Raw genomic sequence first — 121,896 nt, 5'->3', positions numbered from 1 at the left:
ACTGAAGGAAATTGTCTTCTATTATTAGAGTATTCCAAAATACTCCTCTAAAACATAAAGCCATATTCTCTACTGCAGAAAAAGTATAAAGAGGCTTCTTATTCCATAGCAGAATGAAGATGTACAGAGAGGCTCAAAAAATCAATGGTTTGAGAAGAATTCTCACACAAGAGGATGGAAATTACCAAAAAGACACTCAGTAAGTTAGTAATTCAACATTCAGCCAAAACTTGGCTTCATTAGTCACTCGGGACCAAGTAATAAAGAATATCCTGAGTTGGAAGAGACCCATGAGGATCATCAAGTCGAACTCCTGACTCCACATAGGGCAAACGAAAGTTAAATCGTATATCTAAGAGCATATGTAGGCCATTAAGCTGTGTAGCTTCTCCCTTAGCATCAATCCTGGGCAGCGAGGAAAAGATAATAATTTCTGAGGCATATATGAATGAAGATCAAACAGTTGATGCACAAGTTCAACACTGCACCTTGCACAATTTTTTATCCGGGGGCTTACTTAAAAACGACAAGTCAAACTATAGATACACTACAAGAAATTATTCCTGGCTATGATTCATGCAATTGCTCACCTCCTCCCTTGACCCTACATTCCAATCAGTGCTTATACTCCTACCTTTTTGTAAGCGATCAAATAACAGCAACCTAAATAGTTCAGAAATTAACCATGTGTTCAGTTCACCAAAGCTCTGATAAAGATATCTAAATTTCTTATTTCATCCATGAGAAGAAAAATGAAACAGAAGAAAACTGAAACAGATTTTATACTAATTGTCTCCGACACGTTTCTATTTCTTCCAAAAGCTCTTGTTCAGGATCTGACTGCAGGGCAGATACACTGACACAAAAGTCCACACTTTCAAATGAACTACCCTTTTCTATTTTTGAACCACCTTTTTAAAGAGGGTACAAGTGATTCAGCTTCAACATATACATTGACAGACCACTAAACAAGTTTTAAATGCAACTCAGAATGACACCATGGTCAATAAAGAATGGAGTTAAATGTTGTTTAAAATCTTATTTCCCTTAAAATACAGCTGAACAAGAGAGCTGAATACTACACAGTCAATATTTAAAATGTAAATTGTATGATTCTTCTAAAACTTGTATACAGGCTTTCACTGTACTCACACAATGACGCTCAGTCCACTTCCGAAAAGGAAATTAAAACTACAAAAAAGAGCAATTATAATGATTCCACAGGGCAATTTCCTGTCACTAGGTACTGCTGTTGTTCAGTAAGTCCTGATTTGCCTGTGTTTGAATTCAAAGTACAATGGCAAGTATGAACACAAAACTGAGAATTTACCATGTGTGGATGGTAGCTTGACGTCAATTATTTTACCTATTAGCATATTTCCTTTTAAAAGGTCTGAGAGTACTGAAAAAAGTTTATTAGGTAATAATAATTAAAAAAAATGTCTAAAACTTTACATACAGAAAACCAAAGGCAAACCTGAAAACTTCAGTGGAGTCAGTGACACTCCGACAAATCGATTTCTAGGACAAATACGCAGCCAAGCAATTTTGCTTTGCTCAGGATCACTCAGGGTGTCTACAGCAGAGCAGGAAATAGTAAGATTATCTTAGTCCAAACTTCAGCCAAAAAAACATTATTTGTATTCCCCGGCATTATTGCTTCAGAATAGGGAAGACTCGCAGAGGGACAAAAGGGAAGTGATATGAAAGGAATGGTACTAATTCCTATTGCAAATGACATTTTGCATTGTTGAATTAGGAAAATAAAGTCTCACAAAGAAATCATATTAGTGTACAGTATTTATTACCTTCTATTAATCTGAAGTCAAGCATTTTGATATGACTAAATTAATTCTGAAATAAACAGACATTTTTAAATACACATGAAGATGAGAGGCTTTAATATGAGAGTATTTAGTTGATCTGCGCTCTTAATCCACATGCAAGATACACCAATCAAATATTGTACATTTCCTTTCATTTTACACTGGTCCATAATAAAGCACAATTTCTGAGGATGAAAGCAGGGAGGAAAGAAATCATATTTTCAAGTAGCCCTTTTATTAAAAAGGGCATCAACTATATATTAAACCAACGTGTTTCTCTCTGATTTTGATTTTACTTACAGTATAGAGTTTTGCAAAATATACAGCTCACCAATGATACAGAAACAGTGGCCCTTTACTAAGGGCAAGTAACAAAAAAAAAGAAAAAAAGAAAAAAAAAGAAGAAATACAACAGAAAAGAATTCTACAGATTAGAAAAGTCATATTTTAGAGCATTACGCCACTTCAGAGTGCCTCCAATCCTGGTAAGAAAGGTCATGCGCAATGTTTTTTAAGAGCATGTTGTCATTAGTCCATGAGAGATTTGTCTGCATGCTTCACGTGAACAGAAAAATGTACAAGTGACAAGGAAAGCAGCTTTCTCCAGTTATCTTTTAGGCCTGTCTATGTCGTCAATAGCAGCTAGCAGCTTCTGTCTTGCCTTTTTGTTGATGTGGGAGCCCAGACAAACATTCACCAGATTGGTCAACTGCTTAGTGGAATATTCCTGGCAAACAAAAGCAGATCATGTTACGGCAAAATAAAACACTGGACAAAGATAGAAAACTAGAAAACACAGACATACACACTGTGGACTTCTCAACTGATAGTAATAGTCAGTACACAAGGGAGATTTAAAGTGGTAGTTAAGTCAGGTCTGGACAGTTTTCATAGTTGAGGCAGAGGAAAAAAAACGTATTTTGCTACATGGCAGATTATAACGGAAAATGCTCCCGACTTTAGTAGTGTTGGACTGAGTTCACAGAAAGTAATTCTGTGAATATGTATGTATATAAATCAATTTTTAATGTATTTTCCATTCTTTGGGAGGTGTGGTGGGAAATACATATGCAAATGGGGTAAGCTTTTAACAGAAAAACATTTTTCTAAACAAACTGTGACAAAAGTTGATGGTCTTTTTTATTTTGACTTCTTGTTTCCAATAAGCTTCTAAATACTTCTGCCTACAGGGTTTCCAAACAATGTTAATTTCAGTACATGATAAAGGTGGAAAAAATGGCAAAAATGTTAAGAGAAGAATTCTTAACACCTGTCAAAACACCACATTTGCCAGTACTACCTTTATACCTAACACTATCCAAAATACATCTGCCACCAGTAGGTTTAAACAAGAGTTTTTCCATGTAGGTCACCAAACAACAGCTCACAATCTCTTTTGTGGCTCCAGGTAAAACAAGGAAAATTATATTAAAGACTTATTTCTTTCATCCATTTCTAGTGGGACTTTAAGTAATCCCAAAATTCAGATTTCAAAGTGCTCCGTTTTAAAAGACTTTGCATTTCAACAATAGGCAGCTCCAACAGCATGTGACTATTACTTATGCAGTCCTGTTATAATTGTTAGGTTGTGCTATCATGAAAGCATGCTAAATGCTTTCAAACACAAATGAAGACTTATCCCAGAGAGCAATGTTGATCCTGATTCAGTATTATTAAATGAAGGAAGAAAAAGCAATGACTCGTATATATTGTGCCTTATAACTCAGTTTAAGCAGTCTAATCTGAAAGGCAAAGTAAAATTTCATGGTGTGATCTCAAACCGTACTTCTTGATGACAGAATTGTGCACTTTGGCATATTCTGAACAGCACACAAATGTTTTCAACTCCACTTCACTCTAGTTCTCTACAATTTTTGATACAATACGTAGATGTGACTGGCTTATTTATCCTTCCCAGTCATCGGATATTGAAACAGTATAAACACATACGAACTTCATATGATAATAAATATAGTGAACATACACATGCATACACGCATCTATATACTGCTTCCCATACATATTTTATTATAATTGATGAATATATACATATATATGCATATATTCATTTTTAACACTTAGAAGCATTGATCATTTACAGTTGTTAGCATGATTCTATCACTACCGTGAATTTTCCCAATAGACAGTAAAAGAATGCAAATTTAACTCTTACCCTATGTTCTTTTATCCAGCGTTCCATGTCATTCTCTGTTAGGTAGTATGCTTTAATGTAGGTCTCCACAAATTCTTTATCTGGGATAGGCCTAATGTCTGTTAACTTTTCTAGTTTCATTAAGAATTGTTGAAAGTCCAGTTGCATCAAGGCACGTCCTTCATTGCTGCACTTCTTTACATTGGCATAACTGAGAAGAGAAACCAGTGGAAAGTAAAACTGAGTATGAAATAAAAATGAATCTTCTCAAAGTTGTTTAACTAAGTCCTTCAAACCTTGAGGAGGAACATAATTACAGCTTTAAGTTAAAAACAGACAAGAAGTCCTTTTAGGATGCCTGATGCAGAGTTTTATTTGCATTATAGTAATGTATGTTTTAGCCCCACTCATAGAACAGAATCCCATTGTACACAGTGATACTTAAAAAACCCATACATTCCCCCAGCCAAAAGCCACTAAAAAAATCCTATATTGAACAACTTACTAGAAGTGCGTTAAAGGAAATGAAATCAATGCTAACAAGCACACTAGACAGTGGCATTAGTCAAGTGATCACGACGACCAAAGAATGAAAAGTAATGCAACAGCTTTAGGAATGGTCACCAGGACCTTGCTGAACCAACAGTGACAGCATCAGAGAAAGGCACAAAGCTGTTTGTTCAAAAACACCCACGACAACCAGAGGATAAAGGGTGGCAGCACTGGCTAATCTCTGTGAGAGGTTAATGTTTTAAGGAGAGTAGATTGACAGAAAACTGGCAACAGGTTTGAGCTCAAAGAAGAAGCAACAGTAGATGAGTTTATGGCAGGGTTAATACCGGGAAGCATTACAGTGGGGTGATGGGCAACAAATGAGGAAAACAATCCTTGCACTTTTTCAAATGGATAAGAAATTGCATTTGTCAAGATCAAAGGAAATGACATTGCAAAGTGACAATTTCAGCTGTTTACAGGGAATAAAAAAGCTTTGGTCTGGGGCACAGCATCTTGATAGACTTAATCCAGCCCACCCACAGGCTGCTGCCAGAGTCCCAGTATTTCCACTCTTCCCTTGTACCAAATTTAAAACAAGCTCAGTTTTCCATTGCTTCATGAAGTTGATCTTAATTATTACACAGTCTGTAGATTATAAGGTCTGATGCAAAGGAAGCAACAGAAACGTGCAGTTGGAAACTGAATACGCTGCAGGATCAGGTTAAGAATAAGAAGAAATTGCACCCTTACAGTTAGTACACAGAAAGAATTTGCAGAATTCAAAAATAACAGAGGCAAACAGAGAGAGGACTAACGCACAAGCTCTCTGGAGCTCTGTAGAAGGTTGGACAATGATTCTCAATAGGACATACTGACGCACTTCAAGAAGTCAGATGGGAAACAGGAGAGAACATAGAACTAGGAGATACGGCAGGGCAAAATTTAAAGAAGGATATGGCTGACTGCACTGGATATGATTCTTTACTCAGCAAAGCAATTTCAGTTGACTGGCTGACTGGAGGAGAAACACCTCCTTCATGGCTTTTAATTCCATATCTTCATGATAGTCAGAGATGAAAGAAGTTACGAAGGTATTCATAGAATCATCTGTTCAGAACACCTTCCCCTTCACCAGTGGCAAAAGAAACCACAAGATATGCAAGAAAAAAGAAGAACTGGGCAAGAATGAGAAATTACAGGCAGATATTTGGGAGGAGATGATCATGAGTGCTCTTTATGCTCTAAGAAAGGGCATAGGACAGATCCTATCAGCAAGGCATCCTCAGTCCACTCTAACCAGTTAATGAAATGTTTAGGTGAAAGTAAAGTTGAAAGTTTCATGGTAAGTCACAAGTGTGAACCAAAACTGCAGCATGGAGCAAGACATATGAGTAATGATCTTCAGAGCTAAGAATTAAGTGGGTCGTGAACACTGAAGGGAAAAAAAAAAAAAAAAAAAAAGAGTAAGACTGTAAAGTAAGAAAAAGAAAGAAGCCCAAGGGCTGAAGCAAAGGAGGTTGATAGTGACTGATGGTGTTACCCACTTGAAAGGAAAGGGAGACACGGGGAGGAGAAGAAAGACGCTTCTGTACCACTTCTTTTGATTTGAGGCATGACAAGTGGAAAACAAAATTTCAAAAAGAAAAGGTAGTTGTATAAGTCATATGTCGTATGAAGGAAGTAAGAAGCCAGCGGGAGATCGTGGCTGGATTTAGTCTCAGTGAAGATGAAACTGATCTCTTAAGAGACTGCAAAAGGATGATGGCATGAAAAGAAACAGGCATGACTTTAAAAACTGTGGCTTGATGGAAGCAGTGGAAGCTGATGATGCTCAATAGACAGCTAACACTTGGAGAAGAAGGATGTTGTTGAGGTCCTAAATTAGAACAGACAGCAGGAAAGTGGGATGGAAAGAAGTAAAACAGGTAGTAGGGAGTGCATAGGGTAAAGATAACCAGGAAAGAAATATGGAAACATATGTAGAAGGAGTGGAAGACAGCACGTATTCTATGATGTAGAAGAAGTTGTGATGAGAGCCCAGACGTATGTAGCAAGAGGATAAGAACACAAAAATAAATGCAGGCTACAATACTCAGGCTACAATATCGACTCTGAAAAGATATGGGACTCTGATTAAGAGGGAGGGATGAGCCAGGTGTAGCAGTTCCTGACCAAGCTGTTGAGCCTCTGTTGACCAAACCAACTAAGACACCTCTCTATTCCTGAAGAATTTGGAAAAATCCTGCTCCATGGCTACTCTAAGATAACTGCTAGGGTTGACAACTCTCTCTTCCTGGCACAGACAAATGGCATCACCATAGAGATGTTTACAATTACGCTTTAATGTTCTTCTTTGCTCTGTTGGGAAATGATAATTTTCAGATAGAAGATTCTTCGAAAAAAAATTGTTTCAAATACTTCAGTAAAACACTCAATGGCATTCTTCAGCAGTATCTAGGTACAAGACCATCCCCTTTAGACTTAATCATAGAATCATAGGGTTGGAAGGGACCTCTGGAGATCATCTAGTCCAACCCCCCTGGCTGTACCAGACTCTGCGAAACAGCTGCTAAGGACTATGTTAAGCCTTGATATTTTTTAGGCTCCCCAAAAATACAAGAGCTTACCAGTGCACTACAAAATTACATCTTTTAATCCCATAAAATAGATTTTATCATTATAGACATATTTACCCGAAAGCAAGACCTTCACGAACTACTTACCCTTCCACGAGAGTTCTATTGGCCAAGCGTATGCAGTGCTCCCAAAGGATGTTGGAGACTGGCAGTGGAATACGGACTCTCTTGGACACTTCGTTCAACCTTCTGTTATATTCTTCAAATTCCTGATGAAACATGAAAGCTCATTACTCCTTTAGCATAAAAGGAATCATACTCTATACATCCCTAGCAACAACAACAAAGAATTAGAAATGCACATGAAAGAGAAAACTGAAAAATAAGAGCAAAGCACAGAAGAGAAGCTTAAGATGCACAGACAGTAGAGGCAAGCTTAATGTGTAAAGCAGAAAGCATACCACTTTCTAGTATGTAATTCACAACACTACTTCAGTAATATTTTTTTTAAAAAAAAGGAAATACTGCTCTGTTCCCCAGAGGTGTAGTTCTCTGTGAAAGCGATACCTCTGAAAATTAACCAAGTAGCTAATCCTTCAAATGCCATTTTCATTGCCTCACTCCCCAAACTCATCTTCAACTTTTTAAAAGTCAATACAGAGCCACTGAAGAAAATCCAGTGATGATTATTTTATCCTCATGAATACCCAGCCCATCAGCTTCAAAGAGAAGCTCAGAAACATTGTAACCACTTTTCCCTCTTCAACCTTTGGCATTAGATAGTTCCCCAGTGCTTTAAAAGGAGCTGAGAGCACCCACTGAAAAGAGTCCAATTCTAACAGCTGAGGAGCATCCCGCAACACTAGATAACAATTCAGGTTGAAGGAAGGCACTTTTTTCCACCTGAAACATCAATGACCTGGATGGATTTAAGCTGTTACTATGAGTGACAAACTAGTCATAACTGAACGTAATTACTGCTACAATGATTTTGTGACTTACATAAAGTGAAACAGAAGTCTGCTGCCAGTGACCAACACCTCTGTCATTTAAAAAAAAGTAGCAAACGACTTAAACAGGAAGCAGACTGATAATGAACTGCTCTGTGTAACTAGCAAAAGCAGTTTGCACTGCAGCCTATTTAAGACCATACTTGTCCAACAAAGAGCTTTCATTCCAAGGCTGTTAACCTAGGTGAGGTTTTTCCTCCTTTTTTCCCCCCCCCTCCTTTTTTTTCCTGCCATCAAAAATTCAGTAAGTGAAGAAAATCAGAAGGGAATCTCAGTGACTAATTTAACCTAGTATCTGACCAAATAATTATTAATTTGCTTAACGTAAATTTTCTGAAAGAGGAATTTGGCAAGAGGAAGCAGGGTACCACAATGTCATACTTTAACCAGCATACAACTCACTCTTCTGAAGATGAAGATGCCTCACACTGCTTGTTAATGAATTTCTTGAACAATCCTCTTTCCCTACTTTATCTCCTTCGATACAACGACTGAGCATAGAATTCTGCACATGTGTGCACATGGCGAAAAGTAGCTGGTTATTACATCAAACACTGTGCTTACATCTGACATTCCTGGAGTCTCCAGGTAGACGTCAAGTCACTAATTGCTTGTCAGTAATCAACAAGCTTCTGTAGCAACTATTATTAGCTATACAAAGTAGAGGCCAGAAATGGTTTTAAATGGTATTAGCCCTGATTGTCCTGAACCAAATTCATCAGCAGCTGCACACTCACAAAAAGAAAAAAGTTCTACTCCAGAGACCAAATGTCGTAAGTATAAACTGATTTCAAAAAGGCATGGCAGCATAAAGAAGGGTAATCACAAAGATTCAAATTCAGTGCAATGATATATCCTCTATCAGATTCTCCCTTCTTTGCGTTACTTTTTTTTTAAGCAGAGAACACCTACAAAGTACAAGTTGGTTACACAAGTACAAGTTTGGTTACACAAAGTGTAACCAAAACTGTTATTCAACACAGATGCATAACTTTCTGTGATCTATACTTCACATATCTTTAAAATAAAATTTTCGGTTTCTCTGAAAGAATTAGTATAATTCAGCAAGAACTTCCTTCTAAAGACCTTTGGAAACGTCATTTAGGCATATATAAAAGGATTCTTCTAATAGCTGGTTCTGTACACCAAAAGACACAGCAATTGTATAACCAATTCTGCTGAATGCGGTTGAGAAGTTGGGTGAATAACTTCCCTTTTACCTTCCTTTTCAAATGCTAACTTCTAAATATAGCAACTTCAATTAGATAGTGCATGATCATTATTGGTGGTGGTTTGACCTATAGCCCTATGATACATCTCAAAGACAACCACTGAAATTATACAGAACAGCAAATAGCCTTTGTTAAAAAGACCACTATTACTATCTCTGGATTTTCCTCAGTGTTACTCCATTTACTACACATTTATCTACCACTCAAGACTTAGACTTGAAACTCATTAACCTTTTGTGGCAACTTTCACCCACCATGTAGTCAAAAAATCACCACTGAAAACAACCTGTTAGCAGCAAGAATAATGAAAATTCTGGAGAGACCTCCTTACAATAACTTAACATTTGTAAGGATGCTATACTGCTCTAACCATGCTACTTTAACAATTTTAGTGAAGTATTACAGTAATTTAGTGTTTATATAAACTCTAGCACACTGTTTCCCAGAAAGTATTCACCTTTAAAAGAGCGTCGACATATATATTGTGTTGTGACATGATTTCCTTCACATCCCATTTCACATTAGTCATGAGAAGCAGCATTTGTTCATAATCAATGGCTTTAGCAGCAACAATCCAATAAACTGGTTTACGTAGTTCACTGGCAGTTGATACTGTCTGAAACAGAACATAAATAAAATTCAATTCAGTAAATGTCTGGCTAATAAGAGCATATATAACTATGATGTACAAGTATTTGCAACATACTGTACAAGTTTCAAATCTTTTGTTGAAAAATCAGCTGTGAATTACACCATTCTGACCTGAGAATAGAACTGCTGAAGAAAAGGCTTCTTGGCAGCTGGCATCACCGCATCAAGATGAGGCTGAAGAAACTCAAACTGCTCTGCCAGAAATACCCTTTGAAAGCAAAGAAAATTTACTGTGAACTAAATGCAACATTTGGCATGTCTCTGTACAACTTCTACTCTACTCTACGACATGCAACCTTGGAAAATTTAGTTCTGAGAAGAACAGTATCAGTTTCATGCCAGCATATCAACCAGTATCCTCAATTCTGACAATTTTAGAATATGATTGCAAACAAGAAAATGCTTGAATAAAGAGACTAAGGCTTGAATATCAACTATTTTTATTTCTGTTTTACTCGGGATACACTGCAAAAGTCTGACCCAAAGCCTGCTAAAGTTAGTGGACAAGTGTCACGTATGTTCCAAACTGCAGGGCAGTCAACAGTAATATTAATAAACCCATGTCAGAAATCCCAAGGAACATTCCTAATTACTTATATACTAGTGAATCTTTAAAAGAAAGAATATGAATTCTTTCTCAGGGGCAGGATTTGTTTGTAACAACATAAGAAAGAAATACATTTCTAACTAAACATAAATGAATGCAAAAGAAAATAAGCTCCTTTGAAAATACATTTTTAAAATGAACTTCTAACCTTTAAGTGTCATCTTGTGCGTGGAACAAAAATAATTCCTGTCTGACTCTTACCATTATTCTGACCATATAAAAACACTTTATAAGTTTTGCATTACTTGCTCACTATAATCTCTTCTTCACAGGTACACTTCCACCCATTGCAAAGAACATTGCAATCCAAGCCAAACCAATACAAACTAAGCAGTTCTGAGTCTCAGCCATCACCATTTGAATACTTAACGTAAGGTTTAAATGAACCATACAGATTAAATACTCCCATTAGCCTCTTTAATTTTAAACATTTTTTTCTGTTAGATTTGCCTTGTACTGTCACAAATTACTGGACCAGCTGCAGTAAAATTTCTCTGCTTGTGCTTGCAGGTGGTTAGACCGGATGGTTAGGCCTCACTACCTTTAATTAAGAAATTACCTCTATCACTCATATTTAAAATCCCACTGAGAGGTTGGAATTTTTCACGTCTCAAGAAGGTTTTGGCTTGTAATCACAATCTCTTAAACAATCCATAGCTTTCAGTGACCATAAAATGCAGTGTACAGTAAATAACCTACAAGGATTCTGTGGCTACCACTCTCTCTGCCAAACCGTATAGCGAATTGCCAGATGTCAAAACTACGAGATGACTGAGATGTGGGCTCGGCACCTTCTCCTTTCTCTCTTCAGCAGCTGTGAGAGTTCCTGTGGGATCAGCAGATACCTCCTAAAATAAAGAATTAAACAACTGAAAAACCACAAAACCAGCAAGAATGTCTCCAGCTCAGCAGTTTCAGATGACAGATAAAATGAAGGAATGTTTCTAATTCTAAAGAGTAATTTAAATCAAGACCGAATCAAAAGACAACCATAGATTTTTCTATTTGAACAGTGTTGTCTTCAAACAGGTGAAAAAAATCACATCATGTAGATCAATATCTATCTCAGGAAAAAAAAAGGCAGAGAACACACTTCTTACCACACCTTAATGCCCATACAGGCTTTAGCCCAACTGCCTACTGGGGAGACTGATGGACTGATCTCCAATCTGACAGTAACCAGATAAGGAGACAAATCAAAGGAATATTAGTTTTGCATGCACTCTACTGCTTATGTGAGCTGTGGCTAACTTAAGGAAAATACAAGTGGTGTTTTTAAAGTTATCATTCCATGAAAACTTCTATCCTGCAGATGTCTTGATTGTAAAAAGCACGGAAATATTCACAGCACAGGAAAATAACCTGTAATTTGAAAAGGTTATGCCAATGCCCTGTTGCAAAATTAAAAAAAAAAAACAAAAAACCAAACAACAAATCACAACAGAAAAAGAAACAGGAAAAAAAAGGGGAAAAAAATCAACCATGAAGAAAAAAAAAACCAAAACAACAAAAAACCCAACCAAACAAAAATAACAACAGGAAAAAGGACACTTAAAAACCTCCCCCCACAACAGGAAAAAAAAAATGGGGGTAGCAGTGGGCATCAGAAAAAAAAAAAAACAAAGGGGGGGACGACAAAGGGAAAACAAGAAAAAAGAAAAAAAGGGAAAACCCCCACCTCTACATTTGAGGAACGTTAAGTACAAGTTACACCCAGAAGAGGAATCACAGAAGGAAGAGATTCCCAGAGCTATCATATTGGTCTAAGTAGGTATATAAATGGACACCCTCTGAAGCTTAGCTATTTGCCAAAACCATACTAGCACATGAAAACATAAACATAGTTCTGGCTTTACATTAACTACTCATACCATGCTTACTGCTTACACACAGGCTATAAAAATATGAGAAATGCTACAAGGCATGACCAGAACAGACGAAGAAGGTAGGCATGATATGGCATTGATTTCTTAAGTAAGAGCCTTCCATGGCCCTGGGCATAGAAACTCTGTGGCTAGATAAGTGCTACAACAAATCAGCCTGTTTGTAGGGAATTAAATAAATTTGGGCAATAACACTGTGACAAAGTAGTGGTAAAAATAATTTCTTCAAAAACAAGATCAGCTGCACAACATGTCTGCTGCAAAGCAACGTATGAACACACAGCGAGTATGACAACAATAATGCTTAAACATGACATCTATGGTGAACTCAAAAAATAAATTAGCATAACTCTTGGATTGCTGTAAAATTGGACAAAGATGAAGTCAAAAACATGATAATAAATAAAGCAGCTTTGCTTTTTGTTGTGGTTTGTTGCGTTTTGGTTTTTTTTTTTTTTTTAAAACTGGAGATAGAAATAAATTGAGAGGAAATTGCGGTGAAGTAACTAAAGAATCAGGAGCAAGAAAAATAGACTCAAGCTGACCACAAGAGTCACCAGGAGCTTCTTCTAGGTTTCACAGCAGCAGCAGAGAACAACTGTGAGGAGTGACATGGAATAGAGTAATTACTATTCACATGTTTTTCAGACAGTTTGGCCTAAGAAGAAAAGGGGAGCAGTGAGCACTAGAAACACTGATGGAACTAAGTCTAACTCATTCTAAATACCAGGATTGAGACAAAGAAGAATACGCACTCTAGATCTTGAAAAGCCAAGAGAAAAGGTACTGCACAGATGATCAGGTGAAAAGGGCAAAAACAACACGAAGGCTATTCTGGTAGCAAAATACCTGACAGACCTATTGTGGTTATACTGCAGCAATAAATACCAGGGCAGGCAAAAACTGATTATGTCAAAACGCATAAGGACTTGGTGAGAATTTAAGTGATAAAGAATGAGCAGAAAGATCAAAACTTTGTGGCTATAGACAAAGCAGCATCAGAATGTGTTTACTGCTTGGATGAAAGCCAAGCCAAAAGCGACATTAAGAATACAAGACAACTGGGAAGATTATAGTGTCCAAGCTGTTATGGTTTGAATGTGTTTGAGGTGTGGAGGAACAAAAAGATCGCAAGTTCCACTTTAACTATCTTGGATTTTAGTTGACAGTTGCCTCCTGTGATGTGGCAGCCCAAGGCAACAGGAAGGTGGATTTGCTAAATTAGAAAGACCCTTTCAGGTCTGCGTCTCTCAAAGACGTCAAACACAAACATGAAAATGGGCTACAGCAGATGGAACAAAGTGCAGACTGGGAAAGTGGAGTTCTCACTATCAAGGGTTAGGAAACTATCTTCAGACTTCTAAAAAAAATTTGTTATAGGTTACAGAAGCAGAAAGCAGATAAAGCAGAGAGCCCTGAAGGATCCCCACAGAAATTCTGACATTAAAACCAAAGACTGCTGACTGAGCAATACCATAAACACATCATTTGTAGCGCTAAAAGATCTCACAGAAATAGATCAATGAGCAGAAGATAAAACTTCTAGAAGCAGCTTACAGTAAATGCTATCACATACAGTTGCACTGAGCATGGGAAAGACTATAAAGGTTAGCCACACCACTACGTTATTTGAAAAATGAATCTTCTTTGCTCTGATCTGTATCTACACTCAGACAGATAAATTTGCAATTAAACTGGCCAGACACTTCACAAAATTGTGAAGTTTGCATTGGTGCTGAGTCTATCAGAATGGATAAGCAAGCCAAAAAGCCTGGCTATTCTCTAAAACTCATGTAACCTCTTTCAGGCAGCTCTGAACACACCTACCTAGCACATCTGCATGTATACTGCACACAGGTAATAGCATCTAATCATCTAGGCACAACAGTCAATTCTCTAAAAATATTAACTGACCCAAAGACAGCACCGATGAACTATCAAAATCCACTCTTTATCTGCTTTCCTTTTTTCTTTTTTCACTTCACATCATTCTCAAAAAAGCAAAACGCAACAAAAAAAACCTAGAAGCTTTGAAATGTTTACACATGATAAATAACGAGACCCACAGCCCACCAACCAATTCTCTATTCTTCAGAGAGACGGTGAGCCACAGAGCTGGGGGAAGAGTATCAGAGGTAAAAATTTAAGCATCTTTGTTTCTTTCAAAGACCAATTACAAATTATGTAAAAGAACAAGTATTATAAAGACTTCATTTGGTATTTACCACACTTCAAAGTTGCCTGTCAAATTAGTACTGAGATAGATACATTTTAAACAGGTTTTTTTTCTACCTGCCTGCTTCCCATGAAGGTAAATATCTGGTGAACCTTTTAAATTGTGTCGCACCTGAAGACACAAAATGTACACGAGACAACTGGCTAAGTCAAAGAGATGCTAGGGTTCAACCAGGGAGGTCAAACTCTGGTTCAAATATACTGGCCAAACACAGTATGAGCATTCCATTCTCCTGACTCGTTCTAAAAAGCAGGCACTGCATAAGCATGTGGATAGCAAAAAGGAAGCACAAGGAAACAGCCGTGTGCCCATCCCCAAGAAAAGCACAAGATCGTTCTGAAAGGGCTTCAGTGATGCATGTGTTTTTTCCTCCAGCCTTCATTAACAGAAATGATCAAATGATTGAAAGCAGCAATAAAGGGGCAAAACACACAGGCTGGAACAGGAAAAAAGGCTACAGACTACTTAAACAAATCAGATGTTTTACAATGGAGTGGACTTGTTAAAGTTAACCCTTCCAGTAATTAAAGAAAATCTGCAAGACAACCCCTCTTATCAGAGATTCCCTTTGAGTACCCACGGAGAACAGGTAAAGTCCTGTACAACTGAAAGTGGTGAAACTATGCCAAATCTGAAGAGGAGGAAGAGGAGGAGAAGGAGGAGGAGAGTAGAAGTCAGGAAATTAAATAGCAGCCAGTCCAATTTTAATTTCAAGAAATGCCAAGTTAGACTGAAAACATATTGTAGCACCGAGCATCAAGTGTGTAGAGAGCAATACCAAAGCAGAACAAACGTGCTTAGCTTTTCACTGCGTCAGAGTAGCAGGTCTTGCTGATAGAGGAGAACTGTGATATACCTAAGACATATTACAACCCACATAACACCCTTGGAAGCAAACTGAGCAAAATACAGATTTGAAAAAGGTATTTCAAGGTACATGTGGAACTGATGCAAACTACAAGATACTTTTCTCCTTCCTTGCCAAAGAGGGGAAAAAACCCACAGAGATTTAAAAAAAAAAAAAAAAAAAAAAAAAATTCATCAAAAGCACCGAACTTACATGAACAATAATCAAATCATCTGTAGCAGGCACAGCAGTGCATGTTAACCAGCATTCCATGCAGACACCTTTCTGCAGGTCTTACCTATTCAGTTTTCTTTAGTCTTAGTCTAACTCCCTCATACCGTCATAGGAAAAGAACTGCTAATGCTACACGTGATTTGCATACACAGCTAGCAATTATTTATAAAAGCTGTTGTGCTACAAAGGCCTGAAAATAATAGGATACAGAAGTGTTAATGCAGGCTTATGACTGTTTTACCTGTTTAAGGGTTGTTAATAACAGTAATATGAGCTATAGTGTGTGCTTTGGGAAGTATCTTTATGCAATTACCTATCTTTGAATTAAATTTCATCTGGAACACGTTTTTACAACAGAAAGGCATGTATTAGCAAATAATCGGTATCAAATAAGTGCGAGTGTTATATTGTTTGATTAATTGTTGGGTATTTTACTTTAGCATTTCATTGTTTACTCCCAAGAAGAAATTCTTTAATGAATATGAAGAAAATTTCTACAAAATGTCTTCTGTAACAGGAGGACATTTTCACTTCAATAGTTTGGCTGAACGCAGCAGCAGACCTCTGTTAAGCCTTCCATCTTAGTAAGAAGAGGAGACTATAAACTAATTACCTAAATCAGAAGTATAACTTCTTAGTATAACTAACTATCTAAGTCAAAAGTTTGACATGCAATTTGCAAGACAGACATTTTTAAGGGGCCTGATCTCATTGTGAGCTCAGAAATATGTATTTATTTCAGTTATCCAACAGAACTCATGACTAAAATAACTGTTATCTGCCATTTATGGGGATAGTTGACAGTTCACTATAATCATTCACTTTTACTAACTTTAAACAAAACCAAGCAAATCCCACAACATGTCCCCAGCACACAATGCTCTGCAGATCAAAGTAATAACCTTTCAAAATGGAGCTTTTCCTGACCTAATACTTTTTGCATAAGACTTTAGCTTTAGAATTGTTTTGATTTAACATACATACGCAATAGGAACAATTTCAGTTTTGATTCTGCTATGAGGCAATACCTCTAAATGCTACTGAAGAAATCCGGATCTAAAAGGAATAAGTGGTGTTTGAAAGGTACAGAAAAATTCAGACTACCCGAAAAGGTTCTGGTGTCGAACAGTCTACAGCAGCTCTGACATACCAACACTGTTATTAAGAACTTGGTATGCACTGATGGAGAAGGAAAAGATGTTTACCTGAGACAGGATAGCTCCATCATCTCTGTTTAGGCAACTGTAATTGATAGTTTCTGTAATATTATGAGCACAGAGTACAAGAAAATAAACACTGATCAAAGAAAGCATAACCCCTTAGTGTATTCAAAGGCTGCCTTAAAGCCGCTCAACTAATTCCAAGTAATTGCTTAATATACAAGAATTTTTTATTATTGCTGAGGGGCACAAAGCTTACAAAGTGGGTTATCTTGACTCAGCCCTTAGGAAAGTAAATCAAATGTAAACAAAGTAAACTACTACCATGGTCACCACTCAACACACTGTAAGAGAGCAGATCATTAAAAACCAAACAATAAACCCTTTCGAGAAACCACGCTATGAATTTTCTATTTATTTACAGTCCTCTGCAGGCAAGTGATACCTTTACAGCATTATGAAGCGCCATGCAAGGGGTCCCCAGGCTTGCCAACACTTACAATGCACGCACTACACACCAGCCCCAGGGCTGAGTTATCAGCAGCGCCCTGTGGTGGGCATGAGGTTTCCCATTTCAAGAGTGTGGATCCTCTACGCTCTTTGTCACAAAACAAACACGTCCCAGACCTCAGTTGGGTACTGACTTCAGTAACAGACTTCAATAAAATTTGCGTAGAAATTTATGGGATCTTTGAATTTCATTTATTTCTTAGTCTTCAAAGTTAAATGGCAGACTTTTTGCATTAAAAATTACCAAAAGTTAGCAACATTATTTATTATCTTGTCTAACCGCATGCAACAAGGCTTCTATATTAGGAATCACTGTGTGCTGATAGACAACTGAGAAAATGAGTTATTAAATATGCTTTAAAAAATAAATCTCAAATGAGCCTCCACAGAAAAGGATGCCTACAGCTGCACCCTTGGGAACCCGAACCACTGTCTCACAAAAACAAGGCAGCCAAGCTGGTCCAGTCACACACATTTTTACTGCAGCATTTTTCTTATCCCAAGAAAGATTTTTCAGGAGGAGCTGCTGCCAGTTCCCAGGTGCTCTGCTGTGACTCTGCGGAAACCTGTACTCCTCTGGGACTAGGAATCAGCCCAAGATTTGGGTGCCCAGGAAGAAGAGTCTGAAGTGACTAAAATGAGATGGCTCAGTGAATGCCCAAAGAGAGACAAAGCAATTGCCAAAACCCAGAAAATTTATTCACAGAAATAAGCTAGAAAACTGCAGTAAATCACTCCACTCTACAGTCAAACAAACAAAAAAAAGTTGTATCAAGAGCTCTAAATGAATAATGTGATGAAGCAAAACAGCTGCAGAAGTCCTAGCACATTTTCAAAGTGCTTGTCATGTCAGAACTTTCTTTTGTATACAGAGTTCTCTTCCCTTGACAAGCAATTCACACAACACCTTAAACATTGTCATTATGCATGTTGTACAAATCTTTTCAAAGAGTAGAAGAAAAAAAACCTAGAAATTTTCTTTTTTTTTTTTCCCTTCAGGCTTTTTCTTTGAAGGAGCAGGAGACCAAGCAAGGATTGTAAAAGTTGCAGAAATTATCTTCAGCCAGACAAAACCTCGCCAAGAATCACAGCTCACAGCTACCATTTCAGTGAGGAGCTTAGCTACGCCTTTTAAGAGCAGCATCTTGTGCTAGGCCAACCATTTCAAGTAAGAAATTCCACAGCTTTGACTCTCCAGAGCTTGCCATTGGTATGACAAACCAGGACATAACAGGGGACGTGTCCACACTAAGTAATGCAGGACTGTGTTGTGACACTTTAAGTAATACTGAACAGTTTGTTTCCAGAACTGGGACTAGTGTAACTGAACCATGCCATTTCATAGCATCAAAGGGTGAAAGCCAAAATGGGCTGGGAAGTCAGGGATGAAGAAAAAAACTTGTTCCTCCCATTATTCCTTATCTTATTTATACAGCTGAAAAATCTACATTTTCCATCTCTGCACCATCAATCTCTAGCCTACTGTCTCTGCCAAAAGATATACACTTCAGGGGGAAAGAGACCAAAAGCTAAAGTAGAGACAGAATTAAAATACATTAACTAATACTTCTTTATACCAGTGATTCATTCTATCTACTCTTCTATACATTGCATTGTAATGCTTATGTACTTTGCCACAGTGATTTATTTTTTACTGCTGTACTATGCCTTTACTATGTACAGCATAGTAACTCCAAAAAACTTCATCCTAAATCTCAGTTTTACTTGAGCAAGCCAGTTTGCAATTAAATATCTGTGAGTATTCCATGGTGATTTGCCCCAGAAATCTCACTTTTGGAAGCAGCAGTATCACTCAAGGCAGCTATCGGATACACAAGACATTCACAAACAACATCTAGGTAATGGCAGTGCCATGACTAAGCTACATTTTGGAACCTTAAGGAAGCTGCTTATAGACAGATAAAGCAAGGAACTGGAATCAGAAATTTCCCTTCTGGATCACCAATTATCATAGATCACATCAATATGACTGATGCCTTGTACCTACTTGGGGGCGTACGGGTCTCAGTGGACTAATATGAACATCATTACCGTTGCAAAAACACATTCCCGGTAGAAATGATGAACACAAGGACCAAATGTGTGTAGGCATCTCCACATACCCCACTCAGGGGAACTGTCAGTGAAGAGATATCGGCAGCTCAGAAACCGGCACTTGGTTTCAATGTGTTTGGCTTAATCAAAACTGCACCTTAGCATCGTAAAGTGAGGCTGCAACAGCAGCACTTCTTCCTCCCCTTTTCACTCTTCTCCTTCTGTGTTTTCCTTTCAACACATCCTACTGGTATGAATGAAACATGTATTGTAGAGTGCTCTTTCTGGAGGATCCAAATCATTAGCTCTGAAGCGGCTGCATAGCAGAAATCTGTACTGAAGCTATTTTATACCAGCTGCGGAAAGGCCTGATTATGAAGTTCAGATACACATATGAAGTTTAGTACAATGTAGCCAAACAAATTTTTGAAAGTCATATTGTTCTCTTACCTCTCAAAAATGAAACTGCACCCTGATCTATTTCAAAACAAATATTCAAAGTGCTTGTATTTTTTATACTTTTGAGTTAGGAAATACAAGTATTTCCTTAAGGCAAAGGCAAGTAGCTCAGACAAAGAAAACTGGTTATTCCATCACTGTAAGCTCCCAGCACATTTCCACATAACTTACTAAAGCAACTAAAGACAGTTTCGCTAATCTGTAGGCTCCTTTTATTAATTTTTTAACTAAATCCATTTCATTTATATACCAAAAGAAATTTCAGACCATACTTAAACCAGTATCAATATTAGCAGTGCAGAGATTAACAAGAGCCATAGCTGGACAAAACCTCATTATCGGTATATTTATAGTAGTTTTAAATAGGAAGCATATTTAAATCAGTAGCATCTAAAGACTGTGCTTGCTCACTATTGTAAAGAGTTAAGTCCCTTCATCACTGTCATCATAGAGTCCCTTCTTCACTGTTATTTTGATTACATCATACAAAACATCCAAATTAAAAAACCACATGAATGACAAACAACGTTTCTGTATCACAAATACAAGGAGTGGGGGCGCTTTTACTTCCAACTGAAGTGGTGATGCTCAGTGTTTATTGTTTGGGATTTTTATTTTGTTTGTTTACTACAATGTTTATTATTATAACAGCGTAAAAGCAGCATACGGACAGTGAATAATATGTACTACAGCTGAGGGGTCACATTATTGCCCTGTAGTGAAGTCAACACGACTGAACACATGTTCATATCTCCAGCTATTTCCTGTTCACAGTCTAAAACATTAATCTAAACTGCAGGTGGACTTGCTGCAGTTTATAAAGTACAGTTGGCTTTGCTATGAAATATTGGATTGCGAAACAGAGGATAAGCGATTCGGCTACAGTTGAGTACTGTTCAGAGGGGAGAAGGACCCTCCAGCAGAAGGAGGGAGTGTGTGGTGCATGAGGACAGATGGGAGGGAGGAGGAGCGGAAGTGCTTTAAAGTGCTGAAGCCTTTTTGCTGAGTGGCCCTGAGTCAGAAACCCAACTCTCTGTCTCTCAGTGGTCCAGTTGAAAACCAGGATAGTACTTCTCTCTCAAGTATGGTGAGTATACTGGATGTACAGTATATATTAAAAGGGCACACCCTTCTTGCATTGTAATAATAGGGAAGTATAAACTTAGAATAGAGCGGCTCCATAAGGTCCTATTGGGAATACCTACACACTCTTCATACAGAAGATGATACAAAGATGCGAGAAAGAACATTACAGCAGCTTGGCTTTACTTTCCCAGAAGTAAAACCCCCTCCTCCACTTTGCTTTTTTCCTTCATAAAGGAAGCTCAAAATTCACCTCAATAATAAAAGTAGTGTCCTAAAAGGGATCTGATGGAACTTAGAGAGCACTAATTCAGTCCCAAACAGGAACTACAGAAAGTCTACAAAAAGGAGGAGATGGCCTCTAAATGCTCCAACTATTCCTCTTTCTCCTGAAAACAAATATAGAATAAATAGGCCTTCATCCACTTGGTATGTCCAAAACAGAATGGACAAAGTCCAAGAAGAATGCTAGGAATGATCCAGTCTAAATTACTAAAGAGTCTTGACATAGATCATAGAGCTCAACCTTCACAGGCACTGACAGATTAGAGGAATGATTTTGATCTACGTGCAATTCTGGTAGAGCCTTAGTCACAGATTCAGAACTATCAGATTCAGACTATCTTTATGGAAATAAAATATTGAAAGATGCTGCCATCAGGAACTGAAATGCAACAGAAATGATAGTCCTTAAAAGTTACCATGAATAGAAGACAACGCAGAAAAACAAAATTCCCAACAGGCCATGAGACTGAACCCCACAAAGTAGACATGAATATTTTCAGAAAGCAATTTACAATAATCTAAAATAAGAGAGGAGAATTTTGAGAGCAGTCCAGAACAGTCCATAAAATCATGAGAAATACCTGTTTTATGACACAGTAAAGATTAATCTCGACTTCCATAAACTCTTAAAAGTAAGAAAACAATAAAAATACCCAGAAGACTTACACTACCTCATGAATCAAAAAGTGAAAAAAAATCCATGTATAGCATAAGACCAGCATAAGTTAATAAGATATTAATAAACCTCATGGAATGCCTTTAAGTTCATAGTAGTTGTCTAAGATTTCTTCCTCCTTTCAAATCTTACCTGGAACATAGTTATTAATTTCAATTGACACTAACATTATCTGTAACAGCCTTGTTAAATAACTGCGGAAGAAAACAGAAGTCCTGTTATTTTTCCAATTTACCCCTAGAAATTATTTTTTTAAAATTATTTTGGCTGCTAAAAATAAATCAAGACTGTAAAGCACTGACAGTACTGTGATACAGGGTAAGTTTAAAAAATTAATTCCATAACTTGCCATTTTTCCATAATCTATAACTGACTCAATTGCAAGATCTTCCTAGAATTAATTTTTCTTTCTGAATACACTGCATTTGAAAGGACTATCAGTATGACTAACCTTTCTCTGTTTTAGAGAGGCTTGGGGTTATTAGTTATCTTATGCTCCCTCTACTGTCACTATAAGAAATGGCCCCCAAACCCTTTAAGAAGCTTCTCTGAAAGATCAATTTAGGATTCAATATAATACTTCAAGGAATGAAAAAGGTATAAAGTACAATTCTGTGGAGTGCAAAATCCTTGTGCAAGCCAGAGAAGAGCATCTGTCTTCTACTTCTTTCTAAGGCAGATGCCTTAGAAAAGAAATCCTTCCTGCACCATCCATGGTATTAATTACTATACAAGCCATTGATGATACTCTTAGGAAATTTCTTCATAATGTTTTCAAGGGTTTTATATTTAGGTGTAAAAAAAGAACTAATTTCCATTTTTGCATAGTTCTTAGCAATATTTGTTCATAAACTCTGCTGCTTGGCTGAATCCAAAAAATCTACCTGAAGGCTCCTGTTTACGCTTTGTAATGTGATGTGAAGGGCAGTAATCTACTACCAGTGTGACAGAAGCACCATATTTACTTTTCACATTTTGAAAACAACTCATGAAGTGACTGATGGGCTATAATCTATAAAATAAGTCATCTATAAAATCTATATCATCTATATATAGAGAGAGATTATACAGATAAAATCTATATAATCTATATAGACCCACGTAATCTATAAAATACGTGGGGGAAAGTTCCCCACGATTCATAAATGACTTAACGAAGGACTTAGGATACTACTTCTATTTATCTTGTTAGGTGAATGATCTTCAGGATGGCTTACTGTTTTGCTATTATTTTACTGAAGAAAAATGAGTCATCTATTGCGTTGGTTTGTGTTTTTTTATATAAAACGTCTCATTTAATAAGGATAATACTAGAATGTCTCTATTACATGAACTGTAATACATTATAAGATTTAAATACATAATTTTGTTGTTACATCAAGTAAAAGCTATTAAATTAGTTTTGTTGCATATTAGAAACAAGTGATTTATACAATAATATCTACATCATGATATGCCGTGAAACTAAGCCTTTGTCACAACAGACACTGAATAGGACGAGAGATAAAAATCAGAAAGCCACGATGAAATAGAATTCCTAAATTTCCTACACAGACCTCTATTCCACTGAGCATTAACAAAATCCAGGTACTTACCAGATCAATCAGACTCTCCTGGATTCTGTTCAGTGTGGTGCGTAATCTGCTGCTACTGAGGCCTAGTCCTGTTGATTCAAACTGGAAGAAATACATTACATTTAAGTTGGGAAACGAAAACCCATTGGTTTAAACTTTACAGCAAAACTTCAGTTTGTAAACACCAGCTACAACTTACATTAATGTTTTAGCACATGATCACAACCATACAAACTGAAAAGAAAATCGGCACAGGTCACAGCACTCGACACTGCACTGGTGTGAAGGATGACCCAAGTACCTTTCATGAAGATGACAGCGTACCCTTCATACCAATAAATAAACAGTACCCTTTATTGTTATATTACTGTATTTGGGTGCAGGACCCTAAATTTTCTCATTTGGGCGATAAGCCCAGAATGGTGCACCACGATGCCCCCACTGAGACTTGCGTGCACACCACACCCAAGCCAAATGGTCGTGACTTCTCTCTCAAGCTATAAAATTTCTTGTAATTCCTTATTAAATATCTAACTTGCATATGTAAAATTATATCCATTGATCATTATAAAACAGTGATTATTACTTAATGCTTAAAAAGATCTACCTGAGAAATGTGCCATCTTCATGTTCATGGCTTAGAGGTATTATGGGGCAGATGTTCAGCTGGGAGAAATCAATATAGCTACACTGATTTCCTGGTAAATGCAATGAATTATACCAGCTGAGGGTCTGAACTGACATGCATAATTAATGTAGCTACTTATGTTCTACTTCCAGTTAAAAAAAACAAAGAATAAACAAACACAACAAAGGAAGTAGAAATGGGACAGGTAAGAAACACACATTTACATCAAGAATCTGGAAGTATCTGAATACAGTTCTGGTATGTGATTTGCACCAAAAGGCAATTTACTCAACAATATTTAGGGCACTGTTCTACACTGTATTATTAGACTTCCTTTCAATGCACTAAATCAGGGAAGGAAGTGTTCAAGTTCATGTCATCCCATCCACTCCTTTTAAACACAAAAAGGCATAATTTAGGTCCCCATTTACTGCATCTAATGTTTCTGACTTAAGATGTTCATCTGCTCCAATCCTCCTAAATACTCAGTGAAAATTTACAACTGAGGTGAATTCCCATGGGAAGTACACTCCGCTGCAATCTAGAACCTGATGTAGGAAACATAAATCACTATCCTAGTGTTGACATTTGATAAAAAGAAGTGTTCATGCCTTTGTTTTTCCACAAGTGAAGTCAGCTTTTTACCAAAATAATTTATATTTTTCTTCACATTTTTACCATAGAAAATATCAGTTCTGAATTGCATTTGATTTTGCAGGTATATGGGTGAAAAAGAACAAACAGAAAAAATACTCTGCTTAAAGGAAAAAAAAATATTAAAAAATGTATTTGCAAGTTTCAGCCATTAAATTTAAGAAATTTGCACCTGCACCATCAAAACTACACATCACACAATCTGCCACTAATTCTTTTTCTTTCTGCCTTTCAATTACTAACTTCCAGTAGTTATCTGTAACTTTTGCTTACTTATTCTATAATGATATATGTCTTTCTAAAAAAAAGGGCAATTTCTTATTTGAAACATATCTGAGTGAAAAGGAATGCAAAAACATACTTAAATTTCTGTAAAACATTACCTATCAAGAACTCCAGATTTACCAGGCAACCAGTTACAGCCTTAAGTCAGAACTGTGCAGCCATATGTATGAGGGGGGAAAAAACACAATGAACAAACAAACAAAAAAAAACCCAAAAAATTGTTGCTCAGCATTTTTCCCACAAGGACAGAACCTCATGACTTCACACAGAACGTGTCACTCAGCAGTATAACTGCTTTGCTTCATGGAAGCTATTTCTCTCTGCAAAATGGTAGATACTTAAATTCCACAAACTGATGACCTAGTAAGGTTAGTAAGCAGAGCATTAGACAATTTACAGAACAATTTTACTCATCACCAATTCTACATCACCTCTTACAGTTAAAAAAAAAATAAATAAAATGAAGTGTTTTCCATAAGAATGGCCATAGGTTTACAAACTATTATGTCTTGTCAAAAAAATTAAAACTCATCTCAAATCTATTCTGCGAAAGACTATTCTATGGCATGTTCATGAATGTCTCACACTTTAGTGAACAGATATTTAATATAGGTAATTCCTTTTAATTTCATGTTACGTTGCTCCATAATTTGAGATAAGGAGGAAAAGTAGTCTTAACTTGCATCCCACAAATTAAAAAGGTTTTGAAAGAGCGATTCTGGTTAAAACAGTGTGTAACTTTTGTCAGTGAAGAAAGCCAAATACTGACTACAGAGGGTAATCATTCTAAAGTGGTCTGGAAAGAGCAATGACTTAGCATCATGACCGGACATAGAACTCAACACGTATATTTTAAATCCTTGTTTTTAACTGAACTGGCAATGAACTCTGTAAAATTAATCATTCTCCTTATGCGTGTACTAACATATACAACATAGGCATAATACTCACAAAGAATTTCAACCACTCAAGGAAGTTCTATTACCAGCATACTTTTAAGAATCCCATTTGATGCTATTTCATAAATAAAAATGAAACAGGAACACTCTCAGTGGTCTAAATCACATACCATCACCCACTAAACACTATGGGGAGTGAGGACATTTAAGCAGCATTACAAGAGGGTTTATTACATTTATAGACCCTTTGTAAGCATTATGTTTCCCATGGAAAATCATCTGTCAAAACAAAAATTAGGCACACTACAAAAACATCAAATTTTACTACCCATCTGCTATAATGTTTACCTGCCTAGCACTGTGCTGTTCTCTGTTAGAAGTAGAGAGTGATGAACTCAGTATGAGCTTTAAAAACACAAAATGGGAGGTGCAAAAAAATAAAAATAAATGCAACAGAATGTGAATACCAGAGCAGCTGACTAAGCCAATGGAGATCAATTATCTTAACAAAAAAAAAACAAAAAACAAAAACAAAATCCAAAACAAAAAATACCCATCTTCTAAACACAAACAAATTGCAAATACATTTGTCCTGCCAAAGAGAACAGCTCAAAACCATTTAGAACCATATGTTGAGTCTGAAAATCCATTACAGTTTGCCAACAGATGATGATGAATTTGGAACCCACGATATTATTACTTGCGGAGTAATTTAGGGGCCAAGAGAGGAGAAAATTGCTTTTACATGCAGCTTTTCATAGATGCTTTAAGACAATTCTGTTGAAAGTTGATCTATGTTATGTACAGACATTGACAACAAGCATTTATTTCAACTACAAGATCACTCAAAAAAACCCTGTTTTCATTAATTCGATTAGTTTGACAGAAGAATACTAGATCTGAAAGAGAGTATTTCAAACCTCTTAAACCTTAGTTACTATTTAACTTTCATGTCCCCCTCATCCTTTTCTTTTCGTTATTCTTATCTAAGTTAGAGAAATACATATAGGAAATCAAATCAACTCAGTCTCCAGGCTCCAAACCACCACCCTCCTTCTGCAGACTGCTCCTTTGCTCCCCACTTTCTGCCACTACTTTTAGGTATTTCATGTTGTCTTTCCTTCCTTTCAAAATACTGCTGGAAATAGAGTACAAAATCTATTCAAAACATAATAGGATTCATGTCCCGGTGATAATAATGCTTCCAGTGCTTATTCGCCTGATCTAATCAGCCTTTTCTTACTTCTGCATTCAAATCCATGCAGGTGCCGCTAATTTTTCTGGGCATTAGATATTAGGTAGTATTTTAAGTAAAGAGATCTCCTCTGTATTCTCATTCTGTGTGTATAGTGATACTTGAATGAACAATGTTTCTACCTACCGTGTCATTTCGGCCAAAAAATGTATAGACTGCATACAGATAGTAATCGAAGAGCTGGGACATGAAGTGGATCACATCAAATGCAATTGGTTTCAGAATATTCATCATCTGCATATATTTCCCTTAAAAATTAAATACAGAAGATCAGTTTGTTTAACGTAAGTGCTACAAAGACAGCACTGAGTTTGACAAACTCAAAACCAGCTTTACGAAGTTTATTAATTAGCCTTGAATATTGATTAAGGACAATTTACAACATTTTAGAGATTGGGATGTTTAAAAACAAAGCTAAATATGATGACTAAGACACCACAAATGCCTAAAGACTTCTCCAAATGTGGATGTTAATCCACATCAAAATGCCTTGGTCTTCTGGTACCAAATTCAAAACATACAGCTTTCTGGATCCTCTACAAGTTTCAGCTTCGTTTAATCGAAAAAATAATCATCCCTTAAAGTAGTCTCTAACAAATGATATATAAAGCCACTGAAGATTTTACGCATTGGTTTGTGTTTAAATATGCACATGTGGATCTTTTTCAAGCAACAGAAAAGCACAGTATAAAAAGGATATGCCCAAGATTGGATTTCATCCAACAACTCCAGGAACGATGTGTTTCACATCAGCAACATAGCATTTCCTGCTCTCCTTCCTTTTTATCCTTGAGTAAAAAACCCAAGATGCATGTTTGAAATGTTTCTAGAGGGACAGACTACAGAAAAGAAGGATGCCGGGTCCCTGGCACATGCAGGGAGAAGAATAACTCCTTATCTTCCCTCCTGTTGTCTGTTGTTGTGTGTTTGACTTGGGAAAATAAAAATTTTTAAAAACCTCAGGACCTTCATCTATGTTAGCCGAGTCAAATTGATCATACAATTTGGACTCAGAAAGAATTTTTTCCATACAGGTATAGTTCACAGGGCCTACAGTTTTAGTTATTTTCTTTTCCGGCATCAGGCGTGGTTCTTTTCACAGAACCATACAAGAAGCGTAATGAAAACCTCGATATTGTGGATACCTTACATTTCTGGCTGGCTAGCTCAAAAATGACATACTGCTTGCCCTATTAGCATCTTAAAAATATAAAGAATATATAATAAGCTCTGGGTTATTATAGTTTTTTTGAACCAAAACATAAATGCAGTCCACCCAGCATGTAGGATATAGCAGATCATTTAACAAATTGTCATATTCCAGCCATGTTTTGATGTGACAGATTGGAAAAAATTACATGAGGGTGCTAAAATATTTTCTTTTTCCTGTAGTCAGCAACACTGTTTTTCAAGTTAATGCTGAGCCCAGCAAAGTAATTACTAATTGATACAGAAAATGTTTGTCATGCAGAGAAAATGAGTAACAAAATAAAAAAAATGAGCTGTTAGTGTCAGGGGGGGTTATTTGAATTTTTTTTAAGCAATACTTGTGTAGGTCAGTAAAGATAACAATAATTTGGCAAATACATGATACAGTAGATACATGGTAAAATGATATAGCGGTATGGTAAGAATCAAGCAATAATCTGACATTGCTGCTTTCCAGGTTTCTATCTAGCTTAGACTCCCTGGTTGAATGAATACTATGCATCTGTTATCCCAGTTTGCTAACACAGGCAAGCATATATTTTGTTATTTTTGGAGATTTGACACAGGTTGCAATGCTTAATATTTGGCAGTTTAGCCCAATTGTTAATTCTGTGCTTAATTATCAATGTTTTGATCTACACCATTATGAACAAGCGGCAAAGCAGACTTAAAAAAATTTCTATTTGTCTTCCAAGAGGGAAAACCAAATGCAGTTAGATCTAGCACAGCCCAATGTGGAAATTTTTGGATGTTTGGGAAAGGATGGTACCCTAATCAAAGCAGCTGTCCCCTCCACATGTGCTATCGGAATATTTTGTATTGCCACAGGCTGATTTTTTCTGCTTACTCTGTGATAAACACATTTTTAAACTCGCCTGCAACACATACAATATATGAGGGTGATGTGTCACATTCTGGACAGTCAGATTTCCAAATATCTGTGCAGTTGGCATGAATATTCAAGGTAATCTCACAGGCAGTATCTTATGCTTTTCCAAAGGGCTACACACTGTACACTGCCCAAGTATTGTCCCTATAAAAATCTTCTGATGCCAAGAACATTTCTCTATTACTACATCACTCAGCATCTTGACACAACAAGTGTTCCAAGAACATTTCCTCCTAGTTGCTCTCTCTAACGGGATGCCAACTTTTAACTTCTATACATTCTTATCTAGTTGCACTAAAGTTCTTATTTTGGTTGAAAAGGGGTGTATGAGAACATTTCCAAACAGCACTAACAGGCCAAACCCATGCCGTGCTAGAAACTCTCAGGAACACTCGAAAACACCACTTAGAGATTCGACAACTCAAAGTAGCTTGACTTCCTAGAGGCTCTCTGTTAATAGCTAAAACTGCTGAACATTTGCCAGGTTTTTTTTGAAGTATTATTTCCATCACTTCTTTTGTCCTTAAAGACAGTAAGTAGAGAGTACTCTCTATCACACTAATCTATATGAAACTGATCACTAAAATCAAAAAGGTAAATAAATACACAATCTCCTGAATAATACGTATTTGAGTTTTTGTATATCTATGGCCACTAGTAAAATCATTTCCTAGGGAGCCTCACAATCCCAAACACGCAGCTTCCTACGACATACATTAGGAGCTAAAATGCCAGTTTGAAGCAAAAAGTGAAAAGCCCATTGTAATTATATCAGTTTGAAAGACTGTATGATTTGGGATTTTTATGCCCCATAAGGTTCTATGCTATGTGACCAATCGCTTATTTCAGCTACGAGATACCTGCTGTGAAATTTGTCATCACCACTATTATTTTCTTAGAAGTTAATGGGTTTCAAACCAAGAAAAAGCGAAGAGTTTCTTCCCAAAAACTATTCACAACAAAAGCAAAAGTGAGGCACAAAAAGGCATTAAAAAAAACCCAACCTGAGAAATAGTTTAATGGGTATTTCTTAAGTCAGAATGACATTAATTAAAATAAGAAAACACCCAAGGAATATATACAATGGCATAGTCATTAATTATTCTTGTTGATGTATAGAACCTAGGTCAAAATATTCCATACAAATTTAACACAGGTTCATTCTTCCTTTATATTTTAAGTTAACATTCAATGGCTTGATAGGAAAAAATTAGCCTTATAAATATATCTAATGGTTAATTTATACTGGAAACAGAGAAATAATTACCTGGGTTACAAACTTGAGGGAAAACCAGATAAATTGAACCGTTCACTTGAAATTCAAGTTAAACAAAGTTTTAGCAGCTCTCACTTCAGTTATACATAGCAACTCAGTTATGTAGTTTATATTTATTAAGCTACACTTTGTTTTATTCATCTAGCCTCCATACAAAGCATAGAGCACATAGAAATAGTTCAAAATGGGTTATGAGCAGTTATACCCATTCAGTGAGTACTACTACTTACATACATCCCTTCCTAAAAAGTGAAGCAACAATTTCTTTTACTTGATTGGGCAATTTAAATCTGCATCTCCAACCCACTCCAGACTTCCCTTTTTAAACCTACTTTCCTTTATGATTTGTTTTTCGACAAGGTCAGGGAGGTGATCTAGGTCTTCCAAAAGTGCTGATGCAACATACAAGAGGCAGGAATATCAGTGACAAAATATAGTAGGGACAAAAACTGCGTAAGTACTCACATTATTGCTACCAAAACAAGTGTGTCTTAAAATAGAGCCTTATTTTCGAGGAATAGAACTAAGAGAGTATAGGCTTTCTATAGGTAGGGCATGCCTACTGTGTCCCCTGTACTGCATTAGCCCCCAGCTTATTTTTTGTGGTGCCACATCGCTGGTCTTGCATATGCAATCCACTTTGTCCAACTTCTTTATCTAAAAAACAGACCCTTAGCCCATACTGTATGCTTAGATCTCCTGTGCAGAGCACAGGAGCAGCTTCAGAAGAAAAGTGCTAAGATATCTATGCAATGACAGGCAGGCAAAGACATCCAGGATAGTCAACAAACTCTATCATCTTCTGGAGTTACCTACTGTTCTCCATTGATAATGAAGGAATCCTAGACAACCACCTCAGTTATGCTCCTTGAAATTAGTGTTCAGTGCCATGGCATTTTCCTAGCCAAAAATCTGAGACAGTGCGAGACAAACTGAAGCCTTCCATGGCCTTAGCAGAGACTACTGTTAAACGACAGGCATGCTCCAGAGCATTCCTGTCTGCATGGGGATAATCCAGGGGACTGGATCAAACCTGCATCTCCTACAACCTCGTATCACACCCAGCCAAATCTGCTCGGCAACAACATGTTTATCTTCACGTTTTATAGGGATGATTCAAAAGACAAGAGGGGAGACAAAAAGGGAAAAAAAACCTAATAAATCAGTCGGGCTAAGCAGTGGTATCTTATTTGTTTCTTGTTTCTGTAGCCATTAACCCTTTGATAAAGAAATGTCTCATGTCCCTGGGGACCTTGTCTGAAGAAGTGAATGACATATGTGTATACACTAAGGCCAAAAGTCACGACAAAAGATGAAGGCATTTTCAACTTCTGTGGCACAGGCGTAACATGCAGTTTACGCATAACAGTATGCAAAAAAACCCTGTTTCAGTTATGATACCAAATGGTAGGTATTCCTCAAAAAAGGTACAAATTAAGGTGAAAGTGAGGTGGGGTCATTGCATATTAGAAAATGAGAAACAGCAAAGAAACTAGAAGGGAAGAATGACTAGGACAAGGACAAAGGGGAAAACCAGACCTATTTACTCAGGAAGTTTCATTAAGAGCTAGAAGTACCAAAAGTCTTTCCAAAATTAAATTTTCCAAAGACGGTAAAAATCAGTAGTTTTCCAATTACAAAAGACCAACAAAAGCAAACCAAACCAGGGGGACGTGACAGGACAGAAACTGTAGACAGCCCCAAAGCAAGAATGAATAGTTTGCCTTGGTTTTCACTGACAACAGTGACACTGAGAGTAAGAAAAACGAGGAGAAGGGGAACAGGATGAGTAATAGAACTGAACTGGCCAGTTTCAGGCACACTGAGAATGGGCTGGAACAGACCTTAAAACAGTCAAGCTACAAGAGCAAAGGAATCAGTACATAACGAAAAATGTCCGTGAAATCACCAGTCTGGTAATCAGTGTAATAAGCTGTATGGGCAATAAGCAGTCAAGGCATGGGTTGTACGGCTACAATTGAAAAAGAGCAAATAAAAACGTAATCAAGAGGAGGGAAAACAGTCGTTCAACTATTGATCTACTGCTTTAATTTGTAGGATGCAGGACTTCAGATCAAGTTTTGAAGAAAGTATGGAAGTGACAGAAGCAGAAAGATGAAGGCAATTAAGATTTACTCAAAGTATTAATTTAACAACATTGCACAGTAAACAAGTGAAGCCAGAGTTTTTTAAAAGAGTAAGGGTTTAATAAAAGAGAAGACAGAATGGGGCGTGTTGAAAAGGGAAGTATCTGGAAAAGCTACTAGTGGAGTTCCCAGCAACTGGCCTCTTCTTTAATATTGTCATTAATGACTTTGGCACAAAAATAGGAGTGTGATAATGGAAAAAAATAAGAAGGCACCATCAAAACAGAAAAGGATTTACATAATATACAGGAGGAACTGGAGGACCTTGATGACTGCTGTAATAAAAATTGGATGAAATTCAATAGTACAAAATGTAAAGCCATGCATTTGAGGACCAATTAATTAAAAACATACATCTTTCTATAAACTATCAGCTCATCCCTTGGAAAAAAACTGGGCAAGTGAAGGACCTGCTGGCTGTACAAGCTCATTACAGAGGGACTGAACTGCCAGTACAAGGAAGCTGTGAGAAATCTGACAAGGTGCAAAAGGGAGGCAACTTGTGACCAGGACGCTGCGATACAACAGTGACACAACACAGTGAGATCTCATCCAAAGCATTGCACATGATTTTGATAAGTCTATAACAACAGCAGAAAAAGAACTGGTAAAGAAAGTAGGGGACTTAAGCTTCTGGTGGGTAAATACAAAGGATATGAAAAAGCTTGGCACATTTAGTTTAGCAAATCAAGGACTGAGAAGAAACAGGATTTGCTTTCTGTAAAAATATCAGGGCAGCGTGCATCAAAGAACAAAATGATCTGTTAAACCTCAACGTTTATTTTGGCATAAGATCAAGTGGGCAGAAAATAGGTGGATAATTCTTTTTTTTTTTTTTTTTTTAACCATGAAGTTGATAAGGCTTCTAGAATAGAATTCCTAATAGATAGAGTGGTGGAAACAAAACAGAAATATTATTAAGCTGGAGCTCAAAACTAGCATATTTACAGGCAGTACTAAATGACATGTCTTCCTGTAGAGCAGGCTGCAGGAAATCCCTTTCCAATTCCATGTTCCAAATAATGCTATTATCAGTCATTACAGAAACACTATAAAACACCCCCAGTAGCAGAAATTTTGAAAATTAAATGTCATTCCAAAAGGGGGGGGGGGGGGGGGGGGGGGAGAAGCATATGTATGAGCTTTGCAAATAATGTTTAAGTTTGGGGTTATGGCCAGAATCCACAAATATAAAGATTCCTTACGTAGAACTGGAAAACTAGAACTACAGCTCCACCTGCTCTGACACTGTGTTAGGGCAGGGGGGCAACGGCAGAGGCTGGGGGAAGACCGAATGATTTACATGAAAGTGCCACGTGTGATTTCTAGATTCAATCTTAACTTTTCTTAGAGCAAACCTTTATTCTAGAAGGTAGCAAACAAATCTCTCCAACCTAACTCACAGATCAATAGCAGAAAAGTTATAACAAAATAATCTCAATTCTTATTTCAGGTCTATATTGTAGATGTTCCAAGAGAAAAAAAAAATGTCAAAAATGGTTGAGAAAATTAATTTCTGATTTATATGCTGCCCTCTCAGACAGCAAAAGGTAATTTTGTAACTATACTACTTCAAAATGAAGCATTTCATCCACCAAGACACATTAGCAACATAAAACAATCTATTTCCTTTCTATCTTCACTGGTTTTACGCATTCAATATTTTAGACAATTAATCCACCATTATTAGTTAAAATCGATACAATATATATAAAAATATATGCATGCAGATTAATTTTCAAAGTAAAAACAACTCCCAAGATATAACCAAACTTGTCTACTTAATTAAAAATACTTTCGTTTACGGCTTAATTTCTATTTTATTAACATTTTCAAAGAGTGGAAATAGAGCCCAACTAGGTATATTTTTAAAAGCCTTAACATTCATTTAACGTATTTGCCATCAATAGGTTTCCATTAAAATAAAAAACATATATAAAAACCTACAATTGTTCTACATACCAACAAGCCTTATTACATTCAGTGTAGTGTTTGTTAGGATAGGTGCATTCACTTTATTGAGGTTATAATCTGATCTCTTTCTGCTCCTCAGAGTTTCTCGAGAAACACTTTAAAGAAAAAACAAAATACACCAAATGTGACTGTCTGTTATATTCAAGAACATAAAAATTAAATTTAGTAAAAAATAAATCTCCCCCCCCACCCTTCTTTCACATGACAGTACGTCTTCCAGCACAGTATTTTATTTATACCAAAGCATAACTGGGTTAGGGTTCTAACATTTAAAGAGAGAAGCCTGGCCTAATTTACACAAAATTGCGCTAGAGAAAGGAGTTTCTCAATTGTAGTCCAAGGCTTGAGTTCTTCAGGCCTCTGTCTGGCCTCAGAAATCATTTTAACCACTCTGACTCAAATTCATAGTTTATGAAGTAAAGAAAATCAAACCAATGCAAGTCACAACAAAACAGGGGTAGATTAGTAAATTTTAAATTAATTTTTTCATAAATTGTAGTCCTATGAGAAGCAGGGAGTTAGACTGGATGATCTTGATGGATCCTTTCCAAGTCGAGATATTCTACGATTCTGTAAGATAAACCTTTTGCCAGCTGCCACACCTCGAAACGATACTCTTACAAAAATTCAGAAAGCTTCAATTTCACAGCACAAAGCTATAGATAGTCACTGTGGTTTGTTCCAATTAAGTAATTTTTATCAATATCTCCATCACTTCTTTGAAATTAATCATGCTAACAATATTTTATCCTAAAGGCTTATTTTGTAAAACAACATTTTTCTGCTTTGACCCAAGCGATGGCTTTCTAGTTCTCCTGCTCTGTCATCTACATACAAATAGTGTTAGTCTGCTTCACAAAGTCTGAATGGACGTCTAAGTAGTACAGTGTCCTAGACAGAAAACTGTATTTCAGATCCTTTTAAAGGCTACACAGTTGGCTTTTGTTTATATGAATATATATAAATAAAATATTTATATATATATTCATCAAAATATAATATGTATATCCATTTATATATGTCTGTGTGTGTGTTCGTGTGTGTGCATGTATATATTCTTAAAGAAAGAGAGAATTTAAAATTCCAAATTACTGCCTTCAAGCTACGGAATAATTTTTTTTTGATCTGTAATAGTTTACTTTCGTTCTGCAAAAGCAGAAGCCCAAGCCTCAAGCCATTAGTCTGTGAACAACTGCTTTTGACACAGCAGAAAGTATACGTATGCACACAGCAGTTGCAGAGGAACCTTCAGTTAACATCTAACACTTGCTGATCAGTTTTCCCGCTACCTGTTCAGAGAGTCTTTATACTCCTTCAAACTCCTGCTTTCCCAAGTTTCTTTCTGCAATAATGATGAGCAGTTAAATGTTCCTCCCCCTTCCAGAGATCTAATTGCTGAGCCTTTCTAAACATGCAGGTAGCACAAAGATCATTTGATTACTATTCCATTGTTGTAGAGCGTAGATTGAACGGAAAATGAAGTAATTAGAGTACTGAGATGAGAAGCGTGTAAATGAGACCAAGGACTCACACTGTCTACTTACCTTTTCACAGGGGCATCTCCCGTCTGCTCATCCACATAATCCCTTTTCAACTCTTCGGGAACATCACTGTCACTATCATACTCTTGATATGCGCTTTTTTCTTGCTCGTCTGATTCATACTGTTAAAAGCAATATTAAAAAAAAAATAATTTGACCGCCATTATTTTCATTATAATATTGTCACTCATTTAACTTAGCATTTTGGTCACTTCTTGGCTTTTACCTCAATCAGAATACATATAACTTTGCTGGCTGAAAGGCTGCTGACAATGTTCATTAAAAATGAAGCAGTCAAATTATACAAAGCCATTTGTAAGTGCATTTCTAAACAACCTTCTATTCTCAGATGTTGATTAAGAGTAAATATTTGCATCATCCTATTTCTCCCAGCTGATAATTTTTTTTTGCCTTCTTCTTGCTGTATCAAGTACCCACATATCTGAGCTTTTATTATTTGCTTTACAATCTGAAAAAACAGTAATAAAACCTCAAAATGTAGCCATACGGTGGCAATAAACCAAAAAAAACCTGGCACCACACACAACCCTTAATGATTAATGCAAGAAGGACTAAACTATTGCTTCACAAAAATACATGTTTATTTTGTTCACATTTATTTTTAAAAAACCCAATACCATAAAAACAACTTGCTGTTTTTTGCAAAATTGATTTTAGTACACTCCAAAAGACACTTCCACTAGAGAGCCTTTCAATCACTTAACCTGTTAGAAACCAATGGGATTTTGACTAAGCACAAACACTTCAAGAAAACAATAAGCAGTCAAATGCTACTACAAAACTATAAGTATTTCTCATGGCTACTATTACCATGTAATTTTTTTTCTCACTAATTTTTCTGCACTTATTTTCTTCAACTGTATGCTGTTCTATCTACATTAACACCAAGAAAAGTATTGAATTGAACTTCAAAGATCACATGAGAATTATTTTCAAGGATAGAAGCTTTGAGCCTAACAAGTGATATCTAAAAAAATGAGCAACACGGCTACAGCATATATAACACAACATAGGATTTTCATGATATTATTATTGCTAGAGTATGATTTATGTGGAGAAATACTATTCACAATCACAAATAATAAATGCTTTTTACAATTATGAAGCCACACAAACACATTAAAAGTGTACAACTGGGATTTTTTTCTCCCTCATGAACATTTCTGACAAAGGAAAGCTATAATGAAAGCAGCTCAGTTTATTTCAAAAATGAGCCGAGTTCAGGCCTGATTAAAGACAAAGAGAGTCATAGTTTAACTAACTTGGCTGGAACAGTATTAGCATGGAGAATTACCACCTCTTATTATGCATTAATATATAATAAATGACGTGCTCATTCAATTAAAATCCAGTGATAGTAAAATGATAAATTGAGTACAATTGTTAACTACAATTCATATTGATATACGAGGATGATCAGAAGGCCGGAGCACCTCTCCTATGAGGACAGACTAAGGGAGTTGGGGTTGCTCAGTCTGGAGAAAAGAAGGCTCCGAGGAGACCTTATAGTGGCCTACCAGTATCTTAAGGGGGCCTACAGGAAAGCTGGTGAGAGACTTTTTAGGATGTCAGGTAATGGCAGCACTAGAAGGAACGGATTAAAACTAGAGATGGGACGATTCAGACTGGATGTTAGGAGGAAGTTCTTCAACATGAGGGTGGTGAGACACTGGAACAGGTTGCCCAGGGAAGTTGTGGAAGCCCCATCCCTGGAAGTTTTTAAGGCCAGGCTGGATGGGGCTTTGAGCAACCTGGTCTAGTGGGAGGTGTCCCTGCCCATGGCAGGGGGGTTGGAACTAGATGATCTTTAAGGTCCCTTCCAACCCTAATGATTCTATGATTGTATGATTCTATGATATACGATTCTGACAGTTGACATATTAACTGTCTTAACATCAAAGATTAAAAGAATTTTGAGAAATATTTTTTTTTACATGAAAAAATACTTTATTAAGTCTCCTCAACCTAATGCTATTAATGAGCTGGAAAAGTTATTTAATGAGATAAAAATATCTGCATTTTAAAGTATGCAGTAAGTCACTCACAACTATTAAATAATGACCTCAACCTGAAGAGACCTTATAAATCCATTTGAATATGCACAGTCTGTAGTAAAATTTTAAAGTGCTAAAAGGAATTCAGATCTCTTGTAGCAATAATCAGTTCACAAGTGTTTAGGCAACCAGCCCGAACAAACCCATAGGAAAGCAGTAAGATTCATTGAAGTTGAAGAGTGTTACAAAACTGTAAGTTAACTGTATCACAACAAAGATATTTTAGGGAGCTACAGGAAAGAGTCATAAAGCATCTCACTGAAGCTCAAGATACAGAGCTGAGGTGAATGGATCCAGAGGCCTGTTTTCAGCCGTCCAGAACTGCAACAATTAAGAAGTTAAAAAAACTTTAAAATTCTCAAAAGAAATCCTGACAGTTCTTACATTCCTACAAATCATTTGACAAGTAAATCAATCCCTTATGTCCTTGTCATGCCATTTCTTGAAATATGTGGAAACATGTCTGCATTCTCTGGAAACAAAATTTTGTGGCCTTCATCTGATATAATTTCAATTTTAAGTGCTAAAATGTGCCTCCACCCTAACTGGTCATTCAAGAAACCGACACACAAAATCTTTGTAGAAATTTTACCACATATTACCTAAGAGAGTTATTTCTGTTTCTATGTGAAGGATAACCAAATAGGTGTAACTTTTTTTAAAATAAGAGTTCTTTTTACGCATCAGCACTTTGGAACTGCTGGTAACGGAGAGTGGAGATGAAAAATGTGAAAAGGGAAGGTACGACGGTCACCTGGAGAGTATACGCACTTGGGTCACAAGAAACCTTGGTTCTAATACCAGCCAGGTTGGATGTCCTGTACAACTACTGACAAGTTAATTAACCCATCCTGTGCCTCAGTTGTCTGAGCAAATGTGCATAATACTTCCCTGGCTCACAAAGATTTTGGAAAGGATTTTATCCTTCCAGTGACTGAGTTAACAGACAAATACACTGATGAAAACCAAGTGCCTTCTTAGCATTGTTGAACACCCTCATCCACATTCTCAGTATGATTCTTCAGATTTACTTAACATCTTTCAATATTAAAAGCAGTTAGTTCCCATTTTCCAGTGCATTAAGCTCAAGCTATCACATGGACTAAACCTGTTTATTTACAGAGTTGTTAGAAACATCTCAAACAAAGGAAATGTTCACCACAACTGATTTCCACAAGGAAGAAAAATCAAAAGCATCATCCTCCATAATCAATTTTAAATTACATTGAACAAACTGAAACTTAACTTTACATGCTAGTTAAAAAAAAATAAAGTTAGTCTGATACACTATTTCTAAGTTCTCCAAACACCGCTACATTTAAGGTTAAAAAAAACCCTATTTTATAATATGAATGGCTGTAAATCTAAGCTATATTTCACAAGAAAAATGCATAATAAATCATATCATTGGTATTTTACTTTTTACACACAGAACATTCTGTCCCCCTGGCGTGAAAGGAAAGCCAAAATTCATTATAGTTCTTCACCAGGCACAAAATCAGATTTTATCAACTTAAAATGTGTTAAGGCTTCACTAATAAAGAACACTAAATTGGCACAAAGCTTTGAAAAAGAGGACAGTGCAGCCAGCCTTGAAAGTCCCTGACAATGTGCAAGCCTACCAAATGGGACACTGTTCAAAATTAAAGACAGGGAAATCACAACATGGACTTTTCTACACATGTGACACATCAGCCTACTGGTAATTCATGGGATCGTGACTCCCTCTAGCCTGCTTCACCAAGACCACAGCCCCACTGCTGGACCACTGAGGAAACCGCCCTCGGCACCAACACAGAAGGCATATGGTGTCCTGACAGTGCTTTAGGGGAACCCTATCTCCTCCATGGTGCTGGCAGCGACAGCAGCCCGACATGCTAAGCATGAGGCAACCCTGAAATCCTTTACTAATGAGCTAACACTTACTGCCTCAAGTAGCCTCAGCTCTGGCTGGGACTGAGCCTCATACACCTTCAAAAAAGAGACAGCAGTAAACAACTGGTATGAAAACAATAGCCTTACATACAGAGTTTTTTTCAATAAAAATCTTTTAAAAAGCAGAACTACTCACAAACATGTACAAAAGTCTGAAATAAAGTCTTCAGTAGAGGGAGAGCTATCATTCTGGAAACCTCCAAAGTACTATTGGTATCATTAATCTTTATTTCATTAGGGATCATTTTAGCAAATATCTATCAAATGGCTGCCCAGATTCCCCAGAAACTTTATTTCAGAGTGGGTTTCTACAAAGTACTATTGAATTCTGATTTTAGCGTGCCCTGGAATCTACATATAAGCCTAACAGCAATAACCATGCAACTCTTTTCAGTTTACTTATATAAAATGTAGGACATGTTCTGCTGTATTACTTGATGGGAAGAACTACCACCAGGAAACTGACTCTCCAGCAGCTTCCTTTAAGCACAATGCAACAACATTTTACACCAAAATCAACTGTATTTTCTCTTCAAGTAACACAGTAGAAAAGAGACTGCTGCATCGCCCACAGAAGGAAAGACACTGCAGCATCACACTCAGGTGTGCGAGATACAGATCAAGCTGCTTTGCAACTGAAGTTCCACAGGAAAGCGAGAAAGACGAAGACAAAAACCAGAGAGCCATTAGTGTGACAAGCTGGATTAACTAACCTTAAGCAAAAAACCTAAACCCAACCTTATCACAAAAAAAAGCCCAAGAAAACATTATTCATCAAAGGGGCAAACAAGAGCAAAAGCTTTAAGAAAAATATGCTAATATAGCTTTTAAGAGAATGCTACAAAATTTTGAAGTAAAACATATTTGACCACTGCTAGATGTCAAAATCTAGACAGAATTCTGAAAAAAATGCACAAAGTTACTGTTCAGTTTTACAGTAGATCCCACTGTAAAGCGAGTGTCCTAAGCATTTAAATTACAATTAAAAACTGCCTCACAAACATCAGATAAACCATGGCAAATCCCATAGGTGTGAACAAATAAAACAGAAGGAGCAACCCACAATGAGCCTTTCCTAAGAAGCCAGAAAGACAGTCCTAAAATGACAAAATTACTTCCGCAAAGAAAGCTAACTTAAACACCCGGGAAAATACTAATTGAAGTGGAACATGTCTTGCTAGCCTTCAGGAACACTTGACTTCAGTGGAAAAAAATATTGATCCACTGCAAAACAAACTCAACTTTAAACAACATGCCTGGCTTTCCAGCACTGTTAAAAGCAAAGCAACCTACCTAATTAAAGAGTAAAGTGCCTTGAGATTTTAGATAGTACTGCAGTTAACTGATCTTTGTACTAAGACATTTTGCCATCATTGATACACAAAATAAATCATCATTTGCTAAGAGCGAGATTTGCTTTTCTTTTTTTTATTTTTTTTTTCCTGAAATACTCCATACATACCCCATTGGAAGCTAACACATCTTCTGTCTCATCATCTTTGCTGTCAGCCTGAATTTCAAATGGGTTTCCTCCGTTACAGTACTGCTCAAATAAGGTTACTGCTGTGGAAATTGCTGAAGCAGGCTGCTTACTAGGTGACACAGACGGGGAACGTGACTGCTCCATGAACTTAAATTCCTATTAATGGAAATAAAGTACAATTTAATCAGCAACAAGACAGTTTCAGTATTATTATGACTTCAGTTCCATAAAACCAGAGCATAACAACAAACTTGTGGGCAATTAACCTGATATGAAAACATTTTGCCAAAGCTTGCTGCTTATTTAAACATGCTTTCCATGCTGGCTCAAGCTAACCTTGAAATTGGCAATCTTACACTGCTCGTCTTTCTAGTTTTAGCAGGTTTTGGCTATGACATGCAACACATCTCCTGCATTCTGAAAATATTCTCTGTCTAAAACTAGGTGAAAACTAAGTGAGTTTTTATTTCGCATAAATTAGGAGATAAAACAAGACCTAAATTCTATGCAAAACTGTAGTTTTCTTTCTTTAGTAAATTACCGAGAATTTATTTTCTCAATATTTTATTTTTTAAAAGTTCTTTTTAACATTTATTACTTTTCAAACCCATTGCACATTAATTTTCTGATGACTGGTGAGTGCACAGACTTTTGCAAATATATGGACACATAAAGTATGATTTTAGACTTTTTTTTCTAAAGATCTTGACTCATCTCAGGTGACATTTTTACCTATTAAACTCTAGCTACTGGTCTTCGTAAATGGCAAAATGTACATTATGATTTATCTAAAGGTTTAAAGAGCAAAATGTACGCAGCTAAAAGGACTGCAATGTTAGATTTCTGTTTGTTTAAATTAATAAATTACTTTCTGCCCTTTTCTGCTGCTGCTCCAGTCCCTTAAACAGTATGTATGGCTTTATAACCCCATTTCTCTATTGAAACAACTATTCGTTCTTTTGCTACTGGATGCTACTGAGGGTCCTCCTTCCTTTTCCCTACGAGCTATTACTGCCCAGTAGCCTCTTCCTTACTTCTACAGTTAACTCTACAGAAGTTGCGCAATTGTCTTTTGCTTGGGATTGCTCAGCTTTATCCATTTTTACACTTTAGTGATAGCTTTAATCATAGGCACCCACATTTCATTTGGCAAAACAGGTGAAATTCACCCACCAGGTGCTAAACTTCACAAAAATCCTTTTAGGACAGCAGGTGAGCACACCAATTACTTGCTTTCAGTTAGACTTCACCTCAGAAGAATTAACTTTTTTTTTTCCCTTTCCAAATGAGCCAGTATGACCTATGTTTCTAGAAACAGATGCCAAAATTGGTGCAAGCTACTGAGCGCTCATGTGCCTGCTTTCAGGCACTCATCTTTTAGCGTCTTACTCCCAGATGAATACTTTAGAAATTGAAAACCGACATTAAAACATGAAAAATAAAAGCTAACATTATGCTTACAACTCTAGCATCTTCTGTAAACCTCCACCTGCCTGAAAAAGGAACACTACTGTTTTAAAAGCATTTAAAGCTAAAGTTTCCGATATCATGAAGTGAAATTTAGGGGGTTTTATCAGCCATTGAATACATTTGCACAATAGTTAATGGATCTTACTACTTATCAGAACACCTGGACTCTTAGCTATTAAAGTATTAATACATTTGTATGTGTTATTCAGAGAACATACATGAAGCTGCAGAATACTAAAGCTTGATTTAACAGGACAAAGTTCCCAAGTCTCATTCTCCAAAAACATTCTTAATTCTTCAAGACGGGTTCTGAAATACAACAAATGAATACTATCAATTGGCAGCAAAAGTAAATCAGGAAGTAGACAATTATTTAACTTACGCAGTGAAAAACGCCTTCAAAAACCGTATACGAAGTCACACTTGAAAACAGATATTTAAGTCATTCTTTCAACTGACAGACCATCTGAAAGCTGTGGCTACTAACACAGTGTATGTTTTATGACACCTCTGGAGAAATTCTCGATGTCAATCTCCAAAATTTGGAAACAAATTTTTTTGTCAAAACCATTAGAAAGTATAAAGGAACATCTGAGATTATGCAGTAATACTGGATTGTTTTTCCTCTGTGTAAACTGTAGAAAGCAATACAATACATACAAACACTCTGTTAGCGGTACAACAGCTTCTGTGAGCTCACACAAGATAGAGGCTTCTTTCAATAAACAGACTGAAGCCAACAGGTACAAAGGGAAGTGGAAAGAGCGAATGTTCTACAGACATCTCAGCTTTTCAGAGAAGAAAAAACTTAAGTGGCTATTAATCTCCTAGGCTATATTTTTCTTCATAGCTTAACTTTACCTTGGTACTAACATAGAAATTGTATTAGGGAAATGTAATCAAGCCACTACATCTCTGCGTTGTTTCCGTTATGTTTTTAATCCTTAGAAAAGCCTCCGTTCAGAGATAAGCAGAAATACCTTTATTAAAGAAAATCTTTTTGCCACGTAAGCAAGAACTCATACAGAAAAGACAGCAATAAGTGTTTATTGAGGTCACATTGCTGTACCTTTTCTTCTTAATATGTGGTATATTGGTTTGCTTAACAAGTAGCACTTGGTAAATTATGCACTGGGTTTCTAATTAGGCAGTAAAATATTTTAGAAATACCACTATTTCAATAACAAACTATAATCATCAGTACAATTAAAATTTTCATGCCTCAAGGAGGTGAGCAATATGTTGAATTATGACTACAGTTTGCTGTGTCTATTTAAATTCACCAGCTAAATGCAAAGGGACTTCAAGTGCTATTTTCAAGGCACCGAGTACCCGTAGCTTGCAGATCATCTTCCAGTAAAGCCAACAGAAACAACAAATAGAGATGCTCTGAAAATCAGCGTTGCAGATTAAAATTCCTTGAGAGGAAGACTAAGCAGAAAGAGTCATAGAAAAGCAAACATTTAAATGCCACACAGCACCAGTTTTTCTATCATTTCGAAGCTGAAATCAAGGTACTGACAAAGTACTTAAACAAAAGCTCGTCATTTTCACCAGCATACAATCCCAGAAAGTGGCACACATGCAAGGTCTGATGCATTCCTTCACTGAAAAGCTTTGGTGATCAGACATACCCTTTTACAAACGTATCAGAACAAAAATCGCCCTACTGATGTTCTCTGCCAAAAGCCCATCCTCATTTTTCAAAATAATCAACTTTTACCTAAAAAAGCCTCATGTATGCTCTCGTATTACATTGCTCTTCTACGTTTTTTGAACGACATGACCAGTTCCTTTGCATGCTTTCTCTGTGTTGGCAGTTCTCTGAAACACCACACAGCTCAGGAGACCTCATATGTCAAATTACACAATCAAAGAACTAATTACGCCTGGACTCTGAGCATTCCAGCTCTATGTAGCTTTTATGTACTAATGAATCCTTAAAAGCAGTAGCTTTTTTTTTCCCCCTCCAATTAAATACGCAAGGGCATGGAAAGCCACATTAGCTTGATCTGAAACGGCAAGATGCTTAAAGCTTTTATATAAATCAATGTGAAGGTTATAGCTGGGAGAAAGGGTTTTTTATATTTTTCCTTCTGAGGATGAAAACATCAGCCAATTAATCTTCACAATACCCACACAGCATAAAATATGTAAAAAGTATTAAAAGGTTCACATAATATGAATCATATCAGTAAGTACTTCCTTTTATTTTCACAAGAATTACAAGAAACATTACCTTCATAAAAAACACAAGTTATTTTGAAAAATTAGTATTTCCATACATATTCCATCAATGTTCCTTAACCTTTATTTTACTCATAGATAATTCAGAAAATTTGTCTCTGATTCCCTAAGCTGTTAAATAGGTCCTTTAAACGTAAATAAAACCATAATGGTCAAAACTATATTTACTTAATCAAGTAAGGTATTATGTGGTACGTCAGTGCAATAAAAGACATTTAGGCAGACCAAAACAGCTCTTCTGAACCTAGAGCTGCAGTTCAGTTTCCAAATCACTTCATGAAATTCAGTTCAGAGTTCAGAAATGCTTTCAAGAAATAAAGATAGGTGGCATGGCACCTTAATTAACTCATTTCCTGACAAGACATGACATGCATCTGGTTAAGGCTGAAGCTTTTAAGACAACTGGAACTGAGGTCTTCAACCGTCCAGACAGAAATCCTAGCTACAAACTACCAAAGCTGGAAGAAATTCCAAACCACATTCTCAGCTTCCGAATTTGGACACTGTCTCGTGTCCTCCTATCATAATTTTCATACTTGACAGATTTTAGGCAGAAAGTCTCAGACCAAATGAGTTTGGATGTATTAGTTGTATGACAGCTCCCATACAATAGATGTCAACAGATCAAGACTGGGAAAGTAAGAGTTTTTTAGAGCAAGGAATGCTGTATTTCTTCTCATATCTTCCTAGCTATTTACACACAGAAAGAAGATAAATGCTACATAACTAGAATGAAAGAGCTGTCAATCATCCAAACCATTTGGGAAATCAAGACAATTAAAACAAACAGCCAAGTCTTGAAGCTGTCATATCTGAGGCCAGAGACTGCCTGCACGTGACAGCATATGACAGCATATGATGATTAAGTTGACTGAAACATAATTAGATATTGCCAATGAAAAAACTATGAAAACGTGACTCAAAAAGATGGACTCAGTACTAAACATCTAATATCCAAGTACTAACATCTAACACAAGACAAAACTGCATTATAAAAAAACGTTTCACAGCCACACGTGATCAGCTCTTTTTATGGAGCGGCATAGAAAAAGAAGCAACAATTTTGCTAGGAAGTATGGATTTCAGACGCATTCATACTCGGGATCCCAGGAGACAGCTTAAGAGGCAGCCTGAAAAACTACTGAAATTCTACATAAAAAGTTTTTCATCTTTATCTGATGCAGAACTAGAGTTTTCCACAACTATTACAGAAGCAAAGGCTTCTCCACATCATCCCCTTCTCCGGAGTACAGAGCCCAGTTCTCATCATGAAACATATTCTGCTATCTATCAACCTCATTGCGGGAATATTATGCAGTGGAATTCCTCTGGAAAGCATTTAAAGTAAAACCCAACAAAAATAAATGCCATTAGATTCATTCACTGCACACATAGTAGTCTCACCTGTGGTATGTTTTGAAATAGTTAACACTCTGTTTTCTGATAGATTCTTGCAAAACTTCAGACTTACTGCCACAAAATTCTTCTCCAACTTGCATAAGCCTATAACAATAAAACAAAGTTTAGAAATATTCACTGATTTATTAATACTGCTGCTCCAATCTGAATTACAAGCCTCAATCATTACCACGAGCATACATGTATCTCCACCACCAAAGTTAAGTTGCAAACACTTCACTCATTTCACAAAAGTCCATGTCTCATTTCCCTCCAGATCCTGTCATAATGTCCCATACACACAGAGACAAAGAGCCATAAACAAATTAAATGTCTTTTTGAGATCCCACTATGCAGGGTAAGCTGTACAGCTCACAGTCTGGATCCGTCATTTTATTACCAAAACAGAAGCATATCATACTGTACAGGCTAGCGGTACTACAATATTTTACTGCTCTTGACTAAGAGTCCCTTTAAAAGCTTTCAGAAACACGAAAATTGTCAGATCTGCACATCTGAAATCTTAAAGATGGACAAGACTGGAACCATATCACACTTAAGCACTACTTGAGCAGCAAAGCAATTTATGCTACCTCTCCCAAGTACTTCCTGGGAGCAGGGAGAAAGAAAGAGAGATCTGCACTCACTCAGACTCCCACATAAGAAGTGCTCTTCAAACTATCAGTAGATAGGAACAAAGCTGGCATCAGAATGTAAATATTAGCCTTAATTAACTGTGCTGTCTTATCAGCGTTGAAGTTTGTGCACACATATTAAGTGGTCTTATGCCCACATCAGTATACCTGCTGATAACATCAAGTACAAATATGAAGTCATCGTATTTGAAGTTAGACAGATCTGTTCCCAGAAGATATGTTTTCACTTTCAGTTGAACATCCTACAAAACACAAACAAGTTTTTGTATACTTAATATACTAAAGACAAAAAGGTGATGGCTCAGATGCCTGCTTCATTAGAACTTTTGGGTTTGTTTGCACTTTCAACTTCTTTTTGAGATTTAGAGTAGAACTCCATTTACTGTAATATCAATGATTTCTCATTGACTTTTTTTCTTGAACACTCTATAACACAAGGTCAATCCGAGACGCTTTATTGTCACTGTAAAAACAGAGCTTTGGATTACAATTCAGCCACGTAAAAGGTTTACATCTTTTTCATCATACATTTGGGGTCTCACTGCACATCAAACTGATCCAGCAGTCAGACCAGGAATATTGTGAAACCAGACAGGTTCACGAGACTTCAGGTTCGCCATAGCTATGGTTACAGCAGAAACATAAAGCAGTATGACTATGCTAACAGAGAAAAGCACGTAAGAAAATAGATTGTGGGGCAGCACACAGGTTGGGAAAAGTGGAATCAGGCTGAAAGCCATGTTAGTATGTTTTGGTATCTTGACTGAGTTTGTAAGCATAGCGACCAAGTAGGAACTGCGTCACAGAAATTATATTTCCATGGTTTTGATATATTTATCTCAAAACAAATCACTTAAAGAAATCTCTCCCAGGATTTTATTTTTTTTAAGAAGATCAGTATAAATATAACTGTAATTAATATGAGGGGAGGGAGGGATAAATATTTAGGAAAAAAATTTTAAAAACATACCTGCCATATTCGTGAAAGCCCATGTTCCAATTTTTTTTTCACATAGCTGCGGTCAAAACTGTTCTCTTCAGTTCCAATCACATTGCTGCCATCTGAAACTGAAGGTGAAAGGTTTTGTAGATATTTCCAAAAGCCTTGAAACGTATCCTAGTTTTGTACCCCTCATGAAACTTCTGCCTTAGCCATTATCATATTATCCATTATAGCATAGACAAGTGTGCTCTTCACCGGGTAAAAAACTGGCTGGATGACCATGCCCAGAGAGCTGTGATTAATGCAGTGAAATCCTCTTGGCGGCCGGTCACCAGTGGTGTCCCTCAGGGCTTAGTTCTGAGGCCAGTTTTGTTTAATATCTTTATCAATGATCTGGATGAGGGGATTGAGCGATAAAATCCACAGTTTCATTCTGAAATTTTACCTGCATGTAATTTAGTAGTATAAATCATGAAGGAAATTGCACCTCATTTCACCGAACAATGCTATGGGAATCAAAACATAGACAGGTGGGGGTTGAAGTGATTAAATGTTTCAAGAGAGTAAGCAAAATGAATCCGTGGTGCTTTCTCCCAAACCAGGCAGTGCCAGTGACATGTTGAAATATAGCAGTGAAACTCTGCAGAAGAGGTACCTGGACGTGAATTGACCAGAGGCATCTATTCATCGCCTGCCCCTCAGGTTACATTCTACACGAACAGACGCTGTATTTTCTCGCGAGAATGTTGCAGCCCAGGGAATGGCAATTCCTGCTTCATTTCGGTTCCTGGCTCCTAGCAGTCCCCTGCTTGAGGGGATTGAGTGCACCCTCAGTAAGTTTGCAGACGACACCAAACGAGGTGGCAGTGTTGATCTGCTTGAGGGTAGGAAGGCTCTACAGCGGGACCTGGACAGGCTGGATCGATGGGCCAAGGCCAACTGTATGAGGTTTAATAAGGCCAAGTGCCGGGTCCTGCATTTCGGTCACAACAACCCCAAGCAGCGCTACAGGCTTGGGGAAGAGTGGCTGGAAAGCTGCCCGGCAGAAAAGGACCTGGGGGTGCTGGTGGACGGCCAGCTTAACATGAGCCAGCAGTGTGCCCAGGTGGCCAAGAGGGCCAACAGCATTCTGGCTTGTATCAGGAATAGCGTGGCCAGCAGGGGCAGGGAAGTCATCATGCCTCTGTGCTCGGCACTGGTGAGGCCTCACCTCGAGTGCTGTGTTCAGTTCTGGGCCCCTCTGTACAAGAGGGACATTGAAGCGCTGGAGCGTGTCCAGAGGAGAGCTACCAGGCTGGTGAGGGGTCTGGAGACCAGGTCACATGAGGAGGGGCTGAGGGAGCTGGGCATGTTCAGCTTGGAGAAGAGGAGGCTGAGGGGAGACCTCATTGCCTTCTACAACTACCTGAAAGGAGGCTGGAGAGAGGTGGGTGTTGGCCTCTTCTCTCCCGAGTGAATAATGACAGGACCAGAGGAAATGGTCTGAAGTTGCGGCAGGGGAGGTTTAGGTTAGATATTCGGAAGAATTACTTTACTGAAAGAGTGGTCAGGCCCTGGAACAGCCTGCCCAGGGAGGTGGTTGAGTCACCATCCCTAGAGGTATTTAAGAAATGTATAGATTTGGCACTTCAGGGCATGCTCTAGTGGCAGAGATTGTAGGTTTGGGGTTTTTTGTGTGTATGGTTGGACTCGATGATCTCAAAGGTCCTTTCCAACCATGAACCAATCATGATTCTATGATTATGCAAACTCCAGGAGAGCTCCATTGCTCTAAATTTTTGAAAGGAAATGAATAAAGCAAATACAAATATCATATGCTAATGCAGACCAGGAAAGCTTCTGATTGCTTTTATGTAAGCAAGATATCCCACTCAAGAAAAATCAAACAGAGATGAGAGTAACAGATACTGATATTTCAAATACAAAAGATAAAGTTGAATGCTGGAGCAAGCACTGCTTATTCTCTACAACAAGACCCTCCAGTATAGTGTACCTTTGTAGACAAGAACCATGAACTTAAAAAATCATAAGCAAGATTTTTAACTTTCTGCCCCAGTAAATTCTGTCTGCAACTCTGAGGAAAAATACTGAAACTTTTTCCATGAACTATGAAACAATATAGCATGCTCTTTTCTATTTTTCCGCCTCTCATAGTAACCTATGCTTATGTATAAAATAAGGTCAATCATACAGTCAGGTGTCTTTCATTCTTCCAAATTTTTTAATTCTGAAGTCTTCATTCCCACAGCACTGGATCACTTTCCAAAAAAACCACTGTAATGCATAGTAAACTCCTCCTGTATGTGGTCCTCTTTCTCCCCACAGAGGAAATATATTTTATTTCCATTTTAAAAAAACAGATGGTAATATTTTATATGTAGTTTGTGAGTATACAGTTGTGGTTATGCTTGCAGTCTGCGATGGCACAGTGTCATGCAGTTTGCTTTACAGCCTATGACTGACCATAGGAAAGCTCTGTCTTAGTCAGACTACACATACAAACTTTCCCCATGATAAAAAAACTCTGCTGTTCTTAACAAGGAGAAAAAATTATGCATGTCCCTTAAAGTCCAAACCATTTAGTGATTTGACATGAAAGACAAAAATTCACATAAAATAGTACACTGGGATATTACAAAGTGCACAGCCCTCCTCCTACCCCATCACTCAAGAGGTTGCAAACACAGAGAAGAACTAAGATTGCCTGTAGTACCCCAGCATTGCCATGCAGCTCAGACCTGTCTTTCCAACTTTTCCGCTACACCCAGCTAGTTTGCGGTACCTGAGAAGGCTATTCACTCCCTTGTTCCTGGCCCAGCTATTCTCATCTCTCCACAGGCACACACAGGCTCCCCACTCAGTCATTTCTTTATATGATTCCAGCATTTCCTCTCAAAAACCTCCACCCAGCCCCAAGCTATCATTTTGCAGGCGCATCAGGCACCTAGGCTTCACGGGAACAGGCAGCACAAAGCCCACATCCTACAGAAACCCAGAGAGGGAACTGGAAAAAAATAAAGTTTCTTACGATATCGTGTGAAAGACAGTCTCTATCTATAATTTGCACCTACTTGGAGAGCAAGGGGACATATCTGACAAGGGCATGTTTAACATACTTGACTCAGATGGCATTCTTGAAAGATGGACTCTTTTAATCTTCATGACCAGGTAGATACATCACTGCTATGATGCGAACAGGAAGGTAAAGGAAAGTAGAATGTTTAACACCTCCTCAACAACTCATGGTAGTGTCTCAGGCAGCTCGAATTTGTGGAACACATTATTTGGGGAGGAAAAAAAGAAAAAAGGAAATCATTTCTAGCCTCAGCAAGGAATTTGGAAAGGATTCAAGGCCATCGATTGAACTGCCTCAGTGGGATTACCTGCAGCTTCCACCCAGGGAGTCAGCACTAAGGCTCTGAAGTACGTTCAGCTGTTGAACTGTGTGATGCTGCCAGACGGCTCAGGTGCAGCTCCAGCAGCTTTTCAGTCATGAGCTGATCTCATCAAGGCAGGGACGGGATTTTACGTGGTCATTCAAAACTAGCAAGGACAAAAATGCCGCCTGCATACCGAATCCTTCTCACAGTAGTGTTCCTTAGATGGCAACGTGCTACCAGGACCACAGTGAGAGCTAATCCTGACTGACCTTTGCACTTCTTCATTACTAGACTTCATAGTTTTTTCCAGAAAGCCTCCTGGCTTAATTGCACTTTCCCCAGAAAGAATAGCAATTTTTCAGGTCTAATTTTGCTGCTGAAGAAGAGTCCAGAACCATAAAGAACCTATGTTTGCCCTTCATCTGCCAGCACTAAGAAATATTTTGTCAATAACATAGGTGTTCTTTCCATGTCAAGCCTTTCCCTGAATCCAGACCTTGCAGTCTAGATGAATATCGTGTGAATATCATGAGCACCCTCCTAATGAGCCCAGTGAGGAATGGGAGTCCGAATACAAGACTTTAATCAACCTTTTCAGATGTGTGCAGAACAGACCTCCACAGCACTGTCTGAACTACTGCATATGTAAGAGGAGGAAGGAAAGAGTCTCTCACTGAACAAGAATGGTTATGACTGGTATCAGCTACTGATAATTCAATTAAACCAAAGTACAAAAGAGCATAGCAGACTCTGACCATGTTCTGACCACGTCTTCTTCAGATCATCCGGTGCTCACCGCCAAGCGAGCAGAGTTTCCTTCTTTAACAATCATCAATCCCAATTAGCACTTACCAGTGTCTCACACTGCGAGTCCTAGGCCAGACTCTCTGTAAGTAGAAGAGCATGATATGTGTTTTCCTTCTCCCCATCAACCACCCATTTTCTGCTTTGCACTTTTTCAGAGTATGTTTCTCAGAACAAGAACTATTTGCATTTCCCATGTAAATAAAAAATAAAATTTGTTCAAAAAATATATATAATATATTACCTATTATAGGAATGCTTATATAATACATAAGCATAATAGGAATAACTAAAATATGAAACCTTCAGCATCTGTAGCTCTATTTAAATTATGCAAATGTGAGGAATATGGTTACTGAGAAGGATGCTGGCCTTGCTTAATTTATTTCAAGTGGAGCTATTTGGTGTGTCTGGACATGTTATTAAGTAAGACTCTTCAAGCCAGTTAATTTAAAACTAGTCTGCCTATGACCTAGACCTCACGAATACAGAACCAGTAAAATATTCTGTGCAGTCAGAATGTAAAAGCTCTGGTACTTTCAATGTAATAACTCCACCTCACAATTAAAAATATAATAAAATATATTCTGGAATTTGGGCTAATATTAGGGATATATATTCATTTTTTCCAAGGCTGCAAAGCTGTTTTCAACTCTTTCCTGTTTAAAGTCATTGAGACTGCTTTTGCAGATAGAGTCTGATAATTTACATTAATTACTCAAAAACGAGAAGATAAAAAACTGCTTGATGTGAAAACAAGACTCGAATATAATTTCATACTATATCTACTGTTGCAGGGCACTCACAGGACATTTTCCTTATGAAAGAAAAATCATAAAGCAAATATTAGCCACTGCATACGTAAATTATAATCTAGTATCTGTACCTAACAGATCCTCTTCTCCTGAAAGCAATAATTCTGACAAAGGCATTTTCGAAAGTGATTTATCATGGAAGATTAAACAAAATATAAACAGAAAGAATAACTCAACTAGAGAAACACTAAGCAGATTTATCCTTTCTCTGATTATATGAGTAAACAAAGCCAGATATCTTAGTCACAGCATGCTCTTTAGAAGCTTCTCCAACAACTCCTCTCTTCTATACTTCTGCAGAGTGATGCCAAACCTAAATGAGTCAGTATCTTTGACCTCTTCTCAAGCCCATAGCCCTTGTCTTCAACAAGCTGACCTTTATGAAGGAATGGTTGGACACTCATAATGCTATTATTCAACAAAACTCCATGCAATATTCTCTCTGGCAATCTCCTGGTGCTCCTGGTTTATGGCCAGTCACGCTAAGAGGTCTTGTTTCCAGTCTTTTAACGAACTGTGCTGCAGCTAATTTCACACATGCAAACATGTGAATTTAGGACAATTTCCTTGAAAAAAAAAAAATCAAGGATTGGACTAAGGTCCATGAGCACTTACACTTTGTGCTTTGAAGAATTTGGAAAAGGTAGCAGAATACATACATATTCACATTCTGCCTCTCTACTCCACTCTGGTGAGACCCCACCTGCAGTACTGCGTCCAGCTATAGAGTCCTCAGCAGAAGAAGGACATGCACCTGTTGGAACAGGTTCAGAAGAGGGCCACGAAGATGATCAGAGGGCTGGACCACCTATGCTATGAGGACAGGCTGAGAGAGTTGGGGTTGTTCAGCCTGGAGAGGAGAAGGCCCCAGGCAAACCAGTGCAACTTGGAAGTTCAGCCTGCTTTAAGCAGGGAAGACAAAATGACCTGCAAAGGTACCCTTACAACTATTTTTTTCTTTAATTCTATATTACAAACACAAACAATGCTCTGACCATGACCAACAGTGCAATGGAAAATTTTCCAGGAAGCAGTTTATTTTCAGGGATGAAACCACACATCACAGCATTTTGCTGTTTGCTACATGAACAACAAGATCACAGAATAAGTAGCAGTTATTAAATGTGACATAGAACTCGTTTCATGCTATGGAGTTTATACTTTTAGTTCACTAATTTTAACTCCAGTATGATTAAATAAGTCCTTCATATGAACGCTTAATTCTATTTTTCCAACAGTATATTAGAGCAATTTGTTAAGTGTTATTATTGACTATTCATAGAACTATCACTACCATACTTTTCACTATGATTTACTGCTACTCTGCTATAATAGTTCAGGAAACTAAATCTCATTAGTACTTTCCATTTCATGAAACATACTAAACATGTCTCATGCTTTAAAAATTTTTAGGATTGCATTTGTACCTAGAGATAATTACGTGTTGTCATTTAGTTTATTCCAAGTAAGGATCTTAAAAAAAAAAAAAAAAAAAAACAAACCTATATATAGGGGTTTATATATATATGTATGTATATATATCAGACTATAACTGAAAGAACAACCACAAATTCTGAGGTCATTTCTAGGGGAAAAAAAGAAAAAAGCCTCAATTTCAAAGAGGCTCTCCTATAAGTGTTCCAAACAAAAAAAAAATCCTGTTGTGAAAGTATTTTCTATTCCATTTTGTTCTTCAGCCTCAAACTAGACTAATTTTCAGAACACAAACAAGCAGAATACTTAATGATATAAAGCAGACACACCTCTTTCCTCAGAAATGCAGGACAATTATTTACAAGTTATACAAAATACATTTTAACATCTGTAACAGGCATTAATAATCACAAATACGTGACACACGATCTAGATGAAGTGCAACCTCCTTTCCATAATCCATGCAGGACTTCTTTTGGATAAGCTTCACTATTAAAATAGAAAGAGCTATGTAATTCACCTCTTCTAAGTCCGGCTTCTCACTTCTACAGCTGGGTCTGTGCCCGAAGATCAGGAGTCCCTTGACCCATTTAAGGTACTTTGCAAGACTGCTGACATTAACTGGCATAAGGAGAGAAAAATACTGGGATGGCTCCGAGCTCTCAAAATGATAAAAGCCAGATCCGCATATTATAGTTAAGACAGCTCCTTTTATTGCTCCAATCTATGGAGTTTAATCAAGGGAACAATGTTAGCGTTATCTCCTGAACTGCCTCCATGGTTCCTTCTGACATACCTGTCCTTTCTACAGAAATTCTACTCTTTCGCTTTAGCACATATCACAGCTATTAAATCAATAAATATGGAATGAGACTTCCATGTACAGGCTTAATAATTACTACAGCATGAGCAATGACTTCTAGAAAAAACAAACATTTGGTAGATATTTATCGTCCCTCTGAAATTAAGTTATACTTGTGAAATTCCCTTTTGTGTGCTTTATCATTGCTGAGGTATTTGTAAAAGTGATTCAGTAGCTCAAATATATTCTAGTTGTACATAACAGCTAAGCCACGACGTCTCCAGAAACTTAAACCTGAGTGCCAGAAGATTTAGTGGATTAGCAGTAAACATACCAAAACACTCTGGCACGCACTCAAAAAACAATGCATTTAAAATTACTCATGTGACTGAATATAGCACTTTACTGGGCTTAACTGTTCCTTTAAAAGGTTTTGTAGTGCAAATGATTTTCTTTTTTCAGGATATCACAAATAACAACACTAAGAGGAACTATTTTTAAAATTACATCTGGAGCTGCGCAAGTAGTCTCCTGTGATAATATTTCCATGCAATAAACTCTTTATTATACCTGCTTTATTTTACACATGCAAAGATCACAACAAAATGAAAATAAGAAAAGGAAATGTAATCAACTGAAGTTATTGTAAATTGAAAAGTAAATATTATTGAGAACGGGCAATTCACTCAGAACTTCAAAACCTTTCTTCACATGGTGCATCTCAAAATTAAAATATTTCAGCTCTGACTTTTAATTCCGGTATACTTACAAAAACTTTCATCTGAAATAACAGTTTCAACAAATCCACTTTTTTTTTTTTTTTTTTTTTTAAAGATTCCACACAATACTGGAATGACACTTAGAAGAAAATATTTTCATTAATCTTTCAAATTTAAAGTAGTGAGACAATGCTAATTAGCACAAATTTCATTAAGGACTTAAAATCTGTAATAAACCTGAGTTTTGAAAGAAATGTCGAATTTCAACTACACTGTAGGAAGCACAGTGTTCCAAGATCTGTTCTTTACTTCTATTTCAAATTTTTTCCCATTTCTACTTATCGTCTAACTTTAGCAGCAATCCTGCAGTTCTTGTCCTTTGACAGAAGCCTCCTTTTCATTAAGAAAAGAGCAAACTTCTCTGATTCAAATAAATAGGAGTTTTGCATGAATCTTAACACTGTAGATTTCACACTCTGCCCTCTGCCAAACACAAGCATCTTGGGTTAGTGGGGAAGTAAAGTCGGTCTTCAGACATTTTGTATTCATTTAGAATACGTCCAGCAAAATGCTCTTAAGAGGACTTAAGCAATAGACAAAGGTTTTGTGCTTCCGTCCTAAAACACCAAACTGGAACAACAATAAAAGAAACCCAAAATTATACTTTAAGATGAAACATTTGCCTTTTCCTGTAAGAGTATCAAGGAAATTGTGAACATATCTTATGATGGATTCACTAGTGTAGATGACATACAACATTCAGGAAATTGGATTTCCTGAAAATCACGACAGATTTACAACAGATTCATTCCCTCTTCTTTCAGTCACCTTTCCCAGGACACAATCCAGCATCCCAATCTACTGATCAAAAAATCTGAAATTTCACATTGGTCCTCTATTAAAGGGAAAAATCCTCAGATTTTGCAGTCATCTACGACAGCTGACTTCCAACTCAACAATAATCACTGTTATGAATAAAATTATTTATATCTGTAATAATGGCACATTAACATTATACTGAAGACTAAAAAAATCCAGTGAGTATTTAAGTCCTTACTGTACACTATAAGAAATAGTGCTGAAGGCACTGAGTCAGGACCACAAAGGTACCGACACACAGATTAACAACTTGAGCATAAGAGAAGTTATTTCCAAACATCAGAAGTTTTCTTTCCAGAACAGTTTCTTACCAGAAGACACAGCTGCTTCCTCATCTTGGTCATGATTCTCATGCCACTGCATCGTTCGGTAGTAACTGAGCATGACTTCCCAGAGGGCTTTGCAGAGATCAGCAAGGCATGGAATGTAGCTGTCTGAAGTAATATGCTACAGAAAAACAAAATAATATTGTGAAATCTAACAACTGTGTTTATTTTTTTCAGAGGCAAAACAAACCATACAAATATTCCATATTCATATAGCTCCATATTCATATAGCTGAGATGCTTGACATGTATCAGTTTCCTTTTCAAAACTATTTGAGAGCTGACGAATGCCTAATAAACTAATAAAATGCTGTCTAAAAGTGCAAAGTTTATTTGTTAATGCCTTTTTTTTTTTCCAATTGGTCTGTATATTAACAACCTCTTATATTTATGGAAAAGCAAGGTAGATACAGAAGCCATACAGGCTAAGGGTCAGCACATCTCACCATCACAGAGGGATGGCAGCCACCCCTGTCACAGGCAGACTCTGTGTCAGTTCAAAGATGACTTGAGTGCACAGGCACATAATTTACATAAATGTCTAAGAATTACTGAAAACATTATTTTTTTCAAAAAAACCACATTATTATAAAATCCAGTATCTGACTTCCAGAAAATAAACATACAAACAAAAAATTAAAACAAAGAAAAAACCCCACCAGAGTCCCCCACTACTCATGTGAAATGGAAATGAGCTAAACGAGTTCATTTAGAAAGATTTTTAGAAACACACAACAGGAGATCTGCCCAACAGGAAGACTTTAATTTTGTATGACTTCCACTGTTTAATTAGAGTAAGCACTCCACAACCACTTATATGTTAAGAGCATCCTGGCTTAGCAGTGTAGACAGATTGAAGAGGGTTCTCGTTAGAACCAGACACGGAGAAAGAAGGCTCATATTTTAGTCTTAAACAATTTATTCCCTGACAACTGAACAGAAGAGATGAAAATTTGTCAGTATGTTTTCTATGGGAAGCTAGAATTGGAATTGCTACGACAGTCCATCCAGCTTATTCAGCGCTCTGATTTTCACAAATGCACTGCAACAGGTAACAACCAACACTGAACTGCATGGTTTCTAACAACATCTGCAGCCTATCCCTATATACCCAATTGTTACCAAGTACTGAAAAATAAGAAAAAAAAAATCAATAAATTTTGAGGAAATTACTGCAGTATTCATAGTACTTTATAGTCCTCAAGTTTGGGTAACTTCCTGTATATAGACTGCCAGATTCCAGCTATTACAGGCTCACATAACTAAAGAAGGATCTCATGAGGGTTCTGCAGAAGGAAAACCAAATAGAAATAACAAGGTAATAATTTTGTAACCACACAGTTAAAGCCACTCTCTCACTGTGTATTACAAAATATGATATTTCCAGTGATCTGAAAGATCCTTCTGCACTGTAAAGGGTAAGGATTAACAACAGAAAAATCTGTATTTTAGATCATGTCAGGAGGAGCTCAATAGCACTTTTTGTAAATATAAATAACTGGGCTTAGTATCCTAAATATTAGCAAAGAATGAGAAATAATACTGAGTGCATACGGAAGTATAAAGCAAAAAAAACTCAGAAACAAAGTGCATTAGAAACTAAAAAATTAAAACAAAAACACGCTCTGAAGATTTAAAGCGGAAGTACAAAAGGGCTGCAGTCTGGAGAACAGAGATCAGGGTTTGCTGACTTTCTTCAACTAGAATTCACCTCAGTGAAGTGCAAATACAACCTATCGGGAATCTTACTCATACTTATGTCAATTACTCCCAATAATTTAATTTTTCATAATCCACTTTGGCTCATGTGAAGGCTCTTAGATTATGTAAGCCTGTAAAGTCAAAGGGGCACCTCTTCACAACAAAACGGTTTTCAATGCAGATGCGTTGTTTACTAATTGAAGCTACATAATCCCAGGAGATCTGAGAAGTGAAAGAGCAAAAAGCGGATCAGAATATGAACTTTAATCTCCTTGTGACTGTACTTTGATTTAACAAATTGCAGCTGATGGGGTGGGTCCTTGAGTTGATGAAGTACAATAAGGGCTTAGTCTGCCTGTGACTGAAACAAAGGCATGAAGAGCATTCAAGATAGAAACATAATTTCCAGTTTTAAATCATCGTTACAACCACCTAAAATATCTCTCACTCTCTCTCCCCACCACCGAAGTTTAAGAAAATTTCTCAGGGTGTAACAGTAAGATCACAAGTGAAAGAATTAGAGTGAACTAAAAATAGTACTCAAAATACAGTAATTCATTCTAATAACATTTTTTTAAAAGAGTAAACAAAATATATACATGCAAGAAACTGCATCTAAAATCTGTACTAAAGGAAAACATACGGTTATGCCCAGTCCATGATCTGCTTGTCATCAGGCTCTTGCATCTCAATATTACAGCTGCAAAGCGCTAAGATTTAGTGCAATCAAAATCAGCACTAAGTTGTAAATAAGCAATCTCTCAATTAGACTATGAGTTGTATTAAGAAACTATAGTAGCTGCAGGGTTATTTAAATAACTGAGTCCCTACTTACATAAGGTACACTTGCAACAGTGGAAAAATTCAGATTAAAAAAAATATACGTATAAGCAAGAATTACATACTGTACAGAGGTCTTTGTACTGTAACTTCTGAAATTTGGTGTCTGTGTTTCCTGCACACAGCTCCACGTATCCAAGGACTACTTGAAACACAGTGTTGTGAATGGCCTGAGTGAAGTGCATATGTAACTGGTCCATTGCTGTCTGAAAGAAAAGGAGTAACATAAAATCAAATAGTAAAACTCAAATTGTCATATGCCATAGTCTTCTCATCCAAGTCTTTTTCAGTACTGAACATAGGAGACTGTAAGCATGGTTTCCAATCTTTGTTTCAAAAATACCTAACAGAGGACTTGGCAATATTACAATATGGTAATGTAAAAGAGTTCAGGTACTACCAGAAAAATAACTTTCCCCTGCCATTCTCCCTTCTATAACTCACCAGGTTTTTGACATTATCACCAGCAAATATTAATTTTACACGTATACAATATATTTAATTATATAATTTACTCATTCATTCGTTTACCCTCCCAATCATCAACAAATGTCTCAAAAAGAAATGAGTTGAGATCAGTACTATTTTTCCCACTGGAAACACTTCCAATGAAAATAAAAATGTTTCCTTTGCAATTAATAAAACTAAAACCACAATTAGAAAGCCTTCAATCCATCCACTTGCTGAACCATTCTGTGATCCTGTGAATATGAAGTAGGATTGTTACAGAAAGGCATGCACATCACATGAATATATTTCTTACAAGAATCCTCTTTGCAATAAAACAGAATGTGACATTTGTTCAGCAAAACTTACTTTTTCCAGAAAAAAAATAAATCCCAGTACATGTACTAAACACTGATGACTACATATGTTTTGCCATAATCATTCCTGAGTTTCAGGTCAGGCTGTTTCCCTGATTCTTTCTTAATAAACTGTACATAACATTAGTCCATTTCAGACACAATTTTCTCACTGTTTCATGATATGCTAATAATCAGTATATATGGTATATAGGAATTGATAAAAAAATTATTTGATATGCCAAAATGAAGTTATCAGATCCTGCAATTGGAAAATTGTCAGTTTCACTACTTGCTATTTGACATTCTTAGCTATTGACAAGAGCTGAGAACTCAATTATGCCCGTAAGAAATGAACAAGCAATTCTGCTTCAATCCTATTGCAAATAACCGATTACCTTTAGCAATTACTACCTGAGCGTTACAAGTCTTTGTATATTCAGCAAGGTTCATCAGCATTAAGAAAATAAATTTCTGTCACAGTACTCAAAGCTTCATGCTGTTACACCACTGCTCTTTGTGACTTACTCAGAAGATGAGTACTAACCTGTGTTTTTCCAAGCAGCCTGTAAGCCTGCTGAACCTTTGTGTAATGACTGATATCAAAGTTCTTACATATTTTGGAGAGTGCTACGTCCAATTGCTCCTATATAAATGAAGGAAAAAAATGTGTTAAACACTTAATAAAAACAGGCCAACTAATACATTACTTGAACAACAGCAAGTGAGGAAAAGATGCTTATTTTAACAATCTAATAATTATACTTGTACAACAGCTAAGACTGTACATTACTGGACTATTCCGAAGTGCTCAAATGTTACTTGCAGCCTGCATTACTGTGTCTGAAAGCACAAAAAAGGAGATCAGAATACGATCAAGTACTGTATTTTTTCCTAAGCAAAATGGTAAAAGGACAAGTAACCCAAGGATTCAGAATTTCTTTAAAGCGTTACTCAGCAATTTGAATTTCAGCCATATACTGATTTAAAAAAAAAAAAAAGAAAAGAAATTTCCTTCTCTTATTTCATGCAGAATAGCTGTACAAAGAGAGAAAACAGGATATCAAACAGCCCATGAACAGAGCTCTTAAACACAGAGTGCACATTAATTTTTCAGCTACATTTTTCAGTGGTTCCTTCCACAATAGCCACCTTGCATTTTATTTGTAACATAGTATAGAAGTAAACCTAAATTATAAGAAGGAAAAAAAAAACAAAACAAAAAAGAAAAAAAAGGAACACAGGCACTCAACTATTGAGAAGGCTCATTATTAAAATATTAATTAGCATAATATGATTCTACATTAATTAAAGCATGTATTTCATAGGAACACTCTATGAACCCCAGGATGACTTACATTCTCCCATATGCATAGACATAATTCCAGTAGAAAAGAAGATACTTTCACAGGAGGAAAACAATTCACAAATAATAAATAAAAATTGTGAATATGATTATTTATCTATCCGCAAATTGCTATCACCAGCCAACATGGCACATTTTACTAGATTTTAGTACAAGCAGAATTTGTTCTGCAAAGTCATTACGGAAGGAAGTAAAGATGCATGTCTCCTTTTAAGCAATTTCAGTGTTTGCTGACAAGGAAAAAAATGGCACATAAATGAAAGCAAAAGGAATGAAAGCTGAGTGATTAAAAAAAAAAAAAAAAAAAGACGAGTTTTATGACTGGTCTATGTCAGAGTGAGAAGAAAACAGTCATTTCATCAGCTCTTTTGAACCAGCCATGCTCTGAATAGAGTATGTATCAGTGAAAGAGTAAAAGAACAAAGAAAAGCTTTCCAAGAAAGGGCAAGTACAATGGCATAACTGAAGGAAAATTAATAAAGTTCTAATTGTATAAAGAATTAAATAATGAGGTACAATAATACATGCATTAATCTGACCTTCTAAAGTACACATGACCAGAGGTGTAGAGAGCTGCTTGGATAGTTAATTCAGTTTCCTGCTAATGCATTATGTGTGCAGGCACTACATGCACTACATATACGTTATACCTATCTAGATTACTAGACTTTTTACAAAAAGCTTGTCAAGTTACAGCTCAAAATTACCTAGTAACGGAGTTTAAAGAATTTCTATTGTTCGTGAACTTTTTTTTCCCCACCAATTTCCAGCAAGACACTTACCATTTTATATTTGTTCAATTTTGTGATACTATCTACCAACTTCAACTGATCTTCTGTCTTAGTCACATCTTTCCCAGCCATTCAAGTCTTGCTTCCTCTGTCCCAGCACTGGCCCTATACAGCAGTTTCCAGTTTGCTGGCCACTAAAATTTCCAGTGAAACTGTGAACTCCTGTGTAGCTTGTACAAACCTACTGGCATGCTGCTAAACTACTTTTCACAACTATTTAGGAGTAGTCTAAAGAATTCACAGCCGTTCATGGACTGAAAACCACCATGCATCTTCACCATACAGGGAGCATACCTTGCTCCAGTACTTCAAATGTTACGTGCCTATTTTATTTGACTGCTTCGGCACTTAAAGTGGGCACAATTATGAGCTGGGCTCAATAGTTTGACAGCATATTATAGAGCATTTAAGTTGACTGCAGCACAAAAGGTTAAATGAATAGCAGTGACTATAGCATTCCAAAGACTGTATTTGAAAGAAACGTGCATTTTCCGTTACTGCTAATAACGCTACATTAGAAAGCTCTAGTACCTAGATGTTAAATAGTAACTTATACTAAACATCAATATATTAATTCTTACCTCTATTTGTTCCAAGGTGTCTTGCAGTTTTGAATTCAACTCACTATTAATGAAAGAAAAAAAATGTTTAAAATCAAAGCACTGATCATGTTAACATTTGACAAGTTTCTTGTTTCCAAAAAAACATATTTGCCTGCTGCTGAGCCACAATATAGTAATTTATCAAAAATCTGCTGTTACTGTGTCAGATTAGCATCACCACACTACTGTTACTACCAGAAGGCATTTACAGCAGACATTTGCAGTATTCCTAACACTTCAAATTAAAGTATTTGTTGCAGCAGCGCATTATCCTAGGTTTAGAATACAACAGTATTAAGAGGGCCCAGAGAAGACCCCATCCTGATAGGATTTACCCAAGCATTCAAAGACATTCCCAACCCCCAGGAAATTAATACTTTAAATGTTTTGATTTGTCACTCTGGTTTACAGCAGAACATAACCTGAAAGGTCAGGGCTACCAAGTCTTTGCAAAGTCTGGTATAATAACTTTTACTCATTGCTCAGGAACCCCTTACAGAAGCACTGTAGGAAAAAAAGAACTTAAGCTAACAAGACTCTCCAAAAAATCTTTTTAAGACCACCATTTCACTTCTCTGAGATATATTTGATATAGAAAGATTAAAAAAAAATAGAGAAACTATTGAAGACAAAGAAAGTCACAACTGTTCCTTTCCAACAATCAGCTTTAAAAATTTCAGAACACCAGACAGACAAATAAGACACAAAGTATGATCACTATGTTTTTGTTTGGAATGGTCAAAGCAACCAAGAAATAGGCACGATATTCTCTTCAGCATGGAAAGCACAGAGTTCTCATGGGATAATCACTGTACCTGATTTTAGACAACTTACCGTGCACTCTGAATCTTATCCAAAGGGGCCTAAGTTAACTATCAAAAGATGGATTCTAGATTTCCTACCTAATTCTCTCCACTTAGATGATTTGCCCATCAACCCTGCTTTTTTAGTTCTGTTAGATAACCTGGATACAACATGCTTCAAAGATAGCTTTAAATAGAAAAAAAAAGTGTCAGAAAGAGGTGGCATTAAACACTGAATAGAGTAGCCAAGATTTCTTTGTTGTTTATCCACATGCAACAAGCCTGCAAACATCTCCTGCTGGAGTTTATGAGCATTTCCTGTTATTCAGTTCTTTCAGCTAGCAAGAAGACGTTAGAACAGGAGTAAGAACCTTGCTCTGTGCAGAGTCACTCCTGTGGGGTTGAAAAACTTCCTCAGCTCCAAAAACGTAATTATTGCAGGTGATCACATTTGACTGATTTAATCTGTATACCAGTATAGATCCTTATGAAAGCTAGTTCCTTGTTTCCACTATTCTTAATCCCAGGCAAGCCTCAGCTTGCAATCAGCTGGTGACAGCGAAGCCTTCAGCAGCTCAGAGACCTGAGCCCTCATGTCATAATTCCCAGCAAATGCCCCAAGATGGGAGCCATTACAGAATTGCATATGTTTCTTTCCTTTTGAGAGAGGAGGATGGGGAGGAATTGAAAAGATCTTTTTCAACATGAAACATAACCAAGGTAAAACTGCCACGTGTTTCTTACCCATTCAACTCCTGTGACAATGCTGTCTTCCCATTCAAGCGAGGGCTCAAGCACCAGTTTTAAATACGCACGTTCATAGTTTATTTATTCAACCAAGCTACGATACGTGGAGGCGTTTGCAAGAATACAGTCTACATTTATGTTGACTAATTTAGGAAAAGAAGGTGTGATCACAAAATTTCACTAGAAAAGTAATTTTGATCAAGTATTGATGTGAAAATGTAGAAATGCAGCGTCCAGCTAAATCTATCTAGGCCAGAATTATAAAGGTAGTGCTTGGACATAATGGCTACATGATTATTATGAAAGCCCATTTACCATAATTGAGAATTTAATTCAAGGCATTCATTTCATTCATAAAAAACAAATTAGAAGTCTTTTTTTTTTTTTGCATCCCCATCCATACAAATCTAAATTAGTCCATTTTTAGATGGCACATTACTGCAATATAACAGAAGTAACATTTTGGCCCAAATGCAAGAGAGAGAGTAATCCTATTATCTGACATTACATTTTCCTACAGGTTTTTTCAAGGGAGTCTACTCATATCAGAACTGATCAACAAGCAGAAGGCAAAAGACTTTGATTTATATTTTTAAACAAAAATGAATCTCATTATGCAAGCATTCTAGAGGAAGAAGACAATGGAGAACAAAAATAATAGAAATCCAGCCTATTCTTTCTGAAGAGGATGAGCACCAAAATAAAAATTATACACTTCATAGAAAGGTTAAAATCCCCTGCTGTTTAAGAGCTGCACCCAATTCCTACCACCATCTAGCAAGAAAAATGAGAAGAATGATTGTAGACAGGAAGGTAGCGATTCTTGTCATGTGGACAGCAGACAAAGGGATACTGTGAAAATTTCCTGGCAGGATACAGAGGTGATGCCTCATATAAGCACGCTGTAAATGCTAGCAGGTGTCTCTTTTCTTCACTAGCTGTTTTTTACTGCAGTTCGAAACAGAAGTGCAAAAGACCTATTTATTCACTTAGCCCAATCCCCTGCTAGTGAAACATTATTCCATACAATACATATTCTCTCAGACTTCTGAATGTAAAACAGGGCACAGAGACTGAAATGTATGCACTGGGGCTGGGATTTACAGCTAAAATGTCCTTCTGCTCTCACAATGCAAACAAAAACAAGCTCAAAAAACTCTCAGAATAAAGAAGCAGTGCTGATTTTTTCTGTTATCATCCTTTCTTTCAAGAAACTGTATTCTTGGATGTAAGGATATCCTTTTGAACGCAACAACAAAGTAAATCCTCACAGCTATTTGTCATGTATCTTGTCAGTACGCTATCAGATTTAAAATAGTATGACTTTTGCAGTTGAAGTATTCCAAGTGGCAAAAATCTGAACTGACAGTTTAAATTCCAAATTTTGCTATACTGGACATAGTGTAGTGGAGATAAACTTTGAAACGGCAATAAAAGCTTGAAGTGATTCAACATTAAACAGAAATTTTTGTATCATTTAAATCAAAGAAACCGCGTAATTTATCCTACATCTCTAAAGAGCAAGGTTTTCTAGACGAGCACTGTAAGGTTCTAAGAAATCAAGCTCCCTTTTTGTGCTGAATAAATGTTGCTAATTTCTTCAAAAGAAAAAACTGCAGGAGATATGCAGAATAACTCAGATTAATGTTTGGAGCCACAGAGCATCTGAAAGAGTAATAAATACTAAGGAGAGCTTACTGAACAGTATAGACAAGACACAGGTACAGAAGACTGCAAGACCCACCCCTCTACAGAAGGCAGGGTCAAGCAGAGCAAAAGCTGTTCAGGGGTCATCTTGCTTCTCAACAACTGAATTGTCAAGGGCTGAGGGATCACAGCCATTTTTCCTCATTCAAATAAATAAAGAATAGTTTTAATTCACTACTACATAAGGAAGAGATTGAAAATTTTAATATATGTAAGCAAATTTCAGCTGTACAGTCAATTTATATCCACACATGAGTTTTGTGGAACCAAAAAGAAAGCAAAAAGCAGCTTTTAAATCTGACTTCAGAATAGAGAGGGTCTTATTTCCAGGTACAATTTCTAACTTCATACACTTTTTTGGTGCACCTTCAGATCCTGAAACAGCTATACTTCAAAAGCACAATCTAAACTGAAATCGAGGATTATGGGTAATCACTCTGAAGTTGCAACAAAGCATACATTTAGAGGACAGAGGGAGGCAAAGGATGTGTTTTCATAGATTTTGGTCCTCCTAAGTCAGAAAGCATTCTGACAGGAGATCAAACAATGTCAGCCTTTTACCCACAAATTTAAAATTCTAATTAAAAATAACATAAAAAGAAAATCTAATTAATCTAATGATGTTCTTAGTGGATGAAACATCAAAATGCACTTCGTTTTTCTCCTTTATTGTCATATCTGTTACAACTCTGAACTTAATGTTTACCCAATTCTTCTTTTTTCTTTTCTTTCTAAAAAGCAATGGAAACATCAAGTCTTTCTAAGCTAGGAACTGCAGATATTCAAATTAGTTCTGGTTCTGAAAGCAATTTCTCCACGACAGCATGAAGCTCTGCACTTGCTAATTTCATTGCCAAGAATCAGATTAAGTTACTCTCCATGAGCCATCTTGCTGTAGGTGAATTAATTCCAGAATATAAACTTGCTTATTAAAAAATTAGCTCACGTATCTCCAGCCTGCACATTGTAGCACGCTTATAATTCAGTTTTAGTTCAAACTTTACCTGCCAACATACTACAACGGTTACAAAACAATGACATAGTCCAAACACGGATTATATAGTGTTATGATTGCGAACACTGGTTAGTAGTGGTACAGGGAGGGAGGGGGGAAACTACTGAGGATGCTTATATTTTTATAAATTACTTAGTTTCACTTTTCTAAGCAGAAAATTAAATGAGAATTACTGATCACTGTTTTATACCACTTAAATAAAATCATACAGAAGCTAAAATCTGCACAATGTCACCTTACCTTATACAACTGTAATGCTTGAAAGTGCTGGCAGCTTTCTGGCATTCCAAACACAGCTGAATAGCTCCTGGATAGTCTTCTTCCTTAGGATAAAATACAATGGAAAGCTAATTTGGCTTTTGAAGCAAACATTGCAACACCTATTTTTGCTTTGCTTATGTATAAACATGAAGAACAAAATATTTTGCCTCTTACGTCCACACAGTAAAGTTAGAGGAAACGAGTGAGGGTCTACTGCAGCTCTTAATGTGCGAACAGTTTAGAATTAGAAACAGACAACATGTTAGCAACATCTGAAAACACCATGTATTACATTACCTTATGCAAATGACTCGCTGTTTTGTTTCCTTACGCATTCATACAAAACATATCATAACATTTTTATTACAAAACAACTAACACCTTCCCAGTTAACTTTCAAACTTTGTTAATACAATATGATCTATTATTGAGCAAGGAAAGAGGCAAGTTCAGGCACTGGCAGGCTGTTGCCATTGTTTACAAAACCTAAAAAGAGACAAGGGTGACACTCCAACATTATGCCCAAATAAACACTATTTAACTTGACACATTCTATAGCTAATGAGAAATTAATTTAAAGTCAACTGGTTCACACAAGGCCCCAGGACAAAAAAAAACATGCTTAGAAAAAAATATGGAAATATTGTCCTATTTTATAAGAAGAATATCCAATAAGTAGACAGATCAATCAGGAAGTACATGAAGATGCCAGGACAAAACCAAAACGAAAACATACACACAAAAATGTAAAACACCAGGATCTTGCCAACAGAACATGGGCAGTGCCTTGGGTACAATTACTATTTTGGTTTTCTATTAGATATGAGGCCAGAAAGGCTCTCGGAGGAAGGAAACCCCTCTTTAATAGCTAAGCTTCCCTTTTCTGTCCTAATTACATCTGTTATATTATGTGCTTCAGAGAGCTAAAATGAAAAGCTGTTACTGGAATTTCAAAGTCATTGATTGAAGAGTAAAAATACAAAGGCAATTTATATTCAGCTATTATCATAAAGAAGTTTCTGAAACGAAATTGGTTTTAACAGCAGCATTCTAATGCAGATCAAGTTTAGCTAAAAACACTAACCCTCACCACACACAATATCCATTAGATGAAAACAGAACAGTACATTGGTCTAAAATGATTGTTGCATTTACAGCTCTTCGCATCTTTCTCCATTGGAAACCTGGTACTTCCTCCATTAAGTCTAACAGAGCTCAAATCAGTAAGCCTGCTTGCATAACATATATTACTAACATATTCCAGATGTAGCTCACCCCTGTAAGTTATTATAGTTTCGTGTCTGGTCTTCTTTTTATTGGGGAACTCTATCTAAATGTTCCTCTGTGAATCGCTACTAATAGTGCTCATGCATATTCCAAGCTACTAAATTCTTCTTGGAGTAAAGACAATAAACTGACCAACACTTGGGACACCTTATTGGGAGCAGACACTGAGCACAGCTCTAAAACTGCACTTAGCCAGAAAGGGCAGTTCCAGCCCTTAATGTTTAAAAATCACTGGCAAATTATGATAATCAGACATTAGGGTCTTTGTGCAGATACAACACCCACACCTCTGTCTCAAGACAACTCCTACCAGTAGACAGTGAAAAGCTGATTTCCTGTGCAACGAAACAGAGCACAGAAATTAAAGGTTAATCATTGTATAGGGCTTACTGATCAGAAGGCAATGTTTATGCAGCCTGTAAATGAATACATTCTTGCTTGGTAAAGAATAAGCAAGCGTGCTAAAACAAGGTGTATTACCCGAGATGGAATTAAACTCAAAGAATCTTAACAGTTACAATTATTAAGGCTCAATTTCCAAATTCAGTAACTAGGGATTATAATGACGTTCCATCCAGTATTAATTGTAAATATTTGTCAAACTAGCAAGCGAAAATTGTTACAATACATGATTATATATAGTTGTCAATAAAAGCTTGAAGCTGTCTTTCATACAATTTTATCACCTTGAGACAAGACCTTATTTTTGTTCTGTGCAGCATCTACTGCATTTTTAAGCAGTATACATACTGCATCAATAGAATTTTCAATGTCATGGCCTGCACTCTGCAATGTTTTTTACAACTGACTATTAAAAAGCCAACCCAATGAATGAGGAGAGAAGTTACTACATTTACAAATAAAATAGTAAGTAGGGAGCCCATATATAAATGTGTAGAGTAATATACCGGCAGAAGTACTTTATCCAGATCCAGTATATCAACAATCAGCTAAATTTCACCCTCTTTTTTCTTCCAAATATCCAGCTAAGGCCAGAAGAGAAGTGTAAGTTGAGGGTAGGGAGGGGAGGGAAGACTCCACAGCACTCTTACTGAACTAACTCAAGCCTCAGCGTTCAGATCTAAATGCAGGATTGAGTCTTTGACAGAAAATACTCCCCCCCAGAACAGGGGCTATCTGATTTGATGTGATGTATTTCTCACAACGTTTTAAAAAAAAAGAGTAAAAATATAATTCCACCACATGCAGACATCTATACCCTGTTTGCAAGAGGAAGGAAAAAAGGAACAAAATTAAGATGACTAACAAATGTAGACTTAGAATAGCTTCATTTAATAATAGTCTGGCAGGGACTTACCTCCAACATCTCACTCAAACGCACATCAGTTCTTTGCTAAAAATAAAAAAAACAAACCCACAGTGATTAACTACACAGAAATGAACAAAAATACTTTGCCATTGAACAAAAACAACCGCACATACCAGTGTTTTTATTGTTCTCAGAGACTTCAGCAGTCCAATAAGCAACTGTCGTTTCCTTTGGTTCGCAAGAAGCCCCAAACTAGTTTGTGTGAAGCCTTCCTTTGCTATATTCAGGTGTCTGCAAAAGTTAAAAATGAACATAACCTTTGATGATATGTAAACCAAAACTTATTTCTAATAAATTCTATCCATCAAAATACATGCTAGAAAATAAGACTGTCAGCATTGTAAGGGGAACCCAGAAATTGAGATGATAGCAACAGACTACTAAGAAGGTACGTTTTCCCTTCTGCAGAACTTGCCTGTGGATCCATGGTGTATCTCAAAAGGTTCCAGATTTAAAGACAACTCTCAATTGAAAAAGCAAGAGCTGCTAGAGAGAAAGCAGCTGGTATTTGTTTCAGTATCTTTAACTACTATTGCTAATTCCATTCAGCACATAAATAGGAAATATCATCAGCAAGCAAACTTCCTGGGTTTACAGATTTCTTCTCAAATACCTTTCCCCCCTTTCAATCTCTGCCATTATTTAAGCAAGATACCTTCTTCCATTTGTGCAAATAACAGCTGCTAACTGAAGGCCAGTCTGCAATGATGTAACACGTTCAAGTTCCTACAGAGAGACAACAGGTTAAATAAATACAGAAAAAGTCACGCTACACACCAGTGAAGACTAGTGATTAGTAGGTTTCTCTTGACATGTTATAATGACTTTGTAGAATTACTTTATACATTATTTGTTTCATCATTCTATATAGGCTAAGCACCAGAATGTAACATTAATATAAATTACCTTTTAAAATCCTATTCGCTTTTGAAGAAAGATACTTTAAATCCATTTTCATTTCAGTGGGACCCTCTACATTTATCTACTGTACATTTAGCCTAAGAATCTCTATACCATTAATACACCACAGCAGAATGATCAAAGCTTCAGGGACAGAAGCACAGGGTTTAATTTGCATTAATATGCCAGAGAGCAGCAAAATAACAAAAAAATCATGTTTCACTCAGCATTTTCTTGTTTAGAAGCACTTGTGTTCTACCAATTTAATAGATGTCACTTCATAATGAACGTTAATTGTATCCTGTTGAATTTCAGCTGAAAACTCTTCAGCACAGGTGACCTGAATTAAGCTCGATTTTGACTTCATGAAGTGCCTAGCATAACCTCAACTCCTTTAAAAATATAAGTTTTTTTAATATACCCATTAGGATTTCTTTTGTTAAGAACAGCACCGCAGAAAAGCAAATGCTCTCTTCACGCTAAAGAAAATAAAACTTTTTTTTTTAAATACAGCTTATAATTTCAAAGCATATCAAGTGTTTTCTGCGGGGAGAAGGGAGACTTTTGCTTTGAAAACTAATCTGATTCTAAAGATCAGCTCCTGGTCAGTCTCCAAAGATACAAGTAATTCTGACAAATCACTGATCTGCACCTTTCACCAAAATCAATTCCTCCTTAATGTTAGTAATGTTGCTTTTGGAAAAATGTCAGCTTAGTTGCTGATATGCATAATATCTTAAGAAACCAAATTCAAAGATTACTTTCCTCAGTACCTACTTCTCACTAAAAACATACTTTGCAAATGTCAGAGCTATTGAAAAGGCCATTGTTCCCTTTTTCATGAGGGAACACGTACAATAAAGAGCGACTCCATTCCAGTCTTGCCTCTTGCAAAGATTCCATAGAAGCTCTCCTTTGAACATGACTGGATGGAGAGGCACAGGGAGAGAGTGCAGTCTAATAGTCCCCAGACAGGGAGTCTTCCACCCAGTATTTAGGGCTGAACACATTTTTTTCCTCTTCTCAAAGACAATCTTCCACCCATTGGTTGTTCCTAAAGCTTGCCTTTGCTTCTAAGGAGAAGGGAAAACTAGAAATCCCTTGCCTTGTGTCTGTGACATGCCTCTCAGCCCATACTAGTGCATTGTTAGACCAGAACTTCATACTAGGGATGGAGCACAAACCATGACTTCCCCACACTTCCTTTTGCACAGTGGAAACAAGTGTTCAGGAGAAAAAAAGTCAACTGCATTGTTGCTGCTTCTAATGATCTGTTACTGTAATTGGACACTGAACTGGAGCTACCATTACAAAGTACGCACAGCATATCACAAGGTTCATTTCATGAGTCAGGGTGAAAGTGAGTCCTATGATGCCCACCAGAAATCTCTGATAAATAAGTCTACTGACAAGAATAACTTGAAGCCTGTGCTCATAAGTAAGACTGAAGGATTATTGACTTAATCAGGGAAATATGCATTTGAGAAACGTTTTTAAAAGATTCTTACTGGAACAATGGATTTTTAATTGTCCCTTTGCAACATCTGAATGAACTTCTTGGTATTAAACCTGTGCACCTAACTGAGATGTTCCTGGGATAAGAATATTAACATTACACAGCAAAATGCAAGAAGCACATTCTCCACAGTACTGTTATACACTGAGAGGGGTTTTTCAAAGTGAAGCTGCTGGATTCAGAACAAGCAGCACTTGCTCAACATCATCAACTCTGAACATGCACAACAGCAAAACTATACCAGAAGGATTTAATACTGTACAATTACCCTTTCTGCCCCCCTCTACACTACCTAATGAAGACTCAGCCATTGTAACACTTACCCAACTTCCTTCTGCCATAGCGTCCCATCTGACTCCTTTAACTAAAACTGAAATAATATTACCCTTACAGCCTTTTTCTTCCACCAGTTATTGCAGGAGAGGACACAAGCAATGCTCACCCCTCCATTTTTCTTTAAACAGCAGCACTTTCCCTTCCACTCAGCAGAATGCCAGAGCACAGATGGGACACTTGCAAGGTCACTAAGGCTGGATGTGCGGGCCACAAGTGCAAGCAAGCAGAAAAGGAAGTTGTGCCCTCTGGATGAAAGATCAAAATAATTCCAGCTCTATGACATCTACCATGGGTTAACACCCAGGAGGTACAAGCCCTAGCCTGCAGCAACAGAGCATCAGCTGAGAAGCAGGAGGCAAGGAAGAGAGGAATGCAATAGGAAGAAGGTTAAGGAAGAAGGAGCAGAGAGGAGAAAGCGGGGGAGGAATCAAAGAAAAAAGAGAAGAGACCTCCACCACCAAATGCAGCCACCATTGCCCTCCCACACACTCTCCAGCTTCTTGACCAAAATGAGAATTGCCATAATCACTGGTATGACGACACTTACGCAAGGTGCTGTACACAGACAGAATTATCCACCACAGGGTAATCCTCAGACTACTTTGATAACAATCCCAAGTTTTCACATGGCAGAATTCTCACTGTCATTTCCCAGAAAGATCAGATAAAATCAGGCACAGCTGATCAAATGTATAGGGGCATTATTTAAAATAAATAGGTAGGAAAAAAAACACCTTCTCTTTAGACAATCATTATCATAGCTGTTCCATTTATGTTTTGGGAGCAAGGAGAGAAGCCATGCCAACATTTTACTACAAGCAGCTAATGCAGTTTTGCTTTGTTTTGCTCTCAGAGATCTTTGACTTGTTGAGGCCCTATTTCCAGCTCTGTCTTCTCTTAGATGCTTTCGTTTCATGACTGCCTGAGATTAGCGGCAGGTTTCTGGTTAAGTGCTCTTTAGAAAGGTCATTGCTGTTTCCTCTTACAGAAAAAAAATCTGAAACCATTCCTAAACACAGCAGTAGAGAGGCTCCTGTTCAAGTCCATTACAGGTATTAGTCAAGCCTGTGAATTTCTGTTTTAGAAATCCTTCTTAAAATGGCCATATGCTGAAGCCTTTATAGGAGCCTTTATTGAGCCTCCAGCTCAATATGCCCTTCGTTCTTCTCACTCTACAGATACAGGTTTAGCAGACATAGACAGCTAGTTTCAACCAGGCACTAGCATCTCTACGAACAAATTATTAGATTTAATCCCAAATGAAACACAAGCAGCATTATAACAGCACAAAATGGAGTGGTTTAACTCTGAAAAAGTGACTGTTCATTGTCTTACCTGAACATATGCAGGCTGTTTCTCAAGAATTAAGTCTGCAACTTTTTTAGATACCTTAAAAAGAAGAATATACATATGATACATAGCAATCTCAATTAAGTAGGCCATCCCTATATTAAAGCTCTACAACAAGTTGCTGATTCTGGATCATTTAGTTCTGTAGTTTTCAAATTTGTTAACAAATATGCCACAACAAGGTAAAAAAAACCCCTTAAAAATGACAAGCATCTTTCCTTAGTAGCAAGATAAGAAAAAATGTTTACTGTTCCATCTAGGAATTACTGGGCATTTTTAAATTAATCCCTTACCTCTCTGCTTAAGGAACACGCTAGAATAGAAAACAGAAATAATATGGGACACGACAACTGTTTACATTCTGCTTATGCTACGTCTAGGTACAAATTTAAGTTAACCGTCTACCACGGGGATTTAAGAAAGCCTTAAGGACACCTACCTTTCAGACTAATATTGTATTAAATAAAATCTGTGTCAAAATGAATAAATATTCACTCCGTGCATATTATATCCTTTCTTTAGCACACAGAACATGCTTATTTTAAAATTTTCTCCATTGTTCTGAACTAACAGTAAGTGGAATGCTACTGAGAGCCGCTGTCTGTACTGAATTTAAAAATGGGCATTGCTACCTTGATCAGTCCCTTGTGCGCAAACACACACGCTTAAAAAAATTAAGAAATTCAACAGCAACAGTCATATAAACACAAGCTTGAGAATAGTGTGTTTTATTTTGTTTTTCAGCAGGGACTACAAATATTTAAGAAGAAGCAGTTTCAAACATGACAAGGAAATTATTGGTATTGCTCTATATTCTTCTTGGGGGACAATACTCCTAGAAATGAAAATAAAATAAAACCAGCTATGACAGCCAGCCAGCCCACAATGCACTATTGGGAATGAAAGATAAGGAGGTTTTTATACTGCTTAGTCAAACACAGCACAAAGTCAGGATCTTCAATCGGCATTCCTGTAACAAACTTACAGTGTCTCCACCAGGTCAGTTCCCATCCTCCAGTACAGCACCTGCACACAACTCATCTTGAAAGTACTCTGATATCATCAGCTGGCAATCTGGACAAGGGACATATATCTAGCTCTGCTTTCCTCCTTCCATACTAAAAACTAGCCAGAATCACCAAAAGATCTTAAAACCTCTTAGTCGTTCTATAAATAATAAAGTTTTCTTCTGCAGGACAGGAAAAGACCCACTCCAGAGCAGGGTGGGGGCAGGAAAGGATGTTATCAGGCCAAAAGCTACACAAGCCTACATGACCTTGGCATTCTAAAGAAGTTTTGTTCACTGCACAGTGTTTATCCTGTGAAACTTTCACTCCCCTTTCCCGACCTGTTCTTCCCGCTAGCATTGTACCTGTAAAAACTTTAGGACAGGGATATACCTGCTAGTCATGCTGTTCCCTAGCACAAATCTTACTGCTTGATTCTTCACTGCTAAAGGGATTCATCAAGCAGTACATATGAATAAAAGATGAGTTTCATTTTCAGTTTTTACACTGCTTTTTTTTATTTTGCAAGTTTTTAGTTACCCCTGACTAATAACAACCTCAACAGTACCAAGCATCTGCCAGAGCCTATTTTTTTTTTCTTTCCCTGAACTAAGTGATTCTACTTATCTGAGTTTCCAAGCTATTCTCCTTCCTTTCTTTTGGATGAGCAATATTATCCCAGGTTACTTCCATTCATTTCCAAATTGTCCCACCCCCTTTGGCATCTTCCATACGATTGTGTTGATTTATTTTTTAATTCTTAACTTGTGGAATCCAGAGTTGCAATTGTTAGCAATGAATGTGGCTGCAGTTATCAACGCATGCAAATAATGTTCTTTGAGGGGACCAAACAGTTTTCTCCAAAACAATTTTCTCTTTCCTAATCACATCAGGAAAAAACCTTTAATCTCCTGAAGAAAAAAAAAAAAAATACAGCTGAGGATATCAGTCTACTAATTAAAACAAAGCCAGACAGATGTACAACTAAAAAGCCTCCTAATTCAAATTGTCTGCACCAAGACGATTAGACAAATTAAAGCTGACACAATACACATATTAAAGTCTTGAGTGAGATGGAATCCATCCAACGGAATGGAAAACTGTAACGGGAAAACTACAGAAAATACGGAGTCTATAGTGACCCCAAAAATAAAGGCATGATCAAGATCACCTGTGCAAAAGTAAATAGTAACAGTCATTGACAAGTGGAAGATCAGAGCTCTATCACCTATAATTCACATTCGTTTGAGTGCTTGTGTTACAAAAATTTAGAAGTTGGAATTATCCATAAACCACTATTGTAAATTCCTATGTCAGCTATAGATACAGGCACTGAAGTGAAAAAGGCAGTATTTATTCTTTTCAAAAGCAGAGGCATTGTGTGATCTGTCAACAGGCTTCTTGAGTCCTCTATCAAATAATTTATTCACAATCACCATTAAAATATTTTTAGAACTGAACTAACAATGTAAAACATTCTGCAGTAACATCTTCCATGAAGGACACTAATGTCCTTTAAGACAGTAATCTAAATGACATATCACAAGATAAATGGACAAAAATTGAGACAGGAGAAGAAAACATGCAAAGGTCTCTCACACTCCACCTGGAAATATGACACAAGGACGTAATATACAGCATACAAGAAATTTTAGCAACTTGGCACATGCCCAAGATGGAAAACAAACCCGAGCAAATCCTTCCTATAGCAGAATCACATTTAGACTAGATCAAGGAAGACACAAGAATGGCCCAAGCCTGACTGGGGGGCATGGTGGGGGAAGAACTGGACATGTTTCTCGTCAAAAGTTTTGTCTTTGGTAATTTCTGTTTGTTTTTTTCCTAAAAGAAAGGCACATCTGAGCCACATCTCCTGGAAACCTCATGCTCAGTTCTCACTCCTATCATTCATAAGCTGCATGTACTTCCCAGTTCACATGTTTCAGCACAGCAGCTGCACAGTAGCTGTAGCCGGTTCCCATCCTGCAAGCAGAATGGCCAAGACATTGGTAACAGGTATTAGGAATATCTCAATGAAGTTGTCTCAGCCTTGAGTGTATTTTGTTGCAAAAATAGGTCACCACCAGATGTCCTCTTAAACTTTAAAAAACTAAAAAACAACACAAAACCAAAAAACACTACCCACGTTCAGCTTCTTTCCTCATACCTCTAGGTGACAAACATGGAATATTTATTTGCTCAACTTCTCACTAATACTTTACAAAATTTCATACATTTATTCTGGGAAAATCAATCTTAGGCAGAATGAACTTGTTCTCCATGTACTGTTAACGATCCAATATTCTCCTTTTGTACATTCCACTCATTTAAAGACATGAATTAGGATTACTACTGTTTTTTACTTGCAGATACTCTCCAAATGCCACAGTTAATACATTCGTTCCTTGTACCATATTACTCATCTTTAAATGAGCAATGAATCAATAATTAATGTATGAATAGAAAATAAAAAAGCCTGAAATGTAACAACTACCTTTCAGAAGTGCAACTCTGACTTCCCTCCATAAATTACAGTTATTACTCATTGTTACATCTCATTTGCTTTATTATATAATAACTCTCTACCAATATCCACTAGAAACCCTTGTGGACAGTTAACAAATTGGCAAATGAAAAATAACAGAAAATAGCAACTCTTTCTTTAGACAGAAATCCCCAAAAAAAGAGATACTATCACACTATTCAGCACTGTGTTGAACATTATTTTTCTTGCAATACATAGGAAAATCTGAACATTTAGAAAATCAGGTTCCTAAAGAAACTGTTAGCACATTTGCTCCTTGTTACAATACTTATCACCGAGACTTCCTTCCATGTTTTCATATGATTATATGATTTACTGATATGATTTTTCACTATAACAGCACACAATATAATATTAGAAGAAAAAATGTGTAATATCTAATGTGTTTAAGAAATCAAAAACTTTTTCAGTTACACTGCTGGCTATACTTATAGACAATACAACAAATTCCTGAGGGTACAGAGGAAACAATTTTACTTACAGCAGCTTGCTGTTGTTTTAATTTGTCTCTGTACTCTTCCAGTTCTTGAAGACTAAGTACTGGAGGAAGCCTCTGCACGTAAACAACAAATTAAATTCAGTGAGAAATTAAAGGATGTTAAATACACATGTAGTATTAGGTAACCAATCAATTCCATTAAAGAAACATTCTTATTGCTTCTGCAATCCAATTTGCAGAATTAGTCCATTATTTCAAATGATGGATACCGAAATAAATCAGTGTTAAGATAAACCATGTATTATCAGAATTAGATCATATAATATCATAATTACTTCAAAGTCACCTTGTTTTAAGCCATATATGTATACACACAACCCCACAAATCATTGAAATTATTATGTCTCAATTAGTTTGCTAAAAATTACTGAAAATACAGAACGGATATTTTTTTCCCCTCCAACTATTTTGGCTTTTTCACAGTAGTTTAAATGATGAAGCGCCTCTTAGCACAACTGATATTAATCCTACCACATTAAAAACAGAGACTCGATACCAATGCTTTATGCTAGAAGTTCCACACAACTGCAAGATGAGGTGGGAAGGTACAGTTTTGCATTAATGCAAGATTTAAGAAACAAAACAAAAAACAGCTCATTGAAACAAGCATGCTTTTGACCCTCATTTTTTGTTATATTACTGTCTTTTCTTTTAAGAAGACAACTTACCTCTAACTCATACTTCACAATATCAAAGGAATCATTGGAAAAATAAACTTCTTCAATGCTGTTAATTATTTCTTGCTGAGCTTGAGGATCAGTTGGTTCTTCACGTAGTTCTCTGAGGTCCTCCTTCACAAAACAAAAAAGGATTTCCATGATGCAATATCACATTCTAATAAGAACAATGTTTTACTAAAACAAGTATTTTTCAAAAGCCATTTACAACAGAAGAAGCAATGGCAAAGAACAGAAAGATCAGTACAAACTGCCATTACAAACAGCAAGATATTTAAAACTTCTCAAAGAACAAAGAGCAGACATGCTGCAGATCACTTAAACACTTCATCAATACATTTATGGCACAAATGCACATTGAGTTTTTTCCTCCTGAAGTTTAGAAATTCTCATAATAAACTAAAAATAAATTGGCAGGCTATTTCTCCAGAAAGAAACAACAGAAAAAAACCCCACAAAAACATAACAAATAAAACTTGAATTTTTTAAACCACAAGATCCATCTTTGTAAATATGAATTGTAAATTGTAAATATGAACTGTCACTACAAAAGTATAACTTTTCAATTCAATCCTGAGAATTCACATTTATTAAAGTAACACCATGAAATACTTGATCTTTTTACAGGCAAAACCAGAATGTATTTGCTGCCTTTGCACAAAATTAAGAGATTTCAGATTTTTCTCCAACTAGCAAGGTGGTCTCAGCAGATATGCGCTGTCAGCTTTCTGAAAACTAATATTCAAGAGGTGAGCATCCCTTTCCTTGCCGTCACGATCTCCTCTGGAAGTTCTTCTCAACAGCCCAGTTGTTTCCACTGGTTACAACAAACCAAGGACTAAGCCTGAGCCTCCTCTTGCTCTCCTATACAGGACATTTCAACTCATACTAGCCCTCTCCTGGAGGCTGTTCCCACTGGAGGAATAAAAATTCTTTATCAGAGACTCAAAATGGGGAAGTGCCAGGATATTCTTTCACCAAAAATCTAGATAAAATGGATCAAATTGCTCAAGATTGGCATTTAACCCTTGTGAAGCGATCCATCAGACTGAAAGGTCCCACAAAGATCCCAAGCCTCCCAACAACACCGAGTTGCTACAGAGGGAAAAGGTGCCGTTATTTTCACCAAGAGCTCAAGGGCTTATTTTACCAGTTAGAGGCATCGGATTTTAGATTAATTGACTAAACAACCACTAACTTGCTTACTTTGTACATCAATTGAAATAAGGTCGACGTTATGAGGCAAAGCGACATTTTAAGTGGAAAGCAAGGTGCTGTTTCTCTAGGCAATTAGAAGCAGCCAAGGGTTGATGAATGAACGGTCTGGAAAAGCATAATAAATAATAAATAATAATAAAATATCTCTTGCAGGAAAAAAAAAAATGGTGGTGCTCAAGCGCCACCCGGTGGAGCGTGGGCAAAGTCGCAGCTGGAAGGCGGCTTCGAGCCGAGATGTGGCGGAGGGTAACCCGGAGAAAAGCCATGGAGGAGACACACAGTATCACACAGAATCACAGAATGGTTTGGGTTGGAAGGGACGTTAAAGATCACCTAGTTCCAACCCCCCTGCCACGGGCAGGGACACCTCCCACTAGACCAGGTTGCTCAAAGCCCCATCCAACCTGGCCTTGAACGCTCCCAGGGATGGGGCATCAGCAGCTTCCCTGGGCAACCTGTGCCAGTGCCTCACTACCCTTACAGTAAAGAATGTCTTCCTGATATTCAATCTAAATCTACCCTTTTTCTTCTTCCTCTCCCGGGAGGCCCCAAGCACCACAGATCTCCACTGTAGGGCTGTCTGAAAACACCAGGTTCAGCCACTGTCCCCAGCGCTTCCCACTGGCGGCCCACTGCCTTGCAGCCAGACGGAGAAACCCACCTCGTACCACAGGGCAAAGGCAGCAATCTACCACCCAACCACACAGCCACCCAGCAGGAGGCTGTGCAAGGGAACGAGGCATGGGCAAAAGGAGGGCACCAACGGATGTCAGAGAAATAAAGAAATAATAGACATAAATAACAATATAGCAACAATAAATAACAATAACAAAGCAAAATGATGCTATTCATAGAATCACAGAATGGTTTGCGTTGGAAGGGACCTTAAAGATCATCTAGTTCCAACCCCCCTGCCACAGGTAGGGACACCTCCCACTAGACCAGGCTGCTCAAAGCCCCATCCAGCCTGGCCTTGAACACTTCCAGGGATGGGGCCATCCACAACTTCCCTGGGCAACCTGTTCCAGTGTCTCACCACCTTCATAGTGAAAAATTTCTCCTCAATATCTAATCTAAATCTACCCTCTTCCAGTTTGAAGCCATTACCCCCTGTCCTATCACTACATGCCCCTGTAAATGTCCCCTTCCGGCTTTCCTGTAGGCCCCCTTCAGATACTGAAAGGCCACTATAAGGTCTCCTCGGAGCCTTCTCTTCTCCAGGCTGAACAATCCCAACTCTCTCAGCCTGTCCTCACAGCACAGGTGCTCCAGCCCTCGGATCATCTTTGAGGCCCTCCTCTGGACCCGCTCCAACAGGTCCATGTCCTTCTTGTGTTGAGGACTCCATAGCTGGACGCAGTACTCCAGGTGGGATCAATTCCATTGATATTCTACCTCTATTCTTTAGACAAACTCTTAAAAACAGGTTTTGAGCACAGTCCAGCACTTAGCGAGGCATCTTAGCAAGCAATGCCACAAGCCCCAACAGCACCTTGCTCAGACAAGGGCAAAGGCTGGGTCAGCTGCATGGCACTGACAGTGATGGTACTGACACGACAAGTTTGCAGGAAAGTGGCAGGGGAGATCCTGTGGCACCACACCGGCACCAGAGAGACAGGTAGGACTCCAGGCAGGAATACCCGTCCCTTCAGCTCCAGCCACACAATTCACCTGGTGGTGACACCTTTCCACCTCGTGTTTCAGCTTTACTAAGAGCATGAGAAATAGAGGAGAGGAGGGCAGGTTATGGGGGATGAAAATGAAAAGATTATTGAAAAATAGCCCCTTTAGAGTCTTTTTCAAGTTTTTAATCTATGGTTTTGAAGCTTCCATCACATGAGAGTGCATAGATTGGCAGAGGAAGCAAACATTCAGATTCAATGGCATACTACTCTTGCAATAATTTAATTTATGAAGCAAAGAATTTATTATCTAACCATATGTATTCCTGTCCTTTAAAACAAACAAAAAAATTATTTCCCTCTGGACTCCCTAACAAATGGCAGCTTTATACTGCACATCCCTCTATAAATTAGCTTAACATCTTACAGTACATTGAGTTTTAGCTATACGAAACTAAAATTAAAAATTATCCAACACAGGCAACAAGGTCAGCTTAATTTGTCCACCGAACCATTGCAAATGGAATAATCTAATTTATCATCTGATGTTTGGCCACACGGTCCTTCATGGTTGTTTGTTAAAAGAAAAAAGAAGAAAAACTAAACGCAAGAAGAAATCTTTAGGATCATTTGAATTTCTAGACTATTGATATCTTGTCACATTGGTGAAATGATATGTCAACGCCATAGGTCAATGGCGACTGACACCTCCTGAAAATGTATTAAGAAAGCCCTTGTGGACACACATTCCAGATTTAGAGCCATGTAACAATAAATTGGGAAGGTTGTTTTTAATATCAGCATTTCAATGAAACCTAATCAATGACCTTTTTGTCTTTGTAGATGACGACAGTTTTCACCACAAGAATAAAGCTGATGTTCATGTGGCTAGGAAAATTACCAAGAAACCACTTTATCCCACCTCAGAAAGATTGTTCATCTCAGTGTTTCTTGCCAAAACACTACCTAGGAAAACATTTATTAAATGGACAGGGTTTTTATTTATCTTACTCATTCTTTCTAGAAAAGCAGTCTAGTGAGAACAAATCTCCAGGATGAACTCAAGCTCCCGTATAAATTACACTATCTGCCACCAGACTTATGCCATGATAAACTGCAGCTTCCAGTCCATCATGCTCCACTAGTTTCAAATAACTAACGTGCTCAAGCCTGATCTATACACTCACCACTGAAGGAAGCAAACGTCCTTGGCTAAAGTTTATTTGCTGATATTCAATCTTCCTCATCCCTTCAATTAGAGATACAAAAAAATTTTAAAAATTTTACTATATACATATGAAGCCTATAGTTGCAGGGGCCTCAGGGAAGGCCAGATTTAGAACTGTGGAGCTCACACTCACACACTTTGCAGAGGTAGAGAGAGAAGCTCTATTAAATCCCTCAAGGCACTTTTCCACCTCAAAACTTTTCTAACTATTGTCACTTAAATACCTGTCTTTTAAAAAGAAATTCAACATCAAAACACACTTGTCACTAAATTTCATGTAAATTCAGCAATTCCAAGCGCTATTCTGAATAGAAAAACCTATAAAAAATTGAGACAGAAAGAATCGTGTGATGATAATCACACAGAAAACTTCATCATTGCTAAACTGAATCAATTAGCTGCTTCAGGAGTTATACAGGAGATCAGGAAGAGCAGCACATTGGCAAGGTGGAACCCACAGCATTCATTTCAATCCACCTGCTCAGATTAATACACACGTTCAGCAGTAGGAACTCTCCAAGCAATAACGGGCCAATACAGCCATCTAAGATGCTGTTCCATGGGCTACTCATTTTTCCCGAAGTTTTGTTCAGTGAGAGACTTCACCTCCTACATAAAACATGCATCGCTTGCGGTACCAAATGTGCACATTTTTTTTTGCCAGTATCATGCTTTTTGCCATGATCATACTTTCATAAAAAGACAATTTACCCTGTCAAATATACTTCCTTTCAGGTTACAATTAGTGCAACCCTAAGCAGCAGGTCTCCCTTTCATAATGCCACATAAATAGATCCATGAAAGACAGTTTCTGAGGAGAGAACAAAAACTGAAAAGAAAAAAGAAAAACCCTACCTGTCTGACAGTTTTCCATACCTAAAAAAGCCATTGCTAAATAAAACACAGTGTTTGCATCCACACACTTCTCACATCATTTTCCCTTCCTGTTCTATGGAAATAGAAGTTTACAGGTCTAGGAGCCTGTGGCAAACTCCTTGAAATATATTTCAGAAGAGTCATGTCATTGCAGAGGCATCTTGAAATGCAGTTCAGCAAGTTTCAGATGAGTTACCCAGCTATTTCCTAGTGCGTCACACTCCCACTCTCCTTGCATTCTACACTGCCTGTAACACCAAATCCAATATTGCTCTGTTGAATGAAGCGTTACTGGTAGAGAGCCGAAGCAAACACCTTCTGCATTCCAGGCCCTATCACCTGAAAGACTTAGGAAGCAAAGACATTGAAAAAAATTAACTGATACTACTCAGAGAAGAAAAAAAATCTAAAGTTTCCAATATAATTAGAAGCTGAAGGTCAGCAACAGCCTATGTACCTCTACACAGAGAGTGACAGGGGCCACATCTGCACAAGACTCATTTAGAAACAGCCTCCGTCTCTTTGTCATGAGCCAAAACCACACCAATGAACACAGTGTCAATTTATATCCCTCCGTTCTGTACTTGGTTTACACCCATGTTAAAAGGTAATCCTAAATACCAGGATGAGGGCCCTGGTCAACAGATTCAATCAGCAGGGACATTGCAACATCTTACCACCATGAAAAAAATCGTGTAGAAAAGTATTTTTATATATATATACATACACAATATTTTAATTTTATCTATATAAAAAGATATATTTATATATTATATATGTCTCATAACGTATGTATAACTGTATCTATAAACTCAACTCAAAACTACTTCTTCCTCCCCTGCCTGCAGCTAATCCACAGCTAGGGAAGGCAGTCCCAAAGGAAGTTTGTGGTATTCCCTTATCTTTCACATGAAACGCCCAGAACCTTCTTTTGATCTTTCCTTCTTCAGTATATGTGCAGAGTACTTATTAAAAAGCCCTCACTCTACCAAAACAAACATTACACTTGAAAACAATTATCCTCGTGGAGGGAACAACAAAGCTTGATCCATACAACTGATATTAGTCACACCACCACTTAATGCACTCCACTACTGTTGGGGAAATAGAAACCCACACAGACTAAGAAAACCACACTTCTGTATCTATGGGAAAAGCATTAAGAAATAAACTTTCAGTGTTGCTTACCCCCATAAACCACAAAGTCAACTAATATTTGTATATTGCATATGAGCTGATTATCATCAAGATACACAGAACCTAATTCAAAGTCAACTCATTATTAACCCCACACACTTGAATTCAAGTGTACAAAATACCTATCTCACCCTTGTGTGAAAGAATCTACTAAACAAAGCTGTTATCAGATTGTGAAAGAAAAAAGCTGACAATAATAGAATGGTTCAAAAAGAACTGCAGTTCCCCGGGGTGATCAGGCCACACAGATGAAGTAAGGTACCTCAATCAAAAAAGAGATATGAAATCCCTCTGCAGACAAATTTCTCTTCTAGAAATCCTGCCTTGCAGTTCATATTTGCCTTATCTACAGACTATATCACAGACTTAATCTATTATACACTCTTTCTCTTTGTGACCAAGGTGGCAGTATAAGTCTGTATTACAAGTAAAAAAAGTTTACTGGTGATTTGCTTTCATGTGACAGAAGCAAATTGAAATTTTTCAAGATAGTTGGAGAACTTACTGGAGTACTGGGTAATGTGAGTGCATACACTCGGAGGTATTCTGTAAAATATCCAGGCACCAAATCATTTCATTGTTTAAAAATAAAAAGTTGAGGAGCACAGTCATCACTTTAACATACTTGCCAGCAAGCCATCAGTCACCAAATCAACAATTTGCAGATATCAAGATCCAAAAGAATTTTGCTGGTTTTCCCCTCAGGGGATGCAATGTCAACGTGTTCTTCTCCCTGTGCTCCATATTTCCCATTTGACCTCCAAAGTAGCATGACAGTCCTCCATTTAAAAAAAATTATTTTGTGCCTAGAGTTAGCATTACCTATTAATGGCTTGTGCTCTTTCCAGTAATTCATGCTGGCTCTGTAGCCTTTCATTCTGTATACCTCTCAATGGCTTCAACCCAGCTTTTGAGCCTTTCAGTAACACTCACCCTCAATCAATCAGGAGATAGCACTTTGAATGTGGAAGTGTGAAAATGAAAGTGCAGCAGCAGCATCATAACTATTCTATCATCAAAACAGTATTTGGCTGCTGAGCTTGAGACTTTTGTTATTCAAGATATAAACAAAAACAGTTAGTAAAATGTGTCAGCAGAGAGCAACATATGATTTCAAATAGCAGTCTGCAACAGTATGAAATCACGCTTTTACTCGTTGCCTGCACATTTTCTTCAGTCTTTACTTTTGCATTCAAAAGTGAATTCCCTTTAACAAACCTGTCCGTTATTATAAAATAATTATTGAGGGGCATTAGCTTATAGCCAGCAAAGCTCCTTGATCCTATAATTATAACGTAATTCTGATCTGTGACATCAGTCTGTTGCCGTGGCATTAAGTATAGCTCCAGTTCTCAAAACAAATACCAATACCCAAAAGCTCAATGACTTTCAACTTCTGTGCAGAACCGAAACCTAATCTCCTTGGCAGTTATTCATACCACAAACACAGACAATAATCTCCCCCTCCCTACCCCAAAAAACTACTGTTTTCAAGAAAGGGTATCTGAATCTATGCTTACAGTGACAGCAGACCTATTACAGTGCCTCATCCAATGTCTCATAATTTGAAAAGTAAAATCCTACAATAAAGGTTTTAGCAAAGTTAAGGAGGCATGGTGATACAAATCCTTCCTTCAAAAGAAAAAGGCTGGAAGTAAAGTCACCGTGACAAATGGCTTGGGACCATAGCCAGGAGTTAAACTGATCAAAACATAGTAATTTTACTCAAGATTCTTATGATCTAATGTTTTCATTTAATTGCATAGTCAGGTAACTTTATAAGCGTTTCACTCAATACAGCTTGTTGAGAAGAAAAAAGTTAATGTAAGCAGCTCAGAATTTTGAGAACTATACACCTAAAACATTTTGGAAGGGGAAAAAGAAAAACGTATTAGAAGACTGAAAAATATAAAAGTCTTATTCTGTGGCACAGAAGAAAGTAATACTTTTATCAACTTTAAAAAAAATAATCAAGTGACAAGTTCTAATGTTGATGCACTCTTGTCTTTTCAGGTACAGAACTCATAACCACAATGAGATTCTGTTTGCAGAACAGATGCAGATAATGTTTTCACACTGCAAATGTTTCACATAGATATATGAAAAAATTACGAACTACTGCCAGGTATTTGTTTCCGCATTATTATTGATAGAAGGTGTAGGCTTACCTGACACATAACATCTAACCATTAAAGAACGGAAATCCAGCCAAGATACCCTACATCTACTTTTACCTGGATAGCCAACTCAGCAAAAAAGACAGTTTGAAACAGAATACTCAGTGGGTGGCAGGAATCTGCAATTTTGAAATCTAAGCAGTGCAAATGAGACTGTTCTTTTAACATCGCTGCAACTGAATACGTTCGCTCTTTGAAATCAATATATTGGCTGCTGCTTAAGAGAGTATTATGTACCAATTCAGAGATTGCTACTTGATTTTCAGTAATGCTGAAAATGCTACTTGATTTTCTGGTCTGCCTCAGCACAACCAACATATTACACAGTACTTATATAGAGATAAAGAAACACAAAGGGGTTTTTGTTTTGGTTTTTTTAAGGCTATTGTAAAATAAGGCATCCAAATTCAAGTCAGTAACCTAAATATCTCATTGATTAAAGGCAAAAAATCCAAATCAGGAGAAAATAATAAACAACATCCACAGCAACTCTTGTGAATCATCCATTCAGATCAACAGAGTACAAGAAGCAGTCAAATACTGTGACAGTTGTTCCCTCACACCCAGATTATTCAGCATGATTTGTGAGACAAGAGTGAGCTGGCACCTTTTAAGTAGCGAGACCTCAGAAAAGCCAAAAAAACATTATTATTCTAGTTAATTATATATGCTGAGGATTAAAACCATGAAACTATGAAATATACTTATGGCATCAAAACCACAAAGAAACTAAATATCAAGACTAGAACTATATAGGCTACCAAATATCATCTACTTTCCAAAGCTGAAAAAAAGGGCATTTTTCTTTTTCCTTCTTTTTTTTTTTCTTCATTCCAGCAGGAAAACTAGATAATATTAAGATCCAGTGACAACTCAGAAGTTCCAAGAAAGAAATCTTAATGCAAATTCATTCTGAGGTCATTCTGTGTTTTGCCTCACAGCTCTTAACCCTTTCATCAAAATATTTTAAAAGATTTTCAGCAAGAAATAAAACTGTCAAAAAGAACAACAGCAAACCTGTTTTTTGAAAAGAAACAACTAAGTGTCTTTTAACTATAAAATGAAAAACTAAAAATTAAGGGGGTGGGAGTGGAGGGACTGTGTATCATACCTTACTAGGAATCCGAAAGCTTTCAATAGGACTGAGGTCATGAACACTCTCCTGAGGACTTCTTAGACCCTTTAAAAGAATTTTAAAAGTCAGTTAAGACTGATTACATATCTTGCAATCAAACTGCGCAAGTCTTACCTGGTGCTGAATATATACCTACAAGTCCTTTAATAAATTACACTGACATGAGGCTGGGAGGCTAAGACCTTATTCCATAAACCTTTAAGCAAGACCACTGGTGTATAAATTATGCTCCTCAAACATCTAAGCATTTCCAACTTTATGCTGCAATATGTACCTTTTTAGTACAGTTCACCAACATTCCCTTCATAAAAGTTCGCTTATATCCTCCTCTCAACTTCCAGATGTTCTTTTAAATTTAAAAATGCAGGTGTCCAAAAAACATCACAGAACTTGTTCTACTAACTTAATGGTTTAATGGAATCAAATAATCGAATTAAAGTTAAGTACCACCTACTCCGTAGCTAAATTATACTATTTTTGCTTGATAGGGTATTTATCTATTTACCATATAACACTATCAGGGCTGATTTTCTGTATGCATAACTAAACTGGAAAAGATGCATAATTTATACAGTTTTTACACTTTAAAACACATATAGCCACATAAACAGAATACGCTCTAGTAGACTGAAGCTTTGTACAGGAAGCATCAGTTAACCAGCTGAGTACTTGTTTGCTGAACATCCAACACATTCACAATCTTGTAAGCAATACCACAGAACATGCTGCCTAGCGCATTTTCTGCCCAATCCCCAGGTAGAGGTGAGTCTAAACATTCAAGTTTCAGATATGGTTCTGAGTCCAGCTTCCCTTTAGACTTCAGGGCATTCACGTGAGCCACAAGCTTCAGACAGACTTCCCTCCAGCTCTTGCAATTGATGTTAACTGTCCTGTTTTCAAGCCCCTTTCAGGCCCTGGGTGCCCACTTTTCTTTGAAAGAAAAGGACCAATGCAATTACTATGTGAGTGGATGATGAGAAAAGTTTATATTTATCCTTTGAAACTGATGAAGTGTTTTACAAGTTCATCATTTTCATGGTAACTACTACATTTTACAATTGTTTCATCTTCATAGGATGCAAAACCTCTTCATTTTAGTTTTGATTCTCAGATTTCCTTGCGCATCATTTCAAAACATCCTTCCTTTCCAGTTACCACCACCAAAGATGACTCGCCTCTATGCATTGGAAATTCAAGGCAACAAACAGCTGCTGCAGCTTCTCATACTTCACATGAAATCTTCCACACACGTTCTCAAAAATCTGAAGTACTAGCAGCTTATCTTCAGAAGCAGCAAAAAGTTTCACTTATCAAATGCTAAATGGAACTTAATCCTTCCCAAAGGCTGAAAATTGCGTAAGTCACATCATTTTTGGACCACAACATTTCCGCACTGGGCAGATTTCCCACAACTCCTCTTTGTCAAGCTGAAAACTGATTGTTTACCCCAATACTGAAGGAAAGCAGAGCATTATTTTGGATATTCATGCCCTGCCATGCCCATCTCCATTTTTAAGACCTGTCTCCTGCACAAGAATCGTAACTCTGAGGACACAGTTTAGAAAAAAAAAAAGTTTAGTTTCTGACTTTCTTATCATTTTGTATAACCACCTAGAATAGCTCATGTGGTGGGTGACACAAGCAATTTTTTACATTCTCAAATTTAGACACACAGCCAAACAGGCTTCATTTTAGAGGTATTTCACATATGTGAATGACTCGAATGTTATTCTAATACACTCCTTTAAAAAGGCTCACAACCTTAGAAATACTGGTCCAAATGTAGACTGGTCTAAATACAGACAACTGGTACAAAGAGGTGGGCTAATAGAAGCACACTAAGAACTCTAGCACACATTCAATATGTGCCCATGCAAACACTCCCCCGGCACCTCCACGTCCTTGCCTCCCCGCTCATCCACAGCGTCTGCCATTGGACAAAGCCACGTTACAGAGGCCCAGCGCTCCAGAATTATATGTGAAAAAAAGGAAAGGGACACAGCCCACTCGTGCCATCTTTAATGCCGGTGTGCCTGTTGTGGCACGAGCTACACGCTGGCACCTGTGCAGGCTTCCATTTCTTCTTCTAAAGAGGAAAAAAGAAGCTGGATGCGTGCGTACCCAGAGATAACACACACCACGGCTTCCCTCTCCACATCAGCCGGGCCAAGGGCGACGCCCGCGCCCCGCAGGCCCGTCAGGGTGCCCGGGCACGGCCGCACACCCCGGCATCCCCCAAGCCGTGGGCCCAGGCACGGCGCCCCCGGGGAGAGCCCGGCGCCCCCGAGCCGCTCACCTGGCGGGTCATCAGCGACTTGATCTTCTGCATGATGGGACCGGGACCGGGACCGGGACCGCCACCGCCCCGAAAACCCTCAGCAGCCCCGCACGGCGGCGGGCTCCGGGCACGAGGAAGCCATGTTGGACGCCACCTGACAGAGCCCGCCCGCTGCTCCCTGGGACCGGTAGTCCTCGGGCGGCGGCGCCCGACTACAACCCCCGTCAGCACGGCCGGCAGGGCGGGCACCCGAGAAGGGAGCGGGTTGGGGCGGCTCCTTCCGCCGCGGACCGCCGGCCCGGCGCCGGCAGCCCTGAAGTGGTTGCGGTCTGCGAGGCGCGGGGCTGGCAGGACCGGTCCCGTCGTGAGGAGACGCGGGCCGGGTCCGCGGCCGCCTGGGGAGCGGGGAGGCGGGCCCCTCCGTTCGGGGAGGCAGAACTGGGCCGCGGTGGAGGAAAGGCTGCGGCCGGCGGGACGGCGGCTCCCGTGCGGCTGTGGCAGCCCTGCGGAGCAGTGGAAGGAGCCGGTGGTTTGGCAGCCTGCTGTTGGAAAGCACCGCTACACTCAAGCGGCCAACACCCGTGCTCTGCCCGGGCCTCGTCGTTAGGTTCATGGCGGCGAACGCCTCGGCTGGCACTGCTGGCACAGCAGGATGCGGGTTTGTGGGGATGTTTATAGAGGATTTGAACATTGAGGTTTGTGTGTTTAGACTTCGAAAGCAATTATCTGAGCAGACAAAATGAGGTACTGTCTAACGAGAGAGACTAGCTAGAAAATACGCTTGGACAATGACCATTTTTTGTTTGCCTCAGGTTATTTCAGGCATTACACACGTGGGTGTTGGGCCTGTTCACGAGGGGTGATGTTTTGCCTCACCAAAACCAGCTTGCATGTCTCAGTACTTTAGCTGCGTAGATCTCAACTAAAATAAAAAGTTGTAACTTTAAAAATCTGGTTTTGATCAATACAAAACATAAAAAGGAAGAATTTGTCCTGTAATCTTTGCTTAACTGGAGATGACACTCAATACCAGCTGCAACACACAGCGACCAACACGTCCACTGCAGCAGAGGGGTTTTCTGCAACCTGCCAAAAAGGTTGTCTTTCCTTTTGGAACTATTGGGGTCTGCACATAGGTCAGCTCAGCACACAGTTCCTAATCCACTTATTATTATTTAGCTGCCCAGCTGTCGTTTGTTCAGTGGCCAGCCCAGCCTAAACCACAACACTTGTTGCAGGGTATGACAGGTAAACGCGGGCGTGCAGCTCGCTGTTTGAACCGACATGGTGACAGAGGGAAGTCAGGAGCAGTGGTCCCTCCCTGCGTTCTTCAGCAAGAATTCATTACTTGTGGCTACCATTGGGGAATATAATCCACAGTTATTTCTGTGGAGAACCTCTAACAAGTTTAGCACGTAACAAAGTTACTTGTTAGTAATAAAATAATTAAAATTTGCAGAAATAACAAAAGTATTCAGAATGTTACTGTTGCAAATAAAGTCGCTGTAATGCAGGTGCTTTTATTAAAAAGAAATGAGTGAGTTCTGATTAAGTCTAAATGCCATCTAACAATCAGCACAGGATAGAAATCTATGGAAAGCATAATGTGCTTTTTTAGCATCCATTTTATTTGTGTAAGTTATTCAGTGTAAAAAATTGCAGCATATTAATGACATCAAGACCATATCCAAATGCTGGAAATAAGGGGACACACTTGAATAATCTGTTCTTTTTTTAAAATTTTTTCTTTGCACACATAGGGCATTTAAACACCAACACAGACTTTATCCCAGTGTGAAAGCTACCGTTCATTGCCGTTAGAAATTAATGGCAACCTGTGACCAATATTTTATTACATGCTGAAGCCAAGTAGATAATAATTTCTAACTCAGGTTTTATAAAAGGTTGCAATTGGATATACAGTTAAGTGGATTAAGCAGGTTATAAACAGCAGCATTCAGGAGGGGCAGGACAGTGGACCCAGGAAGCCTCTGGGAATATGCAAAATACCCTCTTCATCTACTGGCTCATGTCAGGTGGTGACATTGTTTCTGGTGGGACCACTGTACTTATATTTTTGTTAACCTGAAATAGCCCTCATGTTTCTTACATTTGATTGTACAGAGCTGCTAAGAATTCAGAAAGGATCTGGGTATTTTCACCTCCCTTCAGTAAAAACTGAGCATTCAGCCCTTCTGGTGGGGGCTTAGCACCTCGCAGGACCCTTGCAGTGAGGGGGAGGCAGTTCCCTGCTACCAATCCCTCCTGCACAAGGCAGGATGCAGTCTAGCCTAATATTTGTTAATCTATAATAATCGGTGTAAGTGCTGCATAGCGAAAACTTAGCGTGTTTTTCTAGGGATATACCACCCCTGTTGATGCAAATATTTGCTGTTGCAAACTGTTACTGTGCGTGCAACTGTCGGAGGTTGCCTGGTTTGCTGCTGATAAGATTAGTACAGCGAGTGACAGCCTTGAACAAAATCCAAATCATACATTAATATTAATATTAATTAAACCCATGTAAGTTAATGCAGAATAAACAGTAATCAGCAGCTAACTCAACAACTGTAGTAAGCTGTCCACTCTAGCCACAGGATTCTTTGTTAGAAGATGTTAGAAGATGTTAGATAGACACTTCACATTACATGTTTAGAGAAAAGGAACAAAATCATCACCAAGTTATGCTTATGTTAAGGAAAATAATACAGAAAAGTTATGGGCTTGAAAGTGCAAAATTAAGCAAGTCTTGCTCTTAATATTTTTTATAACAGAAAAGAAGAGGCTGTCACTGGAAAAGATTGAGGAAAAAATTCTGAATACTACTTTGGAATAAGCAGAATGATCTAGCAGCACGGTATTTTTTATGAAACTATAACGAAAGCATGTTAATACCTATATAACCTGTCCATGTGATGCGTTGACTTATTTTTATTAATTGAACGTACTTTGTATTCTGCGCCTCATTTATTACATTCTATGTCATATTTGCTGTGACTGCCGGGGAAGGGTTACGATGAAGTCAGAGGCAATGAAGATGGGCGCTCATTTAACAGGTGCTCCACTCCCTTTGTTCTTTGTATACACATATTCAAATCACATAAGGCAGGGGACAGGATAGGGCCTGTTAACTCATTGCTGATTTCCCTGGCAAATAAAGCAGCAGCTGCAGGTCCAAGCCCTGGCTTAGCACTGAGAAGGTGGTGGGAATTGTGTGGGGCAGGATGCTTTCATGGAGCCCTTTAGCCAACTTATTTTGGGACTTACAGTGCAAAATATATTTTCTACTTGTAGGTAAGAAACAGCATGAATTATATTTGATTGTCATTGTGGAAGTGTGAATTGGTTTTATACCTCTAAATTTAAAGATCTTTCTGTTGTGTTGTCAGATGTTTTATTTTGAGAAGTCAGCCTAAAACCTTTCAATCAGATAGCGTCACCCTGTTTTAGGAGTGGAGTGAGAAACTTTTAGCAACTGACAAAAATTAGCACTGTACATAATCTGTAAATAAAACATGGGCATTGTTTACATATATATTGTCACATTTTATTAAGTATTATATACATTGTGTGTTCTTTTTAAGAAGTAAGGCTGGATAGATACTGAACCAAAGTTTATACAGAAGCTGTTACACATCTCTTTAAAAATGCATTACGTTGAGACAGTGCTGACACACTATTTTTTAGTTCACTTAGTGATGCCTTACAGTTAATAGGGAAAATTTATATTTAATATTTAAACTTACTTGGTATTAAAACTAAATTAAGCTTTCAATCAACCTAAGAATGTCTTCCCATTAATAGTACATTTGTTTGGTATCTGGGTGCAGTTTTTGTAAGTATACTTTTGTTATCCGTGCAGTTGGTAAAAAATAGATGTTGTGTGCTCTTTGACAGGAATATCCTGTGATCAAATGTTAGATAAACTTGTATTTCTACAAACTCTTGTAATTCACTTTTTCTGTAATTGTTTTTGTAAATATCACCAGAGGGAATATATACTATTACAAATGTAGTGTATCCTCTACTCATTCATGTGTAAGGACAATTTTTCTTTTATCTTCTTTGTTAACTTCATATACTGTCACCTAGTTTCCTTGATTTCAAGCTAAATACTTTGCCAAGACTTTTGGCTTTGTAACAATTGCAGTTTTATACAAAGTTTATCAGATTTCTTCTTTAAAAATGAAAACAGTGTTTGATAAAAAAATACCGTGAATATTCACTTTATCTAATCTACATTACAAATTTTTTTGACATTTTTTATTAAAATCCTGCAAGAGATCCTGGTGTGCAAGAAGAGTGCTTTATTGTACAGAGTTCATCAGAAGTCTCATCGTATACCCTTACTCAGAGAAACATGTTTCCTACTATGGGAAATGTGCAGCTTGTACTTCATATCATGGCAAGAATCGGGCATGACACAAAGCCCACCAAAGACATTGACCTCAAAGGCAAGAATTAGGTCAAATGACCAAGCTCAGTGGAACTTGTTCTTGGGCAAAAATCCCCAAATGGGGAAGAGTATGCCCAAGTTCCTGTTGCTATAACTGCGGGGTATAGGAATTACAGATTTCTTGGTACATTATATCTCTTTTTTCTTAAGTGAGCATATTTGCCACTGATCTAATGGCACTGCACTCCAAGTTCAAGGTTTTTGGAGAGTGGAAGAGCTAAATGAACACTAGTGAAAAGCAGCTGAGAATCCAAAATCACTTTGACAAGGAGATGTGCATGTTAAATTCAGAGAACTATCAAACCTCGCTAAGCAGGTTTGAGTTTATGCCGTAAACTCAAAAGTTATGTCATAGTTTTTTATTTAAACTAAAGCTGCAGCCCTTGTTTTATGTCAACAACGATTCTGTTGTGCTTGCTAATACTGGTGACAGCAAAGCGAGATGGAAGCAAAGCACAGATCACTGAGCTCCAAATGGAGGTCATTTTGGTAAAACTCACTTGCCTTACAGTTATTATACAAAAAACTAGGTTTTGGAATTCCATCGTCTTGGGAAAATGTGTATTATATTTAGAAAGCTATAGATATAGGCTTAAATTATACGGAATTTGTGCCTGATGAGAATGAAGTAAGAGTTTGGCACATTGGTTTGGTTTCACTATTTACATTAATTCAAGGATTAGTCATAACAGCCTTCAGTTTTACCTAAAAATCAAAACTTACAAAGTTAGTCTAATATTCCAGACTGCAAAATATTTGACCTCTGTTAAAGCCAGAAGTCTCCCAGCATTGCTGCTGTCAAACCCTAGCCTTCAGCAGATCACCAGTGTCTCCTAACAGCCAGCAAAGCCTGCGCTCACCCAAAGCCACCCCAAACGGACTCCCGGGGAAAATGGGATTTATTCCCTGACCACCTCTGTTCTTTTTAAAATAATTTGCCTGACTGCAGATCAGAATGTCTACTACTGACAGAATGTCAGCCTGCTACATGGAGCCGCTTTTCCCCTTAATCAAGTGGAACCAAGTTAATTTACGGTTTCTATTCCCACATTTTTTAACTGAGAAAAAATTAAGTTTTCCAGCCACAATTCTCTTTATCTTACTCTGTTATTGTGATAACTTCTATACTGGTAGTCCGTTTTCCTTGTGCTCACTAGACCTGGTTGGTGTTTGCCAATTTTTTGCACAAACAGATCTGTGAGAAATATTATTTGTTATACATATTTTATGATTATTCTGCAGCTGTTACTGGCTTCTTGTCTTACAGAACAATTGGTTATTGACAGCTAGATAAACCCCAAAATCAAGCAATGTCATGCGTAAAGAATGAGGAAGGATATGGGCAGATATTTTAATTGATCATTTACAGATCTCCCAGTGTTTGAGAGATGGTTTTGACTTCATTCAAGGAGATTTAAAAATTGAAATGTATTTGATGTGTTGTATGAGATACGTTTCCAACAATAAATATTTTGTGTAGGATTTTACTGAGGAATTATGCTCTTTTTTTTTCAAATGGACAACAGCAGTTTAAATCTGATTTGTATTATAGGGTTCACAGGGAGGGAATTCGCCTCTGAGAAATGTTACAACAACCAGCAAAACTAATCTCCCATTAACCAGAGTCTAGTAAGTCCCTGAGTTGTGCGGCATTAGAAAACACTGCAAGAACACCAGGCCATAAATATTATTAAAAAAGGTTAGGGGAGGAGGCTTCAGTTTGATGTGCTTGAGGTTTTTCATCTAGAAAAAGTTAAGCATGTAAATATCTCTCTCCTGTGCATCCTCCACTTAAGTCTCTCCATATTTTTCTACACTCTTCTTCCATTTTTTGTCCCATTCTTCTCTCATCTCACCTGTCCCCTGACCGTCCATTCCACAGCAGTGTCCATGCAACCAGAAATCCTCTGCTTGCTTCTTCTTTAGCCCCTGAGAAGATGGGTTTGCCGGTCTTTCCGTCAAGGGATTTCACCGTCTTTATGCACATCACCCCTATAGTGCTCTGCCACGTTTTCCTTTGGTTTCCCTGCCATATCCTCAGAAATGCTGAGCGCTGACTTCTCTAGTTGAGTATAGTATTACTGAGCTTTATGAAAAGTGAAGCCAGCCACAAAATTACTTTTTTAGGGGTAGATTTTGTAGCTGGCTTTCTATTGATATAAAACCTGCTAGTTCCTGAACGGACAGAATACGACCAGAGATTTCTTAGCAATCGGATCTTTTCCTGAAATACAGTCAGTATAGCTGAGATGGTTTTGTGCAGCACCTTCAGCAGCACGGACCACATTGCTGGCTGCCCACAAGACAGTCCCCTCCTATGGCATCTCTGCTCTTCTACTTTTCATACCCTTCCAGAGTACCTCTAACATTAATTACTGGCATTACATATTACCATGCTGCGTCTGTTACCCCCACCCCCTTTTTGTGTCCCTACCCTGATCCCCAGCGACAGTTTTCTTTACTGTTAGCTCATGGCAAACAGCTGTGCAGTGAGGTTTGAAGGTTCTAACCCAGAAGACACATACATATTATGCTACAGAACTGATATTTTTATCTTTTCCTGCTATATAACCTAGGAAATTAGACACAAATGAACCTTTCACCATTTCTTTTTGTCATAAAGACAAATGCTATGAAGGTAGGAAATTCAAAAAACAAAGTTATCTCTGCATTATATTAATCTGTAGTAGCACAGTCACATATTTTTCACACATAGCTCCCTTTACAGGTAGAAGGAATGCGTACTTCAGCAGGGGAGTTACTTTTTTGTTAGAGGCATTGGGAAGCATGTCAAGAGGAAGATGTTCGGTAGCAGGAAAGGAATAGATGGTGCATGGTGAAAGCATTGCCTGTTGCCCTGGGCACTGCATTCTCTGTGTTTCGAGTGCACTCCTATGCAGTGGTAGACAGATTACTTAACTTTTTTACACATTATTACTAATGATAGCTTACTTTTTTCCTAGGGTTTTGACTTAGCACTTGCAGTGTGTTTTTCAGCAATACTGAGCACTCAAAGCTGAGCGCACAAACCTGCAACTAAAGTCCATTGGAGTTGCATCTTGAACATACAAAAACATGTTTATCTGTATTTTGAAAAATCCAGTCCTTAATATTTCAAATTGATCATCCAAAATGAGTTGCTATTTTTGCTCTTACTTTTTCTATGTGCATAAATTCCTCATCTGTAAAGTCTTACCAATTGTAATGGTGTTGTGAAATCAGCTCATTAATGTCAACGCTTCACACCATTGCTGTACTTGCAAGTACTGTGGAAATCAATCACTCAGTCCTAAGAGTAAAGTTTTAATAATGTTAATAAAGCTGTCTAAAGCTGGCACAATGAAAAATAAAGTGAAAGGGAAAGATGATGATTAACTCAGGAGTGGCCTTTTTTGCCCCTCTAACTGAGGCAGGATTCTCAGAGAACAGGATTAATAATGTGTCTGAAAATTTTGCTTTTGTGCTGTTTGTCAACAGCAAACCTTAATTCTGCACCTTCCTAAAATTGAAATACTAGACGTTTGCAAGTTTAGTAATGTTTCTTGAATTTAGTCTTACGTGTACAGTGCAGACGGCAATAATAACTATTTATCATTTTAATCAGACAAATTTGTGGAAGTGCTGCTTGTTAGATTTTCAGTCAGTTTCTCAGTATAACTGCCAAAGTAACAGTAAGAAATTTTTCCCTAGCTAAACCCAGAAAAAAAAATAATCTTGAAAATAGAGTTTGCAATACAAGACTGTTAGACAGTATAAACTCTAGAAATTGGAAATATTTTAAGGGGAAAATATTTTAAACATTAAGGTAAATGCAAACCTTTGACCTTATGTCAGACTTTCAGCAATAAAAGATCCTCTACCTAAAAATGGCAAATATCCTTCCTTTGGCTTTTTGCGTATTTTAAAGCTGGAGCTCTATAGCTAGATTCAACGTCACTGACGTCAATGAGAGTTTGCCGCTTTCTTACTTGAAATCTTACCGAAATCTTACACAAAAAAGTGTAAACTTTAAGTCTGAGAGTTTTTTCTCTGGGAGAATTTCTCATTTGAGCTTTCCAGTGTTTCCATTTGTGTTTTGGGTTTGTTTATTTGTTTGTTCTTTCATTTTTATGCAGGTATTTGTTCGGCCTTAAAGTTGACGGTACCGTCTCATACCATCCATGGTATTGCGGGACAACCACTCCATCTTACTGTTGACTACAATTTCAATGCTACAGCTTCTGAAATCCAGATAATTTGGCTTTTTGAGAGGCCTCAAAGTAATCCAAAATACTTGCTTAGCTCTGTAAATCAAACAGTAGTTCCAGACTTGGAATATCAGCACAAGTTTACCCTCATACCACCAAATGCATCTTTGATGATCAATCCATTGCACATCAGTGATGAGGGCAATTATATTGTAAAAGTCAATGTCCGTGGAAATAGGACAATAGCTGCCAGTCAAAAGATTCAAGTAGCTGTTGATGGTAAGTTAATAAAATATAGTATCTTCATTTTGAAAATAAAATGGCAATAGTCTTGATTTACTAGTTCTTAGTATCCAGTTACAATACTGTAAAATTTAATCCAACCGTACCAGAATAAATACTAACAATTACGTTGCTTTGTTTTCTACTGCTGCTGAGCACAAGCAAAAAAATTAATATTAAATTAGACAAACTTCTAAGAAATAATGTTTCATAAGGCTCTGCTGTGCTATCAATCATGAGGATGCATTAACTTTCAAATAGTCTTTCTCCCTGGACAACTTTACCTTTGCCTTCTGAAACTACAGAAGAGGAGCCATTGACTTCTGCTGGTGACCTTGTGTCTGTAAAAGAAGCCCAGATCTTAATTCCTAAAATACTGAAGTTCCCTCTTTGTACTGTGCTCCTTCATGGGCATACTAAGAAAACAAAAAAAAGGAAATAGATAAGAATGATCTAAAAGAATGACAAGAGGCTACTGTAATTTATGGATTATACAGAGGGAGCCCTGTGACTGTTGGGCTTGAAATAATTAAATGAATGACATATTGACCTGGCAAAGTTGTAACTGCCATTTAACTCCTCTGCTCGTCCCAGTTTGCAGCTGTCCTCACGACTGGATCGACAGCGTATTTCAGCGGTGCCCAGTGTCAGCAAAGCTGCAGGCAGCCACCCTGAGAAGTGGCACACCGCGGGCAATGTCATGCTGGGCACTCTTTGCATTTCAGTGGCCACAGGGATGTGCCTACGAGGCAGGAGCTGGAGGCCATGCTGTACCTGACTGCAGCCTTTGTTCTATTAGCAGTAATATCACCAGCCAAGTTTTATTTAAGTACTAGAACAATTCTTACAGCCACCAGCTGAGAATACGGCTTTTTTTTTTCAACCTTTAACCACATTTAATAAATAAAATTTGAAATCTGAGTACTTCCCAGAGAGGATGATGGCTGCTATTTGTTTCGTCTTGTCAGTGAAGACTGTAATACACCGCCTGTCACTTTTATAACTCTTCATATCTCTTTATTTTACAGTTCCTGTCACAAAGCCAACTGTATATACTGAACCATCTTCAGGGGCAGTGGAGTACGTAGGGAATATTACATTAAAATGTACTGTGGAAAAAGGTACAAGGGTAGTGTACCAGTGGAGGAAAAATGGGAAGCCTCTCCATGCCAGTCCTACTTATACCTTTTCATCAAACAATGCAACAGTTCTAATTGTTCCTGTTGTAAAAGAAGACATTGGGAACTACAGCTGTCTGGTATCTAACCCTGTCAGTGCAATGGAAAGTGAGATAATTGCACCAACCATATATTGTGAGTATATGAAATATTCATAGTTACCTTTATACAAATGATCTGGCTGGAAAGAGTGCCTCTAACTACGGAAATGGGCAGAAAACAGTTGAGTCAACATTATATGTGAGCTTGCATTCAAAATGAGCTTGTTTGTAACAGCTCTAACTTACAACAGTACAATAAAAAGTTACTCAGTGTGATGTAGTTGTGAAGATGTGTCCAGACTGCAGAATTCACACAGGAACTTCGTGAATTCCACAGGACGGACATCTTCAGATCTGGAGGAGATGTGACTCAAATGAAAAAAGTAATCATCAAGTGGTTATACATGAAGATATTTTTTAAAATGGAGACAGCAAACTGTATCAAAAAGCTAAGTACAGCAAGTGCCAGGCTGAAGAACTGGTATTAGTGGTTTTCCTCAAGATCATTTCAAGTCCAGTCCTGTTTAATACTTCCATTAATGACATCAGCATATAGATTGTGAGTATGTCACTGAAGTTCACCTGTGACATTAAACAGAGAGGACTGAATGACTTTGACAGAGTAATAGAACTGGTATGAAATTTGCTAGTAAAAATTAATAGGCATACACTTTTAGAGAATAAAAAGCATGAACTGCTGATGAGATGGAGATTGGTTGGGAAATATCTGAACTGGAAGTGAGAAAGACATGTAATTCTGGGGACTGTTGGCAAAGTATTTCCAATAAGGAAATAAGGGGAATACTAATGGCACACAGACTATGAGAGAACATGTAGAATATTGTGTGCAGTTCCTGCACATCCCAGAGCAATGGTCTTGAACTGGAAAGAAACAGAACAGAAAGGAATGCAAAAATTAGCAAAATCAGAGCTGAAGGGAGTGTTTCCTTTCCATGTCAGTTGGGAAACATGAAGGAGCCAGAAGAGTTGTGTAAAGGCCAACGTTTGCAGAAGAACGGACCATAAGGTAGCCTTATATTTTGACTGGAAATGATAGCAGAGGGAAACTAACAGTGAGCATCGACTGAGTTCATGAATGAAATGAGTTGGGGGAAACAAAAAATTGGTTTAATCAACATGCAACAGTTACACTTTAAATCTTCGGAAAGGCACTCTTACTCTGTTCCTTATCCCTCCTGTAATGTCAAAACTGAGCGCCTCCAAGGTTTGCAAATAACACATGCTACGTATGTGATCTTGCCAGGCTCTGATCCTCATGTCCTTGGGGGTCAAAGTCCTTTTCAGAAAAGAGCTGAGATCCAGACAAGTCAGGATCTACTTTGCCACCAGCCCTCTTCAGATATAACCAGTTTACTCAGTGGCACAGTATGGGTGGCACAGTGCAAGGAATGGGACTGGATTCCTGTCCAACCAAGGGCTGGTGCTCACTCTTGCTTTTGCCAGGCTCTGTAATCTGGCAGCTGGTAGACAACCCATGCCCTGGGCCTGGAATGATTGCCCTGCCAGCGTATTCAGAACCTACACTTCTTACTATGTCATGTTTTCCTCCTCCACCTTTCATCTCTGGTTATCCATTCTGCTACTTATTTATTTTCAATTATAACTTGGAAGAATTGGATTAGAGGGTGTCTTGCACCTAAAGTGTGTGTGTGGGTCTCTACACTTCACCAGGAGAAGAGAAAAAGACTTCCTAAATTAGTGAAAACTAACACGCACAATGTTAGACAAGAGCTGATCCCTTAGGTGCAACTTATAAAGTTGTCAGCAATGCAAACATGACGATGAAGGAGCTGCTGCAAAAAGTCCTAAACAGGGCAGATGTGAATTGAGTTTCCATTCACATTAGAAAGAGGAATCGTAATAAAATGCTCTACAAGGAAATATCCAGCACTGATGGATTTTTAATGTATCATTACCATAATAAAAAAAAATAATTATCATATTCTTTCCTCAAGGTAGCACATTTCTAAATGCCTGCTTTTGTACAGTCATAATCTCAGCTCACTTAAGTGCTTAAAGTGCTAAGAATGAGCGCTGTATGCGTATGAGTGTGCTGCCCCTACTGCTTTTCTCACTTTAATGAGCTACGAATGCACCTTATACACCTCTCTCTCCAAAGAATAGTTACACAAAACTCGAGGAGCCTGTATGCGGCACAACCTGACAGCCGCCTTACAATGCAATAAAAGCAGGTCAGGCTAGAAAAAATATCTGCCACTCTTGCTACCTTTTGGACTGCTCTGTTCGTTTGTGGCACAGCCCCTTTGGCATTAGAATTTCTGACCTGTTGCACACAGGATTGGCTCCAGAGCACTTACCACACTGTGTCCAGTTTTGGGCCCTTCCCTACAAGAAAGACATTGAGGTGCTGGAGTGTGTCCAGAGAAGGGCAACAAAGCTGGTGAGGGGTCTGGAGAGCAAGAATTATGAGGAGTGGCTGAGAGAGCTGGGGTGGTTTAGCCTGGAGAAAAGGAGGCTGAGGGGAGACCTTATCGCTCTCTACAACTACCTGAAAGGAGGTTATAGAGAGGTGGGGGTCGGTCTCTTCTCCCAAGTAACAAGTGATAGGACAAGAGGAAACAGCCTCAGGCTGCGACAGTGGAGGTTTAGATTGGATATTAGGACAAATTTCTTCACCAAAAGGGTTATCAAACATTGGACCAGGCTGCCCAGGGAAGTGGTGGAATTGCCATCCCTGGAGGTATTTAAAAGACGGGTAGACATGGTGCTTAGGGACATGGTTTCGTGGTGGTTTTGGCAGCCTTAGGTCGATGGTTGGACTCAATGATCTTAAAGGTCCCTTCCAACTTAGACAATTCAATGATTCTGTGACAGGTGTCTGGGACACTTCCACTGACAAGGTGTGTGCCCTTCAGTCTCAGTTCTGGTACTGCTTCCTCCCTTCTCCCTCACTCAACTACATGTATTTTCCAGCAAATTTGAAAAATCTTTTGAAGTTCTAAACTGAAAACCTATTTTTGACCCAGTGTTTTCACAGAACTTCCAAATCTCAAAGTTACATCACTGTCCACATTTATGGAACTTTTTGCTGTTTGAGTGATTGTGTCATACAGCTCAAAAGATCTATATGTATCAAAAACTTTGAGATTCAGTCTTTCTCCACATGTAGAAATACTGTTCTAAGTATTTGCACTTTCATAATGTACTTTTAATTTCATGAGAACTGAGGATTTGCTTTTTGCATAATTTAAAATTTGAAAAAATCATTAAGAGAAAACAGTGCAATGCTGGAAGACTGCAATACTTGCTCTACTGTCCATGTCCAAGTTAGTGATGGGAGTTGGGATCTGACTTCCTGAGCTGTACGAAGTCACATAATCCGGTCCAACCTCTGCTCTGCCTGCAGAGGTGGTTTGTCTCCCAGCTCCCAGTTGTCAATAACAATCCAGAACAGGCCCCGGGATCTCTATGTGCCATATGTCATTGCTGCGGGGGAGTTACTGGAGGTGATAAAAAAAAAGGTCACCCACAGTAAATACCTGCCATCTGCTTGGAAACTGTAACAGTCTCGTGGTGATAGGAGCAATTGGAAATATTCCCACAGAGCAGTAAATTGTTACTCAGAACAGATGATTTATTATTTTACAAGTCATTTAGTTAAGTGGCCTTACTGGGACAAGAGGCAGCTTTCTGTTGAGAACGATACTGGAAAGGAGAAGTAGAGATGAGGGATCCATGAAGGCTGTCACTGTGCTCTTTTACTGAGAATCAAAGGCGGTTTGTTCTTCATTTCTCACTTATATTATTCTGCTTCACCATTAGCTATGATGAAAATGCACCCCAGAACATGGCTATTGCAGTAGGTTACCCAGAAACAAATTATTTCAAGATTGAAGTAGCTGCTGTCGTGGAGGCTGCAGCAGAACTTGCTGTGCTGTGCTGAGGAGTTGAATTCAACAGACTAAGCGGAATTTCCGTCCTTGGGACTTCCCAAAGCTAGAATAAATTTGGTCCTAGAGAGGAAATGATTAATTACCTTCAGAATCATCCTTGAAACTGTATGTATCCTTCAGCTACCTGGTGCTTAGGGATCTCAATGATGTGCGCGATGCCCGGGAGAAGCAAAAGACTGATCCAGGCGAAGCAGAAGGGTTACCCAATGCTTGTGTTGACTTCATCAAGGAATGCCGCTTTTCAGACCTTGCCAAAATTTGACTATTTCTTAAGAAAACCTTCCTTTGTTTTTTCCAAACCGTTCCCCAGCTGGTGTGCAGCAGTGTTTTTATAATGGTTTCTTTCGACCTGCAGCTTTCATACAAAAATGTAGTTGTGTTGCTAGTGTTATCTGTCTGTGCTGCACTGTTACGATACTGCTAACAAAGCACAACTCAATTCTGATTCTTTTGCAGACTGTGGTAAATCTCCCACTGTAGTGAGGGGCACGGAGACCAGTCAGCTATTCTTGCCATTTATCTATTTTTACATACATCAAACGTTATATTATCAGTGAAAATAAAAGCTAATTCTTCTAAGAAAGAATTGAATAGGAGGTACTACTGAATCGCTCTGAAAAGTAAAAAGAAAAGTACGTTCCTGCCTATAAATAGTACGTGAGGGGTTTTCCTTTCATTTATGAAAGAGTCAAAGTTCAGTACATCCCTCTCCTTTCCCATCTGAAAAAAGGGAAGTAAATCCCTATTAAGGGCGAGCCCGTGTGAGAGGCTGGTGTTCTGAGCCATCCACGGAAGCATTCAGCCCAAGGGAGGTCAGCCAAGCCAAAGTAGCGGTGATAGGTCTGCCTGCGTTTCCCAGAAATGCTTATTACAGGGTCAGCCGCCTCTTGGATACAGTAAAGCAAATGACTCAGACACTGCAGAACCTGTGAAGTAGCAGACCAGCACCTAGAGTTTTAAAAATGCCTTTATTCTTCAGAGTGGCTCGTGCCATGTAGGTGGGAGCAGAGCTAATTCATGCTGAAGTGAATCTGTATTGCGTTTCCCGAGTAAACATCATGCATGATGTTGGGTCTTCCTCAAAATGAGACTGCAAAAAGCTTACGGCTATGAAATAAGTTGAAAAAATTAAAAATTTGACAAATTTTACGGCCAGTTAACTAATTTCACAAATGTTGTGAAACATGGACATTTAGTTAAAAGTGGACTAAACTGAGGTCCTGGTGTGATAGTCTGCATTCTCTTGTCTAAGCCTTCACAAAGGAAAAAAACCCAGAGGCACAGACAAAACGGCCTATTTTGTGCTGCATGCTGTTTGCCTATGTGTTCCTGAAGAATAAATCATTCTCATAAGGAAAAAGACAGACAGCAAACAGAATTCTGCACGTTAGAGGAAGGTCTAACGCCAGCCTGAATTTCCTGCTGAGAAACAGTCTGAAACATGCCAGTGTGCCACTTCATGTAGCAGGGAATTTCACATTCAAACCCAGCTACACTATCTCAATGCTTCCAGACAACCAGAGGAAGGTGGAAATATTACTTGATTGCATTGGCTACAATGGGCATGTATCTGCCTTTTTGCTGTGCCATTCTGTGTGAGGCACTTGTCAGCAGCTTTACTGAACTTCGGGGATCCTACCAAAAAGGATGTCTCCTGGTCATTCTACATATTTTCTTCTTTTGGCTTCTGTCAATATTAGGTCTGTGCACTTCGATTATGCATGTAAGCCCTTAGGGAATTAGCAACATTAAAATGATTAGTTCTTTTGACTGGAAAAAAAGTAATTTAATAAGGCATATTTTGATTTTTATATTCTCTACATTAATTTCTATGTAGATCCCTGTAAAAATAGATTTTAACATGTAAAGACATAAAACCCCCATGATCTGAAATGATCTATTAAAAACAGCATGGGAAATATTCTTATCATATTTAAATATATTGTTTCCTTTCCTATTTTCCTATGAAGATTACGCTAAAAATACCTAGCTGCTCAATTTTCTGAATTATGAGCACATAACGGTCAGACAATAGTCCAACAATAGGAAGATCTGCTCCTTTACTTCACAGCTTTTCCAACTGTTTTCAGTTTTAATTATTTTTATCGTACTGACCGATGCATAGACCTGTGCTTTTTCCCTAAACAGCGATTAGATCACTATTAAGTGGGTGTAGTCTGAGATAAAGCTAGTACAGGTCAAGCTGTTGAACTGAAAGCCTTTTAATTGAAATGAGTGAATCCAATGCCAGCCATTCTAAAGGCTAGCCTAATTTCTAGTCTAAAAATTCTAAGTTTAGTCTAAAAATTCTAAGTTTATAGATATGCTTCTATTTAAAGTTTGATTATATACTTTAATTTTTCCATTATGTTTTCTTTTTTTTCAATGCAGATGGACCTTATGGACTTAGAGTTAAATCAGATAAAGGTCTGAATATAGGGACGGTGTTTACAGTTGGCATGGGGGAAGTTATACTGTTCGACTGCTCAGCAGATTCAAATCCACCCAACACCTATTCGTGGATTCAAAGGGCTGACAATACCACTCATGTAATCAAATATGGACCCCATCTGGAAGTTGTATCTGATAAAGTGCCCCAGAAGACAATAGATTACATGTGCTGTGCTTTCAACAACGTGACTGGAAAACGAGATGAAACTCACTTCACAGTCGTCGTTACTTCTGTAGGTAAGAACATTAATTTATTGCTGTAGCTGCAACATCTGAGCAGAGTGTCAACGCCAGAAAAAGGAAATAATTCTTAGAGGCAGAATATATATCAGAAGTGAGGTCTTGCTAACTATGTATGGCCCTTCAGTGGCATCCAGGCTCTACTCACAGTGTGACACAGCTTGGGACAAGACCCACGAAGATGCTGAAGTTTTGTCAGAGTTTGATGCTAAAATATATTTGGCCTTTTGGAACTTTATCCCTTGAGTAGGAAAACTTCCTTGGTAGGCAAACCCCATCATGACCAAGTAACATGGCAGTATTATAGTCTCTAATGCTGTTTCTTGCATTTTGCCTTTACAAATGATAAAGATGAATGCAGAGAATGAGGTGGAAATCTGCTGAATGCCAAGGTGGGCCTTTCCTCCCAAGGGCAGGTTTTGTCCAAGGCTCACTGTCCCACAGTTTTCAGGAGCTGTGAGCCCTTGGGCCACCAGGTGACCACTACATGGGATAGTTTCAAGCATACATTACTGACTAAAATAACCAGGCTCAGCATATTATATATATACGTATATATACACACACATATACACACACACACATATATAAAAAACATATAACTATATATAAATATATATAAAATAACCAGACCTATCAGCAGTGAAGGTCTTTAATATTTTGCCAGTGTGGTTAGGTATTATAAGAACCTTAGTTTAGTGTATGATAATAATGCAAGCTGTGAGGATGAAAGGTTTTATTACAATCTGTTCACAAAAATTATTTCACTGCCGTATTTATGAATCTATGGATTGACTGCTAGGTTCTGCTGAGCGCACACCTTTATTTCTCATACATTATAACCTCAGTTCCTGTATGAGATTGCATTGAACAGCAACAAAGCAGTTTTTCAAAAAATTTCCAGAAGCACACGGCGAAGAACAAGATATTGAGGAAGTCTGATATCTCTTATTAATACAGATCAATACAAGTATTTTCAGATAAGGATTGTACTCTATTAATGTTCAACAAGATAGAATAGATTGCCTTTTAGAAAATTTAACAAAGCAATTTCACCTGTGTAGAACAAAGAGCTCAGCCATTTGTTAGTCAGATAAAAAAGGAGAGCAGATGTCCGTCATTCAGGCTGACTTCGAGATTCATCTCAAATCCATGGCTTTAAGTATGCTGGAAGGAAGATGGGTTGCAATTTGACAATGAGAATACTGCACTTCAAAACTAAACGTTGTGGTTAGTGGAGAAAAAAAAATGCAACCCGAGCTACGTGTTCCTGGAAATTAAAATTACATTTCTCCAGGAAATTCATGCAAAATATGATATATATATATGTGAATTTTCATCAATAAGTGTTAAAAAAATCCTTTCAAAGCCCAAAAAGAAGGGAAAACTCTGCAGCTTTATGTTTAGTTGCACTTAAAAGCATACATTTCCTAATTACAAATATTTTGCCTAAATAAAGCTTTTTAAAACACTTCATCCTGTGTATTTTGAAAAAAAAAAAAAAGAAAAAAGTGCAGCCATTTTCTTCTTGATGAATATTTATTCAGATAGCACGAATTCCAGCTGTCAAGCCCACACTTTGCGATGCAGGACTGACTGAAGTATGAATTCACCCACGAGGCTAAACCTCTGAGATCCTGCTCAGGCTAAATTCTGGTTGGAACTGAACAGAAATTTTACAGCATTAGACATAATAAACAAAGATTATGAATGTTATTCTATATCCCTTCTCCCTGAGTTTAAATTTGAGTTTAAAATTGAAATTATTCTTTTCAAAGAATATTTTTAAGGTCTCAGCTATTTCTTCAGCGTTTGGCTTGGTTTTTTTTTCTGAGGAAAGCAGTACATTGAAAGAGTATGAAAAAAATTTGGTGAAATTGCAGTGATTTATTTTCCCATGTCTTCCTGATGCAGCTGGTTTGAAATCCACATATTTAATCTTTGGGATAACCACCGCACACACAGCCAGCACATCAGTGGTGGTGTACAGGAGTTCATAGAAGTACTAGAAACACATCCAGCTAAGTAATGCACATTTGAATTGTATTAATAAAGCTGGCATTGACAAATACGCAGCACTAATTTACCTGTACCGATTGTGACATGGCCTTTAATTACCTTAATTCTGCACAATTCAGAGCAAAAGGAGAAAATTAAGGGTGCACAAGCAACTGTGTGTGGCATTTCCTAACTTTCATATTCCTGTCTGCAAATTCTATGCAAATGCTTTCAACATGCTTTTGTGTATGTGACTTTATACGTATTGTGTTTGGTTTGTGTTAGTAAATCCTCCTAATTGTGTTGTATGGGGAAATAACTGCTGCTAATACATATCTCAGCAAAAGGCCTGAGCAAAGGAAAGAAATACTTTTGATATATTTAGACGTGAATACAAACAAACATTATTTATTAGCTTCTGATGGGATCTGATAAACAACCAGACTGTAAGCGATCTGAAAATCTTTCGAAAAAACACAACAGTTCAGTTATCCCCTCCTACTCTACAGCTCCTACAGCTAGGAAAACCCTCCCACCTATCAAAAAGTGTTCACTTAATTGTCACCGAAGTTCTTGGTAGTTCGGTGTTTCTATGCCTAAAATTAGAATATTCATCTACTTTTTGTGATTCCGTATTCATGGGTTACATTTACTGACTTTCCTTTAGTTCTAGGGACCAATCCATTCTGGACTCATTTCTCATATGTGTCTCACTGCTTTTCCAGTTCAGGAGATTTGTGGCAGAAAAAAAATATTACCACCTCGCCTCTGTCTATTTTGTATCTGTATGCAGGTTTACTAGCTTCAGGCGAATTTCAAAAGATGTATTTTTCAGTGTCATAATAGCACATTGTACAGAAGAAGAGACTAAATACAGTACTCATCTTCTTTGTCACAGGATTGGAAAAGCTGGCCCAGAAAGGAAAATCTTTGTCATCTCTTGCAGTAATAACGGGAATTTCATTATTTTTGATCCTAGCTATGGCCTTTTTATTCATATGGAAAAGATATCAGCCACATAGAGGTATGTAAATGTTAAGCACGCTCCAGCTCTTCTTTTGAACCATCAGAGCAAAAAGAATGATTTTTTTTTCTCTCTTCTTTTCAGTGATACAACAGAAGCTGCAGAGAAGGTACAAAATAAATCATTCTTAGGTCTTGAAGTCCTTTCCATCAAGAGAATTGCATTTTATCGTATTAATTTTCTTTCCTTGGCTTGCGACATCAACCTGTAAAGCATGTTTATGTTTTCTAGGCCAGAGGCTGATTACAGAAAAGCACAGACATTTTCAGGTAATGTTAATGAAAGAAATGGGAGCATAAGGTCAAAATCTATACCTGGAAAAAAAAAAAAAAAAGCATGTCCACATCCAAAAAAAAAAAAGAAGAATGGAAGGGAGAAGTGTGTTTTTTAACTTGGGCTGCACCCCTCTATGGTAGCTTACTTAAGATAAAACCAAAATGACAACAGGTCAAGCGTGGGTTTAGCTCATGCCTGGAGTTCACAGCAGTATGTACCCTGTTGGCTTGAATTCTAGCTGTTAATCCCAGTAGGAATCACCTCTATTCTGCTGTTCTCACCAATATGAAATAAAGGAGTGTTATTATGGGATAGCAGAGAGAGGTGATATGCCATGGGAGGATCACACTTCCTAATGTTCGTGGCACCAATGAGTACCAAAATTGTGATATGTTAATATGACATTACGGTATATATATTTTAGCCTCTGCCACATTCTGTACTACCTTCTCTGTGTCATCAGGACCCAGTGTGTTTTTGTCACTTTTCCCCCCACACCAGGCTGGGCAGGAGAGGCTGGCGAGCAGCCATCCTCTGGAAGGGTAGCACTTTTTTCCCATCCCTTTCTACCAAAGCATCAGAGCAGGCCATAAACTGCTACATGTGAGTGGACATGGAAGTACATGAAGCTTAGGAAGGTAAGAAAAAGTCACAGAGGGTCCTTCACCTCAGCAAGTGGTATCGGAGGAGAGAATTGGAGGAAATGTCTTTCGTGCCGCAGCCTTTGCTGTTGGGAGACAGCAAAGAGACAACCAAGAGTCTCAAATCTCCTGGCCAGTGAGAGGGTAGAGAAGGATACTCCCACCCTAACTACAAGTCGTATCTGAAGTCCCAGATACAATTTGTCACCTGGTTTAATAATGATAGAACTGTAGATCATAGAATCAGAACAGTTAGAGTTGGAGAGACCTTAAAGATGAAAGTGGTTTAAAGCAACTAAAAACCCCAATATTCAGATATTTTTAAAATTAGTCTACATTACTTTGCCAGTCATTATTTCCCAGGTTCAAATTACACCTCAATACCTTTTTTCATGTTTGTTTGTTCTAACTTTAGGACATGAAAGTGCTTTGGATGATTTTGGGATATATGAATTTGTCGCTATTCCTGATCTTGCCACTGGTTCTAGGGTATGTGTTTTTACATCATAAACTGATGCTTTCTTTTCTATTTCTTAAGGTGTACTAAATATCTCTACTAGAATCCTTCTGTCAGTTTTATTCTGTTGCTTTTTACAGATGTCTATATGACTCCATATTCATGGCTATTTTTTACCCAGTACTTTTTCTTTACTGTGTTACTGGTTCTGTACTTGTATCAACACGGTGCAGTAAGGAACTAACCAAGCTCTAAAGAAAACAATTCCAGTTCAGCTACCCCATATTAAAAGAATCCTGGTAGTGTTGGGTAGCACTGAACCACTTGCGTCACACAAGCAAATAAACTATTGTGGTGCCATTCTCTCCCTCGGCCCTACTATTGCTGCTCATGCAACATACAACTTCGGCAGTGCAGAAAAGCCTCAGGGGGGTACTTAAAGTTTTCATTGTAAAAATATGCAAACTAAATCTCAGCTATATTTCACAAGAATTATTTAGTTAGCTTCACGTACTGCAGGGGAGGACTTAAGCACAGGAATTTTGCTAGCAGAAAAAGCCCTGCTACTACATGTGCCACTTTTCTGCATTGGGGCTTTGCTGACGTGACTGTATAGCAGTTGGAGATCATTCTGATGTTGTGTAAAAGAGCAAATTAAAAACGAGAAATAGGGCCACAAAATTTAGGGTCAACAGACTGAAACTGTGAGGGAGTAGAAGCAGCAATTTCCCTTTGCTAGGGAAAATTTCTGGCAAAACAATCTCGTACCTGTGGAGAGCGTCAATATGGTCAGGTAAGGGAGAGCTCTTAAAACGTGAGCGCACAGGGTCACATCAACAGTCACACCTATTTTGTTATTATGATTAGTTCTCAGAATACATGATGTATTAGGAAAAAGCAGCCATAGATTAATAAACCCTTTTCTCTGCTGAGGTTAGATGATTGAAATGGACATTTCTAGGGCTAGAGTGCTATTGTAAAGGTAGAGGACAGACTTTTACAGCAGCAGAGATAAAAGGCTTGTAGAAAACAGAGGAGCCAAACTGCATCTGTGAAAGTTTATGACCGACCATAGGAGGCTTATTAAGTACAGAGATCAGGCCCAAAATCATCACAGCGTTAGGCACGCTATGATATCCCTTAGGCTGATCACATCACAGAGTCACATTCTTGCAGAATCAGGGCCGTAGTAGGAGGGAGAGAGACAGGTGACAAGGACAACAGAATGGATGCACAAGCAATGAAATCTATTCTAATTTCCAGTAAAATTTCAAGAAACAAGAGAAACTCCACTGGCTTATGTTCAGTTACTCAGATTTATGGCATTGCAGATAAAGTCAGCATTTGATCCACTGATTCTTTTTAGTTATTTAGCAGAAAAAGGGAATAATAAGAAAGCGGAGATAATGAAGAACTGGAGGTTGGGTATAGGCAGAAAGACTGAGAATTCCTTATGGATGGGGAGTCTAGGTGTTGTGTTGACATAAGAACAGATTTGTATACTTGATATAGTGAACAATTTCATTATTACTTTATTTATGGAAATTCCTTGCTGTTCTCTGTCTTTGACACGCTGGTGGGAGTTTTATGCTGAACCTTTTCCCTGAATATTTTCTCCTTTTTTACTGTCGATTCTCCTGCTTCTCTCTTTATTAATTGTTCCTTCCTTGGCTTGTGGTACACTAATATAAAATACTTGCTGTATGAAATGCAAGAGCTGCATCCTAGATCTTCTGAGATCCTAATTGAATTTAAAACTATTGCTTTTCGTACTATAAATGTGATGAAAAACTTACTCAAAGTGAAATGTAAATTAATAGAGATGAACTGTTAATTCCATTGATAGGGAAAAGTTAAAAAAAACCTAGAAGTTACTTTATCAGTTTAACTTCTGTTGAATCTTTTTCCCATTTGTACTTACAGTAGGAAACTCTTTGCTACTTTTAGGTTTCAAGTCAATCTGTTCCTGGCTCTGACTTTGTCCCAGGCCAGGATATGCTTAGCACAGTTTATGAAGTTATTCAGCATATTCCTGAGCAGCCGCAACAAGACCATCAACAGTAAGTTACAGCCCGTGTTTGCTCACGTGGTAGCTCAAAGACAAATAATTTTGCATCCAGAACAATTTCCATTTTTGTAGCTGGTGTTTGATTCCAGCAAGAGGGGTAGCGAAGGAAAACAGGTATAAGCTACACCAGTTCCTACACCGTTTCCTATCCAATCCCTTGTTTTTCCTCAAGACTCTGGTCTGTTGTTTCATCATGCCAGTTTTGTCGAAGTGTGCAACAAAAAAGATCTTCAAACACAATTTCAAATGAAAATTCCCAAATTCCCAAATGTTTTAAGAGGGTGGCTATAGTTTTGTGGCACTGAGACATCAGCAATTCCCACTGAGCAGGTTAAATCGTCAATCAAAGCAGTTTAATCGGCAGCACGGCTTCCAGACCGGCCAGCTGTGTGCCAGGTAGAGATGGGGGGAGGCTGCGATGTTGAACCTGCTGAGCTGATCAATAACTAGTGGTTGTTAAAGTGGTCACTGAAATATTAATGGCCAGTGCTTAGTTACCTGAGTAAACAATGTCTTCATCTGTATCTTAAGTAATGGGTTAGAGCAAAAGAATTCTTGTTTTGCAGTAGCCTGGCTGGGAACTCCACAGAAACACTGTTGCTGAGTTAAATACCAGGAAGACCACAGCACGTTGTGCTTATGCAGTTAGTGGCTGGTAGTCCTGGTTTTGTTCAAGTCACTTACTTCATAGCACTTCTTGGCATAGGAAGAATGAATACACTGTAAAGTTTCTGTAATTGCGGTATAGCTGCCATAAATCTGTTGTGAATATCAACAGTCTTTCTTACAAATTAAGAACAGCACACAAGACTTTATTTGCTAACAAGCCTATTATATCACATTTTTCATATTTTTATGATGTGTTCTGTTTCTCTTACGGTTGAAAAGGAAAATACACACTCTTACCAATATACTATCAGTTGGCTGAGTAATCACAATGTTTATGTGACTGCATTAGCATCCAGTACTTACACTACTAAAAATTTTGTGCAGGTTACATCTTCAACTGTGTGTCCAAATTATGCATCCAAACATGCAGCCATGCTTGTAAAAGCAAGCTGATCAGTGAGAACGCAATAATGAATTGCTAATGACATTCTTGTTCTGCTTGGAGTTACTCACTTTGAACCTTAAGATGATTTTTCAAACCAGACGTAAAAAATAGCATTCATAAAGTACATCTTTTCTTGTTCTTCCTCCTACATGTCTTCCTTCTCAACTTTTTCACTGATACATGACCCCTCTAAAAAAGAATAAATTCAAAGTAAAGGTAACTTGAGCTTTGTGACAGTTCAGATTTCAACTCAAACTTCACAAAATATATTCTGTAGTTGTAAAGGACTCATTTGCATAAACCCATTTTGCTGCTCTTTTCGTATATCAAGATTTTTAAAAAGAAACATAGGAAGACAATTTTCCCTAACAAAACTAAATCTGCTAAACATGATAATGGGTTAAGTACTCAGATTAGAAAGACCACTTCCATTAATTTTCTTCCTGACCTGCTGCGAAGGAGCACTCTGAGTGGTAAATAAAGGACAACCAAGTTGATACCGGTACTTGCAGCAGGATGTTTCAGCATTCGGTGTAAAGGAAAAACAAAACACCACAGAACAGGGAACGGAGCTGGGAAAGTAATTCCAAACTCCTGTAGTGCAAAGTAATGATTGCTTATGGATGGATCCCACGGACTTGGTATGCAGCCATCTGCACAGTAATCAGCAACGTTCATGGGAAAAATGATACAGAACTTGCCTGCGCTCTGCTTACAGCAGGGATTTCTCTTCGTACAAAACAAAAGAACGAATATTATGGGAGCTGAAATGGTTTGTTGGTAAAGTGATCATTTTAGTTTTATTTCCAGTGGTTCTGACTGGAACTGCTGTAATTTCATAAATTTATTATAATTAATGTGCAAAAAAAAAAGTCACAAACACTGTTTCATTCTCAGATTTACAGTCTGAGAATCTTTCAGAACCTCTCTTTGAATCTAACTTCAGTGTTAGCTGATGTTCTCTCTGATGTGTGCTAGCTGATGTTCTCTCTCTTGCTGTTAGAAATCCCAGTGATGGTACCAGCAAATTTGCGGACTAGCCAATGCCTAACACCCTGGGAATAGCTTTTTCATTCCACTTTTCCTTATGCTTTTATCAGCCTTTTTATCCACTCATCCACACATGCACATATGCCTCTGACACTCTAAATAATTACAAAATTGTAGATGTGCCCCAACTCTTAAAAAGTAAGAATACTGCTGGAAACTAATTAAACTCTTCAACTCTCTTGGGTTTGGACTGACAGACTCGTAACCTAATTGCAGTCAAAAAATCAGCTGAGATGATAGCTGGCTTTGCACTTTTTCATTCGCAGGATGATATTAGTCACTGTTCACAACAACTTTTTGCAGATTTACCTCCCCTGCTCCTCCAAAGAATCAAAGGGGAAACACAAAATCAATTTTGGGGGAAACTGTTCTTCTCCATCTCTGGGCTCCACAGTCACAGGACGTCACGTGACTCACATACTCCACTATTTCATTAAACAAACTCTTTAGAGCCTTTTGGGGTGGGGTGGGGATGGTGTATCCTTGCACGTGTTTTAAACTAAATATAAATCCTGTGACGAACTGGACAACAGGCTCTTCCACACATGAAAGAAATCAAAAAATGGCTGCCAAAGCTAAGGAGCAAGAAGTTTACCCAGCTTTTATACATAGGCACTGACAGCTCACAGCTCTGAGAGCACAAACTGTTTGTGACTGAGGTTTCATTTTCATTTCAAATGAAGATAATTTCACATCTTCTCCCTCTCCTGTCATACACGCTGTTCCTCTCAGATCAAGCATTAACCGTTTCAAAAGTTTCTGCTCCGCCAGCTGCTGGAGAGCCATGAGGCTGCAAACCCTTGCCAGGCAGTTCAGCATCGGCTTCGTTCACCGCGGACTACGCTGGCTCAGCCCACCAGTGCCGCTACCCTAGAGCAGGTGCTCAAGTACATTACTGTTGGTAATGTACGAGCAACCTGAAATATCTGTACTGATAAAGCATCCGTGTGGGGCAGTACATTAGCCAATATGTTATTTATGGCTCAGGCCTGTCTTGCCACTAGTCACATCTTTTCAAAACTCGTGATCTTATGGATACTAGAAATTCAGTCAAATATCGGTGCATCATAAATATGTCCCCGGAGCTGTCTCTCATGCTGAAGAACCATTTCGCTTCTGTGATTAGAACCATTTAGAATTTAGTTTATTTATATGTTTGCACCAGTGTACTTTAAAGAAAAGAAAGGCAGCATTGTAGACAACTGTTATCATATCTGTTTTTTCCTAGATGTATATGACAACATGGGAACAGGAAATCAAAGCACCTGAAAATACAAAAAAGTGACTTCTTTTTCTTTATTATATATTGAAAGGAAATACCAACAGCTCCAAGAATGGCAAAGGATTATGCCAGCTTTTCTTGAAATACCAATTTCTCTTCAGACTGACAACACCTTTCCTTCGGGTGCTCCAAATTGCCCATTTTTTTAATATTGTTTTTTTTGCTTCTTATTAATTAATAGGGCAGTTTGCTTCTTTTTAACTAATAGTTTCTTAAAAAACATGTGTTTTTTTTCATTCCTTACATTTTTTTCCTTATTTTTGAATACAAACAGCTTAAAAATTGCAATATAAAACCTGTATATTTTATTACAATAATAGGTGGGAGGCACAGGGAGGAATCAGGCCCAAGATGCCTCCCACACTTGTTTTATTAAAAAAATGGCAAAAAATATGTGTATGGGATTTTTTCATTGCGGTTGACTTTTACAAGAGAAGGTCTTCATATTGGCATGAAAAGTAATAAATGCAATGTGTCAGATTGGGGTTTAAAATAAATTCATTCTTTTAACTCTTTTAATGTAGCATTATCTTTTAATTTACCAACACAGAAACTGATCTGTCAGGCAGTTACAGTTTAAAAATGTACATATGTATATTATTCAAAATAATGTGTTCCCATTAAATTCTCTTTCCTTTGCATTTGAACTGGTTTTCTATTTGCTGCCGAAGAGCCTGTTTCTCATTGACTAGAAGAGCAAGTAATATTCAAGTAATTTCTGCAAGCTGCAAAATGTTCAAGCTATTTATACATTAAAATTATAATTCTGCAGTGCAAATGAAACCAATCTTACTCTGTTTAAACAGACAGTGGGCTACAAGTCCCTTCACGAATAGAGGAATCCTCTTTCATAAACTTTCTGTTAGCAGGTGATTGAATTCTGCAGGAAAATTCACTATTATTTTCACAGGGTCAGCTATTAGATGGCATCGGTTAGCTGCAGCCAGGGGAAAGGGGATTTATGTATTGAATTCGAATAATCTACGGGACTGGGGGAGGGAGGGGGAAGGATACTTCTGTAACAGCTAATCATATGGAAAATGATTAGGGCGAAAAATGAGAAAGCATACAGTCCACCCTTTAAGACAGGTTGTATGGGATTATTTAAAGCATTCTGTATTACAAAAAATAATTTGCATTTATTTAAAATACCTCCCTAATCCATATTTACTAAATATTCTTACCGCCTTTTTCAAAGGCAAGGAAAAATAACATGGTTTTCAGTGAATATTCTGATGTCACGATGCTGAAAAAAAGGGAAAAGGACGACTTCACCATTGCATGTGAGGAAGAGAGGACTCTGCACTTCCCAGAGGCAGTTGGTGCTGCAGATTTGGGAGAAGTACTGAGGTGATCTCAAAGATAACTAGTCACCAGATTTGCTCCCTAAGAAATAACCCTCTGACATGAAGGCATCAGGCAGAAGCTGTAAGTAGAAACGTTTGGGCAGAACTCTGAAGTACCGCAGTTGTCTTGAAGGATCGAGAGGCTCAGGGCCATCCCCACAAATTCTCCATTGTTCATTCAAAGCTGACTTCATTTGTGTGTTTCAAATTGGGACAGCCCTTTGCAATGTGCAAAGTCTGATTTTCACACTTTTTCCTCCTCCTTTTCTTACTGGAGTGGATGTCTTAATTGCTCTGAAGTGAGAATACAGGTTTCTGAAGTGCTTGACACCACTCCAACTTACCACGTTTGATGCCACTGCAGGGCCACGGGGCAAAAAATGCAGATGATTTACAGAAGTAACTGTTTCTCCACCTCTGGAGCCTCTGTATTTAAAACTGCAGTAGTATACATTGTTCTAAGTATTTTTGTGACAAACAAAAATAAATCAGTTCAATATCAGTTCCGTCCTTTGGTCTTTTAAGCTCACCGAAGGCACATTCAGCCCATGCCTACGTGCATTATAAGGCTCCTGAAACATTTTCTTTCAGAATCTGTGGTCATGTCTCGATAACGGATCAGCAAGCCATTTCAAATTAAGCCATCTGTCGATAATGTAAGGTGACTTTATCAATCTAAGACAAAAGTCTACCCTAACAGTCTTTTAAACTTCTGCAAAATACCCGTACAGTATTTTAATAAAGTAATGTTGTTTATGCAGCACATGATGTCTAACATTTCTGCAGGTCCATGTATGGCTATGTATTTTTACTGGAAAGGACGTATATCGTTAGGTTTATAAATAAGGAACAAAAATCTGCCTGTTGCTCTGGGGAAGGTCAAGTCAAATGTCCCCTGGAGGCCCTGCTGTACCCACCAGCCCCACTGCTGCCCTGGGGCGTCTTCTCTGCATTGAGCTACCACCTCTCTCTATGTATGGGAATGCATATGCAGGTCATGGCAGCCACGTTCCTGCATACAAGCAAAATTTACTGACCAAAAAACTCAACTGGCAGGGAAACTTATTTTGCTACAGGAAGAAGAAAAGCTCATCGTCTGGTTGAAATAATTCTTCTAGCTACAACAGCAGAACTAGCTCTGCAAAGAGAAATATGTTATTGCAAGGGACAGAGAGCAAACACAGGCAAGTTGCCTTCTGCTTATATTACATTGTTCTCATCTATTTTTGTTTCACTGTGTCTTGTGTATTACTGGCTGTTAAACAAAAACATACTAGTGGTTTAAATTCCTATTCAAACTGTGCTCGTTCTTTACTATTCTGCCAAAATTTACACAGTGCATTTAGCTGCTTTTGGCAGAGAAATCCTTTTGGTGGAGTTTAGTCTAAAACCAATAAACTATGGAGAAAAAACGGCTCTGAATGTAACAGAATTTTAATGGATGAAAAAGAAAACCTTTTCATATTGGATTCTTGCCCTTCTCACTCACATTCAAAAGAGACTGATAATCTTTTATTTATTGACATAAGATCTATTCCAAATCTCCCCCAAACCAATGGAGAGTCCGTCCATTAAACTAGATGATGTATACATTGGGCTGTTCAAGTTTGAGATGGGGATAATGGGAATGTAGTGTGTTCAAAACTTGAAATGTGGGGGAAAAAATTAGAAAAAATCCTGTTGTGTTTTCCTTCCATTTCCTTTTGTGGAGGCTTTTGCTGTTCCATTTGTCCACCAATGAGGGTGAAGAATGGCTTTCTTTGATGAAGTGGGGCTGTGGACTTGAGATAAAAGGTAGGGAAGATAAGCCATAAGTGGAACCAGAGTGTAGGAAGAGCAACAGCAGTCAGAGCAACTCCAGGCACTTCTACCGAATCGCAAGGTGGTGTCTAGTACTTGGTCTTTTCTCACTACGTAGCTTAAAGGCAATTCATAAAAATACTGAAGAATGTCACTTTGGACATTCACCACTGCTCATATGAGAATGCTCCATCTTACACTTCATTATGGCTTTGAAACTTTAACTAACCCCCTCTTACAGGGCAACAGACCAGTATTCCACAATCCTATTAAGACTACAGCAAGGTCAAGAAGGCCAGTGGTATCCTGGGTGGCATTAGGAGGAGCATTTCCAGCAGGTCGAGGGAGGTGATCCTTCCCCTCTACTCCGCAAGACACATGTGGAGTGCTGGGTCCAGTGCTGGGCTCCCCAGTCCAAGGCATGGACACACTGGACCGAATCCAGGAAAGGCCCACAATGACGATGAAGGATCATCTGACATACACTGGTGAGTTGAGAGAGCAAAGACTGTTCAGCCTGAAGAAGAGAAGACTCAGGGGGATCTTATCAATGTTTACAAATACCTGAAAGGAGAGCGCAAAGAAGACAGAACCGGGCTCTTTTCAGTGGTGCCCAGTGACAGGACAAGAGGCAATGGGCAC

The 121,896-nt window shown here is 37.8% G+C and overlaps 2 protein-coding genes across 2 annotated transcripts; one reads left to right on the top strand and one right to left on the bottom strand.

Moving 5' to 3' along the window:
* Window positions 1–1,783: 1,783 nt before the first annotated feature.
* VPS50 (VPS50 subunit of EARP/GARPII complex) lies at window positions 1,784–91,669 on the bottom strand. The gene is made up of 28 exons (XM_074574681.1): window positions 91,507–91,669; window positions 89,187–89,255; window positions 79,749–79,871; window positions 79,063–79,134; window positions 75,015–75,068; window positions 71,583–71,653; window positions 71,041–71,158; window positions 70,916–70,951; window positions 68,290–68,372; window positions 63,757–63,799; window positions 61,566–61,664; window positions 60,281–60,421; window positions 57,660–57,795; window positions 48,543–48,640; window positions 47,720–47,814; window positions 46,923–47,021; window positions 43,490–43,580; window positions 41,781–41,957; window positions 36,312–36,430; window positions 34,756–34,862; window positions 27,399–27,520; window positions 23,573–23,653; window positions 11,249–11,397; window positions 10,054–10,150; window positions 9,749–9,907; window positions 7,197–7,318; window positions 4,000–4,189; window positions 1,784–2,553 (listed from the first exon to the last, which is right to left on the bottom strand). The coding sequence occupies exons 1-28, from the start codon at window positions 91,537–91,539 to the stop codon at window positions 2,434–2,436; spliced, it is 2,904 nt and encodes a 967-aa protein (XP_074430782.1). The 5' UTR covers window positions 91,540–91,669; the 3' UTR covers window positions 1,784–2,433.
* Window positions 91,670–94,712: 3,043 nt separating this feature from the next.
* Window positions 94,713–114,718, top strand: HEPACAM2 (HEPACAM family member 2). The gene is made up of 9 exons (XM_074573436.1): window positions 94,713–94,782; window positions 100,060–100,410; window positions 101,442–101,726; window positions 107,959–108,255; window positions 111,155–111,280; window positions 111,365–111,389; window positions 111,512–111,549; window positions 112,613–112,686; window positions 114,602–114,718. Exons 1-9 carry the CDS (start codon window positions 94,713–94,715, stop codon window positions 114,716–114,718), a joined length of 1,383 nt encoding a protein of 460 aa, XP_074429537.1.
* Window positions 114,719–121,896: the final 7,178 nt, after the last annotated feature.

Source organism: Larus michahellis, chromosome 2 (genome assembly GCF_964199755.1).
Source record: "Larus michahellis chromosome 2, bLarMic1.1, whole genome shotgun sequence".
NCBI lineage: Eukaryota > Metazoa > Chordata > Aves > Charadriiformes > Laridae > Larus > Larus michahellis.
Note: the sequence above shows the minus strand (reverse complement) of the source record. Positions and strands in the feature narration are given on the sequence as shown.

What these genes read in the sequence shown, in the direction of transcription:
- VPS50 (XM_074574681.1), bottom strand. Translation starts at nt 91,539, where the DNA reads ATGCAGAAGATCAAGTCGCTGATGACCCGCCAG. An exon ending in ATGTGTTAGCTTCCAATGGG is followed by an intron (nt 36,431 to 41,780) that starts GTATGTATGGAG and finishes TGCTTTTAACAG; the next exon opens with TATGAATCAGACGAGCAAGA. An exon ending in AGGAGAGTCTGATTGATCTG is followed by an intron (nt 11,398 to 23,572) that starts GTAAGTACCTGG and finishes TCTTTATTTTAG; the next exon opens with GAGGTATCTGCTGATCCCAC.
- HEPACAM2 (XM_074573436.1), top strand. Translation starts at nt 94,713, where the DNA reads ATGCTTTCATGGAGCCCTTTAGCCAACTTATTTTGGGACTTACAGTGC. An exon ending in AATATATTTTCTACTTGTAG is followed by an intron (nt 94,783 to 100,059) that starts GTAAGAAACAGC and finishes ATTTTTATGCAG; the next exon opens with GTATTTGTTCGGCCTTAAAG. An exon ending in AATTGCACCAACCATATATT is followed by an intron (nt 101,727 to 107,958) that starts GTGAGTATATGA and finishes TTTTCAATGCAG; the next exon opens with ATGGACCTTATGGACTTAGA.